This window comes from Amblyomma maculatum, chromosome 1 (assembly GCF_055883805.1).
Source record: "Amblyomma maculatum isolate TAMU_Amacu chromosome 1, ASM5588380v1, whole genome shotgun sequence".
In the NCBI taxonomy this organism is placed as follows: Eukaryota; Metazoa; Arthropoda; class Arachnida; order Ixodida; family Ixodidae; genus Amblyomma; species Amblyomma maculatum.
In genome coordinates this window covers 282,132,616-282,276,794 of record NC_139344.1, presented here as the reverse complement: position 1 = coordinate 282,276,794, position 144,179 = coordinate 282,132,616, and the positions used below count along the sequence as shown (strand labels likewise).

Below are 144,179 nucleotides of genomic sequence, written 5' to 3'. Positions count from 1 at the left end.
GGTGTTCTTTTAGAGGCTCTAATTTCTTTAAAAGGGAAACTTGCTTCACAGTTATTTTAGCTCTAAGGCCGTGATTAGAACCACAGCGAACATTAAGAGGCAGAATGCTTTAATTAGTTTGCTAATTGACCACATGCGTTAATTCATATTTTAAATTTGTTTTTTCGAGGTATGTTGCATTTGTAGAATTGAAACTTGTCCTGCAAGTAGAATTGCAAGGAAAAAGTTCATAAGAATTTTGTACCGCTCGTTACGAGGCAACCAAACGTCACCTTGATAGGAGGCCCCACACAGTGACACAAAGGCAGTGCGCTCGTCGCTCCGCCAGCGCTTTGAGTCCCAGCGTCACTTCAGGCCCAGACTGGTGCGCAGTGGTAATGTTTTCACTTTCGCTCATGGCCTGGTCGCTTTGAGGCCGGATTGCGGACGCAATTAAAGCACGCATCGGATACCGACGCGGCGGCAGTCAGAAGTATGCTCTTGAAATATTGATATATTTGTGATATTTTCTAAGCAATTTTACTTTGGCCAGGATAAAATGTTTTTTTAAGGCGTTATGCAAAAATGGGAAATGCCATTCACCAAAATCAAGGACTCGACATGCTTGCTCTATCGCACCTTTTATCCTACGCAGTGGGTTAAATCAACGTCGCTTCTGCTAGGACCGACGAAAGTAGATGAGAGCTAGCAAAGGGAATTGCGCTCCGCTTGTTGTCGCGCTGCAAGCATGTTGCCACCGCTAAGGTCAAGGCTCGCCTTTCGGGGTACCAGAGAGTAGCTGAAAGGAAGGCTCTCGACGTTGGCCGCTATGATCTCAACTTTGAAGTCGGTTACTTCACCTCTTAGAAAATTTTATCTGAGGGACGCAAAAGCAGTAAGCTGTTTCATTAACGACAATGTGACCAACACATCTGAGTCAACTGGGTGCAATACTGCTACCTCGTGTCATGTGTTAGAGATAAGTGTTCAATATTTTTCCAACTAAGCATGTGCGGTTTAATAGCCGTTTAATAATGTTTCCTTATTTCCTGCAGCACCGCTGAAATCCAGAAGACGCGAACAGAACCAAGTACGTGATTGACATATGGAATCCTACTCCGTAAATGTATTCAAATGCCCGACAGGCACCAGTGAAGCCGTTTAGAAAATGTCAAATGTTGCCCAGGACGTGATGCGAGATTTTTCTTTCCTATGGCTCTAACTCCGCCACACAGAGTGGTCCTATCATGCATGCTTATTGTTTACGGTGTTCTGGTATTATAGCGACAACTATAGCTGGAAGAAATAATCGTGCAGTAATATTTATAAACCACAATGCATTATTCTTCGGATTTCCCAATGGTTTGACAGAAGTTCACCCACAAAAATTTTTTATGCCGATCCTCAATGCAAAAAATATATGTTGTAAGCAACAAAGGCGATATAACAGCTTGCCACAGCTGGGAAGTGCCACCATGTGTCATCGAATGCGAAGTAAATTTCATCAGTCGATCATTTGTGGCTGGAGTCATGTCTTGCTGAACAATTTTTAGCGGTGAAGCTTCTCAGTAGCAATGCCTTAAGCATGCATTTCATTTCTCACAGTTGTTGCACCTATTGCTTGTCCGGTTTGAGGGTTGCAACAGCAACTGAAGTCGAACTTTTCACTTTCTGCCTGCAGCTACTCTTCCTTTCTCGCTCATCCGAAACACTCCTTTAATAACGCCATGCCTTCACCGACGTTTTCGTTCAAGCATGCCTTTCTTGCCTTATATTTTTGTCAGCTATGCTAGCGCCTCAATTAGCGACGGCAAACACGATGATAGAATATTGCTGGATGAGATTGTCAATAAGGATCTTTTCAGAGTCTGTAGCTTCAACAAAAAGAAAAAGCGAATTATACACATTAAAGGCGCTCAACAAACAGTTGATCACTTCTGCAAAGCAACCTACCATTGGCGGAAAACCAACTGTGGCAAGGGATGACGCGACGGCGCAGAATTGCTCTCAGTCATGTGTGCACGCCTTCAGCAGCACAGTAACATTGACAAGCACCACGTGTGTCTCACTTTGATGTGGCCAGAACAGCGCGCACTATAGCTTAACGTCAAGCATGAGTCTGTGCTTGACAGGCAGCAACAAGAAAAGGTGCTTTCCTAATGACAGCGAAGCCCGAACTTTGCCGTAATCCCCCGAGTCAACACCCACACAAAGGGTCGGCCAAGCGGGCCTTCCATAAAATATCCGCTTCATACAAGACCAGTCCGACACGGCACGCTCTGTGAAAATTGCCTGTGCGTAACAAGTTCACCATGCGCGGGTTCCTTGACTGAAGCCACCTGACGGCGCTAACGCCGCCGTTTTTGTCACGTTTCACGTGTTTACTGTGCTTCCGTGTTGATTCAGTGAGACCCCGTTCCACTGTTTCCACTAGGACGAGAGAATAAAGAATTCCGCAGGTGACGCGGAAAAACGCTTGCGAATCGTTCATTCTGTCTGACGTTGGCTGTTTTCTGCTTCTACACATATGCTGTTCTACACTTGTTTGGTTAAACGACAATTAAAGCGAAAGTGCAAAAGAAACAGAACACGTGGCGTACACAGCCACCGTATCGAATCAAGTCGTCGTTCCTGTCGTAGAACTTTTTAAAGCACAGTCAATCCTTTGCACAGGTCGTCACAGATGCAGCCTCACTGAGAATCGACAATGGGGTCCTCATGCGAGATAGTTGGTGAGACTAAGATGTAACGAGACCAGTGATCAAATGCTGCGAGACACAAGGAAGAAGTAACAAACAAATCATTCTTATCAAGAGGCAGGGAACACCCACGTGGAAAGTTGCGCGAAAACATCTTTAGGTACTTGAGACCTCTTAAAGGGCCCCTGAAACGCCATTTACGGCCGTATTTTGATGCCGCATGTGTTTAGAGGTGGTCTTAGTGAGCATCGAGATCACATTCAAAAAGCTCTGCGTGTTAGCTGTAATTTACAAATAATTTTGGAAAATTGCCGCTCGCAGCCGATTTGGGCGACTCACCACCGTGCGTTTTCAGCCGCCCAGCCCATGCGACGTCATTGGGGTTAGCGTTATCATTGGCCATGGCCATATGACGTCACGTGTAATTTTTGCAATTATAGATTTTAAAATTAGCACTATTCTTCCTGAAAGTAGTATTTTATTCGTTAGTTATTATTGTACATTAAAGAAAGGTAAGAATTCTGCGCGCATCTTGATTGAAGCGGAACACTTCCGGCCGAGAGAGATCCGTCTGCTCGCAAAAGCACGTGTTGCCCGGTTGTCGGTCTTGAAATCTCGCGATCCCAACTGCTGCTGCTTTTTTTCTGGTCTGCAATGGACCACCATTGCTGTTTAGTTGGCTGTAAAGCCGAGGACAGGAAAGATGTTATAATGCGACATCGTGTCCCTACAAAGCAAGGTGTCACGCGGGAAAGCTGGCTCCAACGCGTCGGGCTGTCATCGTCGGACAAGCGCCAGGAGCTCAGAGTTTGTGGCCGCCACTTTTCCCGTGACGCATACCAGTATAATCCCAGTTTGGCGCAGCAAACTGGCCTCAACGTGAGACGTCAACGCCTCAAGTCCGACGCTTTGCTGACGCAGTTTCTCCCTGGAATGGTAAGTTTTCTGGGTTGGCTCGGAGTCTCGCATGGAAGTGCATGAAGCCTAGCGCTAGTTTTGCAGGTGCAGATTCCTTGCGCGCAAACCGCTCTTGCTAGAGGACCACAACAAGTTAAGGCGCTGAAAATGTATGAAAGGGAGCTCTCGCCCTGCGGCGCGCGGATAAGAAAAAAAAAAAAAAAAGATAAGGCGACCTGCGCACATGAAACCATGAATTAACATACACTAACGTGTACGCGATCACAACAATCGCAGTATAATTTGCCTGAGTGGTGCAGTGGGTTAGGGTGGTCGACTGCTGTGCCCAAGGCACAGCGGCCGCTTTTCAACGGAAGCGCAAGCAAGGTGCCCGCGTACCGGTGCGGACAAAAGTAAACGGACCACGCTTTTTCTTCATTTTTCACTTGGTGCATATTTGAAACTGGTAGTCGTGGTATGCGTGGACCGGTAGTAGACGCAAGTGCCCTTTCACGGACAAATATTTCCTGATCTCCAGTGAGGAAGGCGTTATTTTAATTTGACTGAAAAAGCCTAGCTGCTCCGTTTACTTACGTCCGCACCTGTACATGTGCTGTGCGATGTCACTCAGTGCTGTGCGGCGCCTCGTTTGAGTCGAATTTGGGGCGTTGAACCCCATAAACCAAGCCTGACGTGTAATAAAAAAATACCAGCACACTAATAACAATACAGACCAACTGCATCCCCCCCCACCCCCCATCCACCTAAAGATATGCTTATTTTACAGTGCGTTTAGTCTACTCTTGATCTTTGCCTTTTAACACCTGTATATGCATGTCTTTCTCATTCATGAAGCGGAAAATTGAAGGGGAAATTGGCTCGTTATGATACAATTAATGAAAGGAGCCAACAGTCGAGTCCACGGTAAATGTAGGTTTTTTTTTAAATACTTTTGTGGTTGATATTGATCAGAATTAGTCATGTAACGATTTTAGGCAGAAAGATCATTAAATACCAAGTGGAAGGAAAAATAACATGTGGTATATAGATAAAAAAAAAGAAGGTATCCCCTATGACCTTGCACTTGCAGACTGTTGTCTCCTTTCATTCTCATTCATGTGCAGAATAATAAAACTGCCATTAACACAATGTTAATTACGCACAAATTTCCTTTCTTTTCCTAGCATGGCAAACCATCATCGCCAGGAAGCCCGAAAGACCTCAGCACTACACAGGTTTCCTCTGGACAGGTTAGTACTGTTATCATGGTATTAATAACAATGTATATATACTTCTATATTTATATTTATGTATATTTAGGCCACATATATAACTTTGGAATATGTTGCACACATATATGATGGCTCTATTGCTAGAAGCTATATAAACTAGCACAACTGTTGCTATGTCATTATGCTTTCATGCAGTTAGTTACGTGTTCAACCATTGCTTCAGGCACCTACCGGAGGTGATCCAAATACCACAGCTCTTCCTGTAGAGGTGAGAATATTTTGGATAGTTCATTTTGTCCAGTGGATGACGCAAGTCTTTTGACATACGTACATGCTTAATTTTCAACTGTACTGAACAGCTTTGTATTATATTGCATATGATGGCTCTATTGCCCGAGTAAGTAAGCTATGCAAATTAGTGCAAATGTTATGTCTGCTTCCATGCACAAGCTCGATCATCGCTTGAGGCACCTTCTGGAAGCAAGTAAAATGTAGCTCTTCCTGTATAGATGAGATTATTTTGGAGTTCAAATAGTTAATTTTGTTTAGTGGATGATGCAAGGCTTTGGTGTCTGGCGCACCAAAAAAAGAAACTCGGAGCACATATATTAACTGGATTAACATGGGAGACCCGACGTTCAAAAATAATGAGCTGCTGGATTGATTCATGGAACAGTGTATTAGTCGACTGTCCTGCACTGTGTCTTTTGTTTGTGCTGCTAACATGCCTCCAAATTTTTCAGGGCTCTTGAAACTCCACAAACTACAGCTTGTCTGTGCAAATTTTTTAGTCATATCAGTTCTCCACTTTCAGATTATTTGTGTATGTGTAGCAAGTTGACAATGTTTGCATTTTGTTACGGGCAGTTCACTCTATACAGCACCTGAAAATGAAAGCATGAACAATTTCAAATCTGCAACCATCATTATAATTATGAATATCTGTCTGCAGGAAGCATCACCAGAGGGGCGTTCAACTACTCGCACGCATACTGTGGCAACACAATGTGGGAGTGCCATTCTGTTGGTAAGTCATTATTGATAAAGATGTTGTAGTGTTGTGAAAATGTATTAAAGAGCTATATGATTGATTACAATAAACGTAGATGGGGTGCTTGCGAATAATTTTAAATATATGAAATTTTTCCAGGCACACAGGTGTCTATTGGATTTAAATCTCTAGTCAGCACCAAGGTTCAAACAGAGAAGCCTGCCACCAGAGAAGTCGGTGGCAGGCTGCTATCACTGGCCAGTTACTGCTATCACTGGCCGCTCATTAGAACAGAACTTTCATCCACGCATTTGCTGGCTATGACAGGCAAGAAAATTTGTCATTGAAGCACTGTTCATTAGGCAAAAAAAAAAAAGAAAACTTGACGAAATACGTCACCTATGTGTCACATTATCACTCATTCAAACCTGCAAATATACCCTCCCTGTGACACAGTCCATTCGAATGATAGCGTTCATAACTCTCATGCATGGCTTGACATGATTAAGGGTGTGGTAATACTCACAATGGGTCAACAAATATTGCCTTGAGTCTATAGAGACCATGCCTCATACATACCTTGCACACCACTAATCTCGGACGTGGTGTTAGGATATTCACAGTTGCGTCAGGTAGCAAAAGGGCAATTTTTCCTTACATAATATGGTCGTGCTGTGTCTGCCTAGTGTACATTAGTGCTGTCTTTAGAGCTACTACGGAGCCATCACATGCACTTTGAAGTTTAATTTTGCCCAAATATTTGAACAAGTCACTAAGATGCACAAGGATATTTGATTCTGCTGTGAAAAAAATATAAGGTGCGTAGCCCTAAAGTGTACCTAATTTGCCATGACATTTTTCTGTTCCCTGTTGATAGAATGAAAAAAAAAATGCATACTTACTATAAACTTTGACAGCAGCTTTATTTAGCACATTTTACAGCCAAGACATTCCGAGATGAACATCCACGGCTGCTACGTATTAGTTCATAATATTAACAATCACATGGCACCAATCGTTGACGTCACTGCACTTCTTTTTCAGCGACCATCAGGATGAAACGGCCCAGTCAGCGATTGAGGAACCCCTCTACAAAGAACGAAAATTCCTTGTGTTCGAGGGTTGCCTGCGGCAGCTTCTTGAGACCTGAACAATGTGCGGGCAAACAAGAACCCTTTACTTTAGCATAGCGGGAAGCCTTGTGACTGTGAAGGGGACATGCTCACTGCAGCATTCTTTCCTCTGGAAAAGCCAACCACTGGTTGAAGGAAAGGCAGCAAGAAATGTCCTCCTGGCTGCAGGCATCTTGTTTTCTGGCTGCGGTATAGCTTCAGTTCTTCGGTTCCTGCAATCCATTGGGGTGCAAGGCATCACAGAGAGGACCTACTACAACTACCAACGGGCATACTTGCTACCTGCCAGAAATGAGGTTTGGCAATAAGGATATCTCTCGTACAACATTCAAGTCAAAGTATATGTCATTAACTCGATAACTAGATGTCGCATCCTTTCATGACAACAACTTGAAGCTACAATGCAACATATAAAACATATAAAATCAGCATATATGCAACAGCGGAGGCATTGCAGTGCAATGCACCTGCTACTGCACATCTCTGTTGCCTTTGGCTTAATAGACCAGCTGCATGCTCTAGTACTGAAGGCATAATTTTTGCAATATTTTTTTTTTAGTAAATGTGCTGTGAGAAAAGTGAAAAGCAATGCAGCATTTGAAACCTGCCCCCCTCATCCTAATATGCATTAAGGCAACCACATGACTGCAAGTTTGTAGCCTCTAAATTGAACATCTCCTTCTTTGCAGCTTTTAAAGCAAAGGCAAGCACAACTTGCTAGTAAGCTTGTAGGGACAACAACAGACCTGGCAGGGGATGATCGCTGTGACTCGCCAGGCTACAGCGTAAAGTACATGACTTGCAGTGTACTAGCTGTGCAGAATGGAGCCATTTTGCACACTGCACAAGTTCAAGTCGGTGAGGTAATGCGACTCATCTTTTCCGACAACTGAAGTTCCTCCTAACATCACATCCTATCTTACAGCATTTCAACCCTTCTGCTCCAACTTCAGTGCACACGGACGCAAGTGGCATAGGCCTCAGTGCTGTCCTCGTTTAGCGCTATGACGACTGTGAACATGTGATTGCTTACACCAGTCTGACTCTAAGCAAGACTGAGCACAACTACACCATCACCGAGCAGGAATCTCTCGCGGTTGTTTTCGCCGTGCAGCGGTTTCGCTGCTACCTGTACGGAGAGCCTTTCGTAGTAGTAACCGATCACCATTCCCTATGCTGGATACTCAATCTCTGTGATCCGTCTAGTCACCTAGCCCGCTGGGCACTTCGCTTGCAAGAATATGACTACAGCATTTCATACAAAAGTGGCCGACGGCACGCAGATGGAGACTGCCTCTCCTGGTTGCCACCTGCCACGACGGAATGCGACGCGGACAACTTTGATCATTACGCCACTGCTTTATCTCAGAGATTTCCAAATACTCATACCTTTTGAACCGAGGAACACACCGATCAGCATCTGGAGTCGTTCTTAGCTGCTGCTCAAGACCCAACCTCGAACAGCCAGTTTTGCCTATGCCTATGTGATGGCCTGCTATACAAAAAAGTTTACTCTCGTGGCTGCTTGCTCCAGGAAATGTGTCTTGTTTTTTTCACCGAGCCCACGACCAACTTGTCGTCACCACTCCCTGTACGGCCGCCGCTACCGACCAACTCTGCGATTACGATACCTCATTAGATAAGAAGGCTGTGAGAATCCGTTTTGCTACAGACTGTCGGTTAATTGAATATTCTTTTTGCCTTTGTTTAAACCTTGACCTGGCTTAGTATTTTACGCTGTGTTTTTGTGTAACTCTCGCCCTTACTTACTATCTCTGGAATACTTGCTTTGTTATTTTATAGTCTTCTTCATCGCAGCGTTTGTTCATTCTCGGTTTTTTCTCTTGTTTTTTATTACTATCATGTCCTGGTGTTTTATTATTTTTTTTATGCAGTGTAATTTGGACTACTACATATATATGTTCCCATTGTGTGTTAAAAAAGTGACGCATAAATTTATTCCTTGATCACACACCAACACACGCACTTCACTGGTTGACCGGCCTAACTTTTAACTGTGTTCTCAAACATCATAGAGGGACGACGGGTAACCGTAAAGGGGATGCCGCGCCTCTGTTAATCGTTAAGGCGGGGTTTGTGACAATATAGAACAGACCAAAACTGCAGGAAAGGTATTACATATGCTAAAAAATTACAAAAAGGTCAATGATCTGCAAGGATTCATGGGATTTGCCAACTTTGAGAAAAATTTGTGGCACAACCTGCATGCTCTAGTGCAGTGAAAAGAACTGCTCCCTCCCCCCCCCCCCCCCCCTCCAAAAGAAATTGCACGAGTGCACTCAATTCTGCTTAGGTGCAGTAATGTGAAAGCACTGCGAATTATGTCACACTGCTTAAATTGGTCCGACATTACGCTAGCAAACCTCGGCCGCACTCGTCCACAGATGGCGTACGTGTATGCCATATTTACCCAGGTTAAATGAAGGAGTGGTGCAGATGGTACTTCATGAAGATCACAATGCTTGCCGCACAGCTGAACAGTATGTTGTAGTTTGAACTTGATGAAGAGAATGATGCTTACTGCGCAGCATGAGAGTGTGTTGCAAAGTGCATTGCTCGTACCGTAGACGGGGAATGCCTCAGCCCACATAACCAAAGCAGAAGCCAGTGGAGGCCGCTTGGAACCGTCAAAGCCGACAGCCCACCATCACACACCCACGTAACTGGTCAGAATGCTCTGCCCCAAGGCAGGTGACCTCTTCCCCTTGGATAAGTGCTCCCTTCTTCTCTCCTTGCAAATTTCATCGTGGTCTTTTTCTGCAAAGCTGTAAATTCTTCAGTTCTGTTCCTTCTATCTGGTGCTCTGTTCTATACTGCCTTTCGTTTTCCTTTGACTATCCTGCACAGATGAATAAAATGTAAACACCAACACTGGAAAAAGCGACCATGAAAAGAAGCCACAGAAGAGGAGATATGCGGATAGAAAAGCGACAGTAAAAACTAGAAACATATTCACAGATCTCAAGGAAGCACGATAACAAGCCAAGCTGTCGACAAAGTTCAGGCCCCAGAAATTGCAAGAGAACAAGTTAAAAACATCCTTATCAACAGTGCCAAATGAATGAGTTTGAAAGAAGCTCCTCGCTCTATAAAATGCCCGAGGGATAAATATTAGAACAGGCAATGACAAGGTCTCCCAGCCCAACTAAGTGATTCCTGCGGTACAGGCCACAAAATGAGAAGCAGTGGCTACCTTAGCTGGCAGAATTTGTGTATATATATTCACTGTGAAAGGAGAGCGATGTAATGCACAGTTAGATACAGCTGATAATCAAGAAATAGGGGATTATGTCCAGGCATGACAGCTGGTGATAGCCGAGAAAGCTAAAATAAGGTTTTTAGAGCATTCGCGCTACTTCTCCCGTGCACAAACCTGAAAGTGAATGCAATGTTGACTTTGAGCTCTCACGCTGTGTAGCAAACAATGTCATCTTTATAGCTTAGACATGAGAGCACTATGCTATTGCCACAACCTATCACACCTCGTAGTAAAACTACAACACACTCTCGCACTGTACAGTAAACATCGCCTCCATCAATTTCTAATTGCAAGACATTTTCGTGCGCTACAATGATCATCGTCTTAATGTTTCATCTACTCCTTCTCCTTCATTAAACTTACGGAAATACACCATGCACATACGCCACCTCACTATAGACGGAGGTTGCAACCGTGCCAGACAGCCTGCCGAGACCATTGAACAAAGAGAAGCCAGACTAGCCCATTGCCAAAAAGCTGAGCAAGAGTGCAAGCGAGCCAAGATCGAAGTGGCAGCAGCAACTTTGACTGCGGCCAATGGCTAACGCTCATGAAATTTGGTTCAAGGACGGTTGAACCTGCACAACGTTTTGAAAATATGCAGTGCAGCCCCTACACTTTGGCAAACACACCTGAAGGGGACCAGCTATTACTGCAGCTTGGAGATAAGAAATGTAACACTCTGCAAGCGTATTAGACTGTAAATAAATTCAAATTAATAATTCAGATCAGCAAATGCAGGAACAAGAGTTGTGGTTTGATCTGTGCTTCACCTGTATTACTCCACTGCTGGAATGGATGTATTCTGCGATCTGTTGTCATGTATTCACGGCTAGGAGTATCAATAAACAAACCTTCAAGCACTCATTTCATTGTGTCAGTATTGAGCACTCACACACTCGGTATCAATCCAAACACAGAATGCTTGTGCTGCCTCGGCACAAGCATTCTGTGTTTCGATTTTAATTTTTTTTTTCTACAAAATTCGATTCCAAATAAATGAATGTTTATGGTAGATGCTTGGAAGCATGTGCTCAAGCAGACTTGGCGATGCTCAGCATTGTCCTCCATTCTGGATTGTTTTTGGATGTGTATCTTTTTTTTTTACTAGGATTTGAATTTTCTTCCCAGGCTTTATTTTTCACTAACTAACAATTCTACACCTTTCTTGCTTAGATATCTACAAGTTCTGGCACTTTAGAGGAATAAGATGTCTGTTCTTAAACAGTGCCACAAAACAGACACTTGACGCAGTGCATAACTTGGCGTTCATAAAATAGCATTCTCTATTTTTCCACCTTAAAAATAAACGCACTTCCATGCACCACTCGAAGCAGTGCGCCTGGCACACGTGATAAAGTTTAGAATACAGCATGCAGTGAAGCGACAATCACCTGAGATTAAAGGGGAGGGTGCCTGAATCCCACTAGCTCGCCGACGGAAATTCACGCCGAACCCGGCCAACGACGCAGGCTGGCAGGACCACCCTGTTGCCTTCGCCCAGCCTGCCCCAAATCCACATGGTAAACAAGCGGTAGGCTCTGAAGCGGTGCTGCCTGAAAATACCACACTTTACAGTAAACGGATCATACGCACAAAAAAAAAATAATAATGCGAATCTGTCACCTGACGCTTCCGCACTACCTACTTGTTTACATCTCCGTCTCCATCGATGTTCGCTCCCTCCTCCTCTAGTGCAATGTGCACAGCCCGAAGGACTTCGGGCGTTAGGCACACGCTTTGGAACGCTGGGCTGATCGTAATGCAGCCGCCGTCCTGCTGGCACACCCACAACCTACTGCGGGCACACCACCAGCACCTCCGGCATGCTGCGGCAGCACACATCTTCTTCAGGTGTGGGCATGCTTTCGCAGCGGCCGCAGCGGCACCTGCGCATAAGTAAAATGTGAAAAGGCCGCGAAGCAAACACGAAACGGCATTTCGTGAAATAAGAAAGTTGTAATAACTTATGTGCAGTGGCGCGTGCGCCACGGAACGCACCATGGTAGGCCGTCGTCTCCGTTGCCAGCGGGTGGTTTAGAAGGGCCAGTCGATGGCGTGCTGCTGTCGTCGCTGTCTAGCGGATCACGAAACGGAGTATAATCATATGGATCAAAGTCCAGCTCGGCAGCGGCTTCACGCAGCCTCGCTTCGAGCTCTGGATCGATGCGATCCATGGCGACCGACACGCGAACCGCCGCAAACACGAAGGGGAAGAAATCGGAGCACTACCGGAAGTAAACAAACCGAGAGTCGGTGGCGTCACTTCGTGACGCATTATGGGCGGGGCGTCGGCCCGGACATTTTCTTTTTTTTTGGCCGGCGCATCGGCGTGTATGAGTTGAGGGCTACAGTGACTGGAGAGGAGGAGCGTCATTTTTAATATGGAATATCTGCGCTATTAAAGATGTTAGCCTAAAATTTTTTTGCGCTTTGCTGACTAGTGAAGGCACGCCGACCGCTCGTGCGCCTTTCTTAAGCACGGCTTCAAGATTTTCATGGGCCCTTTAAGAGCGATAAGACAAATGTTTTCCGGGCTGGTGGTAATGTAGTGTTTATTTGACAGAACCCCGACAATCACACAGTGCAGGACAGCGGCTTCTTCCGTGCCTGATTCGAGGTGAGTAGCTCCTCTCGGCGGCGATGGCGCGCGCTCGTTGCGGCGTTTAGCCTTTATAGCTGGCGGCAGATGGCGTGCGCCACGCTCCCTCCTGGAGACCGGGGTGAAGGTGCCGTCGTCGCGCCCCTACGTTGCAATGGAGAAGATACGTTTCGCACGTGCCCGGCGTGGCGTACTGTTAGTACTAACAGCTGGAATGGCCCTCATTATTGTCGTGTTTGTCTCTGCCACTGTTTTAGTGGAGTTGTCTTAAGACTTGTTTCAGTTGTGTGGTTTTGTATATTTGAATTGAACTTGGTCAGCTACAGGCTGATTACTTTGTAAATAATGTATCTCTATTATGCATTTAAACGCCTGTAATATCTTTTTGAAAAAAGTGCCCGGCGTGGCGTAGTTGGTTATTGCGCTCGGCTGGTGATCGGAGGATTAGGCGTTCCCTTCGCGGTGGATGGTGCTTTTTTTTTTTTTTTCTGGAGGCTAGACAGAACCCCGCCAAAAAATCTCGCGGACACACCTCGCGGACAGATCTCGGCCACGCGAGTTTTTCACCATGAGCCAGGTAAGGCTTAAAAAACGCTTATCCTTGACTCACACAACGCGTACACAAAATATATTTTTTTCCTTTATTTCTACACGCACTCAACGTTTCTTACAAGTTTAAATTTTATAGCCGTAATCTACAGAGACGGAGCCGCTGACGCACGAGTGACTTCCTTGCAGCTTATTGCGAAAAAACTCCCACTCTCTCGCCTCTCTGTTTTTATGTTTACACAGTTTTATTTTTGTCGCTGGTCTCATTGTGTCTCAAGAAATCATTCTCACGGGGTTGGTGTGCCTACAAATACCGCCTTTCCCGATCCCACGCCTTGACACGCCGTTTTGAAGACATGTGTGGTATGGTTTCGAAGTCAAGCTGCAAGGTAAGCTGAGCGAATGAGTTATTACGCGGCACAGACGCGCAGAACGCAGCACTGTCTGATCGCGGCTCTACGAGGGACAAAAAATGCCTGTCCGCAACGCCAAATGTTTCATGATTTGTATTCTATAAAATACGCGCATCTGCTTTGCAGTCATCAAAATTTAAAATGAAAAGAATTTGTTACAGTCAAGACAGGTCTGAACAGAGTAAGCGTTTATTGAGGGAAGCTGTGTTCTTTTAGAGCGGCTTATCGATACGGGCACGTGTCGTCGTCTGCGGCAGCGTTCGGTGCGGAATGTGGCTGGCAGGCACAGCGCATGCGTATCGTCTACACCTTGCCTTTTTTGTGAGTAGTTTGAAACGGTCAGCGATTTCCTTTGTTGGAATTCTGGTCGTAGTGGAGCCTATTTGGCTGGCTATTGTTTCTGAAGGATCGCCTTACTTTTGACGTTGACTGGCAGTCTGTAGCTGGCGCCTCCGCCTCTATAAAGCGTGGGCCGCATGGAGCGTTTTTTTGTACGCGAAAACGCGTCGCACGCCCGATGCCCGCGATTTCACTCCCACATGGTCAACAGCCGAGCGGCGTTTTTTTGCCGCCCAGTTGTGCGATGCGCGCGCTCCCCCATCCAGGCGCGGGCGTCGAGGTCGCGCGCATCTAGTTCTTGTCGCCACGAGCTACAAGCTCTGTTTTTATCTTTCGTCTGGGTCATGTGTGACAAGAAAACAGTCACAGGTATCAATGAATCCAAATACAGAAGCCATAACACAAGGGAAGCGTCTGAGCTCCGCTGGCAAGGCTAGCAGCTCATTAACCGCCTCCGAGCTCAGCGTAGACACTCGCACGTGGTCCCACCGGGCGGCCCACCTTCCCCGAGCTCTTCCTCCTGCAACAAACTTGTGCGACCGCGACTTGAAAATGCCATAAACTGCCCCCTCTCCTCGACAATGCGCCGAGCGCGCGATGCACTGTTCTCCGGAAGAGTCCCTTCCATGGAACCTCTGCTCGCTGCCATTAGCATTTGTGCTTTTTTTTAAGCAGCCTTTCGACAGGCGCACCCCGATCTTAAACAATTCCCGCCAAAAGTTACATTTCTGCCAGTAACAATACCCTCGCAACACCACAACCAATAAACGATTTTCCCGCCACTTTCTCCAGAATTAAACACTTCATATAGAAAAGAAAGACAGAACACATCACACAACATCGAAGCTGCTCGCCGCTCTGGCTAGTGAGCCTAAATAAATAAATAAATGCATGGTGCCCGATGCTCGGACCTGGGCGGAGCGACTCCAAACGACAAGCTTTTCGGACGAGAAATCCGAAACCCAAGCCTCGGTACCCTCGGAGCGCCAAACACCCATCTTTCCTGGAAGCGCGACGCAGTTTTGTGGTCAAACTACAATGCCCTCTCAAGCACAAGCCCCCTCAGCTTGCGTCCCTGCGGCGCCTTTTAATGGTCCAGCACGCTCTGCCTGTCCGTCCTCATTTGGCTGGCGTGCACTAGTCCTTTCGCCCAATGGAGTGGAGACGACGACTACCTTTGCTTTTTGACGGCTACGGCCTTCCATGCCTGTTCCTTCTTTGAGGTGTTATTGTAGTAATCATTGCTGCGGACGTCCCAGAGAATGCGTCACCTTTCCACTTCGGCTATGAGTCTTCGTTAAACGCGCACCTTTCCATACTCAAATCACACGGATGCGCAGGAAGCGAATTGGTTTCAGGGACAACGCCGCCGATGCCGACGCAAACAATATGATACCCTCGCTTCCGCAGCGCCAAGAACCAGGTCTAGCCGTGGGAAGGTGGTCACGTATTCGTCGACGTGCCGGGGCCTACGTGAAATAACCGGCGCGTCGGCAACTGAAGAGCACCCTATCCGCCACACAGGAACAGGGGGGGGGGGGGGGGGGTACCCTCCCCTCCTCTTTCTGCATGGCGGCGACGGTGTTCTATGCAGTCACGTTATCTTGACTCTCTAGCGGCGTCAGCGGCATCCAGCGGTATCAGTCGGTCGCTGCTAGCGCTGGGGGGATGAAAGGGGGGCGGAGCTGGTTACGAGGCCGACGCCTACGCGAAACCCAGGAACGGACGCCAAAGAGCTGCGCTCTGAAACGCTCCGCTGCCGTAGACGCCGACGAATCGCCCGGAAAAGCGCTCCACGCGGGCCACGCTTAAACCCGTTTCACATGGTGCGACGCGCACGGCAAAATTCGGCCCGGTCGCACAGCCATTGCGATGGCAATCGCAGCAGCCCGTTTCCCTGCGATTTATGTCGGTGCGGCGCGAGCGGCCGATGATTCCGAAGAAATTATTTTCAGAAAATCAATGTCAAACATAATGTATTGTCTATTTTATTGTACGATATCGTTTAATTCATATGAAACCTACATTTAGGCAAAAAACTATTTTGGAAACTTTCGTCGGCTTCGACGGCATCCCCTCCGTCGTTTCCTGTGATGTATGCCTCAGAATTTTATTGGCTGACGGTTGGTCCCGTCGCAGCGGTCGCACCGGCCGTGCGGCAATGCGACCAACTCGTTGGAAGCCCGTCGCAGTGGCACTGCGACGAGAGCGGCGAGCATTTCTGTCACTGTGCGGCTGAAATCGCACTCTGCTGCGGCAAGAATCGCATCAAGTGAAACGGGCTTAATGCCGGAATACATGCAGCGTTTTCTCCCCACGAATTGCGCGCGTCGAAAACTGCCGCGCCGACGTCGAGATACATGGAACGATGAAGCGGCGCGAGCGCCGCCACGGATGACTCGATGCGAAAGCAGATACATCAGCGAGCGGAAATAACCGCGGAGCGAGGTACGTGAGAGAAGCGGCGCGGTCTTTTGTGTTAAAATCGCGAAAGGGCGCATTCCACTGCTACTGTGCTAAAAGTAGAAAGCGTACACAAGTTGTACAAGGATTTGGCTCGCTCGAATGAACGAAGATGTCTCAGAATGCCGCTTCGATACCAGTGGCACGGTTCTTTCTTTTTTTTTTTTTTTTATAAATTTCGCTTCAGGGAGAAAACAAATACATTACGATCCGAGAGTAGGTCGTATACACTCACAAAAAATTGACATTCCGGGCTTGATTAAGCATTTATTTTTACGGTAATTACATTTCTGCGGCCAAACTGCCGCTCACCTCGTCAGCCATGGCGGCCATGTTGACAGCGGCCGCTCAAACCGGAAATGTCAGCTTTCCGCGCTTTTATTGGCTCGCGTCGGCAGTAGCTTCCGGTTCGAGATGACGCCGTGCCGCCCGCGCGTCAAATATCTGGCAGGGCCAGATCGGCGGCAGGTTTTTTCCGACGCTGGGCGTTGAGTGCGCGCCGCCGGGCGTAAAACGCCGGCTTGACGCGGCAAAAACGCTCCATGTATCCCGGTGCCTTGTAGGCCGGGATACATGGAGCGTTTTTGCCGCGTAAAGCCGGCGTTTTACGCCCGACGGCGCGCCAGCGTCGAAAAAACGCGCGCCGCCGCCGATCTGGCACTGCCAGATACTTAACGCGTGGGCGGCGCGTCGCTTCGAAACGGAAGCTACTGCGGGCGCGAGCTAATAGGAGCGCGAAAAGCTGGCATTTCCGGTTTGAGCGGCCACTGTCAACATGACCGCCATGGCCGATGAGGTGTGCGGCAGTTTGAACGCAGAAATATGATTATCGTAAATATAAACGCCTAATTAAGCACGGCATGTCGCTGTTTTGTGAGTATACGACCTACTCTCGGATCGTAGTGTATTTCTTTTCTCCCTGAAGGGAAATTTCAAAAAAAAAAAAAAAAAAAAAAGAACCGTGCCGCTGGCATCCGAGTCGGCATTCCAGGGTATTTTCGTTCATTCGATCGCGGCAAATCCTGGTGTGACCTATGTACGCTTTCTACATTTAGCACAGTAGCATTGAATTCAGCCCTTTCGCGATTTTAACACTAGGGATAGCGTCGCTTCTCTCACGTACCTCGCTCTGCTGTTATTGCCGCTCGCTGATGCATTTGCTTTCGCATCGAGGGATCCGCGGCGGCGCTCGCGCCGCTTCGTCGCTCCATGTATCTCGTGCTGGGAGTCGCGTCGGCGCGGCAGTTTTCGACGCGCGAAAATCATGGGAAAAAACGCCGCATGTATCCCGGCCTTAAGTCGTGGACTGGGCACCTGCTCGTCGACGGGCTCGCGCTCACTGTCGGACTCGTCACTTCCGGCTATCCTGCTGGTTCCAGCGTCGCATTTAGGCGCCTTCTGTTGCGGCGGAGGAGTTTGTTATCTTCGGTAGTATGAACGCGGTGGAACCGGATCCACTAGCTACTCGCGGTTTGCGAGTCCACTGCTTGCCACGAGTCCTAACCACGTCTCATTTCTTGAGGCATGGTAGAGATTTAGCACTGGCATCCAGGGGCTTGCGCTTGAAAACAGTTGTCATCGACTGTCACCTGAAGTCAGGAATTAGTGTGCGCAGTTTCTGCCTTGCAAAAGCTCACGTCCTCCAATGGAGTAGGATGGTATTAGAGCAGCCTCAGCCAAAAGCTCTGCTGTGTCTCCTGCGTTCTTTTTTTTTTTTTTTCAAGATTCTTTTTACAATTCGGACGTCTTTTTACGCAAGTCCATTAGAGTGTGGAAATCCGGGGCTTGAAGTAACGTGGTTGAACTCGTACCTGGACGCACAAGCAGCAAATTCATGAGAGGAGAATTGTGGACCATTATCGCAAACTTCCACTGGAATACCATAAGGAGCAAAGATTGCGCTCAGCTTTTTAATAACAGTACAAGTACGAAGAACAGTCCAACTTCTGGGAAGTTGGAGAGGGCATCGTACACACACAGGTAAGAACTACCGCCGTGCTGGAAGATATCGACGCCGATTTTGTATCAACGGTAATGGGGTGTTGGACGCATCAGGAACGGCTCGCGTTGTTGTATGCGTATTTCTTGCAGACAGCGCAACTGTTTAACATCCGCTCAATATCGGAGCTCAGTCCGGGCCAGAACATTAGCTGTCGAACTCTTGCTTTACTCTTATTCAAGCCCAAATGACCCTCATGTAGACGTTGAAGCATTTCCGCCATCATTGACTCTGGGATGACTACCTTGGCTCCCTTTAACACAATTCATTCAACGAGAGAACTCTGCAGCAAATGGCTTCATGCTGCCAATCAGGTCACCACTATCTGTTATGTGACGTATAACGGACTGCATATCAGGATCCCTTGCAGTGGCCTCAACAAGTCGATTCATTGTTTTGCTGCTCACCAGATCCGTGACCACTCCAATTGCATACACCTCTACGTCATCTGGGAGGTCGGCGATGTACGGCGATTCCTTTGGCGACGATCTTGATAGCATGTCGGCGAGCAGCAACTCTTTTCCTGGTACAAATTTAAGGAAATAATCGCACTTCAGCAAGCGTAAAAAGAAACGTTGAAGCCTTGGCGGCCTATCGCTGATTGCTTTCGCCGCGATCGCTAGGAGTGAGTGGTGGTTTGTTTCAATAACGATGTTTCTTCCATAAACAAAGTGTTGAAATTTTTCGCACCTAAATTTAATTCCTATGGCTTCTTTTTCTATTTGTGAGTACCTTTGATCAGTTTCAGTCATGACACGCGATGCGTAGGCGACCGGACGTCAGCTATTCCCGTGACGCTGCAAAAGGCCACCTCCTAGGCCATTTTTTATGCGTTCGAGCTGTTTTTCGTTTCTTTAGCTGGATCGAAAGTTGCCAGCACAGGCGTGCTGCTTAAAACACTACAAAGAGCGGCCCACTCAGCAGCACGGTTCTCCGTGCACTGAAAAATTGTGTCCTCTTTGATAAGATCTCGCAACAACTTGGCTTTCTCCGCAAGATACTTTCCAAAGTAACTGCCCCCCCCCCCCCCCCCCCCCCCCCCCCGCATTCGCTGGACCGCCGTCTTATCTGTTGGGTGCGTCATTTCGGTAAATGATGCGCTGAACGTGGGATTGGGCTTTATCCCGTCTTGGCTGATGATTTCACCGAAGAATTCAACCTCCGTGCGCGCCAACTTACATTTGTTTGCATTTAACATCAGGCCAGCTTGCTTTGCTAGTTCCAGTGCTCCACGAAGGCACACATCGTGTTTCTCCTGTGTTGCACCCGATACCATAATGTCGTGGACATACACGCGAACGCCTGGAGCTCGAGCAAATTTGTCATTGAACACCTCCGGTGCTGAAGCAATAGCAAACGGCAGTCTCAGGAAGCGATACCGCCCGAAAGCTGCAGAAAATGTGCAAATTTTTGACGTGGCCTCATCGAATGGAATCTGATGAAATCCTGAATTTGCATCGAGGCGGGAGAAGTATTTAGCGCCAGCGAGCTCCGCCTCAATATCATCACACTTCATCATCGGACAGTATTCACGCTTCTAGGATCCATGCAGACCATCAGTTTGCCATCTTTCTTCCTGACAATGACCAGCGGACTCACCCAGTCTGTTGGCTCGCTGACCCTTTGAATGATGTGAGCCTTTTTCATGCGTTGCAGCTCCTCTCGCAGTGGTTCTTGCAACGCCAAGAGAACGTATCGCGCCGGCTGTATCATTGGAATTGCATCTTCGCGCAGGACCATCCGGTATGGACGTGCTACATAGCCAGTACCTTGAAAGAGCTGCGGGAATTCTGGGAATAGTTTGTCCAAACGCATGTCGTCCACGGCTTCGACTGAACGACTACCAGTCCTAGCGTCTCAGTTGCCTGCTATTACTTGGTAAGAACAGAATGGGTGTTGAGGGAAGCTGTGTTCTTTTATAGCTGCTAATCGATACAGGCACGTGTCGGCGGCAGTGTTCGGTGCGGAATGTGGCTGGTAGGCACTGCGCATGCGTATTTTCTACAGAATAGAGGGAACAATTAAGCTTCGCTTTTAAGGGTATCACGTGACAGCGTTAGCGGATCCCGTTTACCAGCACCCCTTTGCAGATCCTCGTTCACATACATGCACTTTGCTACTCACTTAATAAATTTTCATTCACTCATTCATATATTAATACTGTCAGCCTTTGCAGGCTATTACAAGAGTGGAGAAAAAAATGCACATTCAAAAAGGGCGCACATTTCAACAACTATAAAGATCCGAGACAAAATACAAGCAAGTTCACTGGACGTAAAGCAGAAAATGAAATAGTAGAGCAAAAAAACGATATGCAGAGGGACAACTTTTATATAGGTGCATTATGTTCAAAGTATGTTTTCAGGTTCTCAAGAAAGGCACTTAGAGTATTACTTTTTACAATGAAGTCAGGCAGCATGTTCCACTCTTTAATATACCTCAAAGAAAAAAACTGTTTATGACAATCATTATGAGAGAGCGGCACGGAAATATACATACTATGGCGATGTCTTGATGGCTCATTGGGGTGTTTTGCAAAATAGTGTCATGCATCAATCTTAAACTAACCATGGAGAAAAAGGAAGAGATGCTTAAGCCTTTCTATCTTAGTGCGACATTCTAGTTTTTCGAGGTTGGCTGATTTGCATAATTCGATTGGTGAATCAGTTCGGCGGTATTTTTTCCTTTGTTGGATGAAACGGGAAGAGAGTCTGAACTGTTTCAATTTTTGTTTTGCAAGATGCGATGTAGGGGTCCCACAACATTTCCCATATTCAAGTACCGGTCTTACCAAGGTCCTATGAGTATTTCTAAATCGGGAGTTGCACTGCGAATTTTACGACCTGGCCCCCATATTACCCTGTATGCCTTAGAGCATACATTAGTTATGTGCGTATTCCAGCATAGGTCAGAATTGATACTTGTGATGTTGTACCCTGTTCAATTGTTTACCTGCGATGCAGTAAGGAAATGTCATAATATGTTCTCCCTGGTAACAGGCATGATTACAGATTTATCAGGGTTTAGTACCATTTGCCATTACCAACTTTTATATAGGTGCGTTATGTTCAAAGTATATGCCTGTTGTCTCACACGCACTCATTAGCATACAGTCGTAAGGTGCCGCATTATATGAAATGCCACCCAACGTAATTATTAGCCCCACTTTAACCAAGCCGTTGGTTGGTTGATTTATGGGGTTTAACGCGCCAAAGTGACGCAGCTGGGCTATAAGAAACGCCGTGGTTGAGAACAGAGGAAATTTCAACCGTGTGGGGTCCTTTACTGTGCACTGACATCGCCAGCACACGGGCACCTTGTTTTTCGCCTCCATCGATAACTGGCAGCATACGAGCACCCTAACCTCTGCACCGCCGTGGTGGGGCTTAACCAAGCCGTGGGAATTAATTTCGTTAACTAGGGGCAGCGTGTCTAACTCGGAATTCATGATTGCTGGAAGGCTGAATTCCTCTCTCGCTTTCCCACGGCAAAGAACGAAGCCCGAGTTGAGAGCGCAAGCCAAATCGACCATGTCATGCAGTTTCCTGGCGTCACTCCACCCGACGACCAGTCAGTGCACGGTCATGTGACCGGCCAGCTACCATTTGACCGTGATTGTTTCAGTCACCACATCGACAATACCGACGTCGGTTTTTCTGGGAAACGGGCTCTTTAAAGATTTCCCGTTAAAACAGGGTTGGAAATCACCTCAATACATAAAGTCCCCGCCTGGTGTCACACAAGCAATGTCTGCAACCTATAGTAAAATTTCAGAAAGTTTTAAATACTTCAAAAAGAAAGAAGTTTTTCCCTGAAATATTGAAAAAAAAAAATGTGTGAAATATGTGTTATTTGTATTAATAAAGATCTAAATCTGCATTAAAAAAAAACAGCAAACATATGTTGAGTTACATTTACATGGTTACAAAAAGGCATATATGACTCTTTCATGGTTTATTGTTTTCAAAGATTGCTGCCATATCGCATGTGACAGGAACTAGTCAAAGTTCGGCTGTGCGCACACCAAGACCAGGAATAGGCTCAAGGGACATGGAATACAGTAGCTGGTGTTCATTACTTCTAATTTACAGGTTAAAGTTTGTAGTTTGATTAGCAGCGCCAGAAATTACAGCAATAAGGACTCGGATTAGTGTGAGTGAACAATGTTCTGGCCTTGTTTCCGTGCCTCCTTTTCCCTAATGCGGTTTTTTTTTTCGGCTCATATATTTTTCAGTTGTGATTTGATTTTTTTTTTAAATAAATGTTTTGCGCAGTTCAATCTATACCTTTTTGAAGTGAAAGCTTCACTAACACACCTCGGGCAAAGGTCAGCGTGGGCTAGCAATCGAACCTCCATGGAGCCAGAGGACAAAGTGTGGCTGTAAGAAGAAAAATCTGTCTCCACCGAAAACCGAACTACTATTCCTCTGATCCCGGCCGAGAGCGCGCTAACCACTACTCCACGCTATGCTTTTTTTCTTCTTTATTGCCTGCTTTATCATTCATGCAGTAAAGTCAGCAAAGAAGACAGGGACGTGCCAAACATCTGTTTATACACAACACTAAAAATTCTTCAATGCAGCCAATTTGTCAAACATTCTCGGCCATTCGGCTGGCTCGGGCAGAGCTCAGAGAACGTCCCGCACATATGTCAGCACGGAATCTAACCGCGTAATTGAAGAATGGGAAGATTTCAAGAAGGATGTTAAAAGTTTTTGCAATCGAAAGAGTACTTCGGTACAATTAGGAACAAAAGAAAAAGGCACTGCAAAGTCGATTGGAATCCTTTTTGACCATGGAAGTTGAGCAAACTGCGCATTTCATAAAGGAAATCAGAGAAGGGCCAGTTAGAACGCACTGACGCAGAAATGTATTGTGGAACATTTAAAAACGCGAGATCAGAAAGGCTATGGTTAGGAGACGCGCCAAGCAGAGATGCTATCAGTGATGAAAAGAGCTACGCAATACGCCATGAGATCACGCACATCCAATATCGAGATGAAGTGGTTATTATAACAGCGTTGTGAAAAGAGCATTCGCCTAATATTACCAAGAACTGTTTGGTAATTCAAGGGCAGTTTAAGAAGGCTTTGGAAATTAATTCCCTGGGAGTGTGCCTGTATCAGAAGAAGAGGTCGCCACAGATAGAGGTCGCCACTGAATATTTAGACTCGGGGAAATCGCCTAATCCTGATGGTTTGGGTGTGGCTTTTTTTTTTTTTTAAGGCATGTAAGGAATACGTGGTTCTTTTTTTTTTTTTTTTACATAGCGTTTTAACCGCGTCATATAAAAAGGATAAGGTACATCCATCTTTTCTTACTGCACATTTGGTTCTTGTAACTGAAACAAATCTACCTATAAAAGGCCTAAAGGACCGCACAATAGTCACAAATGTACACATGGAAAGAAGTGTGCTAGAACGTCGTGACGCTTTCGCGTGCCGAGTAGCATTGTTGCAACTAGACCTTGAAAAGCATTTGATCGCGTCTCACACGACATCCTTTTCACCATTATAGAAACCACAAACGTTGGTCCTTTATTTATTGACGCACTGAAGATGGCTCACGCTAGTTGTGTCACACGCATATAATTGTAAACAAAGACGTTACGAACACCATTCCTGTGAGATCGTCCTTGAGAAAGGGCTGTCAGATGTCGCCGCTGCTCTTTGCACTCTACGTAGAACCCTTTTGTCTACCCGTGTTACATAATAAGAAAATAGCAGGTTTTCGACTTCAATCCTGCGAAGTCAAAATTGGTAATACGCAGATGCTATATGTGTTTTCTACCAAAGTTATAATAGCATTAAAGAGGTAGTAATCACTTCGATGTACTTCTGCAAGAAAACGGGAAGTGTAATAAATTGGGGAAGATGCTCAGGAGTCTGGCACGACGAGTGTTATAGTACGCCAGTTATTTTGCGCATGGGGTATGGACAACTACTCAGTCATACTAAGTACCTAGATGTGCCACTTGACTGTTACCGCGAAAACAAATTTATGTGGGAACTGGAAACAGCCCGTCAGGGAGAGGTCACAAGGCTCGCAAAGTAGAGACGGTCATTGTTCGACCGTGCGACAGTTTTCAACATTCTTTTCTTCTTGGTAGCCAAAGTGTGATTCAGGGACTCTGCTGTTACTAATGCATAATGGGGAAGTGAAACATTCCGGCCCTTTCGGGGCCGAGTTCGAGGTTCCACGACTGCGCCAGACGGCGATGCATTTACAAAAATTAAGTGACAGCTAAAGGACTCTGAAGGAAAAACATAGTGAGAGGTAGAAATAACGAAATACAGGTTAATTGATAAGTACATCCAAGGTAAGAATAAGTGCAAAATATATTAGCAGTCACAACTAGGTGGGATGCGCAGCCGTGTCCCGATTCAAAGGATTTTGCCTATCCATCTGTCTGTTCCTTACAAAAAGAGCGGTCGTGACGGCCTTGTTTGGACGGTTGCGGAATTCTACCACTTCCAGTGAAGATGTAAATGGCGACTCAGCACAAGCCCCCGCACGAAACTACGCTATGCATATGAAAAAGAAAAAAGTAAAATTGGGGCCTCCGAGATTTGGATATTCCCCTCTCTGAGAGTGGCACGCTTCGCCGACTCCGCGTGGTGCGCTGCAACCAAAAGCCTCTCGTTGGGGTCCAGTGTCGCCTGTTATCCGTAATCTATGATCTGCGCTCTGTGGGCTCCACGGCTGTGCCATCGCACAAATGTCTGATCTGTTTGCTATTATAATGCAGGTGAGTATAGCTCTCACTTGTTTGCCAAGGAAGCCAGTAACTATTTCTTGGTGCAGTTGCTGAGCCCACAATACTGCTTTTGCCTTGTTGCTGAATGTGCGAGTGTTATTCGTGCGTTAATACTGTTATCAGGTGCCATTGAAACAAATTCTGGACATTAGACGCGGTCCTTGCTGAGTTGCAAACACTGACCGCTCGACAGGTAGAAATACTAGCGGATGTGCAATGTCTAAAGCCAATTACAGATTACCAATAATGCCATTTCTTAGCTGGCTAGGTGTTTGGTGGACCTAGAAACCCAACACAAAGATCTTTTAATTCTGAAGACAGACATAGAAGCAATACAGACCAGTACGGTTCAAACATCTCGCTCTTTACGAGATTTGGAAGCCAATGTGGACGATTCTGAAAACCGTGCATGGCGCAACAATTTAATATTCTATGGTCTCCCTGACATCAACCATTCTGAAACTTCTGCCGAGTGAGAAGAAGCCGTTATTCGTCTCTGTTATGATGAACTACATATAACAGTCGACCCTGCTCAAACTGAACACGCGCTCCCTCGGCCAGCACACTGATGAACGAGTCCACATAATCGTCAAATTTAATTTTTCAAAACTAAAGAAGCCATCGTCTCTAACGGAAAGCAATTGAAGGATACAGGCTACAGCTTTGGCAAGGATTTTTCTCGTGCGGTCAGAAATGCCTGCAAGCACCTTATTGCATTTGCTAAAACCAAGTCTGGATATTATAAGCTACTTTACAACACTTTGCACACGGATTCAAAACGTTATATGTATGACGAATCATCAGGCACTGTAATGGATATCGCGCAGCTATAGCGAAATCAGAAAACTCCCACGCATTGCCAAACAATGAAATCGTTCTTTTTCGGTTATTTATACTAATATACGAAGCTTCCTTCCGAAACCTGCTGTTTAGGCAAGTTTTGTGCTATCATCTCGGAGTACTGTACTAATGCTAACCGAAACGTGGCTAACGGAGGATGTCATAGGTAGTGAAGTGTTATTGGACGTACCTAATCCAACAATCGTACAAGCACTCGAGGCGGAGGCGTCCTTGTTGCAATTGATCAGCAGTTGTCATGCTCCCGTATTAACATAAATTCAGGGCTGGAAATACTATTGCTTACGTGTCACGTCACTCAGAAGACCGTGTCACTAGGTGTTGGCTACAGACCTCGTGAAGCAGTCCACATATTTCTCGTGAATTTAACAACATACTGATCAACCAGAAGTCTAAATACGTCAGTGCCGAAACTCTTTGTTTCGGAGATTTCCATTACCCATCTGCTGGGAAAACGAAACGTCCCGAATGAGGGATTCCGAATTCAGATAATTCTAGGATATTTGTTCATACTTTAACCTACACCAGTTAGTGTCCCAGCCAACCCGTGTACGTGGCCCACGGTTCTTCATTCTAGATCTGATACTATCCACTAATCCCGAAGTTTATTATTTATGACCAACTGTCGCGAAATTAGTGATAACAAAGTGATTCATGTAGTTTTTAAGTTTGCTCCTGAGCAACGCCAGATACATAAAAAAACTATTAGACTCTTTGATTGTGGTAATTATCATGCAATTAACCGTCAGCCGGAACACTTTCTGCCCGAGGTTCAGTCAAGACTACACAGTCGTTCTGTTAATAATAATTGGCTGCTGTTAACTAACCGGTTCAGCGAGCTGGCTAATAAATATATACTTCAGATGTCCATCCGCGCCAGTCACCAGAAATCTGGCTAACCGATTGAAATGGTTAGAAAGTAAGAAAAAGCGTCTTTTTAGAACAACGAAATTGAAACAAAGCGTGTGCGCGTGGAGCAGGTATTACGTGGCCGAGGACGCCTATTACACTGCTATTCGAGACGCTGAACGATCAGTCTTTAAATTTAATTGCCCAAAATCTTTAACATTCACCCGAAAAAAATTTGGCAAATATTAAGCCCACCGAACCCTTACTCTGTCTTTCTCTTGTAAGGGTGTTTTAACTCTATTAAAATATATGACGCTCTGGTCATCAGCTGACAACAATGAAATCAATTTGAACTTGCTAAAAACATGAGGTATACATCTCCGTTAAATACCTGTCATTGTTTTTCACACAATACCTTGCTACAGGGAGCCTACCGGCTGAGTGGAAAGTGGGGACGGTTTTTCCAGCACGCAAATAAGATGAGAAATAATCTTCCCTTATTTATCACCCAGTGCTCTAAACAGAGTCCCATATAAAATCATGGAACATGTCGTTTACTTCAAAATTACAAAAGATTTGGATAGTAACATGGTTTTTCGTCCTTAAGAGCATGGCTTCTGAAAGGGTTTTTCTTCCGAAACCCAGCTTCCACTTTTTATTCATTATCTGCGCAATAACCTTGATCCTAATATCTAAACTGATGCGAATTTCTTAGATTTTGTAAGAGCCTTTCACACCGTACCTCACGCAAGTTTGTTATTAAAGTTAGAGCAGCTAAATTTACATCCTAACGTCCTTGCATGGATCAGAGAATTTCTATCAAACCGCTCCCGCTTTGTTTCCGTTAACACGAAAAGTCTACCTCCCTGACTGTAACATACGACGTCCAACAAGGCTCAGTCCTTGGTAAACTGCAGTTTATAATCTATATTAATGATTTACCAACGCATCTAAATGTAACGTTCGTATTCTTGCCGTCGATTGCGTCCTCTATCGCGCAGCGACTAAAATATCTCATCAAGCAGCTCTTCAAAACGATCATAAACACGTTCATTGCTGGTGCTCATGACGCGGAATGCTAAGAAATGGAAACTTGTTTCCTTTCATCGTCATCAACCGCCCTTTGTATTTAACTATATTGTTACGTGGCCGCAAGCGATGACAACAGGAAACAGACGACAGAAAGATGCTCGATGGTCGTGAGATGACGTTTAATGAATCTGTGTGCGGGCCTAGCGCGCGCTCCTGCCCGCGCCACTGCCTGCTTCTTCTTCCTTGATATCGTCCGTAACAATATTATCCTCACTTCTTGTGTCGAACTTGAGCAATCTTGTAAATACCTGGGCGTAACTTTAAGCAGTGATCCTTCGTGGCGCACTCATGTTACTAACATCGTATCATAGGCAAACTGATTTCTTGGATTTCTGAAGCGTCACCTGCAGCATGCACGGCGGCACGTAGAATTACTCACTTTTAATCGCTTATCCGATCTAGGCAAGAATATCTATCTATTATCTAGCATCGATATCAAACTTACCTAGCTAACACTCTTGAAGCTTTGCAGAATCGTGCCGTACGATTCATTCATTCTGACTACTTTTTCGGTGTCAGTGTTAACAGCATTAAAACTCCAATCCGAACTTCTGAACATAAAAAATCGAGCAATCGTTGTCGCTTAGCCGGCCTTCGCCTGTTTCATAACATATTTCAGAGAATTCGGTATGTCATGCCCCCGTACATGACGCCACCTTCACGCATATCCCACCGTACTGCGCATCCGTTTCATGTTGCTCGACTGCTCACTAGAACCGTTAAGTTTGCTGGGTCATTTTTTCCTGTAACAGCTATCGACTGGAACGGCCTTCCTCACGCCATTGCTGCTATCACCCTCGACGAATTTTCCTCCTTACGTTGAAAAATTGTAACTTTCGCTTATGATATGTAACCCCACCCCGCATGTAATACCTCGAAAGGGGTCCTTAAGGCAATGAAACAAAACGAAATTAAGCATGCTTAGGTCGATATTTCTTGTGTTTAGTAAGTGTGGCTTTTTGTTTTTCCTCAGCTTTTCGTTGAGCGACATTAGCCGGATGGTCCGATTCGGTACGGCGCCTGTAGCGAGAGGTTGACTGGCTTGGCTTTGTTTCCATAACGAGCGCAGACAAGGGAAAGTGCGGTCTGATCATGTGCTTTGGCGGCGAGAGTACGTACGGAGGCTCTCCGCGGGTGTAGCTGCGATGAAGCGAGGCGCTTTATGTGATATGACGTCAGAGCCACTCCTCCGCTCCTCCTGGTTTGAAGGTCAGCGCCAGATTTACTGAAGATTTTTCATTGGAGAAGTAGAGCTTTTTGATCGAAAATGCCTGTATAGTTTTGATGCATTGATGTTCTTGCTGCTATTTTTCTATAGTACGCCTTTTGAAAGAAAAAAAAAATATTGGTCTCGTGTGCTTTAAAAAAAGTGCTTTGCTGAAGTTGTGGAATTTTAATGGTGGCAATCTGTTGCTACTCTCTGAGAGTTATTGCGCGTGCCAGTGTGATGGTCTATATTGCACTGCTGGTTTAATGGGTGGCGGGGTCATCCCATCATCTGAAGCGCTGTGCATACATGTTAATACCTTTATCAACATTATCGTAGAAGATTCTGTCGGGCAAGCTGGTTCGTTATATGAGACATAAAAATGTTGAGTGATATGTGAAGACACGTGGTAGGCCACGGGACATCCCTTGTCCTAGCCCGTGTTTATGTTTTCGCGCAACATTTCTACGTCTGAGCGACTTCCTCATATCAGCGTAAACTTGATACCCTTATGGCTTCCTTGGTATCTGTATCAATCTAACTTCATAGTCTGGAAATTCTTCACTGCAGTCACGACATTGTTCTACCACATGCCACAGTCGTATCTGGTATGTATACCTGTCTTGTATTCATTGGGCAGGTCAATCGGCGGTTTTGATAATCATATCGTGGATGCATGCCGGGCAGGGGGAGATAAACTGTTTACTTGGATAAATACTTGATGCATTAAAAAAAAATGTAGAGGTCAAGAGTATGCCTGACAATGACGATGTCTCAAGAGTACGTCTTGCCACATAGATGATGAGTGCATGATATACGCGGTTTAAAGTCCCGGACCTATGACGAGGGACGCTGTAGTGAAGAGGCTGGGGAATAATTTCAACCGCTCGGAGTTCTTTAACGCATGCGGTCGCTTCACATCTCAGTGGCGTTTTACAGCATTTTAACCATTCTTAGATCGTTCCTCAAAAATGCGTCGCCGTCTGCACAGCCCACTGTCTGGCAGCCGCCGTCAAAAACTTGGAGGTCGCTTAAAAGCTGCGGCTTAAGAGTGAAACGCGATAATGCCTTTTCCTTCTGTTCCTCATTTATTCCACGCCATCCAGTGTGTGTGACGTAATAGCACACATTCTACTAAGTCACACACATCGCAACGCCTTCTCTAGACCCTCTTCTCACACGCTTGGACCAACGAGCCTTTGTGGCCTGTGTATAGCCTGCTTGTTCGGCAGGCAGACGGCTAGGTTTAATCCTCAACACCGAATGCTGCACCACTTTATTTTATACAATTATTTACCCTCATTACAGGAACAGCTCTGCCAAGTTTGACTTCATGCGGACACTCCCTTGTTTTGTTGACTTAATTTTCAGAAACTCGAGTCATTTCCGACGGGCGTCGGGCACCGGATCCCGGTACTTAGATCCCGGGATATTGTAACAAACGGATACCTTTTTGCGAGGTTCGGTGCGCCACAGTAGAGGTCAATCACCCTAGTAAACTTAAATTTCATGACGAACATTTTATGCAATGCGTGAAGAAGCGTGTGCAATAAAGTAGTAGGCGTTGTTGTTGTTACTGTAAAAGAAGGAAACGAAAATGCATGGGCCAGCTCACTGCGTCTATAATTGTGCCACCACCGCTGCCTTGTGAGGAGACAAGAGAAATGAGAGAAGTGAGAAAGAAAAAGTGAGGGAGAGAGAGAAAGAGAGAGAGAAAGACGCGCGGTGCAACAGCCGTTGTGTCCACCACCGAAGTGACGGCGGGTGCAATGACAGCCTGCCCAATATGTACAAACGCCGGTGGCCAACGAACAGCCCCCTGTAGGACCGGGAGCAAGCACCACCACTCGTTCTAGGTGCTTCGTTACCCGGAGGCTTTTTATACCCCTCAGCAAGCGATGAACGTGCCCTCTGTCTCTCGTGCCTTTCTCGTCACGTGACCTGGCTCGCACCACCTCCAAGCTGTTGTGGTGCGCGAAACCTATGTGCATTGATGCTGGGATGATAGTAAGTACACGTTGAGGCGGTGGGAGCGTTAACCGCTGCTGCAGAGTAATAGTCTGCTGCTGCTTCCACGCCTAAACTGCGGGCTTTTCTCCCAATAAGCTATTCGCCTCGAAGCGTGAGCTCCACTCAGGTTTAGCTTAACTGGTTCGTTTTCAGTCTCGGTTTCGAGCACTGAGCGTTTCCATTTCCTTTTTTTCCTCGACTTTTGTCCTGCTATCTTCGAAGGTCAATATCAAGTTGCTGTCAGCGCAATAAAAAAGAAATAGATTTTTTTTTAGAAAGGCAATTGAGAATTAACTGCTCTCTGCACGGTGGGCCCCTCAAGCGCGTCGGCAGGGCAGAGATGCAGGTTGAAGTGAGTGGAGTGGAAATTATGAGCGCTGGGTGAGCGCTTCCACCTGTCCAGGTTGCCTCGAGAACGCGTGGAAAGGGGAAAGCCTTGTCATGGCCTTGTGAAAGCCACTTGCTACTGCGGGTTGTACTAATGAAAATTGAAATTAGACGCTGCATTTGTATTCAACTTCAAGATGAACATATGTAGCACGCCATGACAGAAACTTCGCAGTGTGACCCGTTCCTTAGACCTGTCTTTCTTTAAGAGTCTTACTCGCCTCATGAGTGGAGTTAGCAGAAAGTCTGTACAAAACGTGTGAACAGGAAGCGATGGAGGCGAAAGCGTCCGTGTGCTGTTCAATGTCAGTGCACGTTAAATATCCCCAATTTATTCTGTAGACCTTCTCTGCAGCACCTATTCTCACTACTTTCACCCCCACCTTTGGCACGGTTCAGGCGTTCCCCGAGAAATGTGACAAATACGTGTTTCCTTTCCTATGAATCATTTCACATTTACAAGCGATAAAAAAAAAAAAGGAAAAAGACGCACGGGATTTTGTATAAAATTGTGACGCACCGCCCTCTGTGCAGTGTTCAAGGAGGTGTAATACCATTTTGTTTCCCATTTAGCATCCATCTCCTAGTAACGTTGGAGGCTAGTTAGCGACAGAGATTCGAACCGACCGACGATGTATGTAATTCCAATTATTTGCCGTTAATTGTAGGTGTAAGTCTACATCGAGAAGTGAGACAGACACTGCACATTTCCGTTCCCAAAAAACAAGCGCGACTAAAGGAATGAATAGGAGGACGCTCAAGGAGCACCTTTAAAGCAGGCGCTACAGCGTCTTTAACACCACCTTTTCATTCGGCGAATGCGTCTATAACGTTTTAAAGTTCAGAGTTTAAAGTTTTAAAGTTTTTTTTTTTTTTTTTTTGGGGGGGGGGGAGATGAAGTTCTTGTCTTGCTTCTTAGTGTATAATTATACTTATCTGAAGTACGTATGTCGTCGGTTCAAATCCCTTTCGTGAACTTGACTTGACCAGCAGATGTATGCTGAGTGGGGAGTGAAATGATACGTCGCCACCCTGAACGCTACACAAAGTGCGGTTGCTCCACAATTTTCATACGAAAACACGTGCGTATTTTGTCCGACAATGTTTTTCTCAATTCTGGGCTACGGAAACGACGACGCCTTTTCGACCGAGCGAGCTGCATACGCTCGCGTGAAACAGACCCCCGACAAATGAGCCCAGCACTTCCTGCACCACCCAGTTCTGGCCTCTTGAGTTCCAGATACGATCAACGCTTACGTCTCGATTACTTCGCGATTACAAGCCAGCTAACGCTGAGTCATTACAACCACGTAATCGTCCTGAGAGTGTTTGCATCTCAAATCCATTGAAATGCAGCCGAGATTCGATCTGGGGCAGCCGAACGACGAAACCCCTCTGCGTTGGGTTAACGAAGCCTGCGTTGAGGCGCCTCGAGGCATATCGTCAGTAAAAGTGAAGAAAATGACAAATACTGACCTTTTTTCATCTATATTTGTCCTTGGCAAGCATTATTCAACGTTACTAGATATAAGAACGTTGGTATTATTGAATCAACCATAATTTCAGCTTGGTTACTGCCCCGCTAGGCTCTGTATTTGATATGCTCGTAACAGATGATGCTTATAAAAGCAGCAGAGTCGTTTCTGGACTCGCCTAAAGCAAAGAATCGAATTTCTCCATGCCGCAGATGTGCGCAGTGAACGGCGCAGAGTAGACAGAATGCGAAGCAAAGCACATTATATCGTAATTAAATCTGCGAAAGGTTACTGAATTAAGGAAGTGCTTCCAAGGGTGAACTCCTTAAAAGGAACGACATTAAAAAAGTGCTCACGAAGTGCTTTCTGAATCTGCTTATCGACGTTTAGGCCTTTTCCCCAAATGTAATTTCTCTGATTTAGCCCTAGGCTTTGCAGTTCTGCTCTCGTTTCCATGTTGGTGTTGGGATCCACGCTCCCCGTGCCTCCCGTTTGTATTGCGCTCTTTCCCAACGTCAATCCTGCGTGCTAATACGTTCGCTTGGTTCTGCCCGCCGCATTATTTCTGTCCCAAGCTGGCAGTGTGCCTCCACTTCACAAACGGCGGCATTACGTCTTTCGTTATCTGCAAGTCCGCTGGACACGCCTTTCGCCTGTCGTTCTCCCACGGAGGTTGGCCACCAAGAATACTGCGCACATTTTTGCAGTTTGCTTCCCTTCTGTTTTTTCCTCCTGGAAAGTGCTACTGTGTGCACTCAGTGTAAGCCTCTCTTCTGTGCTTGCTTGGATTGGCGGTCCGGCGATGTCAGCAAAATATGGCAGAACGTCGATCCTTACGAAAGATAGGCGACAAAGAGAAATAAATAAATAAAAAAAAACGAACTTGAGCGTAGCCCACTTCTACATTCTGGAAAGTGCGGTCATACTGCGAAGAAAAGAAATTGAAAAAAAGTCATTGGTTTGCGGCAGAATTATCTGCCCTGTTGCAGTTCGCCAGAGGACCGCGCCTATTTCTAGAACTATGCGGCTACGCGTATACTGCGTTTAATGCCGATATCTATATAAGGACTCCAAGGAGCCACCGAACAAATTATTTCTTTTATAACCTCACAGTTGCTTCTGAGGCAACCCTCATCTTGCACATGTTAAAAAAAATGAACGCTTTCATAGTTAGCAGAAACACAGATATTTGACCAGTTTATGTCAATCCATACTAGAAAAGCAGGCAGTTTAAGAAGTAAGAAGAGGACTCAAAAGACTTTGCACCTAGGTTATTACGCTTTCAACGATTTCATAGTTAGCAGAAACACAGATATTTGAGCCAGTTTATGTCAATCCATACTAGAAAAGCAGGCAGTTTAAGAAGTAAGAAGAGGACGCAAAAGACTTTGCACCTAGGTTATTGCACCTAGGTGCAATAACTTTGCACCTTTGCACCTAGACTTCGCACCTAGGTTTATAGATCATAAACCACGGTTCACTTGCCCGTTGTGTCAAGAAACCGGAAGATTGCCCCTTAAAAGTTTTCTGGCATGCAAGACGCACAATCCAAATTTGCCCACTAAAGTCACAATTATGTAAAATATTTGCCATTCTGTAATAGGAAACTACCGTCAATGCCCCTTGAAAACCTTAAATACAAAAGTCCCCTTCCTAGTTCGAAGCTCGAGCCAGGTTGCGGAAGAACTCAGGAAAAGATTCGGCATGGCTACATCAGCAAAATTCGCGTTTTGTAGCGAATGCTACATTAGGCTAGCAGAAGCGCATTTCGCGGTGCCCAGCCGGAGCCACAACTGCGCATGCGCCGTTACTATGACAACCGGTTGCACCGAGCTGCGCCGAGTAGCCACAAGCTTAACCTGGCCTGTGACACTAGAGGCCGCAGTACACAAATTCATATTCATATTGCATGTTCGGTATTGGAGACAGTATTAGTTGAGACTCGCCAAGTAGCTCTTATTCAGAAGAGAAACACTTATCACCAACCAAATTATTTGTTAGAGCCCGACGTTTCGGGACCAACTCGGTCCCTTCCTCAGGGGCGACTAAAGTTCGAGGCCCACAGTAGCTGGAAGCGGCCTACGCTTCCCCTTTCTCAACACGTGGCGAAGTCCAATTGTGTACGCAGAGGGTAGCGTCCCCGGTTTCCTGTTCATTGCTGCAGCTGTCAGCCGGATGAACCATGACTCGACGTGGCGTCTCTTGAAAGGGTTGGTCTCCACATCAAGTATGCTCACCTCCTCAAAGGCTATTTTGTGGTCGGCGCGTTCGCAGTGCTCGGCGACGGGTTGCTTTCCGAGTTAAATTGCCGGACGTCATTTTTGTGCTGTAAAATCCGCCGACAGAGATTTTTTGTTTCGCCGATATACGAGGCCGGGCACTTGGAGAACGGGATTTTATAAATAACGCCTGGTTGAAAAAAAAAAGGAAAACAAACAGACGTTATTTATAAAATCCCGTGCTCCGTGCCCGGCCTCGTATATCGGCGAAACAAAAAATCTCCGTCGGCAGATTTTACAGCACAAAAATGACGTCCGGCTATTTAACTCGGAAAGCAACCCCGTCGCCGAGCACTGCGAACGCGCCGACCACAAAATAGCCTTTGAGGAGGTGAGCATACTTGATGTGGAGACCAACCCTTTCAAGAGACGCTACGTCGAGTCATGGTTCATCCGGCTGACAGCTGCAGCAATGAACAGGAAACCGGGGACGCTACCCTCCGCGTACACAATTCGCTGCGAGATCGACCTAGAGGTGGCGCCACCGTCACTCCGGTAGTGTGGATCGGCAGCCGGCGGCGCTCGCAGAAACGCACGCTGCGTAGGTCTGCTTCCGAGTTTACGGCGGGTTTGTTGGCGATGAAAACATGTCTTCTGCAGCATTTCTGCAATATTGCAGAAAAACATCCAAGGATTTTGCCAATGCAGCAGAAGAAGAGCGGATTTTAAGAAAACAAAGCACGCAACCACCAGACTTCTAGATTTACTTTGCACGTTTCTTGCGCTGTAGCGCGCCCAATGCTTGGGCCTGCCTAATGACAGCTTTGTTTTTCTTATCGACTTTTAAACAGTTTGCGCGTGTCTCATGCGAGTGAGACCGGCGAATTTAGTGCCAAACCCACGCAGATACCTGCAGTACTTTAGATTGAATCGAGAAAGCCTGGTTCATTATATCGTACTTGACTTGGGGATTAAGCAGGTTAAATGTAGCACTGGCAGCGCACTACATGGCAAGTTGCTTTAGACTGAGTGCACATCAACTCTGGCCCAGACAACCACGCACAAGTATTCCCCAATAATGAGATCACGCCGACACTATACAGGAAACCTCGCCGCAAAGGAAAGCAGATTGTTCACGTGTACAGCGCTGAGTGGATTGAATTTGCCGAGATGCTTTTTGCGGCCACTGTCATAGAATGTGATAGTGTATTTATTACTGCATGCGCCACTAACTGTAAATGATTTCCTGAAACTGAGGAAAGTATAAGGGATTTCTGATGTGTGTGATGTTAATATATAACGGTAAATTAGTAGTGTAATTATTTTGTTTTGCAATGGCAATAAATTTCACCATGTGAGAGAACTTTTACACACTTGACAGAATTTACTATAATCAGCGATTAATTTTCAGTAACGTTAAAGTGCAAGCTACGAGTTAGTCCTGCGAAGACATCGTTTTAAACTGCACATGGGCGCTGTCATGTTCTGAGAAGCAATTTTACAGGCTGAAAATTTATTTATCACTAATTGTTTAGCAGTGACTAAATCTTATGCGAAGTAAAATGTTAGGGTTGCTTCCAAAACAGATGCCAGAATATTCTGAAAGAAATGGAGGTCATCTTATCATGCGACTATAAAGATGTATTTATTCCCGAACTAAACATTGATATTTAAGCCCGCATGAAGCTGTTTTACTCCCCTTGTCAGAAACGACTAGTTTGCTCGGAAGACAGCACTTGGACGAAAAGGGATTATAATGATTATAATAGGCTACCAGTAAAGTACATTAATCTAGGTGTATTATGTAATATTTAGGGTAACAATTAGGTGCAGGGAATATGCTTCCCAAATATTCGCGCATTTCTCTAAAGCAAAATGTGCTCACTAAAACTTACGGATGCACAGAAGCCTTCAACAAAAAAAAAAAAAAAAAAAAGAAAAGAAATGCATATTGGCCCGGGTTTAACGCATGAAAGCGGTATCGGCTATGACGGATGATTGCAGAGGCTGGTTTTGGTGTCGTTTTTTTTTTTTTCATTATTAACACCACATTTACCACGTGGGATTGTTTATTGTGCAGTCAAATCCCGCAGCAGAGGAGCGCCTTTCGAAACGGTTGTGATTGAATCCACCGTCCTCGGAATCAGCAGTCGAGCGCCCTTACCATTGAGACACCGCGACAGAGGTTTAAAAGCAAAAAAAAAGTACTCACACCACTCTATCGTGAATACAGAAGGCATAGTAGGCCTAGAGTGGTCTGTTAAAACTGCATTCTGCTATATGAAGCAGTCTGCGGTGGCATGTTTTAGTAGATGCGGTATTCCAAACAGAAACGGGAATATGCAATTTCTGAGCGTTTGCATTAACTTTTATTGACGACAGCGACCTGTTTTGCTTTGACATGGCGGTAACGACAGCACCACTTCGTTTGAGACATTGCATGTCAAAGGATCTCTAGCGCCGAAGACCGCGATGGATGATGTCCTTATCCAAGCATGACATGCTCGATACGGACAAGTATTTTTTTTTTAATGAAGCGTGGGGTTATAGACTGTTCATATTTATTTTGCAAGAGGCATATAGGTAAGCAAAAGCTCACAGGAACCGCGAAACAAACAAACACACTCCTGTACACGCCGCATGCGCGCGCGTAAATCACTGCGGGCTGGCACGCGACGCGAAAACGCATCCACACTGAGTAGGTTTCGCCGCTGAGCCGCAAGGTGGCGACTCTGCTCGATCTCGAGGCCAATAGGACTTCGCTACATGTGAAAGCGTAAGCCACTGCCGGCTACTGCTGGCCTCGAACTTTAGTCGCCGCTGAGGAAGGGACCGAGTTGGTCCCGAAAAGTCGGGTTCTAATGAATAATTTGGTTGGTGATAAGTGTTTCTCTTCTGTTTCAAGTAGCCAACCAGGCGGAATTCCGCCGAAGATGTTCTCATTCTAACTCTTATTCAAGTTGACCTTGCGATAGCGTTTGATAAAGTCTGATACGATATCTTTATCGCGATTTCGCAGCCCGCAAATATTGGTGAAGGGCTTAACGTTGTGCTATCCTATACAACCATAACTGTTAACCAAGAGCTAACCAAACCTATTCCACTGAAATCATCTGTTCGGGCATCCATTAGCGCCTTTGTGTGCCTTACATCTTGAACCCCCTTTTCTCAGCATTATTAACAGCTCTACTATTCGAGGTTTCTCCATTTCTCAATGTGAATTTAAGGTCTTGGCCTATGCTGATGACGTCTCCATTTTTTGTTTTGACAAAAAGTGTACTCGAGGCTTTGCATTTAACTGAACAAATTTGCGCAGTATAAGGTGCGGCTCTTAATTTACACACATTCAAAGGATTTTAGTTGGGTCAGTGGGGTACAAGACCGAGTCTTTTTTGGCGGCATAAGCTGGGATTGTGGGCTCCTACACTACCTAGGGATTCGTCTGCATCAGGTTTGCAACAGTGCAGCATAATGGATTTGGGAAATCGTAGCTTTTAGCCGAGGAACTTATGTGTAGATGGGCCGGGAACTTTCATTGTTTGCGCACCCGCTAGTCTGCAAAATATTCTTGTTTGCAAAGCTTGCTTACGTCCTGTAAGTTCTATATTGTGCAAAAAATAAGATGCAGTTAATACACAGAATATTCGCGTGTGGTGCTCTAAGCGGTAACCCATGCGTCGTGACAACCTGTTACTTCCCGTAGAATGTGGTGGATCAGGCCATGTTCAATTGCTCGGCCATCAGCTAATTTCGAGTTTTCTTTTTTCCTTTTATAAACTGAAAAACTATCCATCTTTAGTATATGTGCTTATTATAGGCGTCTTATATTCCTCACGTGCCTTATCTATTCGCATGCAGTGGACAGGCGGAGGAAAGAACTCTGTGGGAATTCCTTGAGGAGGTTGCGCACACCTTGAATTTCCTCACTGTGCGCTATTATTTAGATTGCCTGTATAGCCTATCCAGAATACAGATGACCGAGGTTCTTAGTGAGTCTTTGTTCCCCATATCATTGTATCGGCAACCTTATCAGGACTTTCTTGACACTATCGTTTTAGAGCGTGTTAAACGCATGTGCATTCAGTGTGTTGCAAAAACGTTCTTTTTTAAATTGCACAAATCAACGATCCCTGTTAAAGCATGAATTCACGGAAAGGAAATATTTGTGCCATGGCCGATGAATTTCCGCCTGTGCAACACGCCAGAGACTACTGCTTTATTCAGTGCCGTGATGCTGTGTTTTTCTGGGACATTGCATCGGACGCTAAAGAAGGACATTGAAATCACGCCATACAGTATGCGCGTTTTGGCTGTTCGGAAAAACTGGATGTGAATTATGATTCATTTATGTTGATGGGTCTGTTTAATATGTAGAAAAGTAGAATGATGAACCGTCATGCTGAATCACCACGACCATCGAAATCTTTATTCCGAGAGCAGCGCGCTTTGGTTCACGGAGTGTATGCTGCCCTTGAAGAGCCGCCTATAGTCATAGCATCTCGATGCTTGTGTGTGCCTCCCGAAATTTTGTGCATTTGTTATGGTGGGGAATTACATTGGTATAACGGGCTTGCACTATACGGCCCCACTGATCTGAGGCATGAGCTGTTTGAGTTTCTCTTCCTCGGAAGTTTTTTCATGCAATAAAAGAAAAAAAAAAACAGACAGAATGGCCTAGCGGTATAAGGAGTCAAGTTTAAGCTCTGATCACCGTAAGAGGGCATGGGTTCGAACCCCACTTCTGACAGTTCATTTTTGTTTCTACTTCTTTTAGACCTACAACAGAAATGTGACGTACACAATAATAATACGCATTTCTATTAAGCAACGTGCGCTGTCTTATTCTTCCCCCATGTCTTCTTTACTGTTAATCTCGCGGTGTCCAAACTACCGCCAGAGCGTTCGTTCTCAAGCAAGGCGAGGAATATTCACACTTCTTTTTGCAACCGCGACAGGTGGTCGTGGTGCCACAGTAGGGTCCGGCCTATAGCGGCGTAGACGAACTGACGTCATGGCGCCCTCACGTTGTGCCTGCAGCGATATGGCTCAGTAATTTTGACTGTTGTGTGCTGATCCAAACGTCGTAGGTTTCGATGAGGGTCTCACGCAAAAAAAAAGAAAAGAAAATAAACGTCCATGTTTTGTGCGATGCCAGTGCAACGTTGGTGTACCCCAGGTGATATAAATTAAGAAAGTTTGGTGCGGTAAACTGACGAAAAAAAAAATCAGTTTCATCCCCTTGAAATACTGCACGCTGTGGGGAGCCAGCCGGTGCAGCGTCCAGTACAGAGAAGCCCTTCAAGCGATTTAAAAATGGCGCCAAGTGCCGGACATATTGGTATTTAAAAATGGCATTGCAAGCATTTGTTTACATGATGCCTTCCTTCGGGTTTTACTGCAGATATGTTTGTATTCATAAGAAACATGCTTGAGATGTAAAATCTCTTCAGTTACTGAGGTTGTTATTTGTAGTAACTGCAATTCTTCCCAGTGGGCCACATTTCTTGGAGCGCCCCGCCGTGATGGTGCAGCGGTTGAGGCGCTCGGCCCCTCTGTGCCCGAGAATGCGGGATGGAATCCTGGCCGCGCGCGGTGGCCGCTTCTCGATTGATGGAGGGGAAAAAGAAGGCACTCGTGAGGTACTTGGACGCTTACAAATTATACAGCGAAGTCTACGCTTCATTGAAAGAAACATTTTATTGGATTCACGCTTCAATCGGGGGACCGATCTTTTTCAAGAGTAATTTCTCTTCACTGCTGCTTAGCTTCCCATTTTATAGGGCTTCGGCAAGTGAAAAGAAAATAGAAGTAAAAAAACTAAAAAGTGAAAATTGAATACGGATGGAAAGAGAGAGCGTAGGAGCTGTAGGAAGGCTGGGGACTGCGAGGAGCGTGCGAGCTGTAGGAGAGTAAAATATCCCAGTGCGACACCTGTATTTTTCGGTACTGCGTGCCTGCTAATTGACAAGCGTGTCGTGCTGAGATGGTAGAGAGCGTCCATGGCCACGTAGCAACATTCCTGGAAGAATGCTTGACGTTGTCCTTCCTGCCGGCTGGGAGGGCAGGGGGAGTGTGGAAAGAATCTTCATCCAATCATAAAGGAAGCATAGACTGTAGTCCTAAAGAAGTGCTATGTGTGAAAGACCACACATTTCTTCGACAAACAAAACCCAAATAATGCTAGGTACCCACAATCTCAGGAAAAGTGGACACCCAAAACTGGTAGGGATAAATATCTAGACCTATACATAAAAGCGGTACAAAAAGCTATCCATCCTTCAAGCCTTCCAGACATGAAAATATGGCCCACCTAACCTCAGAAAAAGAACGTAAAGCCTTAGACTCGCTGGGCAAACAAACTGACATTGTCATCTAACCCGCAGACAAAGATGGCGGTGTTGTTATTTTAGACAAAGATGATTACATTCAGGAGGGCAACTGGCAGCTTAACAACCCAAAATTCTATAAGAAACTCTCATCAGACCCCACCGCTGAACACAAAAACAAAGTAAAAACTCTCAGTAAATGAATTGATGCAGGTGCGTAACAACCCCAAGGCGCTGTCACCCCAAAATGCCTCTGCGGGACGCTCCTACATGCTCCCAAAAATACACAAAGTAAACCATCCAGGGCGACCTATTTATTGTTTCTTGTAATGACACACAGAACTTATCTCAGATTACACAGACTCCCTCATTAACTATATACCTCCGAAACATCCATCTTACATACGCGATACTGACCATTTCCTAAAAGAACTATCCATTGTCACCTTCCCTCATGGAGCTTTCCTGATTACCCAAGACGTAGTATCGCTTTACACATACATCCCACATGACGACGGAATCCAGGCCATGGTCAGAGCATATAACAAATACAAAATTCCACACTCACCTAGCGCAAGTGCCATCGAGACACTAATTTGGTCCTTAAACTTAACTCTTTCGAATTCAACAACTTATATTGTCTTCAAACAAGCGGTACAGGCTATGTGCACGAAAATGGCACCAAATTGCATCAATATTTTCATAAACAAATTTCAATCAGACTCCTTCTCCTCATATCCAACTAAAACAGCATTTTACAGACGCTTTTTAGAAGACATATTCATAATTTGGACAGAAACTGAGAGTGAACTCGCTTAGTTTATCACCTCATTTAAAAGCACACATCCAAATATTTCTTTCACGCACACTTTACTAATGAAAAGAAAAACAACGCAAGAGACAAATACCAGAGCAAATAAACACAAGACGAGCGCTGACTCACAACTGAAAGTTTATTCAAAGAGGGAACACAATATATAGAAAAAGTGACCACCCTATCAAGAAGTGGAAAAGCAAAAACACGTGTTACTACGTAGTATGCAGGCACGCAATCTCGCTTTCATGCAGAAAGATGGATGGCTTACTAACGCACAACCTAGTTTTTTTCTCTTCTTGTGGTAGGCCTCCATTATCTCACGTGTTAAGCGGGCCGGGTGCTTATAGAGGATATCAGAGTAGTGCAGTAAAGGATAACAAGATTCGCAGTCACGGACGTGGTCAACGAGATTAATAGATTTGTTAGCGTCTAAGTTATTTGCATGCTCTTTCAAACGTGTATTAATGCACCGCCCCGTGTGCCCAATGTACACTTGTCCACATGACAGTGGGATTTTGTAGACTACACCTTCAGCACACGGCACATACTTTGTTTCAGGCTTAACCCCACATGTTGGTTCATGTTCTTTCTGATGCTCAGCTTTTCTTTCCAAAATCGCACAAACACTTTTAAGTTTTTTAGGTGCAGAAAAAACAACCTCTATGCCATATCTTCTTGCCACATTTTCAAGATTGTGTGACAGTCGGTGTACATAAGGCAGAACGGCAAACGTTTTCCTTTCCTTCCCTTTTTCCGCACAAGGCTTCAAGGCTGGACTTTTAAGCTCCAGCAGGCACATGTCGCTCATGGCACCCTGCAAGTTCTCTCGAACGTTCTTTCCTTTGTACTCGATGATGCAGTCCATGCACAGGTTCGACACCTGGTGGAGAAATTGTTCCTTCGTCTTGTCGTCGAGCTGCGGCCTAGAGGTATGATTGAAGTAGCGGTGTAGGTTGACCACTGTGGGGGCCTCAATGAGGTGGGGGTAAGACCGCCTGTCGAATTTATACTCACTTCTGCTCCATTTGTGTCCACATGCGTGGTCATACAAGTCGGCACAGCGATCCACGTAGTTCTGCTCACGTTTTTCTAGGTACAGTGCCAGCCGGCGGCAGTCTGGGTGCCTACTTATAGGATTGGCCGTCTCATTCACTCGGCCAGAACGTACTCCAAGAATGTCGTCAAAATGGAACAGGTCCTGAAGAAGGCTTTCGGAAGTGCTCTGGCTGCTTATCTGCTTGAGTCGATCGGGCACCCTGCGGCACGGGTCAGCGGCCTGTGTGCGGAAATTGTTGCGATTTTCAAGTTCCCAAAAGGAGCGGAGCCTTTCGTCGCTCTCTGTTGTGTTCGTTCTGAGCACGCAAACCGTCGTTCCTGATGTCGATTTCTCTGTTCTCAAACAAGTTGTCACATTTTGAAAGGTCCATCCTAGCTTGGACTCCAAAGCGATGAGTGACGCCATCGTGTCGTATCTACGGACTTGCCCGTCAGGAGAGTCCACACCTGGTTCGACCCAATTAAGACGCTTATCCCACTGTAGTTAACAGCATTGTGGCATAATAGTTCATCTGCAATGTGTCGACCACGCTGCTTAAGTGACGCCACAAAGGAAGAATCCATGGGCGTCTCCTCGATGTCGCTGCATATGTGAGGAATCACAATAGCGCGCAAAGTGATCTCGTCATCCGAAAACTGGCTCTTCAAGTGCAGCTCTATACAATGCGCCGTTTCTTCGCCACTGGTGAGAGACGTTTGCAAAGGTATTGAGGGCAATGGTTATGCATCCCATGGACTTCGCTTGCAGCTGCCTTGCCAACGATTCTGTGATAAACGTGCGCTGACTGCCAAGATGCCTCGAACATAGCAGCAGGTGGCGGTACCCACTGCCCAGGTACGCAACGTTTGCAGCACAATACGCGAGGACGATCCAAGGGAGGTACATATGGTTGCGTCGGTGGTCATAAAGTGCTCATCACGGACAGGGGAACAGCGTTTACGGCAGAGTTGACGCAAGCCATTCAGGAGTATACAGTCATACAAGCCATCGACGAACAACTGCGTACCATCCCCAGACCAATGGCCTTACGTAGCGCCCGAAGAAAACGATCGCGGACATGATCGCCCTGTACGTCGACGCTGAACAAAAGACCTGGGACGCCATCTTGCCGTACGTGATCTTCGCGTATAACACGGCAGTCCAGGAGACGACCAGAGCGACCCCGTTCAAGCTTGTGTACGGCAGGGAGCCCACGATGACGCTCGACGCAATGCTGTCGCACGTAACCAACGTGGACAACCTTGACGTCGCCGCCTACCTGCAGCGTGCTGAGGAAGCCCGATGAATCACACGGCTGCGTATTAAAGACAAACAGCGCACTGGCAGCCGACGATACAACTTACGACGACGCCACGCAGAGTAGAATCCAGGAGACCAAGTGTGGGTTTGGACACCAATCCGCCGTCGCGGACTAAGTGAAAAGTTGTGGCGTCAGTACTTTGGGCCGTACAAAATCATTCGCCGCGTCGGACCACTGGACTATGAAGTCATTCCCGACGGGACGTCAGCATCACAACGGCGACGCGCACGCTCAGAAATTGTACATGTTGTACGGCTGAAGTCATATTACGCGCGTTAAAGAATCTGTGGTGTTTAAACTTTGCAGTGTTTATGTTTAAGTTGCTTTGTTTTGGAACATCGAGGCAATGTTTTTTTTTAAGGGGGGAGTAATGCCGCGAAACCTTCAGAACTGTATTTGTTGTTTTTTTCACAGCCACCGGCATACGGCCCTATCACTCTTATTCTGGATCGCGTATCAGTTCTGTATTCTTTGTTTGTTGATGCTCGATGTCGCGAGTCGCACCTTTATCAGTTTCGTTGGAGCGCAAGACGCACCGAGATCTGTCTCGAAGATTCCGGCCACTCGTGTGTCTTTCTACAATGTTACAGCTTGTGCTGGTAGCTGTTTGCGACGTTATCTAGATTTTTCTGAGCAGCCTTTAAATTGAGCGTTGACGAGTGCGACGGGCATTCTTTGTTCGACGATCGACGAGTACGTTTGGTGCTATCGCCGCCGCCGAGTTGCTTAATTCTTTTTGCGGGCGCAAGTCAGCCCAATAAAGAGTTTCTTCAGTGCAGTCACCGACTCTTCATTTGTGTCATCGACCTTGGTCACCACCACGTTACAATATATACATACAATATATCCTAGTCAAGCATACAGTATTTTCCTGGGTATATTCAAGGCCTGCTATGAGAAACATTTACATTTTCCCTTGGTGCACAAGTCTAACCGAAGAAAAAAAATACGCAAGCCTTGGATTACGACCACCCTGCATAAGAAAATAAAAGTAAAAAACAAAATGTACCATTCTTTCCTCCGATCACGTGACACTATCCTACTAAAACAATACAAGACATTCCGTAATAAATTAAATGCTGATTTAAGGACTGCAAAAGCGTACTACTATCAGTGTCTGTTTGCTGAGATATACAACAACCCAAGAAAGCTATGGCAGGAAGTCAGTAATTTGACCAATAACCTTAAAGCTAAGTGTCCCCTTAATATTGCAGCTTTTGCTGATGGGAAGACTGATATAGAGGCGTTGGACACAATGAATGAGTTTTTTGCTAATGTTGGCGAATACGTTTCCCCAAACAGAGACTGTACTAATTCGTTTTCGAGACTTCGCCCAAGGCTTGAGAATTCAGTTATGCTCTCCCCAGTTACTTCCCAAGAAGTCATCAGCTTCATGGCCAGAATTCGAAAGAATGTCGCAGCTGGACTAGATGGCCTGAGCAGTGTCCCTATTAAACATGTAGCACCTATTATAGCCAAACCACTCGCATTTATAATCAATCAAATGATTGAAACTGGTATATTTCCTTCTGACCTTAAACAAGCGCGCATAACCCCGGTCCACAAAGGTGGAAGTGCTAGTGATATATCAAACTATCGCCCAATATCCGTTTTGCCCATATTTTCTAAGGTTTTTGAGAATGTTATTAATGCTCAACTTACAAATTTTCTTACTAAATACCATGCTATCAGTGAATCGCAGTACGGCTTCCAGAAAGGAAAATCAGTTGAAATGGCCTTATTACAAATCAAAGATGAAATACTTAAAAATATGGATAGCAAAAAATTCACTGTAGGTTTATTCATTGACCTCAGAAAAGCATTTGACTGTGTAAACCATAATATATTACTCTCAAAGTTGCAAGATTATGGCATACGTGGTGTTGCTCTTGATCTTATCACAAGTTACCTCTCAGACAGAAAACAGTGTGTAAAAGTTAATGATCTGACTTCTTCGATTACAACAGTAAGACATGGTGTACCTCAGGGATCGATCCTGGGACCTTTGTTGTTCATTTTGTATATTAATGATATGTGCTATTTGCCTCTTTCACCGAAACTGGTCATGTACGCTGATGATACAAATATTTTTTTCTCCGCAAAAACCGTAACCCAATTGAACACTGTCATAAATAGTTATTTGATCAAACTTGAAGAGTGGTTGCATAAAAACAGATTAACCTTGAATGTTAAAAAGACTAAATATATTATTTTCAAGCCTTATAACAAAGCCTGTGACACTGAGCTAGTCCTAAACTTTCAAGGTACAGCGTTGCAGCGTGCAACTTCAGAAAAATTTTTAGGCGTCTGGTTTGAAGAAACCATGTCATGGAACACACATGTTAGCAAGTTGGCGATAGAATTAAGCAAAACAGTTGGCTGTCTCTATAAGCTGAGAGAATTACTTCCAGTGAGGCTCAAAAAAGCAATATATTTTGCTAAATTCTACTCTCGTCTTTCATATTGCATTTTAGTTTGGGGAGTTACAACCTTCCATAATTATAATAAACTCGAGCGGCTACAAAAAAAGGTGCTACGAATTCTTGAAAACTTTTATGGAAACCCTAGCCAGCTATCTACTGATCCCTTGTTTACTAAACATAGTATGCTTAAAGCAACTAAATTATATGATTACAAACTGTCTCTTTATATGCATAAACGTAACCTTCCCAATGATACGCACCGTCCCTTGCATGCTTACAGCTTACGCAGGGAACTAACGCCAGTGCCACATACACGAACAAATTATGGCCGGGCCACTCTTGACTACCGCATACCATCACTTTATAATAAGCTTAAAGCCCACATTGACTTTACTGCCCCGCTTAACACATTTAGACACGAATTAACAAATTTTATGATGAGGCAATGAATAAATACTGCGATGTTCATATTCATTTCTGATATCTGATGTGTGTATAATTCTTTTGATTTGGATCTCATGTACATATTCATTTTTGACTGTGTTGTGAAATCCTCTGCGAGATGCTGCCTGTAGGCCCCCAGGGCCCAGTCAAGCTGTCTGCGACAGCTTTTTCCCTGGGGGCCCCCAAATTGTAGGTTGGAAATAAAGTGGATTTGGATTTGGATATATATACGAAGGAAAGAAGCCAACAGTCGGCGAGGCCAAGTAAAGCATTGGGGATTGTACTTTTATGTCTGTTTTTTAATTTTTACTTCGGTAATCACATAAATTAGCAATGTATTCTGTTTAGGGGAGAGATAAACACAAAGTAGAAGGAAAAACAGCGTACCGATGGTGGGAACCGAACCCACAACCTCCGAATATCGCGTCCGGTGCTCTTCCAACTGAACTACATCGGCCGCTGTCCCACCTGCTACTTTCTTGGGTAATAATGTTGTCTGTATACGAACCTTGAGAGTGTTCACCAGCGCCGCCCTCAACCATAGCGGTGGACGTGAAACATCCTGTGTTACCGCCAGCGTCACGTAGAACGTGATCAAGAGCGAGGGCGAAAGCTGTGCTAGAACCCTCTTACGCTACCTATGGCTTCAAGACTGCCAGAACCGAGACCCCCGTAGGCTACAAGCAGATAAATGAAGGGGAAAGGAGGGTACTCGTTATAATACACGAAGGAAAGAAGCCAACAGGAAGGCGGCGTTGGTGAACACTCTCAAGGTTCGTGTACAGACAACATTATTACCCAAGAAAGTAGCAGGTGGGACAGCGGCCGATATAGCTCAGATGTCATACTCTTGAAGTTGTAGGCTCCATCTTGCGAGATGTGCAGAAAGGTCTTTGAGGGTTGTCAGCCAACAAAGCGCGTGATGGTCGCTCACCACTTTAAAGGGTCTGCCGTATAGGTATGGTCGGAATTTTGAAATAGACCACACGATGGCGAGGCATTCCTTCTCAGTGGCAGAGTAGTTTGCCTCGGCCTTAGACAAAGCCCGACTAGCGTAGGTGATCACACGCTGTTGACTGTGCTGTATCTGTATTAGGACAGCACCCAAACCGACATTGCTTGCATCGGTGCGTAGTTCGGTGTCTGCCGTTTCATCGAAAGGTGCCATAACTGGAGGTGACTCCAGACGACGTTGAAGCTCTTGAAATGCTTGCATTTGCTGTTCTCCCCACGTGAACGGTATATCAGCCTTAGTAAGAAGTATAAGGGGGGTGGCTATTTTGGAAAAGTTTTTCACAAAACACCGGTAATATACACATAATCCAAGAAAGCGTCCAACTTCTTTCTGGTCCCGCGGTGTCGTAAAATTGGCTATGGCAACAGTTTTGCAGGATCCGGCAGAACTCCCGCCTGGTTCACGACATGACCTAAAAACGTGAGCTCTTCGTAACCGAAATGACATATTGCGGCTTTCAGAGTGAGGCCCGGCGATTGGATGACTTTAGTACTGCGTCTAGGCGACGAAGGTGCTCCTTGAAATTCGGGGAAAATACAATTACGTCGTCGAACTATATACAATACAAGTCGTTCACTTCAGATCTGCAAGAACGCTGTCCATGAGTCGCTGAAAGGTTGCGGGCGCGGAGCAAACGCCGAAGAGCATAACTTGGAATTCGTATTTATGTATAGGAAGGCTAAAAGCAAATATTTGTTTTCCGTCCTAGATATTTCTATGCATTGGGTAAGCACGAAAGGCTATCATCTAATCGCCTACCATTTCTAAAACCGTTCTGAAGTTCTCCGTGTGTCTTATTACTTTGTACCCTTGATTACAATTTCAATTTCACCGCCTGCATGGCCAGTTGTATACAACATATGTTACCGTAATCGGCCTGTAGGATTTAATTTACAACCTATACCTCCTTTCCCTTTATAAATCAAATTCATTTTGAAGCTGATGAGACACGCTTAGGAAGCGCGTAGAGTGAGTCACATAAATAACTCGAATTTGTGATATTCTAGTGAAAATCAAGAATAAATGGGCATGGGCAGGGTATGTAGTGCGAAGAGAGGACAACCGATGATCGCTTAGGGTAACAAATTGGATTCCAACGGAAGGAAAGCGCAGCAGGGGGCGGCAGAAAGTTACATGGGCGGAGGAGCTATAAACGTTCGCAGGGGCCAAGTGGACGCAGCTAGCACAGGACCATATGGGAGATGCCTACGCCCTGCAGTGGGTATAGTCCAGCCGATGATGACGATGATGATGATGTCCGATTTGGTACGACATTCCAGGCAAAAAGCAGCGCACAAGCACAAACACGAGGGAGGAAGGGACGAGACACAGCGCTCGTCCCTTCCTCCCTCGTGTTTGTGCTGGTGCGCTGCTTTCTATCTAGAAATTAATATTACTCTGCAACCAGCTGTCCAGAATTTGATTTTGTTGTGACGGTTTCCAAAGGTTTTAGCAACGCTTCCTTGCTTCTTGGACCAAGCGCATTAATCAGCTTGATTGGAATTTCGTGAATCCCTGCGAATGTACTGTTAGGAATGTTTGCTTGCGCCCTTTTGCAGTTCAGATTGGTATGTTCTAAGCTACTTTCTCTCCCATTTTCCTGTGTTGCTCCTGTGTTGTTGCTTTGGCTCTGGTGTATAGTGAACTCGAATATGTTCTAAAGTAACTCTAACGGATGCTTGTTGGTTTTCAAATGCGACAACATCAATTTCTCCGGAGCTGCCTGTGATGTGTTTGAAGAGCGATTTGCGCTGTTTGAAAATAGTCAGCAGCTGGCGCGTGCAGCCTTCAGCATGTCCGGAAGCGAGCGGTGTAATGGGTGTTTAGCAATGGTACTGCTCGCAGCCGCTGCCGAGCATGCCGAGGCCGCACGCGCCGGCTGCGGGTTAAATCAGTCATGGCAACGCCTGCTGGCCGGTATACCGCAGACCGCATGCGCCAGCTGCTGACTATTTTCAAACGGCGCGAATCAATCTTAAATGCATCGCAGGTAGCTCCAGAGAAACCCGTGGTGTCGCGTTTGAAAAGCAACAAGCGTACGTTCGAGCTGCCGAATGTTATCACCGTACGCTCAAGATAAGGGTCTGTTGACTGATATCGCCCAGCGCTTCCTGGTGATCGAGCCAATCAGTTACCAAAGCCGGCGTTTGAAAACGCAGCGACACGGTTTTCCACGTTGTCGCGCCTTCCATTTACTTTTGATTGCACCTGTATGTAAGTAGGCAAGAACTTCTAGACGGTCTGAAAGAACAATTATTAAAAACAGGAGAAAAAAAAAAAAAACAGGATCAAAATTAGACGGCATAACACAGAAATGCAAACCAAACAGTGTAATTACCCTTTGCGTCAAGCATTCTTTCAGAATCCGTGGGGGGTAGGCTATCCAAAGATCAAATTCAAGTCATATTTGTCGAATATACGCCGCTGCCACAAGAAAGTACAAGAAATACGGTCACGACTTACAGAGTTGCCGCGGCCAACTTTGATTTCATGCTGGATCACACTAGATTTGAAGTTGTGGACACAATAAGATGCCTCGGTGTGATGCTCACAGAAACCTTGAGTTTGAACAAACATATAAACACTATCCGCAAGAAAATTAACCGAGTCAATGGTGCCCGGCGTCGACATATATACATAACGAACACAAGCTTTTAAATGCACAGAAAAGTGTTATCAGTTTGACTGCATATGTACCATAGCATTCCCATGCGTTTCCTTATTTTATTCAATATCGTATTCGGTCTGTTGATGTTTTGCATCTGTTCAAAGTATTATGTGCGTACTAAAAAGGTTAGGTTTAATTTGTGGGGTTTTACGTCCCAAAGCAACTCAGGCTATGAGAGGCGCCGTAGTGGAGGCCTCCGAGAATTTCGACCACCTGGGCTTTTTTAACGTGCACTGACATCGCACAGCACACGGGCGCCTTGCTTTTCGCCTCCATCGAAATGCGGCCGCCGAGGCCGGGATTCGATCCCGCGTCCTCGGGAACAGTAGTCGAGCGCCGTAACCACTGCGCCACCCCGGCGGGGGTCATACAAAAGGAAGTTAAAACTAATAATCAACTGATGCTTGCAGCCTTTAGTCTATATTATACTCACCAGGGTATTGGTAAGGGGAGCAAGCGCTCAAAAAACACACACGGAAGGAAGAAAAAGACGAGACCGGCGCTTCCGTGTGTGTCTTTTGAGCGCTTGATCCCCTTACCAACAGCTATGCACCATCTCGCCCAAGTGCAAGTTATGTTAAAACACCAGCGTACAATTAATACACAATGTCACTTGCTCTGCCTTCTACCCTTCTGCGGTACCTCATATCGTAAACAGTCTTTATCATATGACATAGGAAATTACCTTAAAATATTTTCTGATGACTGCATCATCTATCGTGCAATAAAGAACCCTGAAGACCACATTTTACTTCAAAATGATCTTAACCACGTTAATGACAGGTGCAAAACGGGGCTGATGACCTTGAACACTTCCAAATGTAACATAATTTCTTTCGAACGAAAATCATCGAATTCGATTTTTTTTTTCTACCACAATAATAACGCTACATTGCCTCGGACTACATGGTACAAATACCTAGGCGTCCACCTCACTCCAAATCTTTGTTGGGCAGATCATATAACGACCATTTCTGCTCACGCTTCCAGGTCATTAGGATTTCTTCGCTGCAACCTACAAAACACTACATCTCACGTTCGTAGATTAGCCTACATACCTTTTGTTCGTCCGCTTCTAGAGGCCTCTTCCATCTGGTCACCACATCAGAAATATTTACTACAGAAGTTGGAAGCAATACAAAACAGGGCTTGTCGTTTCATCTCGCGTAATTATAATTTCCAGTTCAGCGCAACCTCCCGCTCAAGCTTGAACTTTCACTTCATCCGTTAAATGTCCGTCGTGATATCACCCTCCTATCTCTATTTTATAAATACGCCCATGACATTCGGTCATCCCTAAGTCATCTAAAACGTCCCTCCTATCCATCGCAAAGATTGCATAAAGACTACAGCTATGCTCGCATTTACGGCAGTTCTAACACTTTTAACTTCTCATCACTCCCGCGCCATCCGTCTGTGGAATGATCTTTCGAATAGCATCGCATCGCATCGCATCGCTCCACAATAGCGGAGCGTTTCGCAAAGATCTACTGAAACACTTCATTGATAACGCTTAGCATATCACGCATGTTCCCGTCATTTTTGTCACTATTCCTTGAAGGGGCTTTGGTGATGCGCAGTAGTTCTTTGGTATAGCTCAATCTACGTTTTTTTTTTTTTTTGCATCTGTATAATACCTTGCAATCTTCTCGCTTGCGGTACATGATAACTCCCTCTGCATTGCGATATATTGTTATGTTTATATATTTGTACAATTACCACTGTTTTCCTGTACTTGCGATTGTGATTTTGTTTTTTAACCCACTTTGCGGATATCTTTGTATTTGTCCCCCCTTACACAATGCCTCTCTGGAGGCCTGTAAGGTATATGTAAATAAAATACCTAAATAAATATTGGCTGCAAATTATATGTGTATAGAAGACATCTCGGATCAGTTATTACCTGTCACGTGCATTTTCGAGTCTATTGTGGCATCATTATAAATAGCTAGGTTTGGCGTAGTGTAAAGTATGTTGTTTCTATTAATTATGTGCATTTATTTTGTTGCGTACGCAATCAGCCTTATACTCTTCTCCTTTTGTCTTTGTTTTGATTGGGGCATTAAGTTTACCTTAAGCCTTATGTTCGCGAAACACACTGCTGTCAATGTATTCTTGGGGCACTGGGTGCTACTTCAAGCTTCATCATGCAGCTTTTTGCCCAGAGTCGCCTCTTCTCAATGTAATGTGTCTGAGAGAAATAAACTTTCCACGACAGCAAACCTCGGAGTTGGAAACTACACCTAGTAGACTCGCCACTGTTTCTGAAAAGGACTAATTTTGAGGCAATATTGATACGGGGCAGAAGGCTAGCACAGGAAACCACAGCAGGTGATGAGCAAGTGTTCACAGCACAGCAGAACACAGCAGGTGTTCAGGCAAGCCCCAACGGTTTCTTCAGCTTCGTCGTCTCTCACTCTATTTTCTATCGTCGTCCTCTTCGGTGGCATATACGTAACATTACCCCGCCACGAAAAGCACAATCCCGGTGCGCACTAGGACAAACTACTGCAGGGGTAGTACGGCTTCATTCTGGCGACATGAACAATCTCGGTGCGTGGCATAGAGGACTGTCGCGGCGGATGTACAGGGGCGACCTCGTATGTGACAGGAGTGACTTGCCGTAAAACACGGTAGAATCCTGCGTAGCGTGGCAAGAGCTTCTCACACAGCCCAACTTTACGAGCGGGAGTCCAGAGCAAGACGAGAGAGCCCGGAGAGTAGTGGACATCCCGGTGGCGAGAATCATGGCGTCTTTTTTGAGAATTTTGGGAGGAGGCCAGTCGGCGGTGAGCAATAACACGGGCGGCGTCAGCTCGGGAGATGGCGTCACGAACGTAGCAACTGGCGTTAGCGGTGGGAGGCAGTACGCTGTCAAACGGAAGGGGAGGCTCGCGGCCGTATAGGAGATAAAACGGTGAGTAGCCCATTGTGTCGTGACGAGAGGAATTGTACGCGAACGTTACAAACGGCAATGTGATATCCCAGTCACGGTGATCATCCGAGACATACATTGACAGCATGTGCGTGAGCGTGCGGTTGAGGCGTTCGGTGAGGCCGTTCGTTTGTGGATGGCAAGCGGTGGTAAAATAGTGCTTAATGGAGCAGTACCGAAGAATTTCGTCGACTACTCGAGCAAGAAAGCAACGGCCACGGTCAGTGAGCAGCTGGCGTGGAGCACCATGGAGCAGGATGACGTCATGGAGAAGAAACGCAGCCATGTCAGTTGCGCAGCTGGTGGGTATCGCTCGGGTGGCAGCGTAGCGCGTAGTATAATCTGTGGCCACCGAAATCCATTTATTTCCCGATGCAGAAAGGGGGAAAGGCCCGAGGAGGTCAAGGCCAACTCGGGAAAACGGGTCTACTGGGATGTCGACCGGCTGCAGGGATCCAGCAGGCATAACCGAGGGCTTCTTCCGTCGCTGACACCGGTCACAAGAAGCCACGTAACGACGAGCAGAGCGATAGAGGCCTGGCCAAAAGAAGCGGTGGCGGACGCTATCGTACGTACGAGACACGCCAAGATGACCCGCTGTGGGTGCGTCATGCCGCTGTTGAAGAACGGTGGTACGCAGGTGTTCGGGGACTACGAGCAGAAGCTCGGCGCCATCTGGTCGCATATTCCGTCGGTATAAGGTGCCGTTGTGGAGCACAAACAGAGCAAGGGTAGCATCAAGGTGATCAGTGCTGAGGCGATTAATAATGCTGCAAAGATTGGGATCTAAGCGCTGCTCATGGCGAATGCTTGAGAGGTCAGAGACGGCCAGCACATTTGTGTCATCGTCGCACTCGCTCGCAGGTGGCGGATCTACCGGGTTGCGGGACAGGCAATCGGCGTCAGCGTGCAGCCGGCCAGACTTGTGGACGAAAGAAAAGGTGTATTCCTGAAGTCGGAGGGCCCAACGGCCCAGTCGACATGTAGGGTCCTTCAGCGTAGAAAGCCAACATAAGGCGTCGTGGTCGGTGATGACGGAGAACGGGCGGCCAAACAAGTAAGGGCGAAATTTTGTAATGGCCCACACGAGGGCTAAACACTCACGTTCTGTGATCGAATAATTCCGCTCAGCCACTGAAAGGAGACGACTGGCATAAGCAATGACGCGAGTGCGACCCATCTGCTGTTGGGCGAGTATGGCACCAATACCGTGACCACTGGCGTCGGTGCGTACCTCTGTTGGTGCCGAAGGATTGAAGTGTGCCAGGACGGGCGGGTTGGTGAGGGCTGCAATGAGCGCAGAAAAGGCTTGGGATTGTTCTTGGTGCCAACAAAATGGAGCGTCGTTCTTCAATATTTTCGGAAAATCGCAGCGTCAAGGAGCTCAATTAAATCTTTTCAATCAACTGTATCATTGCTGCTCCACACCTATCCATGCTCCAATTCTCGGGTACGGTACGACGGAATTACAAGTTTACAAAGAAATGTAGAGAAGCAAATATGAAACAAAATACAGCCTGGGGAATTTTTTGAGGTACCGAAGTCATGAAAACCCTATACATTTTAAAATCACGGAAGTCAAAGTGCGGTATATTCCTCGTAATACCGAGAGAATATCTTTAAAATTTATGTGTAATTCATAAACGGCCTAGTCACATCCAAAACAAAAGAAAAAGTGGGAACAGGTTCTTAGACTAAATGGGCGCTTCCATTCCTTCAAAATACCTTTTTCTCCCAAACACACCGCGGTGGTGCAGTGGTTAGGGCGCTGGACTAATGTGCCCAAGGATGCGGGATCCGATCCCGGTCGCGGTGGCCGCTTTTCGATGGAGACGAAAAGCTATAGGCGCTCGTTTGCTGTGTGATGTCAGCGCACATTAAAGAACCCCAGGTGGTCGATATTTCTGGAGCCCTCCACTACGGTTTTTCTCATAGCCTGAGTGGCTTTGGGGCGTTAAACCCCAACAAAACCAAACTAAACCTCTTCTCCCAGCCCTTGGTATACAAACAATCATCTGTGAGCAGGCAGGTATACTAAGGGAGCACTTTTCTTAAGTTACTCTATACTATACAAGCGCGTTTCAAAAGCGCAACAACATCGACCAAAAGAACTCCCCACAAATGGCACTGCCAGCAAACCCTGCAACAGTTTAATTACTCTTTACCTCCAATGCCTCAGATATTCGCAACATTTGAAGCGATGGAATAGCTCACTGATCTAAATGAAGCCTACCTCAGCTTCTGGTTTGGATTGATTCATTCCGTGTTCTATTAAAGGCCTGTGCGATTAGCGTAGCCATGTTCCTGGTTATGATAATACGCGAAGCGTATACAGCTCGTTCGCTCGAAAAGCCGTCGGCGAAGTAGTAGCAGTCGGCACCGCGAACGGAAATATTATGTGGAAAAATCCTGATTGCTCGAGAGGATTATGACTTGGAGTCACATGACCTTGTGCGGGAATTTCAAACACCCCACGTTCAAAATGAAGCTAAATAAGAAATTGAGGAAGGGTCCAAGCCAAAATTGGCTAATATATTCTCCTAATTGAAGTATTTCAGAAATGAGAAGTAATTCAATGACAACGCATAGACCACGAAGGTGTTTTCCTTTAAGGCCCTTTTCACAACTGACCGATCCGTCAAAAGTGCACCAGTTTACATGCTATAAAAACTTAAATAACTATAAAAACTTAAATTGGTCACTTTTCCCAATACATTGATGAACTCAGGTACGCATGACTGAGTTCTCAGAATATTAGTTATCTCTAGGACAGAATCCCCCAAATACTCTCGGATAGTTCTGACATGAAGATCAATATGGCGAACCGCCATTCCATATGCTGTGCACACCTATTAGCATTATCATGTCATATGGAACTCCAGCATCACTCTCTAAAGCTAGGAACCTAATTCCACGGGTGTTTGAAGGGAAATATTTGTGCAAAGTTTGCTGTAGGACATCCCAAAAGGGAAACCAATCCCAAGAATTTATATACACATGTTCAGCTGTCTTCGGTTTTCTATATAAAATACTCTTCGCACCGCATGACATCCATACCTTGACGGGCACAACTCCTGCATGAAATGTAAGGAAGAATGTTCTGACGGCAGGCGGTACAGACATTTTTTTACTCGTTTCAATACATTTTGCCCCAGCCCAGTAGAGTATATTGACCGGTACCTCACTGAAGCCTCAGAGATAAAGAAGAGGTGGCAGGAATACACAGAAGAACTGTACAAGAAGGACCCGGATGTGCAAACCCAACATAAGACGGTTGTAATTACTGATCTCGAGCCGGGCATCCTCAAGAGTGAAGTTAAATGGGCCTTAGCCAGCCTTGCTAAGAACAAAGCTACCGCAATTGATGGCATTCCAGCTGAGTTGCTTCAAGACCTCAACCATGACGACGCTGTTAACGTTCCGTATACATTATGTCAGCAAATTTGAATAACCCTGCAGTGGCCACAGGATTGGAGGAGGTCAGTTTACATCCCCATCACAAAGAAAGGCAATGCCAAAGATTGTTACAACTACCGCACGATCGCGCTTATTTCGCATGCTAGAAAGGTGATGTTGAAAATCCTCCAAGGTAGGCTGCAGCAGTATGTGGATCGGGAGCTTCCGGACGTGCAAGCTGGGTTTCGCAAGGGCAGAGGAACTAGAGACCAGATTGCCAACCTTCGCTGGATCATGAAAATAGCAAGAAAGTTCCAGAAACCCATCTACTTCTGCTTTATTGATTATGCGAAAGCGTTTGAAGGCGTAGATCACAGCAGATTGTGGCAAGCTCTCCAAGAGATGGGAGTTCCAATTCACCTCATCTGCCTCCTCAGGAACCTGTATGAAGTGCAAAATGCCACAGTCAGAACTGGGCATGGTCTTATTGATTGGTTTCCGATTGAGAAAGGAGACAAGGCTGCATACTGTCGCCCTGCCTATTTAACCTATATGCTGAGTGCATCATGAGGAAGGCCGGTCTGGACGAGTCTTCAGGTGGAGTGAAGATTGCTGGGAAACGTATCAGCAACCTTAGATATGCGGATGATACCACTTTAATGACAGAAAGTGAAGTGGAACTCAAGAGAATTCTGATGCGCGTACAAGAAGAGAGTGAGAAGTTTGGGCTTAAACTGAACATTAAAAAGACAAAGATCATGGCGTCTTGCCCTATCAAGTCCTGGAGCATCAAAGGACAAGAAGTGGAAGCTGTGACAGATTTTCTCTTCTTGGGCTCCAAGATTACTCCGGAAGGAGACTGCAGCCATGGAATTAGGAGACGCCTGCTTCTGGGAAAGAGAGCCATGGCTAGCTTTGACCGCCTAGTAAAGAGCAGAGACATTAGTCTGCCAACCAAGATCCGTATAACTCGTGCTATGGTCTTTCCAGTTGTGATGTATGGATGCGAGAGTTGGACTGTGAAGAAGGCTGACCGCCGAAGAATTGACGCATTTGAATTGTGGTGCTGGCGGAGACTCTTGAGAGTTCCTTAGACAACCAGAAGATCAAATGGAGAAAGATTTGACGTTGGGAAAGGTTGAGGGTCACCGGAGAAGGGGTAGGCAGCGAACGCGATGGTTAGATGGCATCCTTGAGGCGCTGCAGAGGAAGTTATGCGATGTTAGGAAGATAGTGAGAGACCGTAAAGCGTGGCGTGATATGGTCCATAGGGTCACGAAGAGTCAGACACGACTGAACTACTGAACTGAACTGAACACAGGTACAGGCAAGACTATTTTAACAAGACCTTTGTAGAACTGTTTTCTTGTGACACTGGTTAAATATTGCATAGAAGATAAGGTATACAAAAACCGTTTTGCTTGGGCAATTTCAGAAAAATAACCATGGGTTCCACTAGAAAGGTGACAAGCAGTTGACATAACGAACACTGGCAAAGCTCTTGCCAAGCGTTACTGAAAAACAGTACGCAGAAAAAGGATCCTTTACATCTTGTGAGAATAAAATACGGTAAACAACTTGGCGCAAAAGTAAGTTCGACAAAGATAATCCGGCATCGCCTACACGGCGAAAAAGGTTCGTTCGACTTGTTTTCTCATAACTTGTAGCCCAGATAAATACTGCAAAGACCCCGTGTAGCTTTTCCATATTTATCCGGTTATTTATACTGTTTATCAGTGCATAACCTGCATCATATACCATAATTTGCTGACAAAAACAAGTTGCATTTGGGTGCATGAGTAAACACTGATAGTTGTTTTGCTCCCCTCCTTCCCCTTTTCAGCCTTGTTCCGCAATTGATTTGTCTGATGATGCCAATTGTTCTCAAGTGGACTTAGAGATACTTTACTGAAATTTATAACCAAGTAATATTCTCCAATACCTGATACTTTTTTGCAATTTTCCTGCTTTTACAGGCAGAGAAACATGAGAAAGAACGAAATAATTAATACTATATATACATCATTATGTTAGCTGCAGCACACACACACAAAAAAAAAAAAAACACCTGTGAAGTGACAAAAAGTAAAGAACAGAATCAGTATAACAAAAAATTTCGGCCAATGTCCAGAAAATTATTTTTAGTTGTGAACCGAAAAAAAAAAAAAAAAACAAACTAAAATCACAGAAGAATTAAAAACAGAAACACCGCAGAACAGGAAATTTCAGACGGGAGCTGCGAGAATTTTGTATTTCTCTACAAAGCTTTTTTGAGTGTTGATAATGTTGGACTCTCAAATAATTTATTACATGCGAACTATTGGCCCTCCCATCTCCCGCCTACGAAAAACAAGAAAAATACTGGCAAAAATGTTGCCTCTCTGTGCGCACATTAGAATGTCAGTCAGGGTCGAAAGGTTTGTTGGTTGGTTGGTTTGTGGAGCCCAAAGCGACTCAGGCTATGAGAGACGCCGTAGTGGAGGGAGGACATTTCGACTACCTGGGCCGGGTTCTTTAACGATGACTGACATCTCACAGCGCATGGCCACCTTGCTTTTCGCCTCCATCAAAAAGCGGCCGTCGCGGCCGGGATTCGATCCAGCATCCTTGGGCACCGTAGTCGAGAGCTCTAACCACTGAGCCACCGCTGTTACTTCGCATGTCATTCACGTAAAATGAAGACAGACTTAAGCGAGTAAAAGTGGAGGAGAAAACGCTTTACACTTTATTGCTTGATCTCTAGTCGAGAGTATCACTTCGTAAGCCGTTGATTAACATGCTCTCATCGCGAAAACGAGATGAAATGTGCTGCTTTTCTGCCATCTACTGCTTTAAAATCGAGATCAAACTTGTAGCAAGCGGACAGGTATTCGTTTTACCACGTGAATTTGAAGCTTGTAAACGCTTACAATATGATGGATATACGAAATACGCACCGCACTGTCACCGGTTATTTGAAGCCCTCATGCAGAGCTCACGAAGCAATATATACAATACAATACAATTTAATTTTAGAAATGAGAGCTGAATTCTAATATAATTTTAAGGCAAGTAAAAATAACTGAGAAAATGATGCTACGAATTAAATATGTGCACGACTGCGGCCATCTCCGCCGCCTTCTCATAGCGAATAGATGGCGAAGAGATAAAAAGAAAGCCGAAAACGGCTTCATGACCAAACGCATTCCTCTTCAAATTGGCCACAGTTTCGAAAATATCTAGGAGACAAAAACAATAATAATAAAGGAGGGGAGGGGGCTGCAGGGGGAAGAAAGTGGTTAGCAGTGCGAGCGATGTCTAATCGATGCTCTTTCAAGAGCCGCCTACCACCTCAAAAGCGCGCTGAGTAGAAATTGATGAGCTGCACTCCACTAGTAATATGCAAGACTCCGCCAATTGCGTCTCCCCTCTGCGGCTCCTGTGATGTGAGGGCCCTTCAGAGATGCCTCGCTGCTTCGAACGTTCAGTCCATGAGAAGAGGCTTTAATTTTATTTTGCCTTTTCTTAGATATTTACACTGTACCTTGAAGTAATCCAGTGATGCCCAGAAAGAGCGCGTGTTATATTTCCTGGCATAACACAGCCCGGATTAGTGCGATGAGTTAGAAGCACAGTAAACTTTGTGCTTCCATGTATGCGCATATCTATCCTGTTCTCAAGCCGGTAGAGCCAGAGCGTGCTGAACAAGCGCTTTAACGTCGAGAAGACACTATTCTGGCAGTGTGCCCTTTCTTTGAAGACCAGTTCCAACGAATACCTCGGTGTGTCATTTATCAACACAGAGCTGCTATTCCAAGCATCAAAAAGGGGGGGAAGTCACCTGTATTGGTTAATTTCTACGCTTTCTTCTTTTGTTTGGAGACTCCCGCCAGAGTTTGAAGCAAGAAACCCCACATGATGGCGTGCCTTCAACAATATACAGTTGCGGCCTAGTAGTTCTGTTGTTTTTTTTTTTGTTTTTTTTTTTTTTGTTTTTTCGTTTTTCATTTCTTTTCAGGAACTGACCATGCTAGCTTATTCCTAATTTTGGAGTTAGAAAATTGGCTGGCGCCTGACTTGGTGCTATGTTAAGCATGCACCAGCATCCAGCGCTAAGCTCGTGCCTCCAACTATGCAGCTACAACAGGAAGTTTCTCGGTGTGAGTTTACATTACTGAGTCACTCCATCCATGCTGGTAGACGAGCAGAGTCGAAGCGACCGGCAAAAACGCCCTAGGCTTGACTGCGAACTTTTTTCAAAGGTATCGAGAATGACGGCGTGGAGATACCCTCTAGTAGAGTTTGCGTCAACAGGTCATGAAGCATAGATGCCCCATCCGGCCCACGAGATACTCTGCAGTAAAATTTTTACCGTGACTAGGCTTCCCATGGAGGTTGAGCCATGTAGAGCGCGGAGAACGGGAGCACTTTCATACCCAATTTTATTCGGCCGGAGCTTGGCGGCAAGATGAGACGAAAGCAGTGAGCAGCCAGTCATAGAAATTAGTGGGTCCCGCCGTCAGCTGTAATGATCGGCGCTCGTATCACGTACTGTGCCATGCAGTCAGTGCTAAGGCTTGGTCGCTAATGTGCCAATGGATCGGACGCTTCCCACGGGCGCTTGAAAGTCTTGGTTTCATCAGTCAACAACTGTGGTGAATGCCAGACAATCAAATGGATAAAAAAATAACCTTGCAGAATACTGCCACTTATGTTGTACTCTTATGTGCAATGCCACAGCCACCTAACGGTCGTCCAGGCTGGTTATACATAAGGAGTGCCTCCAGGCTTCGAAGGGCGCTACCAGATTAGTGAAATTTGGACTCTGCTTGACAATGTGATTGGTTTTCTATGACTCCAACTTTTCGTATAGAGTGTTAGATGAAAGTCGGCGACAAGACCCAATTTTGTCCCTGCCATCTTTTACTTTTGTTAGCACATCTTAAGTTGCGAAGTTTGAATTGGTTTGGACAACTAGTCCAAGTAATAGTTTTCTTTTATACCGTGTCTCTCCGAACTTCCTAGTGTTAAACTTTGCGTGCACCGAGAATGCGACTTCAGTAACTGCGAGCAAAATTCAGATGCCGTAGCAGCGTTTTAACCTGTACATAAAAATTATATATAACGTGGCTTAGGGAAGCACTTTACAGCGGGGCCGCGATTCTAAAGACCGTTGAACATTCTCCACATGGATTCTTTCTCCGCCATATATCCCGCCATTAGGCAGAGACCCTGGATGCACCATGCCTCTCGGAGCCTTTCCTCTCGTTAGAGGCATTTTTGGACACTAGGCACTGTCTGTGCGCTTGCTCTGGGTGCTGCACGGGTCGCCAAAGCCCACATCATCGAGTGAAGGTACTTGACCTTCAGAATTGTGCCGACTTCACGGCATGCACCGTATACGCCTTCTAATATCCGCTGTTCGATCTGCCGTGCTCACTCTATACAAATATGAGCAGGCTTGTGAGCTCTAGGCTATCACTGGTAATTCCACGATCTTTAAAAATCCTTCCTCATTTTCACTTCAGAACACCGGAAGAGAAAAACACACAAATGAACGCGAATCGCGATGGTCTATTACGACGCAAAGTTTTCTTTAGAGAGTTGCCACCCACGAGTCGCAGACGCTGGATTACGAGCAGGCTCCGCCACCATGACGCCGCCGGCGCGCACTTTGCAAGCGTGCGGTCGCGTCTGCCTACTATACAGCGGACGGCCATTCCGGCCTGAGCCGAAGTACGCGCAGCACACTGGCCGACAACGTTTTTCGGTGCTTTCCAGCGATAAGGCACGAATAATCAGTGCGCTCTAAGCTGTAAAGCCTCGGAGGGTGACCAAGGATGCTTGTTGGGTCATTAACCTCCGATTTAATGACGCTTGACGCTGGTCGTGAATACTGGATACGCCGTCGGCGACCGAAATGTGCTAAAGGTAAAAAAAAAAAAAAAAAAAACAGTGGAAAATAGCTAAATAGCTGGGAACATTCATGTAAGGCGCGTTCTTTAGGAAGGCGCTTTAAATACCGCGTCATCATGCCACGCACCAAAATTCGTATATACCAAAATGCATACGCAGAATGCACACGTTTACGCACACCCAGTAACAGCGATTAGCAGAGCGCGCCATTCTAAGGCGTTAAGTAATTTACCAACCAGCTATTCACTTGCCTCAAGGAAAAAAACAGAATTGCGTATAAACACAGGACATGAATACACCAAGGGCGCATAAGTTATTATGGAGCCAGTCTTCATTTTTCTCATCACTGGCATAACTTGTTCCTTAAGCGCAAAACATCAAACCAGACAAAACTGTCCGCTTATGAATCAAGCCCGCCTAGCGCGCCTCTATAGAGCACATGGTCAGGGAACGTGAAATTTAGAATCCTTGGCAGGCCTTTGTACAAGTACATAACGCTCGGGAAAATACTTGGATATTTCCTTGCTTTGTTTTGCTTTTTTACTTCTGAGAAGAAAGCTGTGATTAAAACCTATGATCCTTTCAAATGTTCTCTGGAAGCAAGGACACGTAGCTCCTATGTCCACTGCGCAATTAAGGCTCATTGACAGAATGCGTGGGTCAACGGCATCATTTAGGTGAATGGCCGGATAAGGGCACAAGTAAAGACGCTACAGAGAACGTAAAATTTGGGTCTGGAGGTCTTCGCTCTGCCCATAAAAGGGTAATTGATTAATTTCTTTTTGTTTTTCCTGCTCACGGCCCCAAGTTGCTTTCTCTGCCAGCTAGTTGTGAAAAATGGGCGTATGACAAAGACCTTGTGCTCTAGTGAACTCAGCGAGCTATACATACTTCTCTAAAGCTCAATGTAAGGCCCTTTCCAACCTTCCCATATCCAAGCACGTCATGATTTTGGAAAATTGTAGCTTTGCTCGAATTCGGTTTCAAGTCTCATTACGGACGCAAGAATCACGAGTAATCACAGGTTCAAAACTGTTTCTTCTGACCTAAATCTTGAAAACTATGTGACTTGTCTCAACAGCGTCACGTAATATGAGCAGGCATCAATTCCCCTAGGTTTATAAATGCTAACTCTGCTTAATCTGTACAGCTCCTCAAATATGGAATCTTGTTCATGAGTATATTAGCAGCGACAAATTCTTTCGTATGGTTGATTACGACCACGTTTTAACGCCGAACTATACTCTGTTTCCCAACGCTCCTTTACATAAATGCTTTTTTTTTTTTTTATTGTTACCCGCCAACCACGACCTTGTCTGAGTCCAAATGTGCAAATATAAAAGCCCTTGTTTCTTCTGTATCAGATCACTCCGACGAACAGATGACCTTGATCGAAACGTTGGAAATAAAATCGTTTGTTTTTTACCATGCGCCAAACCAAACGAATCAACGGGACCTTTCATTCCCGCACACCCAAATCATACGCATATGCAAGGTGTCCCAGCTAGATGTAACAAAGATTTTAAGATATACGGTGAACCCTAGCCCCAGTGAAACTTAGGTGTTAGGCGTCGCCTACCCTATAAACTGGAATATTTTTCGTTCGCCGAAGGTAGTTATTAGCACTAATTGAATAACTTTTTTCTTTTTGGCTCGAGGAAAAAAGCCTCAGTACAAAAGTTGTAGATGGCCTCGAAAAACTTCTAGCTATTTTGTTTACATCAAGGTACGATTTAGTAGCTATCGGCCTTCAAAGAAAGCTGTCACTCGAACAGCTGCTATTTTAAATCATTCGCCAAGTTCGTACATCAAGTTTCATCGGAGAGACAACATTGCTGAGAAAAGCAGATTTTGTTATCTGGTACGCATCTCCAGGCTTTAAAGGGGCGCCGCTGCTACGAAGGAGGTTTTTTTATTGAGCGAGGTGTCGATTTTGGCCGTAAATAAAATACATTACGTAAACGCTAACTAGATAAAACAATGTAAATATATAGTCGTTTTCGAGATTCACAACATTTCCATCGACACTTTACTCCTCAATAAATAAAAAAAAATGCTTAATTTGTCATTACTAACTAAATTTTGCGACAAAAATACTGAAGATTAGACCAGGAGACTGCTAGGTCTCACCGTATTTTTTGAAACCATTTTTACATTTTAATGGCGACACCCTGAACATATGATCTACTGCAACCACTGCGCTCCACAATATTACGTAATCGACTGTATGTGAAAACAGATAAGTCACTGAAAACTGCAGCCGAGAAGTGCGCCTTGCGGGTTGACAATGCACAGTACGTAGCTATATGTTACAGAGGTTGGTTGGTTTGTGGGTTTAACGTCTGAAAGCGTCTCAGGCTATGACATACGCCGTAGTGGAGGAAGCACACGGGCGCCTAGCTTTTCGCCTTCATCGAAAAGCGGCCGCCAAAGCCGGCATTCGGTCCTGCATTCTTGCGCACAGTGGTCAAGTGCCGTAACCACTGCGCCACCCAGGGGGAGCATATGTTGCAGAGGCTGCCACAGCTTAAACAAGCGCTACAGAAAAAAAAAAAAAACACGCTTCTGCACTTTTTTTTACTGCGTTGCCACAAAGTTCCTTCGTAGCGCAAAATCCATCTTGTTTTCCTTATCTATGAAATGTGTTGGAGGGTTTAAAAAAAGTCGATAACTTCATAGACGTAATTACTACCGGCGGTAATTTTTGTTCTATTTCAACGAATGTAAAAACTGCAATATCATTTTTTTTTTTTTTTTTTTTTTTTTTTTTTTTTTTTTTTACTGCGAGCGCGTTTGTACCCGCATGTCTCGGTGTTGGATGGAGTCGATTGTTTCGGGAGCGTGGCAGGCGGTAGCTCGCAGGTGACATGGCTGGGTCGGTTGCTCATAAGCTTGGTAGGATGTTCCCTAAAAGAAAATTGCTACCCAGTCGGAGAAAAGTACAGAAAATTTTTGGATGTTACGACAAAATTTCTGTGCGGTTTTTGACGGGAAACCTGTTGTGACAACAGAACATTCTGAAGTAACATCCGAAATTTCTGTAGTTACAACAGAAAAGTGCTACAGAACTACAGACAACAAAAATATGCTACAGAAATACTACAGAACTACAGAAAAGTACTACAGAACTACAGAAAAATCTGATGGTTACGACAAAACTACAGAATATTTTGTCGTATTTTTGACACAGTTCTGTAGCTTTTTTCGACTGGGTATATTACAATAAATAATCTCGAACCGAGCCTTACTGCCGCAGTGGTTTCTTTACATAGCCGATAACGTAATTATACACACACGTATATTTATTTATTTAATTTCACTACTCAGTTCAAGGAACAATAATCAAAGGTGGGCAGAAAAAATAGGCAGACAAAATTAAGGTGAATAAAGCAAACAAATAAGTTGAAGTGCGTTTAAACAAATATGTTTAAATCACCCCCTTGTGAAAGCTTGCGCAGAGCACAGAAGTGAGGAAAGAGCAACTCGTATACGGCGAGAACTCTATGACCTCTCACGGTGCTCCGTGCAGTTCTGATTCCGAGCTCCAAGGAAAACACTTCGTCGGCAGCTGGTCATAGTAAATTCTGTTGCAATGTTCTTTTTTTTTCTTTTGCCGCACTCTGAGGACACTCTGTACTCTTCTTTATTTCTCCATCCCCCCCCCCCCCCTCTCCCCTCCCTTTTTTTTTTTTGCCATCTATAGAAAGCCGAATGTTTTTCCCCGTAGTGGTGCTTGAAAGCTATAAATACAGAAGTAAGCCAAATGAAAGCCTCGACTACAGCGACCCCTCGCATTTGCCGTCCTTATCATCCGAACCTTAGCAAGCGGAAGCTCTCCCACGGTTCCTCCGACCGCCTGTTTCATATCAGGGCACAGCAGAGCCGTACAGGTCTGCACCAGGCTTCTGCTCGCTTCTGCCATTCGCGCTGCCGCTTCTCAGCGAGAGACAAGGGACGGCGAGACGTCCACCCGCCGCTTCGGTGCGACAGACAGGGCGGCCAATATTAACCAGCTGTTGTCGCGCGGAGCCCGGATCGGCCGATCGGCAGCCTCCAAGTTCCCCGCTGCGTGACTAGACGCGCGCGGGGCTTCGTCGGCAGCTGGTCTCCGCGGCCTCGGGAAACGTGCGGCTGGCTTTTACGTCCCGCAGCCAGCGGCACATTATAGCTGTAGAGTTTTTGTCTTCTTTTATTTTCTTCGCCTTTTAATCATAAGGCAAGACGTCGAGTGTGTGTGTGTGTGTGTGTGTGTGTGTGTGTGTGTGTGTGTGTGTGTGTGTGTGTGTGTGTGTGTGTGTGTGTGTGTGTGTGTGTGTGTGTGTGTGTGTGTGTGTGTGTGTGTGCGCGTGCGTGCGTGCGTTCTACGCCTAAAGCTGCAAGGAAGTGTCAAATTGAACGTTGCAGTAAACTATTAACATGCAAAGCAAACAAGTCATTTGTGTAGTTGATGAGGCTAACTAAAAAGTCAAAGGGCTGAAAAACGTTCATGCCACAAGATCTACAGATGTGATCATGACTGAACATCGCATACCCCCCGTGAAGTTTAAAAAGGCACATACAGCTCGACTGCAAGCGCTAGCCAAAGCAAAAAAAAAAAAAAAAAAAAAAAAAAAAAAAGAAAAAAAAGAAAAACGACATGGAAAGTCGCCCTGGGCATACTCATAACAGCAGTAGATTACCTACTGAGGAAAACGGCGTAGCATGGCTCTATAATAAATGCCTTCCGTCTGAAAAAGCTACATGGTTTAACATTTGTCGAAAACTGCATAATGAAGGGAAACGCTATCCCCACAAGCCGACGCATTTGCTGAACACCAAGCACCAATACCAGGACGACTTCCGCGCAACGTAACGAGAAACCTGATTCAGTTTACACCGCGTACTAAGGACTGTGGACACAGAATAATCAACCCTAAAGATTCAGACCTAAGACCTATCAATGAGAGCCGCCGGATTTAGTTACTTTCGCTTCATTCACGCTAGCCTTACTGCTGAGAAATGCGAAATATCAGTAGAAAATGGCATTAGAACTCTATAGGGACCTGCGAAGTGTACATTTTCAAAAGCGAAGCCAATTTTAATATCCATTTATTTATTCAAAATGCCTACATGGATCAGAAGGGCAGTGATTAAAAGGGGCACAAAACAACATACGTACAAGGAAAACTAGGCCATTAAATGCAATGCGAGGCACAAGACAAAGGTAAAAGAAAAAGTTAGCATAGTTTCAGCTAAGGTTAAATCGAGTAGAGGTTTAATTCGGTTTAGCTGTTGGTTGGTATTTGTTTTTTTTTTTTGCTCAAAGTTTTGATTTGCTTACTCTCTAGGCTATGTACACACATTAGGTAACGTGCTGACGTTTACGGCGTCTTTTCTCCCCTTCCAACTCAGCCCGCCCGACACGGTGCGCTTCTTTGGCCGAGACAGTAGAAGGAGCCGGCTCACTCGCCATCCTGGCCTGGTCTGACGCGTCGTAGCAAGATGTCATTTTATATTTTTTGTTATCTTTATAGTTTTTATTCTATTCTTTTATCCCACTAGTTGTCATGGATTCGTATTTTATTAATATTTATTAATAATTACCATCATCCCTATTTATCATTTTTACCTACCCCACTAATACTTTCATTAGTAATTGGTTTACAGGAAAGGAAAGGCAGCAGTATCTGTTACGCTCTGTGTGGACACCTGAATAATAAAATGATATTGCTTTACAGGGAAGGAACAGCGCAGTATTTGTCGCGCACAGACCTGAAGGCCCGGTTAGACCTAGTGAAATAGTGCATTAAACTAAAATGTGTGCAAGACAAGACTAAACGAGAACATATATAGGGTCAAGGTACTTAGTGCTACACGCAGTAGCAGTAATTCAACGCACGTGGCAAATACACATCAGAGCAAAATACAGTGATCATATTATAAACATCAATTCCTCTAAAACGCACAAGAAACCGAAACAAAACGCAGTATACTTATTTATAGTGCCCTTTGATAGTACCCTTAAAGGCCCTCTTTCGAGGGTATTACATAAGCGGGGGAGGCAAAAAAATATAACTTACTAGTCGCAACCTAATTGGAACAGAAAAGTTAATACAAGAACAGAAGTACAATTTTAAAAACAATAAGGAGAAGCAAATTGAAAACAAAAAACAACCATAAACAGTGGATCATAAATAGTGGATCACAACAATGTTCGTATCTTCATAATAGAGAAGACAATAAAGCACAAAATAGATAAAATAGAGTCTTCTTCTCGCAGGGACTACATACTGTCAGACATTATTGGAAGTGGAATTAGTTCTTGAAATTTAGTTGCATCAGACTCGGTAGCAATATCAGATGGCAAACAGTTCCAATCAATGATCGTGCGCGGTATGAGTGACTTAGAAAAAAGGGATGTGTGGCATGTGGTACGCTTAACTTTGTTAGGATGATCACGGCGTGGAAAGATAGCGGCAGGTTTCTGAAAGGAATCTTCATGAAACAAGGGGTGGTGATAAAGTTTGTGGAAAAGTGAAAGGCGTGCGTGTTTGCGGCGGGAAGATAGGTCTGACAATTGAGCGCGCACTTTTAAAGCTGAGGCACTGGTGTGACGGGAATAATCGGAGTAGATGAGGCGCACCGCACGGTTTTGGAAAGCCTCAATGTTATTTATGACGTAAGCTTGGTCGGGATCCCAAATGGCAGATGCGTACTCTATTTTAGGACGGATTAAAGGGGTGTAGGCAAGCTTGCGCAAGTGGGCAGGGCGTGTTGAAGATTGCGTTTAAGAAAACCCAAGGAACGATTAGCAGATGCAAGTGTGAGATTAATGTGGTGATGCCAGGATAGGTCAGACTGAAATTGAGGTCCTAAGTACTTATACGTAGAGGTAAGTTCAACGGTCTCATTGTTGATCGTGTAGGAATTTTGAAACCGGGTTACATGATTGGTGAAGGACATGGCCTTAGTTTTAGAGATTTTAAGGGCTTAACCATGAAGAGCACCAATCACCTAGTGCATTTAGATCGGATAGTAAAGCGAAGCTGTCAGTGCAACAGGAAATATTCCGATAAACTACACAGTCATCAGCGAATAATCTAATACGGGAAGAAACGCATGCAGGTAAATCATTCATAAAAATAAAAAATAATAAGAGACCAATGACACTGCCTTGAGGAACGCCAGACGTTACGGAGCCAAATTATGGATTGTAATTATTAACACTGGTAAACTGGGTACGTGCTGAAAAAAAAATCTTTAATCCAATCAAGAACGTTACCATGGAGATTAAGACTTGTTAATTTTCGTAGAAGCCGGTGATGTGGGACACGGCCAAATGCTTTGGAAAAATCTAAAAATACTGCATCTACCTGAAAACCAGCATCTATTGATGTAAGTATGTCGTGAGTAAATCCCGCGAGCTGTTTCATAGGAGTAGCCCCTCCGAAAACCGTGATGGTACTTATATATAATGTTATATATAATGTTATATATAATGTTATATATAATGTATATAATCCTCTAAGTAGTTAACGACCTGGGTGTGTATCACGTGCTCCAGTAACTTGCATGTGGTACTTGTTGAGGATATTGGGCGATAGTTCAACGGTGAGGACCGGTCGCTGGACTTGAAAATGGGTATGTGTTTGGCAACTAGCCACTCATTTGGAATCGTGGCAGACGATAATGATTGCGAGAAAAGGGCTGATAATATTGGGCTCAAAGTAGGTGTCATGTTTTTAAGTATTTTGTTATTCAACCCCAAGTGATCTGAAGATGTTGATAGTTTGAGTTTTTTTAACAAAGGAAAGATACCATCTTCAGAAATGATTACTTCTGGCATACAGCTATCAATGCTGAATCTGATGTCTGGCCAGGAGAGGGCGTTTTCACGAGTGAAAACAGATATGAAAGTGTTGTTCAGGAGGTCGGCACAGTCAGATTCAGGAATTGATTCGCTGTTGTGATTTGCAAGAGAAATGTCGGGACAAGAACGAGGGTTGATAACACGCCAGAATCTCCGAGGGTTACTTTTCAACATGGATGATAAATAATGATTGAAAAAGTGACGTCGTGCAGATGAGATAAAGGACTAATACTCTTTTTCGCAATGTTTGTATTTTAGCCATGAATCTGAAAGGCGCCATTTATCCGATTTTATGTAAAGTCTTTTCTTTTTGTTATTCAGACGGCGTAGTCTTAGACTGAACCAGGGTGCATTGTCGTGATATTTTAATGTTACAACTGGAATAAATTTATCAATTAGACAAGATAAAGCATTATTCAGCAGGGTCCAATTTACCTCAATCGTTCTCGACAGACAGTTGTTCATAAAGTTGCGTGTAAAGACCGACAGTTCCGTATTCATGGCGTCGAAGTTTGCCTTGCTTTAACATCTTATCTTCTAAGTGATCTTTCGTTTACTGAGAGGGCGTACGACTTTACCTGTAATAATAGTATGATCAGAGAGACCGTTCAGGTGCGTTATGTCGGAAACAACTCCCGGGTCATCTGTAAGAAGCAAGTCCAGAATATTGGCAAAGGTCGCCGAGGTTCGCGTTGGATGACTGATTAGCTGGGTTAACGAAGAGTCCAGACATTAGTGCATAAATTCAAGAGCTTTGTTGTGGGAAACCATGACGGATTAGGGGGTCCAGCATATTTCGGGAAAGTTAGAATCACCAAAACTTAACAGTGATGTATTTCTAAACCGTTACAACAGCCCACTCAGCACACGATCAAACTCACTGGCAAATGGTGAATCCATATAAGGGGGACGATAAATAACACCAATAACTAGATCGCCCGAATTACATTTAATTGAAACAAATACAGATTCAAGAAAGGAATCAATAATAATTTGTGTGGCAAGTAGTTCTTTCTTTTACGGCTAGGAGGACGCCGCCCCCTCTGCGATGGTTTCTGTAGCAGCGAAAAAATTGAAAGTTTGACCAGCAAACAAGTATGATATTACCTGGGATGGCGTCATTTAGCCACGTTTCAGTGAGCGCGATTGTCGAAACACTGTATGAGTCAATGAGCGACGACAGTTCAGCTGATTTACGTAGGATACTTCGGATATTAGTAAAAAGAAAAGAAACGCTGTCATTAGAACAACCATCCGAAGAAGGTGAAGCTGGAGTTAACGATTCTTGAACAGAGTTGGCTCATCATGCAGGCAAAGTATTCGATACTAGAGTAACGCTATTAATTATTGGCAGCGTCCCAAACGTAAACATTGTCATTCACAAAAAGTTTATTGAACACGAGCCGAACACGGTCACCGTCTTTTTTTTTATTGTTTTTGAAAATTTCTATAGATTACGCCGCTTATCACGAACCCTCTTAGAGTAGTCATGTGCAATACTAGAAGCTTTGTTTTTCATTTTGTATCCGCAGTTTAGTGCTACCTCTACTTCTCTGTCATTGAAGAATTTGGCATTTATTGCGCGTGTCTTGTCGCTCAAAAAATCACCCAATCGATGCGCTCTAGAAGTAGACGTGACTACGATATCAAGTTCATCTTGACAGAATTGTATCACAAGACGTTCTGTTTCTTCCCGCGATTCCTCCGCGTCAGTATCAGCAATGCCATAAAACAGCAGGTTTGATCTTCTCAAGCGGTTTTTCAAATCACCAGTCTTGTTCTGCATTTGTGCAAGTTCATCACCTCTACTCGAGCATGCTACAGGGGTAACCATTGTCTGAATTTGGGATTCCAACGTTTTGGATTCCAACGTACCTGTTCTAGTGGATTTAGGGTTTCCAATTTGCGTTGCAAATTATCAATTTGGTCTTGCATTTTCAAGGGGGATTTAAGTGAATGAAACTTTGAGTATAGAGCGTTCATTTGTTCGAGCATTTTTTAGGTGTCTTCGAAGATTTTGTCGTAGTTTTTACAAGACTGCCCTGATGCACCTGGCTCTACCCTATTCTCAGTTTTACTTACGCGATCAGTCAAGGATTCAATGTCATGCTTCAGTCCAGCGTGAATATTGAGCACCTTAGCACCTTGAGCACAGTGGTATCTATGAAGTCAAAATTAGATTTAGCTGAAAGAGATAATCTGTCATTTATTCGAGTTAAGCGTCGTTTGCTATTTATTACTCTATAATATGAGGTTCCTGTCACTTTAGAAAACAAGGGGATCATCCATGAAATTAACTGAGCATAAAAAATGCAGTCGTTGCAAAATTTTGCAGGGAAGAAGATATTCCAGTGGGTAAGTCATTAATCTACATTAGAAACAATAAAGAACGAGAAACTGCCCTGAGGCACACCATATGCTTCATCACAGAGTGGGGATGGGAAATCGTTAGCTGTTGTAAACTAATGGCGAAAGCAAGTTACGAAAATATCTAAGCGTTAAAAAATATACGCAAAAGGCAGATAATAAAGAGGAGAAAAAGGAATGTGTAGCCCTGTTAGAATGTTCAGTCCATTCCAAAAGATGCAGTAAGTTTGTTAGCTGACGTCCATATTGAAGTGAAAGTCAGTAATGAATTTCAGCAGTTGCTTGTAAGTAATAAACGTTGTTGGAAGCCATGCTGCTTAAGAAAAAAAACAGAATTTAGCTCCAGGAGACAATAAATGCGATAGGCAATAAGGTGCATGAGTAACTTGCATCAAATTGAGGTTAGTTAATTGAGGCGGTAGATTTTCAGTGAATTTTTATCTTCGTTTTCAAAGCGATGACCTTCGTAATTTTCGAGTCTACAAAGAGCAAGCCAGAGGATAATGATCGTTAAAAGATACAGCAATTGATTTTATAAAATTTTTTACATTGTTATTTGCATTTTTCATAATGTGACCAAAATCAGCGCCAATCGAAACCTTATGATTTTCAATGAGATGAACGATGCCTTCAGCGATGCAGTTAGTAGTAGCCATAATATTGATAATCATATGGTCAGTAACAATGGGTATGTTGGAACAATAATTCGTAGTGAATGAAGAATAAAGATAAAAAATATCTGCTAAATGCAGGGGGGGGGGGGCTCTCTACGAAAGTGGTAGGTGGTCAGAATTACAAAATGAGATATGGCTACTAGTACTGTCGAGAGATATCACATGCCAGAACATTTTTGGGATGAGATTTTAGGAGAGGGTAAAAGTAATGATAAAAGTTTTTGTTTTTGGAAGCGCCATTAGCGAAATACTAAGATTTTAGGCATTTACTGCATTTTTCAAAGCCATCAATAAGAACACAAACTAAGCCTTAAACCAAGGAAATATATCTATAAACTAGATTAGTCATCACGTTTTAAAAACTACCCAGTCTTGTTCAGTAAATCTGAATGCGGTTAAGTGTACTGCTTGCGGTCAAGGGGCGCTTCCTGAAATCTGATTGGCTGACAATGTGTAGCGGGAAATACGTCACGCATACACATTGTATACGGTAATATCAAAAGGACGTTTCATGACGTAGGATGTGCCGCCATTGCCGTAAATGGCTGAAATGGGGCGCCACGTGTGGGACCACACTGAGGTGATCGCATAAAAACATGGCGAATTTGACGAGGAGTATAAGCAGCTGTTAGCATCCATGTTCGAGGACTACACCTGCAATCTCAAAGTATCAATTACTGTTAGCTACTGGCTAGGATGCTCACCTTTTTCGAACAGCCGCGTTATGACCAGTTACAGTCCGGTCAGCGAGTCTGCTTAAGTTTCTAACATCTTGTATCAGCTTGATTTGAACAGAGCGTGTAAAGCAGCTCAGAGAGTGGGGGCACACACACACACACACACACACACACACACACACACACACACACACACACACACACACACACACACACACACACACACACACACACACACACACACACACACACACACACACACACACACACACACACACACACACACACACACGCACACGCACACGCGCACGCGCACGCGCACGCACACACACACACACACACACACACACACACACACACACACACACACACACACACACACACACACACACACACACACACACACACACACACACACACACACACACACACACACACACACACACACACACACACACGCGCGCGCGCGCGCGCGCGCGCGGAGCAAAGTACCACCTAAGAGCTGCGCCCAGTGCAACCGGGTCATCTGAGGCAAACGTGGGAGAAAGCAAGAGCCGCCCGCCGAACTCGAAAGAAGCACAGAAAAACAGTTTTTTGAAGCCATGCAGGAGGAAACCAAGCGTTTTCCCCGAGCGAGGTTGTATGCGCAACTTACGTGTAACGTCGCCATCATGAGGCTTCTTTGCCTCGCATACGCAAGGGGGGCTTAAGCGGTCGTAGGTGCCGAGAATCGGCGATCCTGTTTGAGTTCGTGATGCTAGCAAAAGCAGCGAAAACACTAGGTGACGAAAACGTATGCTACCGTTTTAAGTGAGTGGGTGAAGCAGCAGGACGCACTTACTGACTGTTGTGTCTTTCTGGGAGTGTGATCACCCGCCGGTATACTTGTGACAAAGAAACGGGTGCGTCTCGGAGGGATCGTGGCCCTCCCCTCTTCCGTTAGCAGTGTTCCAACGATGCACGGAGGTCTCGCCTAGAAATTGATAAGCTTTTTGTTCATTCTTTTTTTTTGCGAACATTGTCAGAATCAAACATTTTTTTTAATCGATATTTATTGCCCCAGGGCATCAGTAGGTTATGAGATGAAGGATGAATAAATGATTATATGAATGGAAAAAGGTTGGTTGATTTTATGAAGTCCAGAAGTGAGCGATGATGAGGTCCCTGCGTCCAAGTGACGTATGAAGCAGGATTGGTTGCTGAAAGGCCAGCTTTGCTCAGGTGCCGGATTCGGGTTGGTTTGAGTGCTGGGCAGTCCCACAGCAAGTGGTGGATGTCGGCCTCAATATCTTCGTTTTTACAGATCGGGCACCCTGGGCGGGGATATAAGTGCTGGAAGTATGACCACGTCCTGGTGACAGCTGGTGTAAGGGCAACACCGACCCGGATCCTCCTAAGCACAACCTCCTCTGCACGGGTGAGACCGCGGGGAAGGGATAAGTGCACGTGTGCGGCGCCGGAGGTGATCCTTTCTTGACAAAAGGAGTGTAGCCTCGTCTACTTCGAGGAGCCGTGGGATTGATGCGTCTTGGTTCACGAGGCGGGTTGCTAAGTCAGCTTGACTTTGGGAAGGCAGCAGATCCCGTGGGACCCACTCAATGCGTATTGACTGTGGGATGCGCGCCGCAAGCTGGTGGATGTCTTGGCAAATTTTAGGGCAGCGGCTGACACGTCGGAGCAGACGTACTGCTTGAAGTGCGTCAGTGCGGATGACAACGTGGGCTGTAGGGAGCATGGTTATGGAAGCCACGGAGCAGAGTGCCTCCTGAATTGCCACGAGCTCAGCGCAGAAAGATGTAAGTGGTTCCGAAAGTTGAAACGTAGTAGTTTGATTCAGGCTAGGTCTCCGTGGACAGTAGATTGCCGTTTTGGCTTCACTGCCTTGCAGGCTTCCATCCACGTACACTACTATGGAATCTTGAGGCAGGTGAGTATCTTGCTCTTCAAACTTCTGGCGAAGCACCAATGCCGAGTTAGCAGACGTTGGTCTGCGGATATCAGTTGGCTTGTTGTTTCCTAACTGTACAAATTTCCAGGGAGGGAGAACTGGCGCAGGTGGCTCAAGAATAATGTGCGACGTTGCATACGCCCTCAGTGCTTGCGTGGAATGTGACAAAGTGGCCTTGAGTCTGCGAGCATCACCGCGCTGCTGTACCAGTTCATCGATGGTGTTGAGCTGCGCATTCTCCTGTTCTCCTTCAAACATGTTTGAAGCACCTCGAAACCTCACGCTGCTTCAGAACGCTATGCATTCAAAATATGTTTAAGCGAACCAGGAAATGGACCGAAGCAGCAGGAAGCGTGAACGTTTGGGCGAGTTGGTCAGACATATGTGACATGAAAGGCGCGGCAGAAAGAGACGAGGACAGAGAACACACAAGGACAAGCGCCAACCAACCTACGTAGGTGCGTCAACATGGCGATCCACATGCACTCGGTGGTCAGAGACAGCATGCAGGTAAACTCCCGTTATTTTATAGAAGCTCTCCCAGGGGGCTCAGCTCTGAAGATGTTGACATGAAGGCAGTCCCTGAAGTATCTAGCCTGTCTCTGTCATTCAGACCACAGAATCTTGCAGATCCGGGACCCATGGCCTGTAGATGGAAGGAAACCGCCCGAAATCGCCTTGACTGATGGAAGAAGAACCTTGCAGCGGATGCAAAATCTAAGGGCGCGTGCTTGACAATCGGCATTGGCAGCCAAGGAAACGAGGACACATGGATCTAAACATTGAAGAGAAAAAGAGACCGTTGTACTAGAAATACGATAAAGAAGCGTGAACATATGAGCTAGCTGGTAGGACATATTTGACATGAAAAGCACTGCAGAAAGAGACGAGGACAGAGAACACACAAGCGCTCGAGAACGGTATGAACTCCGAATATTCAAACGACGAGAGAACTAAACCATCCCGAAGTTAACAGGCTTCATTAGGTACATCTTTCCCGTAATGAGCGACATTTCGAGAATCAAGGTGAAGCACAGAAAAAAAAAAAAAAAACCCTAAGCCGGTGTCCGCCGCCAAATAATGTCCTCCAGCGTTTCCAACTTGAGACGTAACTGAAAGGATACCCGATGAAGCGGAGCTGTGTACAGATACCGGCGCGCTGCGTTTGACATAATTGTACAAGCCGTGCTCGCTTCTCTGCGTAAAATCATCCAGCTGTCCTAGACATGGCGGAAGTAAACTGGTGGCGAAGGCTGTGCCCAAAAGCGGTTTAGCGCCACTGCAACACCGCCACAAGTGGGGGGGGGGGGGGGGGGGGGGGGGCGAACACTCAAATAAAAGAATAATAAAACTACAAATTAAAAAGCTATGCACCAACACAAGAATAATTGATATTGCTTTATGAAAGAGCTAAGCTATTTTAATGAAACACTACATTTTCGTTTTCATTTTGCATCACTGTTGTTGCGTCCCCTTTTAATCTTGCATTGGCAATGGTGAGACTGCACACCTTGCTGGGTGCTTGCCAAGAAGGCAACGAAGCACTCTATTATCGCTGCCGTCAGGCTGTCTGCGATGTTGCTCCCGTGAGTGGTACAAAGATAGTTCGCTTGTCTAAAAATGTGCCTGTCGCCAAGTTTTCGTCAGGTATGCAAGTTGCTTCTAAGTAATTGCTATTAAGTAGTAAGATGCTTCCCAGTTTTCCAAGTCCATAGTTTTTTCCTTGGATGTGCAGCCAGCGCAAAGACTGGTCGCGCCGTTGTGGTGCGCTTTTCGTTTCTTTCAGAGCTCTTGGCGCTTATAAAACTGAGCTCGCGGCATGCTGAAAACTGACGCACCGTGCAACTGCGAGGACTATATACCGTCGGTGTCATACTGCATTGTTTGCCGCAGGGCTTTCACACAAGCTCCTGTCTGCATTAGTCTGGCTTTCGTTTGCGCATTGGTAACATACATACGTTGGTCAGTGCTGGCTTTGTTACGCATTTTTTGTGTATGCTTTATCGCTGTATTTGTGGGCTTGATATAATAAACCACGCCTGTTTTCGAGCTCTTCTTGTTCGACACTCCACTGAAAATTGTGCGGTTACGCCAACGCTTTACAGGTCATGCTGTAGAAGTATCCTGAGCCTGTCGCTTTGGAAGAGGTTATGGTTTGCTCTTTTCTTGTGCCGTCTTCTAATTGGTGGGTTTGATTGTTAACTGCACTCGAACAGCAGATTCGAGCCCAATATAATGACAAAGGTTGGCGAGAGCTGAACGGCTCCCTTCAAAAAGACGGCCTCGAAACTACGGCAGGTTGCACCCAGAAAAAGTGACACTATAATTAGCGCCAATGTCATACGTAGCCCTGACGTCATTAAACGTGACTAACTTTAGTTGACCCTCAATGTCTAGGGGACGCTGGAGTGCCCATGAGCCCCCATGTTTAGAACGTATAGGCGTTTACGGAGCCTTCGCTAAAAGTTTACATACACATTGGTGATGGCAGCGATAAGAAACTGTTTCGTTGTCTCCTTCCCAGCAATGCCTGCAAGCTCGCCTCAAGACCGATGATACATTGAAAAGGGACGCAAAATTAAAAAGAAAAATTGTTTTATTAATATACCTTACCTCTTTCATAAAACAAGGTAGAAAATATTTATTATTCTTGTGTTGGCGCGTGGTTTTTTAGATTGTAGTTTTATTTTATTGGAGTGTTTGGCCCCCCGACCTGTGGCTGTGCTGCAATTGCACTGAACCGCTTTTGGGCTCGGCCTTCGCCGCCAGTTTAGTTCCGCCATTATTAAGGCGGCAGTACGTAGCTTCTGTGCTCTTCTATCGCGGCACAGACACCGCCAGTTTGCGGTACAGTTCGCTTGCGTCGAGGATAACGAGGGTGAGGAAAATTCTAGAGGGCACTTTGGACCACAAAAGTGCGATGAGCGGAAAGCCATTATAAGTGTTATGCACTGCGCACACATGGCACCTAACTACGCCACCGGCAGCCATTTTTGCGGCGCACGTAGCAGACGAACTCTTGCCAGTACTGCTCCGAAAGCGTGTTTTCGTCTTGTTACAGCGGATCGCGTGCCACCTCAAGTAGCACGCCGTTAATGGACTGCCATCAGCCCCATATTGGGGGAATCCGGCCCCAATATTGGGCCAATAATGGCGTTTCATTAGGCCGCTACCCGTGCCAAGATTTAATCCAATCTACTAGACTGGCTTTCCTACAATGGCCACCGATGGCAGACTAGGTTATTTATCGGCATGCGGCGTCACTCAACGGCTACGCAATATATTCCACCCAAGCATACCCACTGGCTCCTATACAACGTACATCCAGAAACTCTCTCACAGGCTATCCAATACTTACAACCAAGCTTACCCACTGGCTTTTAAAACTGCTATCCAGCTAGGCTCATCGGCTGCCCAACGTCGCCAACCCTAGCTTGTCCACTGGCTTTGCATCCTTGGCATCCAGGCAATCCCATTATTGTTGAATGTTGATTTTGTGACTATTTTTTTATTTGATGGGTGTTACGGCACAGAGGCAGCGAAAGCCATCATGCGCCAAACACAGGGTTGAGCTTGTTTGTGTGCAGGTATTTTACATGCAGCTAATAATATATATACAGCATCCTGAAAGTATACATGCATTCCCACAAAAAAGCCAGAATTATTCGTTTCATGGCTATTTATTAGGTGCGCATGTGGTACATAGTGAAAAAAAAACTTATAGGCAGAATTATTTCAGACTTCCAGGACTTCACCTCTGGTTAGGTTCGTTGACAAGGTGTCGGCATATCCCAGGTTGTAGGAAGACACCGCATTAAAAGCAGCTCCAGGTGCCTGCTAAGCCAGCATCTCTAGCATGCGCCCTTGGCTCTCAGTTATAAGGACAGCAGCTTTCAGCAGCCCTTGCCGATGTATGCTCGAGCAGCTTGCATACCACCATCTTCCCTTTCGTACAAACATCTGCAAGCGAAAACATAAATAAGAGGCAATATTATGCAGAATGTTTTCAGTACAGCTTGGGCAAACTGTTCATGAGCAGTAAAATGTGCCACTGCTACAAAATTAGTTTGCCCAAGTCAGTGTGCTGAGATCGGAATTCATAGAGTGCATATTTTCTGTTTGGTGCGATAGAGTTGAAGCAAAAGCGTTTCTGACTCTCGGCGTGCATAAACAGCAGATAAGCACATTCTGTTAATTTTAATTATCAGGTGCCAATGACTGGCAAAATGATTAATTTTCAGTTAATACGCCGCACTGTATGAAGAATGAATATCTTACCGGTTGTCTAGTTCAGCCTTGCATGCAGCGTTAACAAAGCAGCCCAAGAGGAAACTGGGACGCAAAGGTCCGTCCTAGTGATCCCGAGTCTTTACTCCTGCAGGGAAGTGTAGCAACATGGGAGGCAAATAAAGCAACAAATGTTCCCAAAAACCTACTCCGTTACGAACATATATCTTAAAATAAAGGGTTAGTGGTACTCACACTTAGCTGCAGACTGTTCCGTGAGACAGGACGAGGCCTGTCCTGGTTCTACTGTTTGTTCTCCGACTGCCAGCGGAGTTGCAGCAGACAACACGCGAGACGCGCACCTGCGCTGCTAGGGAGAAGAGGGAAGAGCGAAGAGAGAGAGCGCGCCGGCACCAGTCGTGCGAGCATGGCAGCGCTGTCCGCATACTTTCATATGACACCGCAAGTTCGAATTCCACCGGGGTTCGCTAGACGCTGCTCAAGCGTGAGAACGAAGAATGCGTATGCTGCCACGGCGAAGGCTGACGCTGCTGCGTCGCAAATAGCCGCCCGTCTAACACTGCTAGAAAGAACGTACGTTTTTTCTAAACTGTTAGAGCGAACGAACGTGATTTCTAGATTGAAATACCCTCGGTCCGATCGCAATATATTTTAATAATATTCCTAAAAAGCATGGAGAATTTTCCCAGAATACTGCATAGGAACAAGCATTTAAACGCGTGATGTTAAGGCGACTTTGCAAAAATATTCGAAGGCAGGTCATGAGAGTTATACACGCGCTTATACAACTTTCGGACCAAAATAATTTCCTTGAAGAGCAGCATGACCAGGCAACAATAATTTTATGACAAATATTTCGCTGGTGAGCACGCATTCATAAAAAACATTATTGGCACTTATTTCCAGACCCCAAATGTGGGGTTGCTATGCTTCAAGTTTCTTCAATATTTTCTCTTTTAAGTCTTTACTAGCAAATGTTAAGTCCGAACTAGTTAAACAGCTGCCACAACAAGTACAATACTTGTAGTAAAAAGTTGGGCAGCATGCAATGCTAATTTAAATACACTTCATTCCAGAACATCTGAGTAAGCTAGATTTTTTTCTCTGCCAGGCGAAGGTAGAGAACGTATAGAAAATAATGCTTCTATATTTTTTTGTGTGGGCGGATCTACCTTTTGACTATGAGCTATGCCGCATCAACAGCCCAAAGCGTTTGTTCATCATTTGTCCCTTGCTGAAGCACTCAAAGCAGAGCACACCGGCATATAGGAATGAAGTGCAAGTTTATGGCTAATGTAAATTACAATACAAAATATGATGTAAGTAACCGGTCTTCTGTGCTTACAAGACCACCTACGGCGCAATACAATCTGCGCTGGCGCCTCGTTGAGGTATCAACAAGCGTACATGGCGAAACGGTGCAGCATTTGCCTTCACTAGCACAATCGTTTCGACCTCTGTTTTCCAGCATTTGATCTTTTCTTCCACCATGCAAATGAAATAGTGCATAAATAAAGCATTTATGTGTCTATTTTCAGTCATGGACAAAAGCTTTCAGGATGCGGATGTAAAACCTCATCGCTACGAATTAAGCCACGCTGACAGCATATAGTATAGTTTTCAAGGTGCTATGTCTTACTGGCCTACTGCAGATTGCAGGAGTGTATATGTTTGTATACTGCGCCGTATTGTGTTTCTATACATAGGCAGCAACCGTTGTCAGCCTAAAAAATTATGCCTCTGTTTGTTTTGCGATTTTATCGAGGAGAGCGACGAAGTATTCTTAAAATTTTGACGTATGAGTGGCCTCATGCATCATGCTGAAGACGTAAAGAAGGAATGGTAGGGTCTGTAACTGCTGCGCGTTCCACCTCTGTACTAAACTTCGTCACAGTTGAGAACAGCGCAACAGTCGGATATTTCTCAATGCTTCGTAGACAGCATAAGCCACACGTCCGACTCGATGGCAACATTGCAGGAAGCATGCCCTGCTTGCATGAGTAGTGCCACCCAAACATTCATTTAGGGGCTTTTTAAGTGTTTTTGCTTAAGAATCTCTGCCTTTATCTCATGGCATGGGTTTGTCAAGAAAATGAAGCCTTACGCCGGCAGGGGTTCAGCCACCGGAGCAATGGCGGAGGACCCTATACCACTGTGCCCTTACCGCCTAAGCCATTTTTCTTGAATAAATGTTCTCAACTACTGTTACTATATCGTTGACGATGCATAAAACATATTTGAAAGCCATCGCGAAGGACACGACAGTATTGTTGGGGACGTTGAAAATATATCATGATATAAAGATTGAGAATTGATCGTTAATATCTGTATGGTTTGTTGCACGTCTAGAAAGCCTCACATGTCTGTTTCTGGGGAAATTTTTTTTTTCTTATCAAATCACTATTAGTGTGCAGTGCTTCTTGTATATTTTCTTTTATTTTGGACACCCATTATCGTGTATCTTTGAAAAAGAACTTTGTCATCTCGTGACAGGTGCAGCGGTGGCGTAGCGGTAGAACATCCGCCTCGCATGCAAGAGGACCGGGGTTCAAATCCCGGTGCCGCGCAATTCACCACCGGATGAAAAAAAAAACAAAAATCCGCGTGTCGATCGGAATTGCATAGACAGGTTTGGGGTGCGACCTGATGCCGGTGAACACCTCCGGCAACGCACTCCCTCACCAGAACAGGAGTTGGCCACCCTGGTGCAGTAATTGGCCGCAACCTCCTATGATAAGCTCCATAAAACCCCGGCCCTCAGTCACCAGCGGCTGCGGAACAACTGACCACGGCGGCGGTCAGACCAGTGACGCAGCAGGGGGTGCTAAGAAAGCCTGGCTCCGCTGGACAGGCCGCCATTGGAAACTGACCCTGGCAACGTTTAATGCTAGAACCCTAGCTAGTGAAGCTAGTTTAGCAGTGCTGTTAGAGGAACTAGAGGGCATGAAATGGGATGTCATAGGGCTTAGTGAGGTTAGGAGGCCGAATGAGGCATATACTGTACTGAAGGATGGGCATGTACTGTGTTATCGAGGTTTACCAGAGAGGCGACAACTAGGAGTAGGTTTCCTTGTCAATAAGTATATAGCGGGCAATATAGATGAATTCTATAGTAATAATGAAAGGGTTGCAGGCATCGTAATTAGGCTTAATAAGCGGTATAAACTGAAGGTTGTACAGGCCTATGCACCTACATGTAGTTATGATGACCAGACAGTTGAAAGCTTCTATGAAGATGTAGAATCGGCAATGCGAAAAGTAAAGACGCAGTATACTGTACTAATGGGCGACTTCAATGCCAAGGTAGGGAAAAAACAAGCAGGAGACAAGGCAGTAGGTGACTATGGCATTGGTTCTAGGAATAGCAGGGGGAGTTACTAGGTGAGTTTGCAGAGCGCAAATAACTTACGAATCATGAATACCTTCTTCAGCAAACGGAAGAACCGGAAATGGACATGGAAAAGTCCTAACGGAGAGACTGAAAATGATATCGACTTCATAATGTGTTCAACTCCCGCCATTATGCAAGATGTAGAGGTAATCGGGAAAGTGCGATGCAGTGACCACAGGATGGTGAGGTCCCGAATTAGCCTAAATCTGAAGAAGGAACGCAACAGATTAGTAAGAAAGAAACCCGTAAACGAATTAGCGGTGAGGGGGAGGGCAGAAGAGTTCAGGATCTCGCTAAATAGGTATTCAGCTCTAACTGAGGATGCCGACATTACCCTAGAGGCAAGGAACAATAATTTCAGAGATATCATTACTGAGTGCGCGGTAGAAGTAGGCGGTAGGATAGTTAGAGAGGATACCGGTAAGCTGTCTAAGGAGACGAAAAATTTGATTAAGAAACGCCAGAGCATGAAAGCTTCCAATCCAACAGACCAGATCGAATTGGCCGAGATATCAAAGCTAATCAATAAGCGCAAGGTGGCCGATATAAGGAAGTATAACATGGAGAAAATTGAGCATGCTGTAAAGAACGGGGGAAGCCTTAAAGCGGTAAAGAAGAAATTGGGCATAGGCAAAAACCAGATGTATGCGATAAGGGACAAAGCGGGCAACGTCATCACTAATATGGAAAAGATAGTCAAAGTAGCCGAGGAGTTCTATACAGATCTCTACAGTAGCCAAAGTAGTCAGGACCGTAGTGAGATTGGCGGTAGGGAAAAACAGTCAGACGTTCCACCAGTGACGAAGGACGAGGTCAAGAAAGCACTAGAAACTATGAAAAGGGGGAAATCAGCTGGAGAAGATCAGATAACTACAGATTTGCTGAAGGACGGGGGGGATATCGTGCTAGAAAAACTGGCCGCCCTTTATACGCAGTTCCTGGTGTCATCGACGTTACCGGAACCATGGAAGAATGCAAACGTTATCCTCATTCACAAGAAAGGGGACTCTAAGGACCTTAAAAATTACAGACCAATCAGCCTACTGTCTGTTACGTATAAGGTATTTACTAAGATAATCGCTAATAGAATCAGGACAACCTTAGACTGCAATCAAGCAAAGGATCAAGCAGGGTTTCGGAAACGGTACTCTACTATCGATCATATCCATACCATCAATCAGGTGATAGAAAAATGCTCGGAATATAACCAGCCCTTATACATAGCATTCATTGATTACGAAAAAGCATTTGACTCAGTTGAAACCTCGGCGGTGATGCAGGCATTGCGAAATCAGGGGGTAGACGAGCCGTACGTGAAAGTGCTGGAAGATATATATAGTGGCTGCACAGCAACCATAGTTCTGCATAAAGAAAGTAACAAAATTCCTATAAAGAAAGGTGTTAGGCAAGGAGACACAATCTCTCCAGTACTATTCACGGCTTGTTTAGAGGAAGTATTCAGAGACTTGGAATGGGAGCAGTTAGGGATAAGTGTAGATGGAGAATACCTCAGTAATCTGCGATTTGCTGATGACATTGCCTTGCTAAGCAACTCGGGGGATGAACTGCAAATAATGATTTATGACCTAGACAGGAAAAGTAGAAAGGTAGGCTTGAAAATCAATATGCAGAAGACTAAGGTAATGTTCAACAGCCTCGGGAAGGAACAGCAGTTTGCATTAGGTAGCGAAATACTGGAAGTAGTGGACGAATATGTCTACTTAGGACAGGTAGTAACCGCAGATCCGGACCATGAAAAGGAAATAACAAGAAGAATAAGATTGGGATGGAGCGCATTTGGCAAGCACTCGCAGATTATGACTAGCAGCTTACCGGTATCGCTCAAGAGGAAAGTATACAACAGTTGCATCTTGCCTGTATACTCACCTATGGGGCTGAAACGTGGAGGCTAACCAAGAGAGTTCTACTTAAGTTGAGAACAACCCAGAGGGCTATGGAACGAAAAATGGTAGGGGTAACATTAAGAGATAGAAAGCGTGCAGAGTGGGTCAGAGAAATAACTCAAGTTACCGACATTCTAGTAGAAATTAAGAAGAAGAAATGGACATGGGCAGGACATGTAGTGCGAAGAGAGGATAACCGATGGTCGCTGAGGGTAACAAACTGGATTCCAAGGGAAGGAAAGCGTAGCAGGGGGCGGCAGAAAGTTAGGTGGGGGGATGAGATTAAGAAGTTCGCAGGGGTCAAGTGGATGCAGCTTGCACAGAACCGGGTTAAGTGAAGAAATATGGGAAAGGCTTTCGCGCCCTGCAGTGGGTATAATCAGGCTGATGATGATGATGATGATCTGCAAGGCAATTCTGGCCAGCACATGTCATGATATGTGCAATGTTTTTCCAGCCGTCAAAACACAGTGGACAATATCGACAACCATAACCCAGTCATATTCATTGTTTAAAGTCCCCAAAACTACACCGACCACCGTATGCCAAAATGTATCCAATGTAGATAAGCCAGCTATACTAACAGGATTATATCAATCTATGATACAATGATGCGTGCAGTGTTGGCAAGCCATCGCAGCTGACCATAAAATATCGACCACTATAACCCATGTTGAATACAATATTGGGAAACCATCGCAACTAGTAGTAAAATATTGACCATCGAATATCAGCAAATATTTCGAGTCGACAGGCCAGCAATAATGACACGAGAACATTGATTAACCTATGTAAAGATGTATGCTATTTTGGCAAGCCATTACACTTCGTCAGGGAACATCGACCACTGTAATGCAGATATACAATGTTGGGAAGCCATGACGACTGGCGGGAGAATATTCACCAATGTATGCAAAGATACATTCGATGCTGACAAGAAATCAATATTGGCATTGTAATATTCACCAATGTATGCCATGGTAGGTGCAATGCTGGCTACTCGCCACAGCTCATTGTGCAATATTGCCCCCTGGAACCAACAAGTATACATTGTTGGGAAGCCACTAATACAGGTGGCATACCATTAACCAATATGTGCTAATATATATTAAATACTGGCAGGACAATATTTACCATTGTATGCCATCATCAACCATTTTATCTGCAGATATACACAATGTTGGGAAACCGTCACGAGTGGCAGGGGGATATTGACCAATGTATGCCAAGATATATTCAATGTTAACAGGCTCTCAATACTGGCTGGACAATATTTACCAATGCATGCCATTATATGTCCGATGTAGGCCAGTGGCCACTATTCGTTGGGCAATATCGGCCACTGGAACTGAATATGCATACAATGGTGGCAAGCCACTAAGACTGGCGGGATGATATTGACCAATGAATGCCAAGCTATATTCAATGTCGACAAGTTATATATCATCATCATCATCATCAGCCTGACTATATCCACTGCAGGGTAAAGGCCTCTCCCATATTTCTCCAATTAACCCGGTTATGTGCTAGCTGTATCCACTTCACCCCTGCGAACTTCTTAACCTCATCCGCCCACCTAACTTTCCCTGCTATGCCTTCCTTCCCTTAAATACAGTTTGTTACCCTAAGCGACCATCGGTTATCCTCTCTCCGCACTACATGTCCTGCCCATGCCCATTTCTTGTTGATTTCCACTAGAATGTCAGTAACGTGAGTTATTTCTCTGACCCGCTCTGCACGCTTCCTATCTCTTAATGTTACCCCTACTATTTTTCGTTCCATAGCCCTCTGCGTTGTCCTAAACTTAAGTAGAACCCTCTTAGTTAGCGTTCATGTTTCAGCTCCATAGGTGAGTACAGGTAAGATGGAACTGTTGTATACTTTCCTCTTGAGCGATACCTGTAAGCTGCTAGTCATAACCTGCGAGTGCTTGCCAAATGCGCTCCATTCCAATCTCATTCTTCTTGTTATTTCATTTTCATGGTCCGGATCTGCGGTTACTACCTGTTCTAAGTAGACATATTCTCCTACTACTTCCAGTGCTTCGCTACCTAACGTAAACTGCTGTTCCTTCCCGAGGCTCTATACTGTAGGCATATATACTGGCAGGAAAATATTTACCAATGTATGCCATGATTCGCGAATTATGGGCAAGACATTGCTGATGGCTGGGTAATATTGGCCATCATATATTATTGTGTATATAATGTTGGCAAGCAATTCTATACGCAAGGTCATTATTGCCCGTTGATAGCCCATGAATGCCAATCATGGGGGAAACATGTAATTCACTTGTCCAGGAGTGGTCAATGTTGTCGCACATGGCGGTACCATTATTAGTAGCGCATTGGCAACACCGGGCCACTGGCTTACCAGACGTCGCCCATGTCCAATATATCGGGCCGGTCGCATATGCTACCTGGGACATTCATGTTGTCACTTGGATTCCGCATGCATCGGAAATCTGGCCTTCTCTTGTCGCACTTGATAGCTGCGTGAAAATGTGTCTTAAATAATGCCACTTAGAGTGGCCACATGCGCTGGTTAGTGTTGCTCGAGCCGAGGTGCGCGAAAAGGGCGCAGCGAACCCCCGAACGTTATTTGTAAGATCAGGTTTCCCTCTATTCTGGAAAGAAAGCTCGGACAACGATGACAATAGCTGTTTGATAAATACGGAAAGCCGCATGTGGTCCGGCAGCGGGTCTACGCGGCTGTTCCATTATTCTAGACGACGTATCTGCGACCGTTGATTCGATCTTTTCTGCATATGTGGTCTAGACATAGTGCTTCAGAGTTCATCCTCGGGGTTTACCTGCGAACGTTTTGGACGAGGTGCATCCTGGATGGGCGCCAATTAAGTTTTCCCAAAACTGTACGTATGAAATATGTGACTTTGTCCTATTTCGGACCTTGAAATGATCCATTCATTGGGACATATGCGCCGTTTCCGGACGGTGTCGTGGCCATCCTGGCGATTACTTTTTTTTCTTGTACACATGCTGGGAATCTATGCTTGCACCAGGGCGATAATGCAAGCTCGCCGCTTAGCTCGGCAACTTGCCAGTTTAACCCGAACATTGCACTATATACATTCACTGTGTTTACAGATTCCGGCCCGAAAGACAAACACGACAGGGATGAAGCGCGGACTACCGAGTATCGGCTGCACACTCGCGTGTCGACTTCTGTTAACACGCACGGCGCACAGCCCAAAAAGGAACCACCACCGTGCACTTAGTGGATAGCAACCTTTGTGTAAAAAAAAAATATTTCTCAAGTGTGGTAATGATAATGCTTCCAATTTCCGACTCTCCGATTTCACGGAAGCGCTGCTGCGCGCGGGGATAGCCGGCCGATTCTCCCGTGTTCGCGAGTTCCAAAAGGCAATCTGAATGCGCCGCTCGAGGAAAGCACGCTAGTGGAGGCGTTCGTCTGGTATCTGCACCACAAATATGGCGGCCGGCGGTGTAGTTGGGCGCCACGTGAGCGTCAGTGCATACCACCTATAGGGGAGAAAACCTGGGCCAGGGGGCGCTGCGCCGCTCTGTGCGTCAGCGCCCTCCATGGAGATCCCGTCAAAACCTACGCGCAGTGCGGCCGCGTCGTCTGCTCCCCGCCGCATAGAAAAGCATGCTGTCGTCTGCTCCGCGCTGCTCTCCAGCACGTGTTTGCGCGCGCGCGCTCGGTTGTTTCTCTCCTCCTCCGGCCGCATTCTGGCCGCCGTCGCGCTCCAACAAAGGGGGCAAGAAAAAAAAAACGAATGAAAAAGTGACGGCGCGCTTTTTCGCAAAACTCGTGAAAGTGTTTTTCTCTCTTCTCTCTTTCGTGTTGAAACGATGGTTGTCGGTTTTTTTAGGTATCTCGTACCGCTCGTATCTCGCACCTCTGTTTGTAACTGGCGGTGCCGCAGCAGCCATCGCAGAACCAAGTCGGCCTCAAGAAACAAATATATTTCATTAATGCCATCACTCGGCGCTTATAAAGGGAAAACACATACGTTAATCGTCCTATCCTCATACGCGATCCTGCTTCGGGAGCTCAAAACTGCGCATTCGCTAGAGGAGATAACTGAACTAGGGATTGCACAGCGTAGCTGTGGAATTAAGAAGACAAAGGTTTACTTGGAGAGATGTCCCCGCCTGCATGAAAAGTCGTCAGGCATTTCCTCGCTCTTCGTCTCACGGAGAGAGAAAACTGCCGAAAGAATGGCATGCCTCGGCTTCTCGTCAGTGATCCAGGTCATTAAGAAACCTCTTATCGTTAAAGGTAGATAAGTCATTGATTTCGGATGGCAGCGCCACAGCAGCGAACTCCCCCTGACCGCTGTCAGCAGGAACCAAAGGGTAAGGCGGCATGCTTTGTGCCTTTGTAGGGAACGCGTCCTAAACGCGCTGAAAACAGGTACCACGGCGCCGGCAGCATCGCCTAAAACGTCTGTCCCCAAAGAGTTGAATAGGCCCCTTTCAAGTGAGCAGTCACAAATGGAAAGGAATCTCCCCAACCAGCGCCCGGAGCACTCGTCGCTGTGTACACGCTTATCAATTCTCAACGAGAAGGCTGGACCCTTCATTCTCTGAACAACATGGAAGAGACATCAAGAGGTGCCGCCTCAAGTCCTTCAAAATACCTGTCGTTTGCCTCTGCCTTCGAGTACTGAATTCGCGTTCATGTTTTTTTTTGTTTTTATTTTTTGTCTGAGCCTGCCAACAAGCGCTCTTTGAAAACAATGTCCGCGGCGATCAATTAATCATAATTTCTCACTTTCGAAAGCCCCGATAAAAAGCGTGCCTCCAGCCAGCCTCTATGTCAGCCGGGGCACAGAAAAAAGCAAAAATAAGAAACACCACTGGCAAAGAGCGCCGGCTTTGCGCGCACAGACGCACGACCATTCCCCCTCGTCCTCACTCTCCTTCTCGCGCTCCGCTTGCACGTGCGGCTGCCTGTAGCACGCACTCCCGAGCGAGCGGGCTGCGCAGACTCCGCAGACAGCCGTGCGCAGCGCGGGCGCGGATGCGCGTAGGTTTTGTAGTTCCTCTCCGCTCCGCTGGAAACCGAGCGCTGGCGTCGCGGAGCAAACTCCAGCTTTGGTTCCCTATAGCGTTGTGGGTCGTAGCCCATCACTATGGCACCTCTATCTCCCTCTCTTCTTTCACTCTCACCTTCCTCCCTTCCTTAAGGCGTGGTATATGTGTCCGCGGAGAATTGTGACAGATACTGCGCTTTTTCTATCCTGTAAGTCAATCCGCCTTTTGCGGCAGGATGTGGCGCCATCATGTGGGAGCGGAGAGAAACTCATTAGACGGCAGTGCAGCCGACGACACGAAAGCGCACCATGCGAAATGGCCACGCCAACGCAGGTAGAAAGCGAAAGTTCCCCCCTTTTTTGCCTTCGGAACGGAAAGTAGTGACAGTGATTGCAGTATCATATTAACGTAGTATGGGGGAATGTTTCAGCGTTTTCGCAATCCACTCATAACGCACGCATATACTGTCTTCGTATTGTAAGAGCGTGTAGCGCGGTCCATGGAGCGAGGTGTGTTGACAGAATGAGACGCTCTCAGCGTGCGGATTCACGACAGACTTATATTGTAGAAAACAAATATTGAAAAGAGAGCGCGGAGGCAGAGAGAGAGAGAGAGAGAGAGAGAGAGAGAGAGGCATCTCAAAGGGCAAAGCAGCTAAGGGTTTGTTGATGCTGCAGTCTCCTGTGACTTACGAGCGGCGCATATGCGCGGGACGTCTTGAGTTACCGAGCACAATGCGATCACCGCGGCGCCGGCATGGTGCAATGGCCTTCGCTTCCTCCTCGCTTCATCTACAAGCGTGCAGCTATAGGATTTCATCTACGAAGCTTGGCAGAGAGGCACTTATCCGCACCCCCTGAACAGGGCATTGTCCCGGCCGGAATGCGCACAACAGAAGCCTGCAGGAAACACGCGGTATTGTTCTGGCAATGGGTGATTCAGCGCTGTGGCCGGTTTCTGCCCCCAGAACGGATGTGGTCGCAGTGGTGAAAAACTTCTGGTTGTACAGAGAATGGTCGTTCTGTTGTGAAAGGATCCACAGCCTTTCTGTCTCCGCCACGATTTCTGCGGAATCAATGACCTGGTGACACATGCGCATCTACATATCGGGTGCGCACGTCGGTCAGGAACCAACGCTATTCTACGACCAGAGCGCTCCACTCCGCAAGTGAACGAGCATGAACCCTCCAAGAGATTCATTTGTGCCGTGCGGTTTCCTTGCCGTTGCAGACGGTTGGACGAAGACGACGGCTTTCAAGCTCCCTAACGAAGTGCAGCTGATTGCGCACACCGAAGGAACAAACTGCGAATGCTTTGGCGGGAACAAAGGCGAGCCGGTAAGGTAAAAAAAAAGAAAACTGCGTCGTGCAAGAGTGTCAAGTGCGTCATATGCTCTTAGTGGCAGAAACAGATATGTATGTATGCATCTAAAGGAAATGTGCGTGGTGAAAAGTACCCACTGGAGTTTGCACCAAGCCTGTAACGCACCAGTGATAGCTGCAATGAGGATTTGTTCGGTGCGTGTTTGCTTTACATGCGACGGAGCCTGATGGCGATGTGCTTTCTCGCTTGTTTTCTTTATGTGCGAAGGGGCCGGGTAGCGCAGATATCACAGGCGGCTGTGTGCGCTAGACCCTAATATTTAGCATGTTTTATCGTGACTGCCGCCTGATTAACAAGAAGAAAAAAGTACGGCGTTTGTTGTGATTCACCGCCGTTCGCAAGCCTCATGAACAGCTCAACCACTCGGCCCGCGAACAGTGATGCATCACAACCAACGCCGTATTTTTTCCTTCTTGTATAGTCAGGTGGCAGTTGCGATAAAACATGCTAAATACTACGGTCTAGCGTTCATAGCTGCCCGTGATATCTGCGATACCCGGCCCCTTCGCGCACAAAGATAACAAAAGACAAAATACATCGCGATCAGGCCCCGTTACACATAAACCAAACACGCACCAAACAAATCCTCATTGCAGCTATCACTGGTGGGTTACAGGCTTGGTGCAAACTCCAGTAGGTACCTTTCATCATGCACATTTCCTTTAGATGCATACATACCTGTAACGAAGTGTTTTTCGCTTAGTCGAGAGCACGCAGTCGGTTGCCAAGGTCGCCCATTTACATATCTTGACGCTTGGTCGCCCCAATTCAAGCTCCACGTCGTTGTTGGTCGCGGCTCGCCGAAGGGAACTCGAAAAACCACGTCTTGCATTCCGACACGCCTCGAGAGTGGCGACCGTACGCAGCAGATGTGGTTGGCATCGCTTTGCCAAGCCTGCGACGGTCATCGTGCCACTAGCCTCCGTACACTGGCGGCGCGCCGGCAACGAGAAACGCCGTCCAATGTGTTTGCATCAGTCGCCGCTAGCACTTCGCGCATGCGCAGAAAACTCGCGCAGAAGGCGGATTTCAAACGCCACTGATGCCTGCTGTACTAACGCCTCCTAGACGTCTGGGTCTGCTTCTGTTTGCTGTGTGGTGCAGCGTTCGAGGAAGCGGCAGATGAAAGGTGCCACCCAGACGCCTGGATCGGACGCCCAGCGGGGTCAGCTTCGTATATGAATGAATCGCCTGGTGACGTCATGATCTGTCGTGATGGTACATCGCGCCCCCCTTGTTGAACACAACCAGCATTTTGTTGAAGGCATCAAAGTTCACCGGCGTTCTATAATTCGTTTGCAGAAAAGGAAAGGCGCAGTATCTATCACCCGTGGAATACCGCTATCATCCTCACGGGCTGGGCTGGGGATCCCAAGAATGGAGGTTCGATTCCCGGTGGAGATACGGTTTATTAATTTATTTTTAGCTGCAGCTCTCGAAAGCGTGGCACCTCCGCTGATAACCTTGAGAACTTTGTCCACAACGGCACTAAAGGCTTTCGCCTTAAAATGTGCGCCTTACTCTCGCCTGGTATTTGATGACTGTTCTCGTGACAGCATAGTGCGGCTTTCGCATGGCGGAAGTAAACTGGTGGCGGTTAGCGCGTTTGCAGCACAGGTCGGTGGGCCGAACACTCAAATAAAGAAATTATAAAATTACAAATTCGAATGCTATGCACCAACAGAAAAAGAACAAATATTTTAACACCTTGTTTTATAAAAGAGATGTCATTCTAATAAAGCATACCAAACTTTGTGATTGTTTGCAACACTTGCTTTGCCCTGTGTTGATGGGAGCACGGTAGCCCGACTTTGGCAGGCCTTGTTTCGGCACCCGGCCACAGTGGCCGCGGGAGCTTACGAAGCGATTTCTTATCGCCAGCTGTCTGCAATGGCTCGCCTGCAGGTAAAGCGTATAAATTTAGCTCGCCGGTCGCAAAATGCCCCTTTTGCGAAGTTTTCGTCGTCCTTGCGCGTCGCTTCTCTGTCACCGTCTGGTAAGATTTGCACTCCGCTGCACCGCTGCGGCAGTTTTCTCGGTTTTGTCGTTTCCTTCGGCGTGCGACCAGTGCGAAGTCGTTTTCAGTCTTTGCACGCTTCGAGCTCTTCTTTTGAAGTGCTTAGCGCTTAATTTCAAGATGAGCTTGCGGAATGTGGAGAAACGATGCTTCGTGGCATATTGCGACAGCGTGGACAGTACCATCGATGTCACGCTACACCACAGAGAAACATACTTACGTAAAAAGCGGACACTCGAGCCGTTTCGCGGCCGAGCAAATAAGGGCCTGACCACCCACCAGGCAGCGTAGTGACGCTCGCTTCCACTCTACTTCAAAGGTCACACGTCCACCGGGTTGCATTAAGCGTCCCGTTTTCATATCAACGTTGATACGGTGCCGGTCATGTGCCGTCGAGTACGCCCACCTCACCGCGCTTTCCAACGCATTGCCTCGTTTTGCCGGTAACATGTCATCTTCTGTCTTCAGAATTAATTTTGGTGTTTCTTGAGCTAAGGACGCTTTTAGCAGGTCCTGACGGATTTCGCTTGTGTAAAATAGAATATAATCTGTGAAGCACCTTCACCGTGCAGCCACTGTTTGTGTTTGGGTAGTGTTTTTGTGATGAACATGTGCATCGCTTCCAATGCGTAACTTTATAAAAGTCACTCGCAACCTACGGCATAAAACACAGAATTTATCGGTGGCTCACCCGTACCATAACCCAAACTTTCATTTGGCACGACAAGAACAATGCATTGCGCATTTGGAATCGCTTTGTGAATTATGGTTACCTTTCTGTACATGTAGAATGCGGGTTCTTAAGCACCATTTTTTCATGGTGCGTCTTTGTCATGGTTAAAACATTCTCGTTGGGGTCGGAAAAGCGCTGCTGCCTGTTTGTAGCTTGCATTTTTGAGTACATCTACTGCTATTAGTCACGTACTATAGGCTCCCTGTAATACATTTGTCACACGGGCAGCGGACAGTTTTGATCGCGGTCGTACTATTGTGATGCTAGTATGTATTCAGTGCGTTATGTTTAAATTTCTGAACAGCCTATTGCTAAAGGCTGCTGTTGTATAGAAATTCCGCGCGGGCTTACATGCATTTTTCCTCTCTACGTATGTCAAGCCGTTTACAACCGCTTTTGTGTTGTTCCCACGGGTGATGTTTTAGAGAAAAACACGCACCGGGCATGCGCAGTTTTCTTCTCTTCGTGACACTGTATCACGTGTTTTGCCATACCTTCTTTGTTGTTGCTCTTCGTAATATCCTGCCTTTTATAAAGTGTGCTATCCAGTATTCTTTCTGTGCAATTTGATATGTAAACATGAAAAATTAACCTTTTTCTATGGAACCACTGCCTCCTATTGTGTGTCACTGAGAAATGCGGCCAATAACGTCAAAAAAATTACAAGGAGAACAGCTCCGATCCCAGTATTCCAACTTGAATGAACTAAGTCAGCCGCGCTTAGGTTCTGCGACAAGCTTGGCGGTATTTAGAGTATATGAGGCTTCGATCTGCAACTTTATTAGGTCTTACGTATTGCATGCTTAGAAAGAAGTATCACTTGCTCTCCGATTTAGCTGACTATTTTAAGTCAAAGGTAAATCAGAATAGAAAACATTGCTATCAAAACCGAAACTAAAACAGAGCTAGAGCCGACGCCTAAAACCTCGGAGGACGAAATCAGCGGTGTGACCAGCCGCTTGGGGGCGCTGGGGGCAGCGTAGTAGTTCGGCCGTAGGGCCCTACAGGAGTTTCCGCTCTTTACGTAATATGTTTCTCTATGTTACACCACTTCCCGCTGGACTTTCACATGTCAGCTCTTGTCAGTGTAGTCGGCTCTAGGTATGCGCAATAGCCTCTGGATGTTTTCGTCAGGTTGTTAACCCCTCTTTCATAGCTGCTTTAGGGGATATTTGTTTAGTACACCGCAGGGCACACACTTTCAGTGCTAAGGTGTGCGAAAGAGGTCCGCCACTTGCCTGATTTATAGTGAGTTTCATGCAGCCGACTGTCATAAGCGTGAACTTGATACCGGGCTCGCAGGAGCAATCACGTGCATGCTACTGATCGAAAGGAAAATTTCAGTTCAGTTCAGTTCAGTTGTATTCCTTAAAGGCCCCCTTTTCAGGGGGTGTACTTAAGAGGTGGGAATACAATTGAAAATGCAAACAAACAGTAACGATTATTTAACATTGAAGATGATCTGTTACACGAGCTTGAAAAACAGATGGCGAAGAGATGGGGACGATGGCATACACTTGATAATGTGAAAAAACAGCAATGATTATTTAACATTGAAGATGATCTGTTACACATGTCAGGGAGATCTTGTGTCGTGTACAAGATCTAACTGACATGTGGGAAGGCCTATGTGGGGCAAACAGGCCGATGCATCAATGAAAGGCTAAGGGAACAGAGAAATTCGTGTTACTCATTGTCTGCTCCAGGAAACCTGGCGACCCATTGCTCTCGTTGTAAAACGGAAGAAGATCAACAGGACTTGTGGGGTACCCATTGTGTACCAAGGTTCACCGAAACCAAGGTGCTGGCAGGCGCAAAAGACAGTTTTAAAAGACAGATTACCGAAGCATTCAAGATGATTTCGGGGGAAGAAGGGGAATGCGTGAGTGTTCTGTCGGTGGCGCTCAACAGCAAGGAGGTGATACTTCTCCGTTCGGACAACGTGACAAGAAGTTAGAAACAATTTGTCATTTTTTTGGTTTATTTATATTTTATTTTTTCCTTCTGAATTTCTTCGCATTTGTTCTGAATCTTTTGTTTACTTCTTATTGTAGCACTACGTTTTTTGTGATTCATTCTTCTTCGTACCACAAAAACAGACAGTTGGTAGCGAGCGCATCATCTGTGTGAACGACTTGGTTTAATTCTCTTGTGTGTGTGTTGTATTTGTGTATAACCATGCAGCGCCAGAGGTCGTTGGAGTCGTATAGCCAACTAGCCCGCTCGCAAGTACTACTGAGATTTACTGATGCTCCAGAGCTGCTGATAACGTCAAAATAATGTGCCTAACGAATCAGAGTGATGAACAATTTTATTTCATTAGATAAGCAATTTTCTTCTAGAGTGATGTCATAAGTGAACCGCATGCTTTGAAAGGTATCGTTCTTTGGAGATTATTTACCATAAATGTACTGAGTTCTCTTTCCTTTTCGCAATAATATTGTCATTTCAGACGCCTCAAACGAATGCAGCAGCGAAATGGATTGTTCATCTCTGAGCGAAACTTCGGCATCAGTGCGGCGTGCTGAAGAACCACGTGAGCAGGGTTGCATGCATAACTGGCATAAGTCTTTTAAAAACGGTGATAATTGAAAGCTAATTGGACTGCTTCTTATGATAGCTGCTGTCTCTGGTGAATCTGTTGCCGAGGGGTACATCCAGAGTCAGTCGTTCAAGTCTCTGCAACTTTTCCAAGAAGGTGATTGTTCTTTCGTATTTGCTGGAACAGCCTCAGGAGGTATGGCTCAGAAATTTGCTACAAATCCTCGTCTGTGTGCTGTGCAGAGGCATATGGTGCCAACTCTACTGGTTCTACCTTGAACCAAAGCTTGTTCCCGCGCCAATGGATTGATGATGGTTCAGTGTTAGTTTTCGCCTATGGTGCATGGTTATTATTTGTTCATTGTTGGGTTTCTGGCCTTCACTTTCAGAACTGTGTTGTCACTATATTTTGTTCCTTATATTGTGTGGTCGCAGCTGACCACACATATGCACGAACAAGCACTGAAGCAAGCGCTTCATCTCTGGAACCTGGCACGGCAGGCGTGGCCACAACATTGGCAGCGAGTGCTGATCTGTCACCAGAAGCTCCGTTCAGCAGTTCGCCTTTTTCTCACAAAGGTTAGCAATTTTACAAGACTTTTACAATATTGCGCTCTTCTTGGTGCTGCAGGATTACATGCAGCTATGACTAAACCAGATGTAGCAACTTGCTCTTCCGTCAATTCTGTACCGTGCAGGATGCTTCACCAGCCCCATCAATCAAAAGCGGCCACTTGAGAAACTTCGAGCCAAGCTCAGGCAGCTCCGTAAGCGCAACAAGAGGCTGCAAGGATGGCTGCTTCAGCTCAGTAGCATGAAGACCGCTGCTGAATTGGCAGAGAGACTGCGTGAGCATTTAACCCCAGCTATTGCTGCTTTTGTTGAAGCTCAGTTGAAGATGCACAATGTCAGCAGGCTTGATCGTCGATGGTGCAGCCAAAATAAAGCATTTGCTTTAGGTTTATACTTTCACAGCCCGAAAGGTTGTAGATATTGCAGGAAACTCCTAAAACTTCAATCTGTTAGGTCTCTGCAGCTGTGGCTTGCAGGCGTACCACTGAGGGTTGGATTTATCCTGAAGTTTCTTATTTGATCGAGAAACGGGCAGTGCCTTTTCCACGACAAGAGAGGGCTTGCACCATAATTTTTGATTAAATGCATAATTCAAAGGAGCTGTCGTACGATCCAGCGTTTGACAGATTTGAAGGCCTTGAAGAGTACAGTGCAGTGCAAGGCGCTTTTGTTCATGGCCAAAGGAATATGTACGCCGTGGAAGCAGCCTCTTGTCTATTTCTTTGCAGATAAGGCAGCGCTTGCGACTGTTCTGCATAACCTTCTCTTCAAATGCCACAAAATGTTGGTTGAATTTGTATTGCAGCCTGTGTCTGTATTTGTGATCAGGGGAACCCAAATGTTTCTTTGTTTTCAAACCTTGTGACCTCTGAAAAGCCGTACTTAAGAGTGACCGGTGAATCGCTTTTCTTTATTTTTAATCCACCATATTTGCGACGTGCTTGCGAAATATGTTTTCCAAGTACGACCTAAGGGTAGGCAATGACACAATTAGGAATTCGTACATACGACAGGTATATAAGAGGGATAGAGAAATGCAAATTTGGTCCATCCCAAAGTTGAGTGCCTGGCACTTGAATTTTACTTTTGCTTCCAAGATGTCTTTGAAACTCGCAGCACAGGTATTCAGCAATCATTGTGCTGTTGCATTGTGCACGTTGGTAACATTCCAGCAATTGCCAGCAGAGGCTATTCACACAACCAGATTTGTTGAGAGGATCGGTAGACTCTTTGACAGTATAAATATTTCAGAAAAGCGGGGAAAGTCTCCGTATGCCTCTGAAATGTGTGCAGGATCTGTGCATAACGAGTGTTTGGAAGAGTGCATTGTAGTTTTCGAAAACATAGTTCTATGCTGTGCACGGCAGCCTCTTTGGATCCATGGCTTCCGCCAAACTATGAGGGCTGTGCTGCTGTTATAGAACCACCTGGCCTCTCACTATGGTTTGACATACATCCTTACAAGACACCCGAACCAGGATGCACTTGAAAACGCTTTTCCAGTTGTTAGGTCAAAATTCGGATCAAACAGAAATTCATCTCTTCGGCAGTTTCAGGCAGCATTTAGACACCTTTAGTTAGCAACCTTTTTAAGCTGTCGGAAAGCAGCAACTGTGCTAGACATGCATGCGTGTAGAAACAGGTGAATCCGGCTGGACTGCCTAGCTGCCATATTGTAGGCGGCAAAAACAGGCCGCAGTGCAATGGGAACGACGAGGCTATGATTGATTTTGTACAAAATTTTTATCATTCATCAGCAAGGTAAAGCGGGTAACATCTTTCGACATAAACATTGCTTCTATGCACATTAAATTCAATTAGATATTCGCTCCGATTTCTCTGTAAAGCGACCTGGAAGGCAATAGTTTCACCAGTAAATCGCCGCCTTGGAAACCTGAATTTTTGCTTTCAGTGAGCAAGACCGTTTTGGCTCAAAAATGTGATTAAGATGTCAACAGTGGTGAACCAAAATATGCCCCTCTTTATTGAGAAAGCTGACGATGGAGCTTAAAGAGTGGCCTTAGTTAAAAAGTAGATATCAAAAGTTGCATCAGCAGGAGTAGAAGTTATTTCATTTACATTTGATGAAGCAGCTTCAAACTTCACCACGGCAAATTGCCTCGGTGCAGACCTTTTTTACCATTTAAGCACTTTCAGAACGAGTTTCGAGCACTCGACGGAGCCTTCTAAGAAATGTTTTGATGCTTGACGCATGTCATATGACCAAACTGATACGCAGGTGTCTGGGATCTGTGAGTCACCTAATTGATATTGAAAGCTCTCTTGTCAAATGGTGCTATAATGAAGCTTTGGAAGCCTTGCAGCATAAAGAGGAACGAAGCTCTCAAAAGTTCACCTTTGCTGGGAAAAAAAGAAGATGAAAGTACGGCTTGCTGTACAAATGCCATGTTCGTCACTCGCTAATGCACTTGACTTTTGTGAATTTTAATTGAAACTGCCGCTGTTCCAAGGAGCACATGCCACCGCAAAGTTCATACGAATCTTCGAATGCTACTCAACTCGAGAAATTGCCTGGCTGGCTCATTTAAGGCTTCCATGCGCAAAGAGAATGCATCATCTAGCAAGGCATTTCTCAAGGAGGCCGAACGGTACATCAAGAAAAATATGCAAATGGACGCCTTTTTACTGATGGACAGAAGAAAACTGGGTTCGTTGGTCTGCTCATTTGTATGCAGAGTGTTGCAGCTGTGGTTGAATCCCTTGTTATGACAGGCAAGCTAAATACCTTCTGACCCACAGTATGTCTCAGGACTACCTAGATACATTTTTTTGGTTCTGTAAAGGGAAGGGGCGGATTCAGAAACAACCCCACTGCCTTCAAATTTAAAGCAGCGTATAGGCGGCTTCTTGTTCAGACAGAAATGAAGTCTTCTGAGGATGGGAATTGCACACAAGATGTCGTTACTGTTTAAGCCTATCCACTGTCATTGATATGGCTGAATACCCAGGGACAGTAACGTCACAAATGAGGTCTGCCGTCCTGGAGCCTTATGGCGACGAGCATGACTATACCCATCGTACGGACTTCCCGAAGTTTCTTCAGCATGCAAACACTGTTGTTTCCTATATCGGAAGGTTTGTGGCTGCCAAGGTTGCTGCTGCAACACATTGTGAGGAATCTGTGGCAGCACTGCGTACTAGCGAGTTCACCGGCCTCACTCGTGCAAAGAGTCGTGGTGGGTTTGTAGCACTCTCCAATGATGTCCTGCAAATCTGTGAGGCCGCTGAAAAGGGCCTTCGAGTGCTTCAAATTCAGTGTAAAGACTTAAGAATGCTACATTTACAGTGTGAACAACTTGTAGTGGAAATCCTGACCAGTTATTGAGAGGGCTTGGTTCAAAGAACTAAAGCCTTACCTGTTGGACTGCGACCCATTGGACAACCACATATACAAGTCGTGCAAGAATATTGCAGTTCTTCATCTGAAGATCAGGATTCATCATGTTGCCAGAAACCAACCGAGGAAACTGCAAAGAAAAGGTGCGGACGCTGCTCTCCGAACTCATTATCTTCAATAATCAGTGGCTTATGAACACACGCATTGCTTAACGCTGCACACATGTTATGTCAGATTTAGGTAGCAGTATTGCAGTTCTTGAAAGTGCGCTTCAGCTATCGCAATTTCTGCTTTATTAACATGTTGCTATTCTTGTTTGTTGTGCAACCATCATTTGCTGTGGAACCTTATAAAAGACTGAATAAATTCTGATAAAATGAACTTAATGTGTGTTTTTGTTTTCATGTTTAAACAACTCTTTCACATCAAACATACAGTTTCATGGCCCCAATAAGCAGTGTGTATATTCAAAAATTAATTTACAAGGTCGTGCGGTGCCGGTATTGCTGGTGATCTGGCACAAGGACCCACTTCTTAATGCAAACGGGAGTGCCAATCTGCTTAGCCGCTGCAGTTGATCTGGTTTTCTAGCCGCATGTTTTAAATATTCGCGCACTCTATCATGCATTGCAAAATTTAAATGCTTGTGTCGGCTTTCTTCATAAACAGGAGAGTTTAGTAATCAATATTTTGGTTCACCACTGCTAACATCCTAATCACATTTTGAGCTGAAACGGTCTTGGTTACCGAAACAAAAAATAGGTTTCCAAGGCAGCCATTGATTGGTGAAACCATTGTATTAGGATCAGTTTGCACAAAAATCGGAGCGAATATCTAACGGAATTTAATGCGCATAGGAGCAATATTTATATCGAAAGATGTTATCCGCTTTACCTTCCTGACGAATGAAAGAACTTCCCACAAAATCAGTCATAACCTCCTCTTTCCCATTGCATTGCGGCCTGTTTTTCCCCCTGGCAAGACGGCGGCTAGCCAGTTTACCCGCTTCACCTGTTTTAGCACGCATGCTTAGGGGACTCTGTTGTGAAGCATGCACACGTGCTTATCAACTGAGATACCGGCCAAGCCACATGTTAACGGCAATAGCTGCGGTGACGTGGCTAGACAAGCGCCTATAAATACTGCTAACCTTTAATAAAGCTTGTTAGTTCTTCGTCGACCACTTGTCGATTCACTTCACACTCCAGAAGTTTTAATATACCCTCCTTGGTTAAAACACTTTGCTTGGGATCCGAGGGCTGGAGGCTCGATTCCCGGTGGAAGCAGGAGTTTTATTTTTCTTACGACGTCATCAAGATGATTGACAAGGGGAATCTTGTGGTATCCCGTGGAATCTCGCGGACTGGGACACTTCACACGGACGCTGGCGAATCATGAGCCATTGAAGGCTTTCGCCTTAATATCGTTCATGTTGATTTCAGCTTGTTCCATGGAAAGTGGTCCCATTAAAAAACGTTTGTTTGCGACCTCTTTTATCTGAAAATTTTGAATCAAATCACGTTCTTCTCTGCGTCGGCAACAGCCCGCGCATTTCGCGATATGGGCAAACCAGTCGCATCGTATTGCCGAATGTTTATAACGTGACTCTACATAGATTGGGAGCCCGTATCCTCAAACTCGCACGGACAGGTAGCATTTTAAAAGAAGGATAATCCAATAGCCCGCACGCATGTTGCTATATTCACGTGCGTGTGCATACTTTAATGTCACGGCGCGCGTGCATGGCCGTCGTGACGGCGACGATGAGTGCACCTGTAGTGGATAGCGTGCAAGCCTGGCTGTTCCGAAGGGCACCGTTACTATCCCAGTGTATTCCGACAGAAGAATTAAAGGTGGCTCGCAGAAAAACGCGACAATTGGAGCTTGATTTGGAACCTCACAAAGGTGCATTGAGGCCTGAAATATTTCAGTGCAAGGTCAGAGAGCATAAAATGTTTGTTCGGAAAATGTTTTAAAGACCGCGCGAAACATAAAGGTCTTAGTTGTATTTTTATCTTGAAGGGGCGATGACACAGTCGTTAAGTGTACTGAAGTTTTATGCTTCAGTGAATAATATATAAGTCTGCTATTCTTTTCGCAAAGTTTGAGTGCCTAGCGCGCGGCACATATTAAAAAAAAAAAAACTCGACACAAGTCGGAATCGCGAAACTCCTCTCACCGAAAGCGACCGCCATTTGGAAATGCTCGTGTGACGTCTGAAGCGAATAGATTCCAGAGCGTCGTCTGCAATGCAGGCTTCAATATATCAACGGACATGTCTAATTTTCCTTCGTGGATGATTGACGTAGTGGTCATCTCTCGTGCAGTAGTGCTTAAGGAACATGTTACTGCACAAAAAGGATGAAGAGTAAGTTTTTCAGTTAGAGGGATGCGCGGTTAGGATCCTTAGCCTAGAGATGCACTGATCTGTCGCATTACACCGCGACGATGCCAGTATGACCAATGGTTGCCTATTGTCGTAATTTGAGGTTTTCGGCCCCTAGAAATCGACTTAATCGATCAGCGGATGGTAGCCCGATAAATTTTGACCTGACCGGAGGCCGAGCGAGAACTTAAAGCTCGATGAGTTAACGCGCTGAATAGCTGCGCTTGTCTGTGGCGTAATTGTGTTTAAAAAAAAAGAAATACAGTTACATTTCTTATATTCACATTTTAACACTCATCAGGAATGCGCTTCGCCAGAAATGTCACTCCGTGCTGGCCTGTCGGCCCCTTCCGCGACGAATAGGCCTAGCGTGAGTCCGCGAGGTTTGGGTCTTCAATTTCGGCGATTACGAAGAACGCATTCACAATCTTTAGCGGTTGCATGTGGCCAGCGAGAGTAGCCCTGGCAATAGTGACCCCAAATCGACGACTGCTTATGTCACAAAACGCGTGCGTATTGAGCGCGGAGCGTCGATGTGACCCTGTCTGGCGAGCAATACTGAAGTCTGTCGGCAGCTGTCGGCGCCGCTTGCAAGCACCCCCCCCCCCCCCCCCTCCCACCCCCTTTTCCCGGCACTTGGCGCAGGCATGAGACGCAACGTAGCGTCCTCGGCACTTCTTAACTGCAGCGCTGTTGTAGCTTGTAAACAAATAAAGCTGTAACTAGTTTGAAAAGAAAATGTTTTCGGTATTGCTAGCTCAGCTTGAATTTTATGCTGTTGTTTAGGGTGAGCAGCATACAGCCGTTTACGTAGTAATGCTTTGTAAACAAACACGCTGGGGGCGCAGTCGTGCCCTGCGAATCCGCGCATTCCTGCGAAAGTTTTGAGCTCGTACACTAAATACTAAATGATGCATGTTCACATTGAAGCACTCACGAGTCATTTGCTGTGCAAACATCAGAAAAATCAAGGTTAGGCTCGGGATCCGGTCGCAGTCACGCGCTCGCGCTGCAGCGGAGGCGGGACGGAGAAGACGGCGGGTGGCGACTGTTGGTCGGTGCGGGCAGTCAAGTATTCGAGTAACTTTGGCGACGATAGGACTGAAACGGTGGTGGCGGCGCAAGTTTTTCTGCGCTGGCCATGGCCAAACTGAGCATAGTTCTGCATGAAGGCTTTACCGGCCGAAAATAACACGCGCATGCAGATATAACAGCATCTCAAGCATAAGTAAGGTACCGCTTCATTCAAAAGATTTCTCTGCTCCTCTAATGTCACGCAGTGTGCTGTCGTGTTAACTTATGCTTATTCGGGTTTTCTTCTTATTTTTTCGGACTGAAAGAGCGGCGATCAATAGCTCAACAATCAGCAACACGTACGACGCTAAACCATCGTCTCGTTCGTGGGCGCACATTGCGGATGCAAACATTGGACATATCGCTTTTCATGTGCGGGAGCGCTTGGTTGCTAAAACTAGACAACTGTCATATCCTACTAATAATTCGCGTTTGATTGTATGCTTTGATAATCTACCACGAGCCCATCGATTTCGACCTTCTCGACAATCTCTAGACGGAAGCCTGGAACAAGTCCAGTTCTCCGAGGATCACTAAGCTCACATATTAGAGTGACGGCTTCTTAAAGAAAAAATATGATTTGCAAGTAAGTTATCCACCCTCCACGGCGTGCATGCAAGTACCACAATGCAGCAAACACCGAAGAGCAGACGACGAAGGAATTACATGCCGTCGTGACGTCAGCGATCAACGGTCGCCAGACCGGCAAGGTGCCGGGGTAATAATGGAAAAAAAAAAGTCACTTTACAAATATCTACTGCACTTAATAAGCTCAAATTTCGAGGAATTAGAATTTCACGTATGTGGAGGAAAATGCAATAATAAGTTTATGTTCAAGTGTTAGCTGCGATGATCCCTTTAAGTACCAGAACGATAAAAAGGGCAATAGAAACAACAACGAAAAAGAAAACTTTGCATTAAGAGCGTAAACCATACGACCCTGTTGATAAGCAAGTTATCGCCGTGATTAGTTTAAAGAATACGCGGCAGGAGTCCTTACTCCGAGCCTCCATTGATGTATGTCGTCCACGAACTGCACATCACGCCCGGTCGTTCCTATACGGCGGCTAAGAGGACGATCGGGGCCAAAGGGGGCTCTGAAAACCACTAGAAGATGAGGATGACCGCAACCGTTTAGGTTGTTCGGTCGGCTGACAGGGCGAGCTGGAGCGAAGTATTTACCTCGCGCTGTAGTCTGCCACCGATTCCTGCCCAATTCGGGGCCTGTCGTCTGTAGTGGGCGGATGGATGGCTACGGCTCAGCCCTTTGAATTGGGGGTGGCGACGCACGCCACTATCCGTAGATTTAATATATTTTTCATTTACTAAATCTACGGATAGTGGCGTGCGTCTTTCGGTTCGTAGATGACTTTTTAGTTGTTGTAGATTGTGATGCGCAGGGAATTGAATGTGTTACTAGAAAGATATTGGCTACATTTGGAACGATGATGAGCTCTCTTGACTTAACACATGAACTCCCAGTAAATGGCCAAATTAGGTTTTAAATATCCGGCTCCATTTTAAAGGGGATGGTGTCTGCTGGGGCTACGAACCGCGCGCCAAAAAACCGCTTCTGCCTTTCAACTCCGCCCACTCAAAGCTCGTAAAAAGAGCCATTTTCACGTCTTGCTTTAAAAACGCACTCGGCAAAAGCTGCCCGCATCTCATCTCAGAAGTGCTCAACCATCAAGCCGAAAGGCTGAGCAGTTCAGGCTATCCGCAGCACCTTCTCATCTCGGTTGCTGAAGGCCTCCTCAAAAAGATGCGCACCGATGTGAACAAGTGTGACGCCTGCGCACAGCGTAGGCAAAAGGTAGCTGTGATACCGTACATTCATAAACAGTCACACAACCTGAAAAAAGTTGCGCAGCGGTACGACGTGAAAGTCGCTTTCTCTTCTCTGCACAAACTGTCAAAACTGTGCAAAATGACTGATCCGGAGATGACCAAGCAAATGAACTGCGGCAAAAAGCATCGGCGGCCCTTCGTTGAATGTGCAGAAGGCTTAGTATACGAAATTCCGTTAAACTGTGGAAAAACATATGTAGGCCAAACTGGGAGATGTGTGAATGATAGGTTGAGATAACGCGCCAACAATGCAAAAAATGCCCGTGACGGCAAAGATTTTGAAGGTTTTCTGGCAACCCACTGCCTTACTTGTAAGGACTGTTCTCTAGATCTTGCTGGCACTGTTGTTAGAAAAATAAGCAAACAGCATGTAACACGAGAAATCCTAGAATCTCAACTGATATGTCATCGGGGAGAAGCATGTGCTAGTTCTGCCTCTATCATTCTTTCTGAAAAAGAACGCTCTTATTTGCGCATGCATTGACAGTGACGCCTGATTGTTTCAGAATATATATGTTCACGTGATTCGTTCGCAATAAAAGTTGGAAGTTCAGCGCCGTCCCTGTCGTCTCGCCTCGTCCTTGTCTCTTTGCACTGTTATATATTTGTTCAAGCCTAGACCTATTCCGCGCTGGTTGATATCTACCATGCTTGGACGCTTGGGTTGGAATAATTTAACGGTCTATTCTATCAGAAAACGATTTCAAGCCATAGCCCTCTCTGCCACTGATCGGTCAACATTTGAAAATGTGCATAATGAGGTTGCGTTGCACGACATCACGCGGCGTCAAAAGGAAGTAAAAAGAAAAGATGTCAAAATGACGTTCACACACTAATTACGATAATGAGATGCGCTTTTTCGTTGGAATCATTTCATGTTCCCCCGTTTACGTGGAATAAAAAATAACGGCGCTGTTCTTCGCGGTAACTCTTGCGAGACGGCAACTGCTGCGACTACCGAGACTCTGTCGACATGCGGAGGAACAGTTAAGTTTTGACTGAAAAAGGAAACTGTGCAGTACGTGTGTCGCAAATCAGCTGAACAAACTCAGTGCCTCTCGCGAAACCGCTCTATCGTTTTTTGTAGCGCGGGAGAAATAGAGCAGACGTAACCTTCTCTGAGTGCCCGTGTTTGTGCGCACAAGTTGATACACCTCTCAAGGACGCCGGCGAACAAAAAAAAAATTTGAAAAAAAAAGGTTATCTCCGGCACGGTAGTATATCTGGCGTCAAGGAGCTCAAAGAAGGCAAAATTTTTGTGTCGCAAAGGCTACGTACCATGCCATTAACACCATCCACACACCGACCGAAGTTTGCAAGGTTATTTGCAGACGACGTAACCTCAAACAACGTCCATCGCAACCAATCGCACTGAAATACAGGTACAGAATAACGAAGTTATTAAAAGCCTTGGAGCCATCAGCTGATTCTGCACCGGCATGGTTGTGTTGCTTAGGAGAAACTGGATTATATCTGGAACGCGCTGTTGCCGGCTCTAAACGACGCTCTGTTTAAAAGCGATATTCTTGCTTATATTTTGATCTCTTCACACCTGTCCGTTATTACAGAGAAGTCAGCTTCAGTTGTTATATATCTTGAAACTACTAACTTCTTACAAAATGATTTTTCTTCAGAAATAATTTGTTAACAAAAAACAAGTAAAAGCATTTCAGCCTGCCTTTTACTATCTCACTTGCTCTTTTCATAACATCATCATCTTCATCATCATCAGCCTGACTATACCCACTGCAGGGCGAAGGCCTCTCCCATATTTCTCCACTTAACCCGGTTCTGTGCTAGCTGCATCCACTTGACCCCTGCGAACTTCTTAACCTCCTCCGCCCACCTAACTTTCTGCCGTCCCCTGCTACGCTTTCCTTCCCTTGGAATCCAGTTTGTTACCCTAAGCGACTATCGGTTATCCTCTCTTCGCACTACATGTCCTGCCCATGCCCATTTCTTCTTCTTAATTTCCACTAGGATGTCAGTAACCTGAGTTATTTCTCTGACCCACTCTGCACGCTTCCTATCTCTTGATGTTACCCCTACCATTTTTCGTTCCATAGCCCTCTGGGTTGTCCTCAACTTAAGTAGAACTCTCTTGGTTAGCCTCCAAGTTTCAGCCTCATAGGTGAGTACAGGTAAGATGCAACTGTTAAATACTTTCCTCTCTAGCGATACCGGTAAGCTGCTAGTCATAATCTGTGAGTGCTTGCCAAATGCGCTCCATCCCAATCTTATTCTTCTCGTTATTTCCTTTTCATGGTCCGGATCTGCGGTTACTACCTGTCCTAAGTAGACATATTCGCCTACTACTTCCAGTACTTCGCTACCTAATGTAAACTGCTGTTCCTTTTCGAGGCTGTTGAACATTACCTTAGTCTTCTGCATATTGATTTTCAAGCCTACCTTTGTACTTTTCCTGTCTAGGTCACCAATCATTATTTGCAGTTCATCCCCCGAGTTGCTTAGCAAGGCAATGTCATCAGCAAATCGCAGATTACTGAGGTATTCTCCATCTCCCCTTATCCCTAACTGCTCCCATTCCAAGTCTCTGAATACTTCCTCTAAGCAAGCTGTGAATAGTACTTGGGAGATCGTGTCTCCTTGCCTAACACCTTTCTTTATGAAAATTTTGTTACTTTCTTTATGCAGAACTATGGTTGCTGTGCATCCACTATATATATCTTCCAGCACTTTCACGTACGGCTCGTCTACTCCCTGATTTCGCAATGCCTGCATCACCGCCGAGATTTCAACTGAGTCAAATGCTTTTTCGTAATCAATGAACGCTATGTATAAGGGCTGGTTATATTCCGAGCATTTTTCTATAACCTGATTGATGGTATGGATATGATCGAAAGTATAGTACCGTTTCCGAAAACCTGCTTGATAACATAGCACGCCTTAATTGGCGTCATGGTGACGTTCATGTTGTTGTCACTTCATACGCAATTTTGATGTGATTGCCGGTGGAATAGAATTCATTTTGGCATCGTTCCATTACTCCAACCTTTATCTCATACACAGGACTGCACTTACAAAAGTCAGACGAAGAACCATCACACCTTTCGAAATCCTAGAACTGGTGAAAAAGTTTCGCAGAAACATGCAGACCACAAGAAATAAGAGGAGGCACAGGCGCTCACCAACTAGCCCAAGATGAGGTGTTAATGCAGTTTCCAAATCCCTCGTACCACTGCGTACCTATTGTAATTCCACACTGCACTATTTTTCATGAGCGCTTCGCTCCTGATACTTACAGCAGCTACACACTTTTTATGCTGCGTTAGACACTCAGCTCCATTATTTATCCGCATTCTAAGGCACTTGTACATATAAACTACCACCAGCGTAGCCTCCTGCATCCTGTGCGCGTCACCCTCGCCATTGTGAAAAATCATGACTGCCAATTCTTCGCTTCTAAACTTCAGACATAATCTGACACCCTCTATTCGGAAGGTATCCAGAAACCCCTGTAGATCTTCCCTGTTGTAAGCCATTAATGCTATAACATCCGCGTACATCAGTCCTGGTACGGACTGTTGAATCCGCACTCCTTGCTTGAGGAAGGAAAGGTTGAAGCCGAGCCCGCTTGTCTCTCTTCCCTCTCTTGTATAGTCTCCAGTCATTTTAGGTACTGCATGAACAACAAATGTGACAGCGGAATCCCTTGCCTAAGCCCCCGCTGCACCTCAACAGAATCCCACTTTTTCCCATTGTATAAGCACCTAGTTACATTTATAAATATCTTTTAAAAGATTGGTCACTCTGTTTCCCACGCCTAATGCATCCAGAATTTTCCACAAGCCTTCTTGAAGTACAGATAGAAGCAATATGAGAGGGAACACGGGAACTCGTGGTCTTTGTATTTCGCAAAGCACTGTCACCAACAGAAGATGAGAATAAGTGTAACCAGGGGCATGCTCGGAAAGAGCAGCCGACCAAGCTTATTTTGCATGCGTCTTTACCGCTGATTCTTATCACCTGTCGGTGACAGCGCTTTGCAAAGCGTGGAGGGCACACGCTACCGTGTTGCCTCTCATATTGCTTCTAGCTGTACACATAGACTCCTTTGATATTCAGAAAAGTTAGCCATATGATCATATGTTGCTTTTTTGCTATTTGAATACTCTGCGTCAAAGATAACGGATTGTCTTGTAACCTTCTTTGTTTCCGGAACCAATTTTGTAATTCACTCTGCACCCCCTTGTCCTCTACCCATGCTGGCAGTCTGTTCTTCATAATCTGCATCATTACCCTGTAGGCCACTGATGTGACAGTTATGAGGCGCTAGTTTTTCATGTCAGCTTTGTCCCTCTTTCCCTTATGTATCATAATCATCCTAATTATGATCCATTCATCAGGGGCTTTACCATCCCTTAACATATTTCTGATAAAGTTGCTTAACTTTTCATAGGTACTCTTCTTTATTAATACAATTAGAATACCATTTGGGTGTGCTGATGTATAACTTCGTACTCTCGTCTCAGCACTTCAGATCACCAACTCTGTCCAAATGGAATCACTGCGTCGTGCTCTAATAATAAAGCATGCGGGACATTTATTTAGTCTTCTCTTATCATTATTCATACATGTTATATTGCTTTCTCCTCTTCTCACCGAGTACTTCGAGCTGTAACTATATACATCTGCTCTATGGTAGCCTTACAAGTTAAGGATTGAGACGTTAAGTGAATTTCTTAGCTGATCATTATCCTTTTTGTTTACTTTTTAGAACCACTGGGACCCCTCTCGTCTAATTTTAACATTGATCAAATAGGATGCCTCGCTTCCATATATCATGTGGTCCTCCCATTAATTTTTCTCTACGTCTGCGTCTGGTTCTCCCATACGCTTAAAATATCTGTGTTCCCTGGAGGGTTCCTGACATTACTTTATGGTCCTCTTAACCTCCCATTCCACCAGCTCTTCGCTTTTCGTCTTCTTTTCATTTCTGGCCTCACCCTCACCTTACCATAGCTCTAGCTCATATAGTCCACTGCACGTTGCATAGTTTCACCCTGCGTTATTATCCTCAGAAATTGCTACTTTGGTTGGTTGCTTTCTTCAATTGCTGTTCCGAGTAAAATAACGCATCTGGCTGGCCACCTTGCTTCGTTCCTGCCTTAAATGTTTTATAAAACTCAGCTTGATACTTCTGTGGATTCATTGTCTCGATTTCTGTAGCCATTTTCATTGTGTCTATGTGAGCATTCATATCCTCTAATTTGTCTCACACCATTTTTTAGCACGTTAATGTCACTTGATGGATAATCTATCATTTTTGTGTGTGTGTTCTTCCTTAGCAGTTGTTAGTGTCCACAGGTATACGAAACTAAGGAATGTTTGCTGCTTGCCACTTTTTCTCTTAGCCATAAAGGTTCCTTGCATTCCAGATTGACTTTTTTCGAATTCATACTTTTACAGATGAATGCCCCAATTCCCCCTTCATTTCTGATACTCTCGTTTTTATTACAATATTCCTACGCATTGTCAGGATAACATGGTGGCTCCTCCATGTCCCGAAGATGTGTCGCCACAGCCCATATATCATTAAATCCTCCTTCCTTAGCTGCTGTTCTTTTTTTTTCTGCCATTTTAGGCTATTCTTGACACTTTGAATTTTATTACACCCTATATCTGAATTAATGTGGCTCTTCCACTCATGCCTCTCGCTTCTCCTATGGCCTTTGGTCCCTTAAAAGCGTCATTGAATGACGGCCTGTACTACTAACTGCCCTCCTGCCAGTGGCACCACTCTAGTAAATACCATATTGCGTAAACGGTTTAAAACCGGTCACGTAAACGCCCGGGTAACCTCCATTGTGATGTACCCAATTCGTTGGCTCAATCTCCCAGCGACCCGATTGGTCTCAACTATTCTCCGTTTTGTCCCGCTGGGTTTCCCATCGAACTATAAGATTGTGCATATAATAACATGCACTTTCTCAGAATCTTTCCATAGCTTATGCGTTCGTATACCTCTAACTTTCTAGCTCGTCCGCTTCAGCACATCACTGAGACCCAAATGGATGATGACCAAGGTTTATTCCTTTATGCCACCCCTGCCACCTCTTGGGACCTGGTCATCGCATCTGCCATGCGTTTCCCCGATTGGTCTTCCACTTTCAACCAACTGTCTGCCGTCACTGTTGTTAGAACGGTCTCCTCGGCCATCGCTACTTTGCAGTCCAACACCACCAGGGCTGTTCTACGTTCTAACGTTCACCTCCTGCTTGTGATAGTCGCTCTCTGGTCGGCGCTAGTTGGCCTTCCCATTGCCGGGGTGCTCCGCCATTTTCGCGCGGCTTTGAACCTGTTGCTAGCCCTCCCGAAGACTGCCACAATGCTTGCTGTAGCGTCGTGGATTCGCCGTGTTACCGCGAACATTTACCGGCAATCCTACATCCATCTGCATGAGACTCCAAGCTGTCCTTACCTTCCATCCGACTCTGCTCCGACACAAGGTCATCCGCTGCCCGCATCATAGCACCTCCACTCGACCTTCCAGATCGGCCCGCTTACCCCGCTCTTCCTTAAGCTCAGCCACTATTTGCTCTTTGTGCATTTGCCCCCTCCGTCTTAACCAACTCTAAACTTCTGCCTCGAGTGCAATCCGAGTTTCGTTCTCAAACTTCAGGTCCTCTTTGAGCTTCTTAACCCTCGCGGCTTAACCCAATGGCTGCCATTTCTAACCACCAAACGGTCTCGTGAACTCTTTCGCACAGCCTGCACTCGAAGCTAGCCTCCCTACGTCGGTTTAACTATCGAAGCCCGTTTCTTCTAAGAAAAAACGCCCTTGCAGATCGCACTGCACTATATACCTGTCTCCCATGACTTCCTTAACTTTCCGACCCATTGGCCAGCCTGCCTCCTAAGTATGACAAGGAAGCCTGCGAAACTACCTAGACAAAGCCGACTACCCCGGCTTTCCAAAGTCTTCCCTGCGATTTAAAATGACCGTTTTACCCCATGAAAACGTACACTTCCAGGAGAAAGTCAGCTCCCGCTTCTGAGGCGCCTGGCGGTATACGGTTGTGACATGTTTGGGAAAGGCAGGGAGCCTTCATACATAGCTTAACAGTACACTTTGCGGGGCTTGTTGGTGATGCATTTTTTTTTCTTTCTTAGAAAATAATTAAGCGCTACTTCTTCAGACACGCGAACAGAAAGACAGCGCCCGTCCTGCCCCGTAATTATGTTTGCGTGTCTCAAAATGCACTGTACAGCCATCTAAAAAAAAAAAAAAAGAAGAAAAGTTTTATACACAGCTTGCATATGACGTCATGTCAGCGTGCTTGCTACAGCGGCGGCCATACTCACGAACCGCTTAGCCGCCGAGAGCGCATCGAGACATTCGTATGTAAATAGACTTGTTTTGTGCTGCGACCGGCTCTTGTCATCGTTTTTGCGATGCAATGGCTGCCATTTCGAGTTCTCTGGCCTTTTATTGTGGCTACAAAATGTGCAACTAATCATGTCGGCGCGAGGGAAAAAGTTTTGTTAGTGTGCGAACGTTGACCACTTACAATGAGCCGGAACAAAAGAGCGCCAGCCTCGGTCACCTAGCTGCTTTCTGGTCTTCGAATGAAAGCGTACAAATTGATATATCCGCATACTTACCTTGCTACCGAGTGAGTGGGGGAAGAGGCTGCCAACAACCCGAGACGGCTCCTACTTGGAGAAGACTGATCAAAACAAGCTCTTTCAATGGTTGAACTGATCTCGAGGCGCAATTATAGCGCACACCGTAGGTATCCCTTCCTTTTTACTTTTCCGGATTCTGCAACACATACAGAAACGCTCATTTCTTCAGTGAGCTGCATTTGCAGAAGATTGTGCACAGCTGGATTGCCTACTCCGCTGCGTTGGCCTCGGCATGCGTTTCCTGGGCCTCGGCTCTCCGCTTTTTGCTGTGTCGTTTTTTGTGGGGTGCGGTCGGCGTACGGCTTAATCTTCACGCGTTGCTGAAGTAGCTGGGAGTGGACAGGTTCACTGCCTGTTCGCTTCTGCGATGTCCTTGGGTGGTCTGCATTGCAATGCGGTCAGGTTACACAGCGAGACGTTTATTGTTTCCGCATTATCACGGTGACGACAACTTAAATTGCTCATATACCTAATACGAAGTGCGTGCAGGAACTTGAAGATTATTGCTGTTCTTGCGGTTGAAGTTGCACATGTTTCAAGTCTAGTTCACTATAGTTTCAAGTGCACTACATGCAAGCGCCTTGATCAACGCGGCTTCATTCACTCGCACTGGTCTTCTGTATAGAGAAGGTTATTTCCGTCAGAAGCTTTAGCGCTGCGCTTACAGCGACCGTACATCGCGCACACGTCCGTACTGAAACGCATGCAAACTTCAGGAGCCGCATGCTGGTTCATAAATATGGTGCCTTCATATTCGATGGTTCATTTCACTGACATCAGTGCCGGCTATGTATAGTAAATCTTGGGAAAAGGGGGATCACAGGCGCTCTCTTAAGCAATCCATGCAGTCACTCGTCCATGGAAAGGAGGGAAAGGTCTTCTACTTCCACTCTCCACAGCGCGCATATATATATATATATATATATATATATATATATATATATATATATATATATATATATATATATATATATATATATATATATATATATATATATATATATATATATATATATAGGTGCTTTCTTTATTTAACATCAGTTATGGTAACTTAATGATAAGAGCGTCTTACGAAGCTGGGTTTTTGCGCGGCACTTCTATTTCGGCAGTGTTAGCAGCTCGGTTTTGCCATCGTGTTTAAGATTATGTTCCCGTAGTTTTGTGACCGTCATGTGAATTCTGCCGTTGCGAATTGATGAAGCATTGCAAAGTATCGAACTCGAGCCCTCTTTCAACGTTTCCTTCATAGCTCCTGCTATATTTCTTTCTAAGTGTCCACATTTTGCGCGGCTTTTACCACGGCTTTCCTTAAGACTACTCACACAAGTCCTGCACAGGGTGTCCGAAAGCCGTAATTCAAAGCAGCCGTTTTACAACCACAGTGCGTGAGGTACGGCACGCGTGTGATCTGCGACATCCCTACCACTATCGTACAGCCGGCAAACGGGCATAAAAAGCTATGCTTTAAGAAATAGCTGCTTATCCACTTGCTTCCTTGTAATAAACATATCACGTGGATTCGTTAATTTGTGCTCAAATTTTTCGAGGCCTTGAAGTACGCACGAGAACACAATCGCCAATTTTCCGCCAGTTGTCAAAAAAAAAAACAAGAAAAAAAAAACTTCCCCAATGGTTAAAGTCTTGTCTTCTTGGACACTGCTTTCAATTGTGAGTCACCTGCGCCGGATATATTGTAAGGCGCTGTTATCAACATACGGACGGGAATTGTGTGACCTTCCGACAGGTAGCAATATTCTGTCCTGATCTCCCACCGACCAGGCATATCTCTCATGGAATACAGTGCAAGAAAATGAGGACAACAACATGCAAAAGACAGGAAATGTGCTCGTCTCGGTTTTCGTCCCGCCTTATATTCCAGCCTCTTCACCAATTAGCTCATACAGACCGAAACCCTGCTGCGACTACGTAGAAGGGCGCCATATAGGAAAGCAATGGGCTGCGCGTTGGCCCAACAAAATGAGATGCCACAGTGGTATATCGTAACATACTGCTGTAGTGAGAATTGTCAGATATTCAGGTGCAGAGAAAAATTCTGCTTTTAAAGCTTTCTCTGCGCCCTTACCGAGTAGTTAAAACTTCCATAGAAAGCAAAGGAAGTGCTTTTCTGAAAATAACTAGGAGACTACAACTGTCCCGAGGGACGCTCTGCGGATATGATCATTGTTATTATGCAATATCACGGTATGCAAAAAAGAAAAAAGAATTATAAGCAATTCCCGCTAGAAAATGTACTAGTCCAGAATGTCTGGGTATGTAAATAGGATTGCTGCTGTCAAACGCACTGCCGCTCAAGAGTTCGCATGCTGTTAACATTACTGGCCAGCCCTGGTTTGTTCTAAAGTTTTATAATACACTGGCGTGATGAACTTTATACCGACATTTAGGTCTCGTATTTCTCTCGAGAGAACGCGTACGTTCCAATTTCTCCACACTTCTTTTTGTCCTGAAGGGAAGAGAGAAGTAATAAAGCTCACACGTGCTGCCAGCAACACATTACCGTGTGTCGCCTCATTCTTTTCAATGCGTGTCGGTTGTTTTAAGTCTTGTCTTTATTTATACCCAAACGAATGATAACAGATAATATCGTGCACAAGAGCAGACAGTCGGCGTTCACTTAGGCGCCAGCTGCTTTTTCAAAGCAGAATGTAAGGCTAGAGAACTGAGGACGCGCCCGAATTCAATTTGCGGGCAGCATTTGGTACACCAGCACGCACCTTCCGTTGTTGCACTGTGCCCTTGAGAGGTGTTCTCTGCAATGCATTGGGTGTACATTTTCATGTTTTCGCCCCTGACATGCACGCATGCCCGAGGCATACACTCACTCGATTTTTCAAAACAACCCTGGGTCAGCGGGTGAGGAAGCCACCGCCGCCGCGTCGCACCGTCGAAAGCGCGCCTAAAATCCTAATGACCTGCGATGAACTCTGGCGGCTTACTACGCAGCCCCACTCTCCAGCGCACCTCTTACATCCGTGCTTTTTCGCGTGGGCACACACTGGAGCTGCGTGCAGGGCGATGGCGCGTAGCGATTGGTCCGGTCGAAGGCCACGTGATGGACCCGGGTCCAATGGAGAGGGGCCCAAGCCCGAACCGCGCGGTGAGTTGAACAACGTCGGGTCTGGGCATCGGTGTTGAATCAGTCCGACGACAGCCCCCGAACCGGCGAGGTAAAGGTCCCGGCGCTCCGAGGTGTCCCGCTGTTCATCCACTCCCGACTTGAGAGAAACGGTGAGCCCATCTGCTTCGCGCTCTCTTTGCCGCCGCCTCAACTTGCGCGCTCCCGCCGCGCGCCGCGTGCGCGCGGGCGCCAAGTGTGAGGAGGATCCCGGCACATTTTTTTTTTCTCTTAAATTCTACACATGCGGCAAGAAAACATAGACGTTCGCCAATTATTTTTGGTGGGAGAGCATGGGCCAATCGAAAGTAACAGCCAAGAAGTGTCGTCCGGCTGAGTAAAGCAACGCCATACTCTGCTAAATCAATAAAGCCACTAGGCGAAATGCAACGAGATTACCAAAAAAAGCGTCGATTTCAGATAAAAAAAGATACATTAGTTAGCAGCTCTGACGCCCGTAGACTTATGAATCGTTCTGCGAGGCTTTTAAACTTAGAGGCTTGGACCGAAACTCGTATGGGCGGGGACAATCACGTTAAAACGTGGAAAATCCCTCGAAGACCATGAAGTCAAGAACGGACGGACGGGAGCCAAGTTTCTCTTTATATTATGGTCGGCGTCCAGTTTTCCTCTACAAGCAATCCGGCCTTTTTTCTTTTCGCCTTCATGACTAGCTTACCTAAAACATGTATTGGCGTGAAAACTTCAATTCATTCATGTATTTATTATAGAAAGTATTAAAGTAACGATTTCGCGCACCATTACGAAACACGAGGACGTGCGAATCGGAGTAAGCGTGTCGCATGGGGACTCAATTGGCACGTTTTGCTTATTATAAGGGTGAGATACTACACTCTCAGTCTGCTTTGTCTACTTGTGTAAGCCGCCCGTCTGCGTGTTTTATTTCTCTTTTTTCTTTTTGCGTGTGTGACGTAAGTTAGGCGAACTGCTCTCGCAAAAGCTGCAACGTTTCTCCTGATCCCTCAAAAGGGATCAGCTCCTAGCAGGGACGCTTATAGAGCTGGCGGCTAGCCCGACGCGACGGCACTCAAGCCGGCTTTGTCGTATTGCATTGGGCGGCTTTGTAACATTGAATATGTCATCCCGTGCGACAGGCCTTTAGCTTGCTCCCATTTGGCGATCGTGTTGTAGGGCGCTTCCAGAACACCCAAAAAATTGACTTAATCTTGCACGCGCACAAAGTCGGTCATGCTAATCGCGCCGTCCGTTGAGATGCGTTGGTGGGACCATTTTAATGGATCAGTGCGAACATTCCTTGGATGCTGAATGAACCAGGTGGTCGACCACTGGTAAGGGAATATAAATGTCTGTCGTTTTGCCGGCACGAGAGAAGTCGGTCGTTTTTATAATCTTGCTATGGAACAGTTTGACTCTTCACAAAGCGAAGAGGCTACCAGTCACCATTCACATGAGTCGTGAGATGTTAAACGGGGCACACCAGCATGCGTGAATAACGACGCCGTCCTCTCAAAGCTAGTCCGGTACTAACCATGCTGAAGAATGTGCTCTCAGTATGTCGTATGGGTTAGGTAATTTTACAAGCATTCTTTTTCAGATCAAGTAAAATAACGCTTCATCTTAACTAATCAACGACGTGCGGTTAATAAAATAATTAGGTCAAAAGAAAGTGTCAAGTTTAATGACTATAGGTAAGTTATCAGCTGCAATGAGCCTGAAAGGAAAAGTGTCTTTTTCAATTTGCATCGATGTCTCTTATTGATAAGCGTCGTGCTCACTTTTCTTTTTAAATTTATTTTTCTCTATATGAAAAGCATCAGGCCACTCAGAGGTGAAGTCTGGTTTCTGCCTGCAAAAGCTGATAAAAAGCCCGGCTTTGCCTTTGGCACGTAAGAAGAAATGAGCTCACGCTTCCCGAAACACATTTGAAGCTTGTCGCAAAGAAAGGTCGTACGTCTACTGAAGCACCGAATTTGGCGCCCGCAATGCAACCCCCTTTTCGAAACATCTCCGACATGTCGGAACAAATATTGTTGTCTGAATATAAAATTAGGTTCCCTGTGCACGATTACCGCTGCCATAGCGCTATAGGTGCCACGTAATTAACGGATTCCCTGATTCCACTGAGTGACATTGAAGCGAGGGGGATCTTCGACAATACCTAGAAAAATCGAGAGTTCTTTTCCAAACCATTTGCATGACGAAATTTCATTGTGGTGCATTCTGAAGCAACGTTACTCATCGAACAGTTAATAATTCTTGTAGCGTGTATACTGTCCAGCGAAGAAGTATCTAAAAAGAACTGTGCTTCCAGAATTTACTTGCAAAGAAATGCACGATGCTGAGACGTTCTGATCCTACGGGGGATGAATACAGATCAACATTAAAATCACATGAACGCGCAGCAGCAAGACCACCCAACGAAGGTCATTTTCAAACAGCGCAGACCATTAGCCCAAATCTGCCTAATATGAGTATACTAGTTGCCAGGTACGCCGTATTGAACGGCTCGCTATTGATTTCCGCCACCATAAACTGTCGACTCAACTCCACACGACCTCAGTTTAGACTGGCACAACAAGCATGATTGTTTAGCGATAACAGCTTTGTTAAATAAAATAACACGATGCGCCGGGTACCCCTCTCGGCTCGCCTGTGATTTTTCTGCACTACTATAACTAAAGGGAGTTTTGGGACGTGAATGCTGGTTTACTCAGTCTTGTAATATTTTTTTTTTTGTCAGAAAACTGAGCCGAGAGCGGGAAAAGAAAATCTATCTGATGTCTTAAAAGTCACTTCAGAGTGCACGGTGCTTCCTAATACAATGAAAAGCATGAAAGCGACAAAAAAGGTGGTGGTTGGTTGTAATCTGTGAGGTTTAATGTCCCAAAACGGCCAAGGCTATGAGAGACGCTGTAGTGGAGCCCTGGAGTTCTTTAACGTGCACTGACATGGCGCAGAATACGGTCGCCTAGCTGTTCGCCGCCGTCGAAAAGCGGCCGCCGAGGCCGGGATTCGATCCCGCATCCTTGGGCATAGTAGTCGAGCGCGCCCTACCACTGCACCCTTCCGGCAGGGCGGGGACAGAAAAAGGAGCTCCCAGTATACCGACTTCGCAGTAAGTTGCCACAGTATCTGAAAGCGTCCACAAATCATTACGCTCTACGTCGAAATTCAAACTTTCTTGTATTCATGAGGAATCATTTATTTTAGATGCGACTAAGCAACAAGTTTTCACACCGGATAAACCGACAAGTGCGAGCGACCCACCTATATTATACAGAAAAAAAAAAAAAACATTCTGGAGAGAGATTACTGATGCCTGAGTGCTTTGATTACATCGAAACGCGGACGCCGCGGTAAAGAAGTAAAGAATCGACGCCGCAATCTTGTGGTTAGTATATAAACGCTGCAGCCTCCGAAGAACCGTGGCGTGCGAAACTGACAGGTCCTGGCGAAGCGTGGGAGCGATGACGCGAGCAAGCAGTCACAGTTTCTCGTGCAGCAGTTTTCAGCTGTTGCCGCTCCTGTATAGTCCGCCTGGCTACTCCGCTTGGACCACTTGAGCGAAGAGCCTCAAGCGCGGAGGAGCTGCGCCTCGGGAGGAAAGTGGCCCCTTCCGTTTCGAGAGAGAGCCAGAGATGAATTGGGCCTGTCGTTGGTGCTATTGTAGTGTGAGCAAGAGAGGCCGTGATGAATTGACGGTCGTCGTCTGCCTTGAGTAGCACGCCTGCTCTTCTCTGTCCAAATTCTCTTTCTGCGGCGCCTGTCGTTGTTTACTCCGTTGGGAGAGCAGCGCCATTTCGCTGCGCGCCATATCCTCTGACTGGACCCATCAATGGCCTGAGCAGTAAATGCGAATCTTTCTATAAATACGTTCAGCAGCAGTGGGCGCAATGCGAACAGCTTTGCACATCAACAACCGGTGCTCACAATGCCTGTAGTATCCGCTTCAAGCGCCGCCTGGCTTGTTTTTTTTTTTTTTTTTCAGCAGAATTTCGTTTTTGTTCTCTCTAGGAGAGGTTTTAGCAAGAATACGGGCGAAAGTGCGCATGACAAGAGGAGACAGCGGGAATAGACTTGAAGTGACGGAGCGCAGAAATCGGGTCTTGTGTCGGGATTCGGTAAAGATTGCTCTGCAGTGACGCAACGCAGTTCACTTTCACAAAGGCAAGGAAGAAGAATTGACTGTTTTATTTAAAAAAATTCTTCGCTCGCTGCAGATCGCCGACAACTGGGAGACATTTAGCCCGCCTCTATCAGGGCCCTCGGCACGTCTCGAGAACTGTGATTCTTGCTCGTTACTGATGCCAACGCCCAACGCAGGAGCCAGTATTTTGGAAGTGAGGCGCGTTGCTTTGCCCACGCGAATCATTGGAAACGGAAGACATATTTTCGCATTTCAGTGGCACACATCTTCAAATCATCGACCATACATTGTATAGCAGCGCCTAGATTTCGCTACTCGTCTCACATTCGCTTTGTCCCCATACACTAGGCCTGGACGCGTTTTCGCCCACCAAGTTTGCTACTGGCTATGAGCACAGTGTCATCGCTTAAAAAAAAATAAAAAAACGTAACTGGCAGACCAGCCTATCATTCGATTCACATATTCTAGAGCTCAGCTAAAATTCGCTTGATTCGAATGGAGCATTGACTGGGACAACGTACGTGGGGCCTGCGCTTTAATTTGCGCTAACTTAAGCGACGCCCAACACTATCGTGCACACGGACGCAAACGCATATTCGAGATGTGCCCATGAAGTGGCGTAGGCGTCACTGTGACCTCCCTAAGGGCAGTCGTTCTTTTTTTACCGAATTAGTGGCCGTATTCCATACTTCGCTTTGCCTTAATCTATGCGGCTGACACTCGGGGCCTTCTGGAATCTCAAACGTCCAGCCGCGACTTTCCACTTCAAACTAAAGTGCGCCTGACGCAGTCGAGAAAGCATCAGGTATGTGTATGTCGAAAAACATTACGGCAAAGTACGCTTTCAGCCGAGTCACGCATAGCAACAATGCTTCATTAGCAATGCTTTGTCGCGCAGGCCGCGTAAGTACATACCTAGCTGTCCACGGAGAAGTTTAGATGCGGTTTCTGCTTTACATTTCACTTACTAAAATTATTTAACCACTTCCTTCCTGCTGTCCATGATCGGGGCCTTTTCTTCTTGGATTTCTACCCGCACATTACCCGCACATTTAGTCAGTGTAATCGTAAAGGTTAAGGATAGCATTTTTTCAATTAAACTTTCTCACTCATGTAATGCAGGCAGATTTCAGTTTGGGTATGCAGGCGGATTTCAGTTTGGGTAACTGGTATTCCAACATGCTCGATATCCAGAAGGACGTGTGCGTGCCTCGTTTTAGGCAATGCCATTTCAGGCCTAAAATAGTGCGGTGCGTTTTGGGCGCCCATCCTCAATAGAGGTTGAATACAGCTAGCTCCCAACGCTTGCTTATTAAGCCAGCCTTTAGTCCGACGCTCGCGTGCCTTCCATGCATATCGTAAAGGTCACAAGCCGGGCACAAGCGGAGACTGCTTTCGCCTCCACTGCCTTCTGAAGGCTTCAGGGAAGGCCTTTTCGTTCTCACCGCACGTGAGCAGTCGACATTATCCAATTTTTGGCAAGGTGACTCGGAATGCATTTTACCACGCTGGTTCAACTATTTGTTTCAATTACTAATACGTTGGAACGGATCATACTGTCTGGGTAAATCGCGCTCGGTCGTCGGCTCAACCGAAATGTAGCTGGATTGACACTTGCACGAGAACTCCCCTTTTCTCGCGTTTTAATTAGATTTACATTGGATGAACTTTCGCGTCAACTAAGCATGTGTAGCCCATGCAATTAACTGCTTTAATAACGTGATTGAAATGCAGCGCCTCCTGAATAGCGGAACATGTTGAGGACGCCGAAATCGTATTGCATACTGAGCGCTGCTTGCATCCTAAATACACTTTATAGCTGTGTTGTTAAAATTACCCTCTCAGCAGCCGAGAAATGCGTGCATACCAGCCTGTAACAATGAAGCCCAAATAAAATCTCTCTTCAGAGAAATTCCACTCAATGATTGAGAAAGGCTTCTTCTCGACGAGGAGGAGAGATAAACAACACAAGTCCGCGTTTCTACCATCTAATGGAAAGCTTTGCACGATTTTCTAAATCATACAATAAAAATGTGGGTGGACTAAATAGGGAAGCAATTTGTAAGGAATAAAGCGCCTCGAGTAAAAAGAAAACAGGGTAGAAGAAATAGGTTACTAACATAGAGCATTTTGTTTTTCTTAATTCTAAGTCCTCAATTTCATTTACCTATTAAAAGAATGGTGTGCCCTCAGTGAACAAAGCTAGCGAAGTTGTATAGATGGTAGTTAATTTGGTATTGCATGCTTCTCTCTTGTGCTCTTGAGCGAATACTTTTTAATTTGCAATTTTATGATATAGTTAAAGTGTGTTATATATGCAGGCGATGTCCTCTCCGAACAACGATGACGGCGCATGAGCAAATAGAACTCTAGGCAGCTTACAGCCCTGGTAATTTAATAATTAGTAAAGATCACTTTAACACTGAGGCTACTAGTTAGAGACCCAAAAGAAAATTTGCCTCTACCTTGCGATCATGGGCTCAGTTTAGAAACTCTAGGAAGAGTAGACAATATAATGGTATTAGAGCCCCATCTTAACAGCCAGGTGTTAAAAGACAATCTGTTAATTAAGTTGTCAGCCAGGTTGCTTGCTTGTCACCGGTATCATTGGCCTGCATCGTGATTTTCTTCCGTGCACTCTAAAAAATATTTCAACTTTATAATGTTAAGCTGGCTTAAAGATACACGGAATAGATACAATAAAATGTGACAGCCTGTGTGACATGGTGTGTCTTTCTCTTAATATACTATGTATCCCACCATACATATCAAACGTGTCGTGTTCCAACTGCACAATGCATGGCAAGCCCAACATAGCGGACACATTACCCCGTCTTTTGAATAAGTGCAGTGCAGAATAGATTAACCGGAGAGAGGTGCCGAGAGTGTGCATTGTCGTCTAGGGCACTCACGTGACCACTTCTCTGATTTCTTTGGAAGGGAATGTTGGCATGACATGCAAAACTGTAGTCCTGTTAATTTTGCACCTTGCACTTGGACAATATTTCCGCTGTGCGATTTGTGCTATGTTTATGAGTCATGTTTCCTTCCTCTCTTTACGCGTTATGGCGCACTGCTTGCAGCTCCAGCGTGATGCGTCAGCTGTGGGGCAGCTATCGTTTATCGCGTATGCTTCGCTAGTAGATTCGGTCGCTTACACATTGTATGCTTTGTTTGTTGCCCGGCCCGAGGGGTACGTCCAGCTTTATCTTGCGGCTTTTGTCCTTCGACCTTGTTCGCCTTATCGTGGGCGAATAAAACTGAATTGAAGTACCTTGCGCATTTGGACATAATATTTAGCAAGGAGTGAGTAAATTTCCCGAGGCCACCAACGTACGTTTGCAGACAGCTGACCTGAATTAGCTGTCACCCTAGGGGAGTTCCTGTGTGCACGGTGGAGGAAGCGAACGAATGCGCGTTTGCGATGCCCATTCTCCAACCTGAGCTTCCCGGTCCAAGTCAAACACGCCGTGTTGAATCTGATCAGCACCACGATTAATACCGTGAGGCGTACGGCTCTTCGGTCAGTAGGTGAAGCCTGGCTCTGCTTCAAGAGCTCGCGCCATTGTTGACAGCGAAGGGACGAAAAGGAAAGTGCTCAGCAGCCAAGCCGCTACCCGCTGACAGCAAAATAGGGAGCACCAAAGAATGCAGGCAGACGCGGTCTTCTCTCCAAGGTCTCCGAACGGTCCCCTTTCCCTGGCCTACCAAAACAAGTATTTTTATCCATTGTGCACTTGTTATTGTTCTCTTTAAATGCTTGGCATTACGAGAAGCTCGAGTCGCTACTATTCGCCCATTTCCAGGAAGCAAACATTTGATATCCAACGTCGGCAAGTCTGGAATTAACTCTTCGACATCTGTACCGTCTAAGTCGGTGGGCTATGTCATTTGGCCAACACCTTGCATCACTTTGTGATAACCCGATGGAGGCTCTGAGAAGCGTGGGTTCCGAACGGAAGCGGCGGGGAGAAATAGTAGGTTGCCCATCACGGGTTTCTCCTTCTGCAGTACTGCCGTCGTGGAAAACAACTATTTTTAGCCGTTTCGTTTGCGCTCTACCTCGACTGGGTCGTAGCGCAAGAACCTTCCCATAGTGATTTTGCTTCGGCCAACGACTGGCGGCCACCGTTTGCATGCTTCATGCACAGATGTCAAAATGTGATGACTCATTTCCTCATTTTTATGTGCAAGGAGCTCGTCGGCTCTTTTGGCGGCGCTCTGTGTAACCGCGGGAAAGCTTCGCGCCGCTGTCACACTTAATGTGTTGTGTGCCGTCTATAGCAAATAGTGCGTGTTGTGTGGCAGGGTGAGGCATAAGAGTAAGCATGCGTGGTCATGACAAGAATTTCATGTTTAATTAATTTGGTGGTAATTGCTATATAAAGAAGCCATGAAGCAGGGTATATATATAGAGTGCGTCCGAGTCATGTGACCAGTCTTGACCAACGACTAACAGTCATGCGATTCACCAGACAAGATGTAATGCCGCATATAGGCCACGCTAACAATCGTGCTAAGCGGTGTTGAGAATCTTGTACTCCCGCAGGCCAGGGCTGGCCACTGCCTAGGCGTCCGCTAATTTCTTTCTTTAAATAAAAGCGACAGTACCATAAGTCATCATGTCTGGCTTCTGATACCACTAATACAAATACAAATAATTTTATTTAGCATTAACACTGATTACACAGTACTCGTGATGCTGTAAGGTGCTAGCAAAAGCCTGCGATGGCTTGACAAAGGCTAGCGCCCCGCTTACAGAACAATACAGCAGTGGACAAAAACGCAACAAAACAAGGAAAAGCCATTATAAGCATACCGGCCGCTTTATATATATGTATATACAAAAGTAAATTTAAATGATAGGACTGATATTGGGTGGTACAGAATTGCATTCATGTTTATTCCGAGAAGTCAACAATCGTATCTCCATTCCATCGGAAGCACCATGCAGCAGATCGTTATACAGTCTCCCGACCCTTATGAACCATTTTTGAAAGATCTTCGTTCGAAACCATGCCAGGATGCAGTAGGATGCTGAGTTGGGCGAGTTGGTAGTAATTCATTTTTGGATGGAAAACAGCGCAAAGGGAAGAAGGATAAAGAGTGTGGTGTATGCTTCCTGTTCCTTTGTCCTTCGTCCCTTTGCGCTGTTTTCTATCAAAACAAAAAAAAAATATCAGGATACAATCTATGAAGAGTGACACCGAGGAAAAATAACAAATTATTTGCTTTGTGGCAAAAGGGCTTTGAAAAAAAAAAAAAGAAAAAAATATAAAGCAATCGATTGTAATAACCATTTCAAAAAGCAATTTTCGCTGAGAAGCACCTCATAATGCAACCGAAAATGCAACGCACACTCAAAATGAATTTATAAGTGAAATTACTGTAAAAAAAAAAAAAAGTTCAAGTGCTAAAATACAAACGTGAGGTCCTTCGCGTTCATAAGCCGAGCGCTAATGTATGCGCCTCAGAAGCAACGGTGCCGATCACTGCTAATTGTGCTCTTAAATCTCTTCTGAAATGTACTATTTCCCGCCAGGCGGCGTAGCTGACCTAGTGCACTGTGCCCTTGAAGGTTCGAATACGCGACCAATGACTGAGAATGCCACTGCGCGTTTACTAGCTGAGCGAGCTTTTAGCAACTACTATTCTTTCTGTTCAGTTAACTTCCAAGATCGTTCAGACAAGCTTGCGCAATCATAAGGACGGAGCAGGAAACTTTTCTCGTTGTAAACTTAATCGCCATTCTTTGAAGTACTTTCCTGCGCACACACAGACGAACAAGGATGTACCCTCTTTGCCAAACGTAACGTGACTACAGGGTCTGCTTCGTATTGACGAGCCCTTGCGGCTCCGGAAAGAGCTAAATCTTAAGGTGAGAAGACCTTACAAAGTATTACAGCATCAGATACGGCAATACAGAATTACATCGAAACCATGCAGCCCTTTTGGTTAGAGACGGGTGCACTGTTACTTGGTTCGTATGTGTATTGTTCATGCAAGTAGAGGGTTCTCAGGCCACAGGGGGCGGTGTAACATGGCCCTTAAAGTTTAAAGGCTTTTCAGAGGTGAGATTTATACTTCACCGACTACCTCCAGGAATTTTGAGTTCCGATAGTAGCTTAACTACCCGACTATATTGCTCAAAATCAGACCCTGTGGCCTAGGAACTTTGGATCAACCGTATACGTCCTTTCAAGAATATTAGTTAGTTAGTTAGCTAGTTAGTAAGTTAGTGAGTTAGTTGGTTGGTTAGTTAGTTTGGTTTAGTTAGTTAGTCAGTTATATTGGGTTTTATGGCCCATTAGCCACTGTGCCTCTCATGGGCAAAACACACGATCTTTCAAGAATCAACCAGCTCCCCAAACTACAAGTATTAATTTTGATATGGGCATTTTAAGACAAAAAGGTGTGATCACCATTTTTGTACGTAATGAAATCTTCATGCACGATGAGCAAATGTGCCGACAACATGGAATGAACTTTAGTTTTGTGAGATTCGTTATAGACTTTGTGAGAAAAAAAGTTGCACGTCACATCAGGTGCAAAACATCGTTTTTGCTATTTCGTAATGCTGAAAATTTACTCTTACAGACACAACAAAAGAGTTATTTCAGTACGGCTGCTTTTAGCAATTAAAGCGCTAATTTTGCTCCAGGAGCTACGCTCTGCAAAAGTAACAATTTTGAGCGCCTCCTTAAAAGATGCATTAAGGTTTTGCCTCGAAATCTTTTCCACTGCATATTGCACTTCATTGTCTTCAATTCAGACAAATTTGGTTGCTCTAAAGTGGTTTTTCACAAGGCTACAGTATTTACCAAAATAAAACGTCAAAATAATGGTCAAAATTTGATTTGAATTAAAACTGTCATCAGTTTTTATCGAGATCCTCCTCCGTAATCCGCAGTAATATTTGAACTACAAGGCATCACAAAAGAGTTTCATTATGTTTAAAATCATACAATTAAACAAATTAACAAATGAAATGTTGCTATAAGGATAATTTTTGCAAAGCAGTTATGAAATAAAAATTCATGTCTTAATCCTTTTGAATTGCTTGCTTTCATATATTAGGTTTAGTACTGACCGGATGTGGTTACGTTTCAGACGGTACAGTGATCGAGCTCATATTAGTAATTTTTAGTTTTTTTTTTTTATATTTGAGCCCATATGAGCAATTTTTAAGTTGTTTTTTTATGTAATATGAGATTTTAAATTCTTACCTTCTTAGTACACACTTCTAATACCGTCACCTATATTGCTTACAACCGATTTCAGCATATGTTGGTGACATTTAAGACATAAGCTCAATACGCCTATCGTTACTCTTAACATTCCTTTAGTGAACTGCTGCCGCCATACGGAAAAGTCTTCATTAACAGCTAGTTCAGAGCTAGATGAAGCTTGCTGCGATCTTGAATTCGGCAGCATCACGCATGTTGCCGCCTCACGGAGGACTAATTTTGCTCGAATGTGCTTCCCATAGCAAGGTATTTTTTCCCTGAACGTCTGGAGGCTATGTCTGAGCCAGCGCGTACGCAGCGGTGCGCAGATTTCGGGTCTCTCATTTTCCGTGACGGACGACACGCTCTTTGTTGCATCCAGTTTTCTCTGTGCCAAAAAGCACCTTGACAAGTGTACTCGACATCTCTGCTAAAGCGTGCCGCCGCGCAAAGAAATAAGATGTCATCAAATTTTCAAAACTCGGGAAAAAAATCCTTTGCTTAGTGATTTTTTCTTTCACAAAAGTTTGTAAAATAACATAATAAGGTATGTTTCCATTTCGCGAATTTATTTCGCAAGTCAGAAATAAGTTCATTATTATAACTTTGCACCAAAAATAAGAGGTCGCAAAGGCTTTCAAGAGAAAGATAGTAAGGTGTTGGATATACTCTCATATAGTTGATGCAAAGCGTTGTTTAAGTCTGAATTCCAACGTCGAGGTTCAAGTGCACTTAGACATGCTTGCACGCCCTCTACCACCAGCTCAATGCACAGCTTCGTGTACACATCACTGAACCGCGACGAGCTTTTTTCGCGTGACGCAGACGATTAGGGAATTGAGAGCATTCCGACTGACGTCGGCGGATCGTTGCTACAAAGACGTTGCCGCCATACGGCTTCAGACGCTTAGCATACTCCGAAGCAGACCATTTATAAACAAATTTTACGGTGTGTAATGAGATGACACTGTGCCATAAACTACATTGGGAAATGCTGGCCTTTTTTTTTTTTTGTCATCTCCTTGGTAAGAACACACGTTTTCCCCACAATTTTCAATGTTTTTATCCGAAAAAATTACTTCCAGCCTGCTGTCGAAACTACTGCCGCCTGTGGTGTGTACGGCCTGCGAAGCGAAAAAGTTGGTTGTACTTCAAAACTCCCATCTGTCCCTTTAAAAAAGCAGCCCTGGCACTCCACGGCCACTCCTTCCTAACACGTACCTTAAGGATAACGCTTCCATCTATGACAAAATAACTTTTGTTAGGGATACGTACAAAGAGCGTCAACCTCCACTGACACAAAATAATGCATAGGGGAGTTTTTGTGTTCATCAGTTGGAAGTAATGATGTGATCGGGGAGATAATGGTTAGAAAATAGAAAAACAACAACGTCCCACCGGGGGGATTTGGAGGTCGTGGGTTCGGATCCCATTGGCGGCACACGGTTATCTTTTCTTCTACTTTCGACTCAATTATCTCCATGCTTATATCATTATTTCACATTGATGAACACAAATAAATGTCCTGTGCTTTCCTTTGTGTCGGGCTTCCTGTGTGTATCTCATAATGAAGCCCCTCATTTTCCCAACTGTTTGCAGATTATGCAAGCGACGAGACTCTAGCTCACGTCAGGAAAAGTATGTAACAATCATGAGCTACAGCACAACGAACTTCAAAAAACGAAAGCTACACGACAGGTGTTTTAAGCCCCAGGACGCGAGAAAAATGCTTTCGACAGCATTGGTGGGCTTGTAAAACATCAGGCGACACAGCCCAACTTGTGAAAATCTGAATGTCTGGCAATACAGACAGCCATTGGCTGCGTAGCGCATTTGAAGGAAGCGATGAAAAGTGGCAGCATACTGGAGGCTCCACAGAACGATTCACGAAGAGGAGAAGGAAGAGTATGAAAGAGCAAATAAATTGCTTAGCGTCCAGACGATTCACATGTGGATCCATGCTCAGTAAAAAGAGGGCAACGCCTCCAAAGCGGACTACATGGCTGCTTCGGGATGTAAGAGATTTTATTTACCGTGGACCCGTGCTTGCAACAGCTGCTCAAATAGCGACATCAACGGCCATCCTGCATTTCTTCTTCAGACCACTGAATTTTAGTCCGAAGACTGAGAAGCATCACGTTTGTTCAGTTCCTCCTCCTCATTGAAATGTTTCCATCAGAACACACGACAATTTCTCTGCTGACAGCACTCTTGTAGAACCATGGAACCTCGAGGCGCTAGAGTGAGCAAAAGTAAGAGATTTCCCCGAAGTTCCGAACCGTGTCTCACTGCTAAGGGACATGCATGGCGCTTCTATGCAGTCCCACATGGCTCAAAACTTAAGAGGGAAGAATGAGGGGGTCTTTTAATTTTGCTCATGATACACATCAATACGCCTTCTAAAGATAGGCTTCAGGGACCTGTTAACATTATTTGGTAATAACTGTTAAATAATACATTCAGTAAAGCGGATAATTGGGCTAGTTGGTATGACATTGATTATGAGGCAGTGCACCAGGAAACAGACAACTAAATTTTATTCAGGAGAACGTCAGAATAAATACGAAACAACTTGAAGAAAACAAACACAACAAAGACATAAGATGCGGACCCCCTGGCATCCTTATCACGGGTTACCTTCGCGCATCTAGGAAATGCAACTCTTTTTCAGGTAGCAGAATCGATGGTGTGCTGACACATGAAGTCCCCGCATTAGCTATTGCCTTCGCCTCGATAATCTCTCTTGTTGTTTTCCATACATGTTTGGTCAGAATTCTGCGATCGGAAAAGTTGGGTTTGTAGGCAGGCTCGTGCTCACACTCGCGGCAATGCTTCGACAGAAAGCCTGACGTGATGAGCGCTTTTCCCTCTTCCTGTCTGTGTTTCCTGGTGCGCTGCCTCATAATCAAATAATACATATTTAACAGATTGGTAGCTTGCCAGTGCACCTCACGATGAAAAAAATATATACGTTTACGAAAATATTATACCGTCATTGGCTTGTTCTCGACAAGTTACAGAAAGATGAAATCTATTTTTATGTTTACCCTATTATATCACACACACACACACACACACACACACACACACACACACACACACACACACACACACACACACACACACACACACACACACACACACACACACACACACACACACACACACACACACACACACACACACACACACACACACACACACACACACACACACACACACACACACACACACACACACACACACACACACACACACACACACACACACACACACACACACACACACACACACACACACACACACACACACACACACACACACACACACACACACACACACACACACACACACACACACACACACACACACACACACACACACACACACACACACACACACACACACACACACACACACACACACACACACACACACACACACACACACACACACACACACACACACACACACACACACACACACACACACACACACACACACACACACACACACACACACACACACACACACACACACACACACACACACACACACACACACACACACACACACACACACACACACACACACACACACACACACACACACACACACACACACACACACACACACACACACACACACACACACACACACACACACACACACACACACACACACACACACACACACACACACACACACACACACACACACACACACACACACACACACACACACACACACACACACACACACACACACACACACACACACACACACACACACACACACACACACACACACACACACACACACACACACACACACACACACACACACACACACACACACACACACACACACACACACACACACACACACACACACACACACACACACACACACACACACACACACACACACACACACACACACACACACACACACACACACACACACACACACACACACACACACACACACACACACACACACACACACACACACACACACACACACACACACACACACACACACACACACACACACACACACACACACACACACACACACACACACACACACACACACACACACACACACACACACACACACACACACACACACACACACACACACACACACACAAAGGCTTTAGAAGCATTAAGAAGGGTTCAATATTAATTGGCTTCGGTTAGAAAACAGCCTTAAGCAATTCTAACGAATAGAAATGTGAGCTCAGTTTTGTATTTTTTTCCATAATTTTAACCCACATAAAGGAACATTTTAGACCCGCCGGGGTGATGCAGTGTTTATAGGGCACTCGACTTCAGTGCCCAAGGATACAGGATCGAATCCTGCGTCGGCGGCCGCTTTTCGATGGAGGCGAAGAACAAGGCGCGACGTCAATGCACGTTAAAGTCAGGTAGTCGAAATTACCGGAGCCCTCCACTACGGCGTCTTTCATAGCCTCAGTCGCTTTGGGACGTTAAACCCCATAAACTAAAGCTAAACTATACTAACATTTTACAGTGCTTTACAGATAGGAAGTACTGAGAAATATTCACAGGAGTTTTAATAAATATATCGAAGATGGTGGTTCCCTTTTTCCGCAGAAATCACTGTTGCGCGTTTTCGAACGTTTTTGAGTTTTGGAGACATTGAAGCCTGAGGACTACAGCGCTCACTATGATGAATCAACAAGCCAGCCAATAAGTATTAAACATTATAGCCCTGTTAAGAAACTCTTATTGGTCTAGAACTAGCAAATTTTACGGGAATGAAGACAATTGACTCCATAATGCTGAGACAGTAGTTCATCGGCATAGCTTACTAAGTATCTTGCCAGATTACTGGGCTGAAATTTAACGTTTTTGCAGCGCGTAGCTCTGGAGCAAAGTTTGCCATTCTTTCCCAAACAGACTGCGATATAAATAGTGTTGAGGCTTTAAGTGTACAGATTGCATACATTTAATTAGTTAACACTGAATGCGACAAAAACTTTTGCGAGTTTGCAACAAGGTTCCAAGCCTAAAACTTTACGAAATGGCGAAAGTTACGTTTTCCTTCTCTTGCGATGCATGATTTTTCTCTCCGAAAAAGCACACCGTTTCTCGCAAAACCAAGGCTCATTTCTTTGTGCCATCACATTTCCTCATCACATATAATATTTAATTGTAAAAATAATTTAACACGAGACCTCTATTACCGTCCTTATCTGAACACAATCTCGCATTTGCAGAGCCGATACAATTCGTCCACAGAAATAACAAAGTTCGGCTTCTGTGATAGGCTGACGCCCTGGCTATGATTCCACCTGTACTGGACTCTCTTTGATGCAAACAACTACTGGCGCTTAAAGAAACAAACTGGAATTTACGGCATATTACCAGAGCTAGTCGGGGACAAAGATGGAATTGTCGCCCGACCTTACTGTGCTTAACACAGTTAATTCGCAGGCGGTGCGTTCGCATCATTTCATTTAACGAGATGACTTGACATCTGGCATACTAATGTTATCAGAAGCCCTTTTGGGAAGGTATGTGTAGTAAAAACGTTTCGTAAGGGCTCCGTATAGTTTTAGCCTCACAATGGAATCTATAGAGATTTAGCAGCTTGTGGCGTGTGTTTCATGAGCCAGCTGATAATTAAGCTTACAAGACAGCCAAGGTCATATTTGACGCCGCTAGCTTTTGCACCTTTACCTGTAAAATAACTTTACCTTTACTGTTGTGAAGAAAAACCTACACCAAACCAAAAAGAATGACAGCTAGCCCAGCCAGTTTCGCGACATTTCACTTTTCATTTAATTTTGTAGCACATTTATATTTCATCGATATTATGGCGAAGATTGAAGAACGAAAGCTTTAACTCAGTGACTTATAAAAAAGTATGGAGTCAAAGTTGACTGACCTTAAATTTACCTTTGCGTCACTCCTAACGATAATATGATGAGCCCTTGGTGCTTAACATCATTAAAGGCGACTGACGTTAGATTTATCCTTGCGCAGCACGCAGAAAATAGTGTGAAAAAGTAAACCCCGAGCGTTTAATAGCCCATCTTCTGCACTTGCACAAGATTTTAGAGCAAAACTTCCCAAGAATATATCTAAAAAGCTTTCTTGGCGTTCAGTGTACTCTTTGTGCCTCATTTCTTTGTCATTTAGCCTCCATGGAGCGGCAGGTCACGACGAACGCTTTTTGTGTACTAGTGTCCCATGCCCACTCATCGCCCTGGTAATGCGAAAGCATTACATGTCCGGTTAGCACAAAGACCGTCCATGGCGCGAAATTCACGAGCATGCCTCTGGCAGGTGGATGCTGACTGATCCGCGGGTTGTGTGACGCCACGGGACCAAGGGAGATGGTCGAGTTGGAGCAAGCTACGAGCTCGGGTAGCTCTTTCCATATGAAAGGGTGAGATGAGAATCCAATATACCATGACCCATACACCTTCCGTTCGAAGCCGTGTAGCCTCGAAAAATCAGAACATGCGTTTAGCAGGTGGTACCTTTATGCGCTCATGAATCACAGTATTAGTCATTATTCATAGTAAATATGCAGCGTAACATGAATCAACACTTTACAAAGCGACGTAATGTTTTCAGACACACACGTTTGAGCAGTATTTAGTGTGTCTGCCAAATTTTATTCATAAACTCTATAGCGCGATAAAGAGACACTGAGAGTGGTGCCACCTGATTATTTTGCTAGGTAAACGTGGCTCCTTCGATTTTTATGTCAATTTTTACGATTGTCGCCCACAAAAGATGCATTTATCGCAAAGAGAATTTGATTTAAAAATCTTCCCACTGGCCTACTCATACATCCCTTTCGAAAGGCGCCGCTTGCCTCTGTTTTGAGGTGTATGGTGGCATAGCGGGCCTCTGTGTGCGGGTCCCACGTGAGCAAGGGAGGCTTGCGCAACCTCTCAAATACCTTCGTTGGTTCGCTATGGGAAATAAATAGACAACCCAAACTGGCATTGCTCTTTTTGATCCTGTGTTGGTCTCGCATTCACACTGCTTGGCCTAGCTCCGTCCACATCCTACATTCATCCCACATCGGTCTTTTATCGGTTACTTGAGTGAGGTGCAACGTAACTGTGGTCTCTACGCAAGAAAAACCTTGTCAAGCCAAATTGGAGTTGCCCACACAAAACTACTCCCACATCGGCCGTAGCGAGGTTGGAAAACGAACGAGCCCGCATCATTCCCACGTTGGTCCTGTGTAGGTTACTCTAGGGCAGATGCAACATAATGTAAGCTTTATGATGAAAATAGTTCGCCAAGCCTATATAGTTGGCCTTACCCCCGCAAAGCCACTGTATATACAGTGTTCTGCAACTTTATCAGAACAATCTTGGGAAATTTTCCCGCCTCGACCGGTGGGAAAATTTTCCAAGACGGTTCCGATAAAGTTGCAGAACACTGTATATATAGGTTTCACCACGATCATGGTGGGGCTGAAAAATGGCCGCACCCGCATACAGCCCTCATCGATTCTTTGTGCGGCAGTTCAGGGCAGAGAACATAAAAGCGGGCTCTATGCGTGGAAAAACGGGGCAAACCAAATGGGGCTGCAGATGCTATGGCGCAGTTAATATTATAATCGCTGCAGTTGGCATGAAAACTGTATAGCGAGTATAGCTTACCGCACAAGGCGGATAAAGTTGTTGAACGGCCGAACCGAATCACTAACGACCCAAAGCCGACATCAGGCCATTGAATTAAAACCAGTGTACGCAGCAAGTGAAGCTACCGGTGCAGCTGCACAGGAAATAAGAAAGTCGATAATGGGACGGAATCTGGTTTGGCCAAGAGGGGGGGGGGGGAGCATTTGGACGGAACAAGAGTCATCGACAAGGGAAAATACGATTTCTGATGATGTTTTGTCTGCACTGTGAACAAGGCCTCCGTTCTGGGAGTCGACATGTCAGCAGAAATTCGCTTTTTTTTTTTTACTGGTCAGCTACTCTTGTTTCATCCAAAGGAAAGAAGAACAATAAAATCCAAAATCGTTCCGAATTCATCAAAAGTGCTGTCACATGGCGGACAAACCTAATATTGTTAACGACAGCTAAGTGCGCTCGCAAAAAGAACTTTCAAAATACTTCGGCGGACACTTAGGCTTCGCCTTTAAGTACCTGACGCGACAGTGTTAATGGTTCCCGCCTTTCTCTTTCCTTGCGGATAACCGTTCTCGCACATATTCACTTTGCTACTGGCTTAATCAGTCACTAATCCCTATTTTGTTCTTGTGTTACCTCAAACGCACTCATTACCACACAGTCGTAAGCTATCACGTTATGTGAAAGACCGCCCGACAGATATAAAGTCTCGCTTTAACCAAAAATTACAAGCTTGTCTGCGTGGGCTGGATGTAGCGTGTCTAACTCGTGTTCCAACGGTCCCGCGTTCGATTCTCATCTCACTCTCCCATCTCAAACAAGGCACCCAAATTGGCAGCTCAAGTCAACTCGGCCATGCCAAGTGGTCTTGTGGCGTCACGAAACCTGCTGACCAATGAAAAAATTACGAGGGACTTTAGCGACTAAAGTAGTGAAAAGCGAAAGCCTGAGTGCCGCGTTCTGCTACGCAACTGACATTAAATAATTATTCAGTAATTAAGTATGCAATTACTTATAATTAATTGGGTAATTATTGAATTTCCTAATTAGTCACCAACTTGTGATTAAATAATTATTTAGTATTTTATTATTGATTCATATGGTCATATAAGGCACGCATTCGCGCATACTCTGTTGGTGCTCCGTGATTGGTCGAGACCTCTATGACGTCATCCCGCCTCGGCCAATCAGAACGCCGCAAAAGCGGGACACATTTTGTCCACGACAGCATGAGACGTTAAAGGCTTTCTCCTTAATACCCGGCTTTATGTCCCCTGCCAACTACACCTGCAAGTATGACGTCATCCCGCCTCGGCCAATCACAACGACGCAAAAGCGGGACACATTTTGTCCACGACAGCATGAGCCATCAAAGGCTTTCTCCTTAATACGCGGCTATATGTTCCCTGCCAACTACACCTGCAAGAGGGATAACGTTTCGCTTATAACACCAACAACAAAATTTCTGGAGAACGGAGCCTTTGACGCTGTCGCGTTAATTAACACGAAGCGCCTTCAAGTTTAACCGGACCAGCACTGATAGTCAGATCGGCGGACAGTTCCAACAGTCTTCATTGTGACCAAGAATTAGTGACATTGCAGGACACAATAAACCCGCCCACAATTAATCATGTGTGAGAGAAATGAGAAGCACTTGCTTCCTCACCACGTCAGGCTCTTTCCGTTTTCGCAGTAAAGCAGTATCACAGGCCACCATGAAACGTGGTCTCTCAAGAAATTTAGACTAAGTTCGCAGCCCGTGAAAAATTCGCAAAGTTTTTGCGCTATACTGTGAGCAGAAAGCAAATGTACTCGCTGCCATCTACGTTCTACGTACATGGGGGGAAATTCGGCGGACCGCTATAAAAACATTTATCATGAGAAATAACTTTGCTGCCGAGAAAAAAGGGGCAGCAAAAGACGAAATTCAGAGCTTTCGCATTTTACAAAAACAAAAATTGATAGTGCTGTTTTCAGTCTTCTCTCAAGCCTGTTCTTCTTTTCTTTCCGCTCTCATTATCCCGCTCAAGGACGACCAATCAGGCAGGAAAATCAGCGCCACTGATGCGGAGCACAGTACGTCACTGCCTGGAAGGTGTCAGCTGAAGTGTTGCGTTTTGTGTTAGTTTGACCGGAACTGCCCCTAAGGTGGCTGTGCAGTCACTCGCTCTCTGTACGCAATGCATATAACGCAAAATGTTGTGCTTCCCTGCTGCTTATTAGTGGAAGTTCCCTGCGTTCCTCGATTACCTGCAAATTCTTTTAATGCTGACCGAGAGAGCCACAGATGGTGAGGTAGGAAGCACTGTCCCTCACTTGTGACCTGAAATGCTACTGGTTCGTCCCGATGATAAAAGTTGTTGAAGCTGTCAGCCGAATTGACTATGACTGTTGAGCCGATTGAAGTCACTTTTGTTAATTATCAGTCGTTTTTCCATTCACGCTTCGCTTCTCCGCCAGGTGGCAGTACACTTAGTGAGCTGTGTGGCTGACATACATGATGCCCCTAGAGGCGGAGCAAGAAAATTCTGGAACCATATAAGCTGGCTAGGGAAGAAGAATCAAAGAAAGCAGGATCGGATTCAAGATAACGAGGGAAATTGTTTAAAGGGAGATAACGCAGTGAACTACATTACATCAGTTATAGCCGAGTCATTTAAGAGCGACGATAGGGTAATCTCCGCAAATCAGGAAGCAACACAAGGTAGCAGAATACAAAGCAGTTTAGAACTGACCAATCTAAACTGGAAAAAGGCAGAAAAAAATATTCCGAAAAACACATCTACAGGAATAGATGGAATTCCGATCAAGCTGATTAATGAACTCGGTCCAAAAAGTAAGGAAACGTTGTTAAAAGCTCTGGAAACAGTCATAACGAATAAGCAAATTCCGGACAGCTGGCGGCAGAGTAAAATGAATTTGATTTATAAAGGGAAAGGAGCCAGGATGCACATAAAATCCTACAGGCCGATTACCATAACATCTGTTATGTACAGATTAGCCATGCAGGCGGTGAAATTAAAGGTGCAAGCATGGGTTGAAAGTAACAAGATACTCGGAGAACTTCAGAACGGCTTTAGAAATGGTAGGCGCTTAGATGATAGCCTGTTCGTGCTTACCCAATTCATCGAAATATCTAGAGTGGAAAATAGACCTTTGTATTTGGCCTTCCTGGACATAAACGGGGCGTACGACAACGTAAGCAGGGAACTCCTGTGGAACATATTAAAATAAGAAGGTATCGGTTATAAGATAATAGAGTTCCTACAGGAAATATACCGGGATAACAAAGTAGAAATTACGTGGAAAGGGATAAGAAGTACGGAAGATGTCAAAGTATGCAAAGGATTAAGACAAGGCTGTCCTCTATCACCCCTGCTGTTCATGCTTTATATAATAAACCTGGAACGGAGGATACAAGACAGTAACCTAGGTTTTAACATGTCATATAGATTAGGTGGAAAGGCGGTAGAGCAGCGCCTCCCCGGTTTGATGTATGCAGACGATATTGTGCTGCTAGCTGAGAGTCTTGAAGAATTGCAAACTGTAGTTAAGTATTGCGGAGACGAAGGGGACGCTCTAGGCTTCAGTTTTAGCGCAGTTAAGTCGGGTCTGATGATTTTCAACGGCTCAACTGATCAGGGTCTTAAAATACAAGGCCATGAAATACCTAGAGTAGCAGAATATAAATATCTGGGGGTATGCGTAAACGAAGGATTGGCATACATTGGAAAGCATGAGCAATCGCTTAAAGCCAAAGGGCGAAGGAATGCCGGGATAATGAAGCATAAGGCATTGTGGGGATACAATAGGTATGAGGTTTTGAGGGGTATTTGGAAATGAATTATGGTGCCCGGACTTACTTCGGAAATGCGGTTTTGTGCCTAAAATCAGAGGTACAGTCGACATTAGAAATAAATCAGAGATCCGTTGGACGATTAGCACTAGGTGCCCACGGCAAACCTACAAATGGGGCGGTACAAGGAGATATGGGCTAAGCATCTTTCGAACTACGGGAAGCTCAGAGTAAAATATTATATGAGGAACGCTTGAGGAAATTGGACAGTAACAGATGGGCAGCTAAAGTATTTAAATACCTGTACTTAAAAAGCGTTGACTCACAATGGAGGAAAAGAACTAGGTAACTAACTAGTAAGTATGCTAGTCACAAGGACGGAGAAACAAAGAGCATTAAGCAATAGGTGAAAAACACAGAAGGTAAAAATTGGATAATTTCGATGGAAAAGAAACAGAGAGTGGAATTATACCGAAAGTGGAAAATGAAGATCGGGAAGGAAGCTTTCTTTGATAACTCAAGAGGCAGTGCCCTATTTTTGGAAGCTAGATCAGGGTGCCTTAGAACACGCAGCTACAAAAATAAATTTAACAATGGAGATGACGCATGTGCTGTATGTGGTAACTCCAGTGACACAATTGACAATATTATACTCGAATGTTATGGTATCCATCCGGATGTTGATGCAGGCGCAATCACTGTTCCTGAAGCTCTGGGGTTTAGAGATACCAGTGGCCGGGTGAATAAACCGGCGGTGGAAACTAGCAAAAAACGACTGGAAGATTGGTGGCTTAAAAGCAGAGAAGTGACATAATGTTAGCAATGTAGAAACAAAAATTTAATAAATAGAATGATGGTTTATATAGTCAACCAATCTAAATCAATGATTAAGATATAGGGAGAAAAATGAGCATGATAGCTACTGCTACCACCCCGTTTCAAAGGGGACGCTCCTATATTCCATCCTTCCATTCATCTATCCATCCATCAAAAATATATAAATTATTTTCTTTTTGTGTGTGACTACCAACAAGCACAGCAGCATGTTTTCGTGGTGGTCGTGTCGTGGAGTAGCCCCCGCTCCCTATCTATGCTCAGGGTATCACCGCTTCGCGTCGTGTTATTATTTTTTTTTTGAAACAAAAATAAACAACTCATTTGAATTTACTGAACCTCCGTAGGTGTCAGCCTATTGTGATGAAAGGGAGTTCTCTGCTTCAATTGGTTCGTTTACATTCGCGAGCAATGAAGCGAAAGCATGCGTCAAAAAAAAGGAAAGTGACCAGAAGCCAGGTTTGTGTGCCGTAATTGCGTTCTACGAGAGACCGCCAACTTGAAGGAGGGAGTGAAAAGGCAACTCCACAAATTACTTTGTACTGTGGGTTGGAAAAGAACTACACCTTTCTATATTATCAAAATGCAAAGGCACTCAGCACTCAACTCTTAGAAATTCAGTTCCATCTGTCATGCGATTTTACATTCTTAGTTTAGAAACCTCTAAATCAACAGAGGATGCTGAACTGGCGGTGTTGGTGCTGCTTCATGGCTAAAATTCAGCGCGGAACGACAAGTGTGTGTGGCTCTTCCTTATGTCCTCGGCTTCTAGCACTGAATTCTAATCAAAACAACGCTTTGATTATTTCTGCGTCGCTGAACTCTCCACTAGTTGGCAGTCATAAGTACACGCCACAATAGGCCCTGAAGGGTCTTACAGACGAGAAAAATATTCTCGACGATTACGTTACTTTCTAATGCGAAATTTGAGCGCAGCTCATTAGCTGTTTCACCACTTCGATAGACTGAGGTATGCGTTTCGGCTCGGCCGGTGCACACCTCGGGATCCGCAGCCCGCGATCCGGCACTCTGATTGCCGTCGCACAGGGGTGACATTGGTGAAGGAGCGAAGAGAGCAATTAAGTTATTGGGAGGTCGCGGGAGGCAGCGCGTGGGTCCATAGGAACATTGCACGGCGAAGAGACAGCAGCGACTGACTGATGCCGCTGACGCCGCTAGCGAGTGAAGTCAGCGTAGCTCGACGTTTCGGCTTGGGATGCACGCACAGTGATCCGCTAGAGGCGAGCCGGCTATTCGGCAACCGGAGCACACCGTCGCCGCCACGCAGGAAAAGGGGGGGGGGGGGGGGGGTGTACACGCAGCGGCGAACGGTAGCGGCAGGAGCGCACGCTGCCCCGGCTGCAGAGCTAGTTACGAGGGACAACGGCGACGATGAGGCGAAATACAGGCACGGGTGCCAAAGCGCTGCGCTCTAAAAGCAAAGCCCATAATGAGGGTCTCAAACGTTCGGCCTGCTGGCCATATGCGGCCCGGTGAATGTTGATTCTGTGCCAGTGCGACAACTGACGTCTTGGAAGCCCGCACACTCCCTTAAGGAGAATGATGCTTCTTTTGTGTGAAGGAAACATCGTCTTGTATACCTATGCACCTTTTTTTTACTTCTATTTCGCGAGCCGACGTTTCTTTTACCTTTTTTAAACATTCACTGCAATTTTGCATATTGTACACCAGCTTAAACATATTGTGGCGAAAAAAAAAAAAGCGGCGAGGAAGAAGCGTCGCAGGTTTTCAAAAGTTGCACAGAAATCTGATGAGCACGATATAGAAATGTGGCTGTTTTTGACGCTGCCGTTATTGATGCTGGCAGTATGCAACCTGACGTTTTTGTCTTACAGCTAGTATCCTGCAGCTCGCGCGCAGCAAACGAGCACAGGTGGAGAGGACACCATGCTTCTTTCCTGTAAGGCGATTCTCTATAGTCGGTTGTGCTGACTGCGAGCTGGATCGTAAGCGCCGAACTTTTGTTCTGAATGACAAGAGTAGAATGTTCTGAACGGCTCAGAGTATACACGAAAAGCTATCGCACTCCTGTTACGAGCGCATTCTGGGA

General features: G+C 45.4%; 1 pseudogene; it reads left to right on the top strand.

The window, feature by feature from the left end:
* Positions 1-28,766: 28,766 nt before the first annotated feature.
* LOC146206697 (uncharacterized) lies at positions 28,767-99,280 on the top strand (annotated as a pseudogene).
* The last annotated feature ends 44,899 nt before the right edge of the window (positions 99,281-144,179 follow it).